The sequence below is a fragment of the Muntiacus reevesi genome, chromosome 1, assembly GCF_963930625.1.
Source record: "Muntiacus reevesi chromosome 1, mMunRee1.1, whole genome shotgun sequence".
Classification (NCBI taxonomy): domain Eukaryota; kingdom Metazoa; phylum Chordata; class Mammalia; order Artiodactyla; family Cervidae; genus Muntiacus; species Muntiacus reevesi.
The window spans coordinates 49229129-49372523 of NC_089249.1; the positions used below are offsets into that span (position 1 = coordinate 49229129).

Genomic DNA, 143395 nt, shown 5'->3' on the forward strand with positions numbered 1-143395 from the left:
ACGGGTGTTCTCAGATTTTGTTTTAGGAAACTCCCTCTGGCTCTAATGGGTTGAAAGGAAGACAGAGCAGCTTGCTCATCAAGGCAAGGATGCCCCTTAGAAGCAGTAAGTGATGGGAGTGTCAGAGAAAGAGCGGCACCTGGAAAGAGAGAGCAGGAAATGGACTAGAGCTTGCTGACCGTGTGGGATGTGCAGGGAGCAAGTGCCCCAGGTCCCTCAGCTGACGGATGGTGATGCTGTGTACTAATAGGAACTACAGAGGGAAGATGCCTGGGTTGGGGGGATGTCACCGATTTAGTGATGACGTATGATCAAGGGGCCAGGCAACATAGCAGCGTCAAGAGCAAGTTCTAGGCTGAAGAGCCTGACTGGCAGCACTGTCACCTAGGTGACCACAGCAACTTGAAGTTACTCACGTTCTGAAACAAAAAAGGAGCAGGGGGAAAAGAATGGACTCACACGGAATATGATAGGGTGGTGAGAGCAGTGGGTGTGGGTGACACCAAACTTTTAGTCAAGTCGCTCAGTTGCGTCCAACTCTTTGCAACCCCATGGACCGTAGCTTACCAGGCTCCTATGTCCATGGGATTTTCCAGGCAAGAGTACTTGAGTGGGTTGCCATTTCCTTCTCCAGGGGATCTTCCCAACCCAGGGATCGAACCCGGGTCTCCTGCATTGCAGGCAGACGCTTTACCAGAGTCTGAGCCACCAAGGAAAGAATGGACTCACACACAATATGATAGGGTGGTGAGAGCAGTGGGTGTGGAAGACACCGAACATTAGCAAGCCACAAAGCAATGAGTAGGCGGGGAGAAAAGTACCCGAGTGGTGTGCTATGGCCCAGGAAATAAAGCGTGTTAAGCAGGGTCCGATGAGCAGGGTCTGTGAGACAGTGAGAAAATGTATCCTGGGTTTGACACCAGCACGGTCATGAGTGTTTTACCACACACAGAGGTAACAGGTTCATCAAGCTGGCCCGGGTGATTAATCAATGACATCAGTACTAGCACAGTATAGCTCTTAGTGTTTACTGTTAAACTGCAGCATACAGAGTCCCTCAACCCCCTGTTCCTGGAAAGCATGCTTCCAGCTGGGGGCGGGGTGGGGTGGGGTGGGGTGGGGATGCACCACAGTATAAAATATATACCAGACAAGAAAAAATATACACAGCAGCAGTAGGCAAATGCTCACTTTAATCATAAGTCTGAATTACTTATTTTCACATTAGCATATTTCATAAACCAAGAACTAGGTATTATATACATTTTTAATGGTTAAAATTCAGAGAATTTTTATTAAAAAGTGATCAGGAGCTAGTTGAAATTTTCACTGTAAATAAAAAACGTCTATTACTATTTTATTCACAGTGAACCAGTATCTAAGCTTCCTGAAGAGCTATGCTAATACAACAGGGATGACAACCTTGACAGCCACCTCCTAAAACATGGGCTTCACGTACAGTGATGACTTTAAGAAACAGCTCTTCTTCTTTCTATTTACAACAAAAAGAATAATTTTTTTTTTCTTTTGCAGAGCACTTATTTTATCATGAAATGTAGACAGTTAGAGACAGACGGATGCAATGGTAAAGTGCATATCAAAACTTTTCCACTTTTATCAAAGGTTTTGACAATGAAGGTTTCATGAAATGTCACGAAATTTTATCTGCTATAAGATAACCATCTAGTAATACTTCTAGGTAGGAGACATACACTATAGTACAGCAACTGTTTTAATGTGGAAAATAATTCTGAATTCTTATTATAAAAACATTTGGCTAAAGTATGAAACATCGTGGCAATAAAGCTGACAGTGTAGTTGTCAGTGTAGAAACATCCCTGGGAGAAGTGGGAATCTTCCTCTTTCAAGATAAACTCTGCACGCGACGTTCAGGTAACATCAACTCGACAAAGGCAGGAAGCAGCATCCTGTTACTGGCAATAAGCAGCAAGTAACGTGGACCTCCTCCGTGTCACACTGACAGCAAGGTGATGACAGTGACCGCTTATATCCACTGAGGGAGGAGAATATGCTCTTCAGAAAGAAAGGACATTCCAAGAGAATTCACATCAACAAAACTCTTGCTGAAGTCTCAGGCAGCTTTGCAGAGAATAGTCACAAAACAGGTAGAGGTAACTTATATGACATTGAAGGATTCCTTTATATTACAATTCCCTCCTCAAATATAAACCCACTTATACAAATGAGAGCTTCTTAATCAAATATCTTCCTGTGGCTACACACAGCTACTGGTGGAGCTTGGATGCAGAGGTTTAACCCGTGCTAAGCGGGACAGGCCGAGGCGGAGGCTCTGACTTGGAGATTTCACGGCCACTCCTGCCAGGGGGCTACGGCTGCTGCTTCCGGACATGGCTGCAAGAAAACATGTCACCTGATGCTGAGCATGTCAGACATCTCTTCACAAAGATCAGTCTATGAAACAGGAGAGGCCAGCAGAAGTAAGTAAAGTTGCTCAGTCGTGTCCAGCTCTTTACGACCCCATGGACTGTAGCCTACTAGGCTCCTCCCATGGGACTTTCCAGGAAAGAGTACTGGAGTGCATTGCCATTTCTTTCTCCTGCTATGTAGGTTCTATCAAGTTCGAGCAAGAGAGTGGGAAGTACTAGAGAGCAGAAAGTGTGTCGGATAGCAAACATCCCCAGAGGCCAATGTAATGACACCACAACTTTAAACGTGAAAGCTAAATAGGAAAGTTGGGAGCAAAGAACATTGATTGTAAAGGCTAAAAAAAAAATGTAATTATAATTTCTAAAGTAGTAGCAAATCTAATACATTTAAAAAAATTCTGTAACTTTTACAAATACTTCTTAAAGAGTCTATTTTTCAAACAGTAAATAACTTTGATAAGTACCATTTTTCTTTATTTACACATTTCATTATGCTACCACACTAATGGAGTGATTATTTCCATAGAGTATTAAATTTCAGAATTTATCCACATATATGTTTGTAGTTGATACGGAGTATAACCATAAAAAGTACAACTGTGTATAATTTTTTCACACAAAGGTTTTATACACATTTCCATGAGTCTAGTCATCTGATTTATCATTCTTAATTGCATGTGTGCATCATATATTGATAAAATTCCTACAACAAACTTTTGGGTTGTTTCTAATTTTTCACCACTTTTCTATAAATGGTTATAAAAAAACTGACAACTTATTACTTTTTCTTCTTTTGAATTCTTTGTAAGAATAAATTCCCAAAAGTAGCTCTGAAATCAAAAGACAAGTTTATTTTTATGGTTCCTGTTAAGCTATCCTATAAAAGGATTACAAATTTATAATAATTACACCTGCTACCCCACAACCCAGATGCACTGGTTGACAGTTTTATTATTTTCTAGCTTGAGAGGTATAAAATTGTATGTATTTTATCATTTTATGTTTCCTTAATTACCACTGAGATTGCCGCTCTTTTCATATTTGTTTCTGGTGGTATTTCTTGGGGGCAACGGTACGTTTATGTCCTTGGCTCATTTTCCCACTGGAGCCTCACTGGTCTTCTCAAGTTTGTGTTAAGACAGGAGACCAGTTGGCCATCTGAGAGTCAAATCCTGCTCCCAGATATATTGATTGGTCGACTTTTAAGTTCATTTTTACGAACTAGTAGATTTCCCACTGAAATGTGGATTCCTGGCTTCTCTTGAAAAGCTCAAGACATGGAAATACACGGCCCATCGTCCCGCGTGTGAACAGGCAAGGGGAGCAGGGCAGCGCGGCCTCCTTACAGAGGGCACGACGCCTGCTCACTCAAGCCTGCTGCTGGCCCCGGGCCCTCGCGGCCAGCACCCGACCCGCCCCGCCTTCCACACAATGAGTCTGCAAGCACTCTGTGTTTTATGACGACGACTCCTCAGCCATCACTCCGTTATCTCTTATCTTTTGGCTTATGCTGCCTTCAAACTTCTGTAACTCATTATATCAATTCTTTAAAATTTCTTTTGTTGAGGAATCACTATTCTCAGAAGAAATAGACTTAAGAAGTACCCTTGAACTGAAACAGCATCATTATTTCAGTAAATAATCTTTCTCCTTTCGTTCTCAAAAAACTTTTTAACTCCTCCCTAAAATCTTAGAATTTTGAAACCAAAATTTTAAAGATTATACAGTGCTTGCCACTGTGATGATGATGATGATGATGATGTGATAACCCATTTCAGATGATGAAATGAGGCCACAGAGAAATGAAGCAACCACGGAGTCTGAGGCCCACATCCATCTGTGAATAGTCAGTCATCCTTAGGGGAGTGACCACTGTGGACCAGCCAAAGGACAACATGGAGAAGGAGGATTGGAAACCCCAGGAGACTTGGAATGACTCAGCAAAGGAGAAGACACATGAAGAAAGCCATCCCAGAGGGAGGAAGCTGGACAGAAGTGCACACACAGGGTGCTGAAGGAACAAAGAACGCATCTGTTCCACTGCAGAGGACTCCTGAGCCGGATGAGGGGAAGTGGAGAGGGGCTGGCAGGAAGTCACCACCAGTCTGGGTGTGAAATGAGCAGGGCCTGGACTAGGGTTTTAGGAATGTCAAGAAGCACGAAGGATCATGAGACTGGGCTGGGGAGCAAAAGAAAACAAAGAGAAGCCGAGCATGTAACCGTTGAAGGTCGAGTTTGCTAAATGCTGGTCCAGAGGTTTCTGCCACACTGCAGAGGTCAGCAGGTCTTGAGCAAAGAGATTTGTCGACAAACATTCATTCATATGTATCAGGAATCTTAAATGCTGGTACTCTCTCACTGTAATTCTGCTACTAGGAATTTATCCTAGGAAAGAGTCAGGGATGTGCTCAGATTTCTAAAATAAGGGTGTCTGTGCTAATTGCAACCTTATTTATCACCATGAAGAAATAATAAACAACTTGGATGCTCAAATATAAGGGAATAACAAGTGATGAATAAATGCAGCAATTAAAATCCTTAGTTTTGAAGACTGTGTAATAATATGAGGAAGTGCTCATTCGTAACATTTACAAGAAAAAAATAACTACCTGTGGCAATTTTCCAAGTCCCACCCCTTGAGCAGTAAATACACACACGATACATACCTGGTGGGACCCACTTAGGCCTCTTGCTTTCTGCTGCAGGACTGCGCATCTGTGAAGGCGTCCTACTGGCCTCTGAAGAGACAGAACCCTTTCTTGGTGAGGACCGAGATTCTGACTTGACGGCAGCTGGAGTGCAGTCTACTGAAGGCACTTGTTTGAAAATACACATAAAACAGGGGTCACAGAGAAAGAATGACGTCTAGCATGCATGTGTGAAAATTATACAGTTCCATCAGCTTATAAAAATTAAGAAGCAGAATCGTAAATCCAGAAAACTCTCATTAATCAACATTTACAGAGGGCCTAGGAATAGCCATCCTTTCTGAGCACTTCTATGCTAGGAAGTATTGTAAGTATATCCTTTAACACTACCTTTAACCCTGAAGGCAGCTCCGATACAGAAATGACTCTCCCCACTGTCAGTTAAGGAAACAGAGAGATTAGACAGTCGGCCTGTAGTCTGAGAGCTAGTAAGCGTCTGAGCCGGAAGTGGAAACCACGTCTGAGTCCAGAGTCCACACTTGTTACTCACACAAGTGTCCAGTCACAATGCGTCATGAGATACTGAATGTACCAGGCTCCCGGGTCTCAGAGTATCCTATTCCCAGGGAATGTATGGTCCCCTCACTAGACTCTGGTAGAAACGGCAGAAAAGTAAAGAGATATGTACACTGCAGTGTGGTAAGAGAGATGACAGAACCTAGAGGTGGGCCTGGGGGAACTTACAAGCCGCGTGGATCTGTACGTTTAGAAGCATCTCACCAAGAGCGGTGTAAAGGCAGAGCACCTAGGTGGCTCCGTGGTGGCCCAGGTGAGAGGGGATCAGGAATGAATCAGGAATGAATGAAGCGGGAGAAAGTGGGGAAAACAACAGAGTGGAGAGCTTTCAGTCATTAGAAAGGAGGAGGGTGCTGGAGACACGGGAATAATCAGGACTCGCAAATTCCCGTCATGGACACACTGTCTGAGAAGGAACACAGAATGGGAGTGGGTTTGGGTTTGTTTTTGATGGAGGGAGAAGTAGGATACAAAGTCTCTTTCAGATAACGCTTGCTTCGAGACACCTCAGCAGCATCTGAGTGCCCGTGGACGTGAACACCTTCACCATATACTCCTCCTCCTATTACCGTCTGCACTCCCGTGGTCAGCACTGCCCCTCAGGCTTCGCTGCCATGATGGGGATGTCCAGTATTTCGTGCTGTCCAATACGTTGGTAGCCACAAGCCACAGTCAGGTGGGCACTTAGAATGTGGCAGCAAAGCCTAGAAACTGACTTTCAAACTGCACCTAATTTTAATTATCTTAAATGTGATAGAACTACTTTGGCTAGTGGCTACTGTATTGGATACCTCAGCTCTTACAATTTTCTCTGCCAAGGGGAAAATTACAGGACTCTATCAGTACTTAGTTCTCATTTCTCAGTAGTACTCGGCACCAGTACTCAGCACTGATCTGTTCAAGGGGAGGTGAGACAAAGGCCATCCTTAGCAATGGGGTCTGAACAATAGTTTCAAATACTATACATGTGTTAAACAACTAAGACGTAAAAACTCTATCAGTAAGAAAAACAAATCAGGTTTAAGGAAGTTATACTTTACAGTAATCTATTAATGTATTATGAACTCACAAACATCCCAACTTCTTTCACACAAGAAACAACTATTCCACGTTCAGGTCGTCACTAGTTTCAGAAGCTGTCTTGTAAAACTGATTTCTTCTAACTAAATCCATTCTAAAGAAACCAAAGGGCCCTAAACACAGGCAGAAAGTCTCCCCTCCAAGACCGGTCATGTGGGACAGTAGCAAATAAGATGCGCTACCTCCCCGTTCAATCGCTTGGCGAAAATGTGTCTAATGGACGGATCCAGGCTCTGCATGGAGAAAGCTGGAGGCTAGTTCCAGCCATTGCTTAGACGTGAAAATCCAACCCGTGGTCTGACCTCTGAGAGCCTCAGTTTTGTGGCTGTGAGATGCAGGGGACGGGAGCTGCTCAGGGCCCCCTCGGCCTTCTGCCTGCCCCACTGCAGCCTGCCGTCCTCCCCGGGCTGTGACGAGAAAGGAACACCCCACAGGTTAGGGAGACTAGGGCAGAGTGGAGAAGCACTCTGAGGAAAGCAGGCCCGTGTCCGGCGTGAAGGACGTGTGAGGGACTGGCTTACCCCCAGCTCCACGCTTGGGTTTAGGCTTCTCCTTCTTTTCGGCTGGAGGTTTCGCCTTTACTTCTTTCCGTTTGGTTTCTTTAACTTTACTTTTTCTCACGGTGAAGCTTTCATCATCTTCACTCCCACTAAAATCAGAGTCATCCCCAGAGTCTTCACCTGAAACAGATCACACCCCTGCTCACCTCTGCTGGAAGACGCGGGGCTTCCGGGGCCCCAGCGTCACCTTCCGCACACACATCCCTGTCCCCCCAGTGTCATGCCGTCCGTCTCCAGGGGCCGAACAAGGCACGGTGCCTGGGTGTGCATCCGGGCCCCTCACTTACGTGTCCTTGACCTCAGACAGGCCCCTGACATCACTGTGCCTCAGTTTCCCATGGATAAGATGGGGAGGACCCTACTGCCTCCACCACGGGGCTCTTGTGCAGACTGAGTTAATACAGGTAATAAACACACTTCCTAGGTTGCTCTGCTCTGCCTATGGTGTCACTCGTGTCTGAGAGCAGAGAACGTGTGGCTGCCCGGCTCCCGGTGGGGTCAGCGGATGCCTGGCTTGAATCCCCGTCGTAAAGATGCTCATCAACCTGTCGCTGATGGCCTCTGCCTAAATCAACTATGTCATTATGATCTCAAACTGTGATGTCCTTATCTGTCATTCTTCCCACACTAACACAATTTTAAAAACAGATGATCAACCCACGTATTCACATAACAGTTACCGGGTTATACAGAATTTACTATATAAGGCCAGCAGATTGCATGAAGGCTGCTATCAATATAAACAGCACCTGGCAAAATCAAGTAATTATTTCTGGAGTCCCAAGAGGATCTGGATTTGGGAAGGCAGGTGGTGGAGAAGCTTCTCTAGAATTTCAGAACAGAGTCCAGGAGGCACCGCTTCCTGTAAGCTCAACAGCCATGGCATATTACGTATTCTCTTTTGGCTTGAAGGGACAGACTATAGGACAGGCCAGGACTCTATGTACATAAAGCAGCGACAGGACACCCAGAACCCAAGCATCAGCATCTCCTCCTGGGGACTCTCAAAACCCAGACACTGGGTTATGGATTTGGGAGAGCTTTATATGTCCTTAGGAGAAGCCTTGATTCTCTCCTTTTCACTTTTCTTTCCCTACTGAAGGTCACAAAAGGCGCTTTGTCTCATCTAGGGTGAGCCGATGCAGGGGAAGATTCTGAAATGCCACTTAAAGAAGGGGCCCTGCTCCAGATAACGCGGGCTGTCTGGGATGATTCCAGTAGCACATTCAACTATAATAAACCATCGGCTGCGGGGACAGGATAGGGAGCCATTCTCAGCTCAGGGCAGAGGAAAGTACACTGGCTGTACCGCCCCTTGAAGAACACCGAGCAAGACAGGGAACACGGGTGTCCCTGCATGGCAGGATCCAAAGGGGATTCCGGACCCACAGGACAGCGTGGACTTGCGCTCTCTTGGGGTGGGGGACTCAGAAGGAGTCAGGAGGCTGGGAGGAGGGAGGCTGTGCGTGAAGCATCCACAGCACAGGCTGGATGGTGGTCACCACCTCCCCCCGACAAGCTGCCCCCCGGGAGGCCAAAAGGATTGTTCTTGGGGCTGGACCACGTGGCGTTTGGTGGAAAGTACAGCCACACGGGGAGTTTGGGGGGACTGTAACAATGCAGCGAGAAAAACCAAACCAGCTCTCAAAGAACTGGAAAAGAGACGGTCTTTTTGGTCCACAAGCGAGGCAAGAAGACAAAGGATACTTCTGGGAATCTATGAATTCTTAAGTATCTACTAGTACATAAACCATCAACACTTGACACCTCAGATCTTGGTTTTCTGTCTGTGTCCCCGCCCTCAAAGGTAAGCTCTAGTGTCAAGAACACAGCATCCAAAATAGAAACCCAATATGTGCTGAATAAATGTGGACGAACAACCCCAATATACATACCTACAAACACATATATGAACCACATCTCCTTTATCCCCTCATCTACTGACGGGCCCTTAGGTTGCTTCCATGTCATGGCTATTGTAAATAACGCTGCAGTGTACGCAGCGGGCGTATATCTTTTCTCATCACTGTTCCTGTTTTCTTCAGATAAATACCTAGGAGTGGAACTGCTGGATTGTAAGGCAGTTCCATTTTTACTTCTTTGAGAAATCTTTAATGTCATTGAGCTCTTGTGTATGTACTTGCCTGTTCTGTGGTCTGTGGTCTAAGCCTTTCCATCAGTCAGAAGTGCTATTTCAGCCTTAAATGCTACTCATTTTTCAAGGCACAGCTTAAAGTTCACCTCTGGATAAAGCTTTTCCTCCAAAGGCATAGCTGAATTTAACTGTCCTGTGTTCCTCAAATTTGCACACCCAATGCTCAGCAGTGTTCTGCATATAGTAGGAGTCTCTGGGAACTTCTGACTGACTCCCCATAGGGTGGAGCTTGAGTGAGGACATAACCTACCAGTTGCAAAGTCTGGCTCAGAGTCGTCAGCTTCATCGTCATCACTGTTTTCCAAGAGAATCTTCCTCTGCTGGACCATGGCTTGGGAAGCTGCCTTCCTTCTCTGTGGAGTGTCCTGAGAATCATCCTCCTCAGTGATTTTATCTAGATCTTCAGGACATTTTAAAAAAGAAAGGACATTTTAAAAAAGAAAAAAAATGAAAGTTTTTGTGCCAGGTAACATCTAAAGAGTGGCTTCCCAGGTGGTTCAGTGGTAAAGAATCCATGTGCCAATGCAGGAGACCTGGGTTTGATCCCTGGGTCAGGAAGATCCCCTGGAGAAGGGAATAGCTAACCACTCCAGTATTCTTGCCTAGAGAATCCCAGAGACGGAGAAGTCTGGTGGGGTATAGTCCACAGGGTTGCAGCGTCAGACACATCTGAGCGACTAAACAACATCATCATCTAACGAACTGCAAAGGAGACTTCCATTACACCTGCTTTTCTAAAAAATCTGCCCAGCTGCGTCCTTCCTGTGCTTCCAGTAACAGATCACAGAGCCCAGTCTGGTCAATATAGTACATCAGTCTCCTGGCAGCAGTCTGAGTTAAGCATAAGTCCAAAACCCAAATTGAGAGTCTTTCCCCAAAAGTTTTCAAGCTGAACTGGGAAGATGCAGCCCCTTTCTTCAGGGTTCAACTGCTGTCAACTAGAAGTCAGAGGCAGTCATGACCCTACACCAGGGAAGGAACCAGGTCTGCATTGACAGACTGAATACAGAAAGAAACGAAGAGGTAAAGAGAACCTTCACAAATGTGAAGACCTTGGTTCTAGTTTTAGTTCAAGAATTTAAGTAAGAATTAGAAAAATGATGATGGAAAAAATAAATATTATTAGTATAAAAAACTTACCTAAATAGTCACTGGCTACACTGCAGTTGGAGACATGAGGAGACTTACTCGTTGCTTCTGTTTCCCTCTTGCCATGTTTGTCAAAGCCTGAATATCAGGAAGAAGGAACATGCAGATGCACCCTAATCAACCAGGGACTAGAAGCCGGAAGAGAAGCGCTAAAATCTGATAGCATTTAGATACAGACACATGAACCAAACTCAAACTAGCACACTGATTTGACTTGGCAAAACTACTCTAAGATTAGGACTTTCGGCTCTGAAATCATGCAAACTTTAATGGGACCTAAGTTCAAATTCAGGCTCTTAAATTAGCTACATACCAGGGGGAGGCTGCTTATCCTTTACAAGACTTAATTTCCTCATCCATAGTGAGACATAGAAACAGGGTGGGGATTAAATGAGGCTCCTGTGGGGAATTAGATGCTGGCTGAATGTGGAAACTACTTATTGTGGTGCCCAGCACATAGGAAACACTTCATAAATGTTAACTATCATCCCTGTGTAGGCAGATCTGTGCTTTTACTAACGTAAATACTCTTCAATCATTATTGTAACTTTAAAACGATCTAGAGTATTGATCCTAATGCTATGGAATACATGACTCTCAGAGAAGGAAATCCTGTTACACATGTCACAATCTTTTATAGGAAAGAGATTTTCATTTTCTCAATTTTAGGTGTAAGACAATTCTCTTAAGTTTCTTTGATAAAGGCCCCTCTAATCAAAACTATCTCACTGATTGTCAAACAGCAGGCACTATTGACCTAAACATCTTTACCCTTTAAAAAAGGGAATGTGTTTAAAACAACCTCCAACAAAAAAGGAGTTAGGCCAAAGTAGTTTAATCCAGAAAGCATTTTAGCAACATGAATGTTTTTTCCAAGAATAATGATTTCTGCCTCTCCAGGGTATCAATATTGCCATCTGCTTCCTAGCTGTCAGAAAAATCAAAGAAGAAAAATCCACAGAAAAGGACAGCAGTCATAAACCTATTAAGTTTACTGAGCTTGCTCACCAAATTAGTACTTTTACCTTTCTGAATAAATAAAGATTACCACCATTAGATGATGCTTAACTAAGTGCAATTTGGAGACAAAGGAAGTGGGCCATTAGGATGTAGAGGTCAATTTATTTGACCAAGAAATTACATTTTCACTGTGTACGAAGACGAACTTTGGATCCAGGGTCTCAGTCCATGTCCTCAAGTGGACTCTGAGTGTTAGGCAGAGAGAGATTTGTGTGTGGATGAGAGTTATGTGATGGAATAAGCAACTAATCCAGCAGTACCCTCTGCAAACTGCTCATTTTATAGTCCAAAGTATTAAAAGTACATCCTTCCCCCTGTACAAGCTCATCCAAAGAAATGATTACAAAAGGGGTAAGAAGGTTTCAAAGATAATTACAGAAGATAAAGTTATGCTTACCTTGAGACTGCTCCACATCAATGGTGACGGCTGGAACTTCCTTCACCGACAAAGCCAGTGCGACCTCTAGGTCTCTCTGGTAGAGTTTGTCGTCCAAAGCCAGCCTAAAACACACATAAATACTAATGAGCTTTTAAACTATCAGTCTCAACTAAACAGCAAACCTTAAGAGAGGTTAGCTGAGAGTTTCCAACTTCAGGAAGATGTTTTTACACAATGATCATTATCATAACGGACTTTAACATTCCACCTCTTGAAATTTAAGTGTCATGTTGGACCCAGCAGAACAAAATAGACAGGGGCAGTGGGTGACGGTGTCTACGTCATTGTGGTGTCTCTTCCTCACCACCAGCCCTGTCCAGGTGCAAAGCACCTGCCCAAGTGAGAGCAGACGTGAGTGAAACATCACTTCTGCTTAGGAATCTTCCTTGACCTCAGCCACACCTCCTTAGGCAGCTATTACAGCTCCTGTATTCAACTGAAATTACTCTCTCTCTCTCTCTCTCTCTCTTTCTCTCTCTCTCTCTCTATATATATATATATATTTTTTTTTTAACATCTTCTCTGCCCAATCTGGATTCTGACAAGTATTTCAGTAAGCACTTACTCTGCGTGAGGCACTGCATGAGACAGGACACTAGAAGTGCCCTCAGAGTCTTCAGTTAATGAGGAGGTAGGAAAGAAAGTCCTGGAATAATTATCCCATGTAAACAGATTATCATGCCTCCTGTTCACGGTGGTCAAGAGTGCTCCATTGTTTAAGAAGGGAATGCAAAAAGACAGACAGAAAAGGTTACATAAAGGAGATGCTGAGATGCACCTTGAAGGATTTAGTATTTTTTAAAATAATAAGTTTTATTGAGATATAAGTCACGCAGTGTAAAATTAAAATGCAGCCTTTGAAGCCTACAATTCAGCAATTTTTAGTATATTCAGAGAGCTGTGAAGCTACCACCACTATTAATTTCAGAACATTTCATCATCCCAGAAAGACACTCCATACCCACTAGCTGTCAGCCCCCATTCTCCCTCCCCAGCATCTGGCAAGCGCTAATCTACGTGCTGTTTCCATGGACTTGTCTGTTCCAGGTTTTCCATGTTAATATTAATGGAATCACATAAAATGTGGCCTTTTGTGCTTGGCTTCTTTGGCTCACCATGATGTCCTCAAGGTTCGTCCACGTTGTGGCATGTATCAGAACTTCATTTATTTTCATTGCTGAATAAGGTTCCACTGTGTGGGTATACTGCATTTTATTTATCCAGTCATTAATTGACAGGCATTTGGATTACTTACATTTTATTTTTGGCTATTTTGATAAGTGCTCCTATGAATATCCAGGTACAGGTTTTTGTGTGGGCAGAGTTTTATTTCTCTTGGGCATATACCTAGCTGGGTCATATAATAACTACACTTTGGGACACTGCTACTCTGTTTTCCAATGAGGGTGCACCATTTTATATTCCCAGCAGCAATGCATGAGGGTTTCCATTTCTCCACATCCTCCTCAACACTTGCTACTATCTGTCTTTCTGCTTCCAGCCATTCCTGAGGGTGTGACATATGATCTGTATCTCTGATGGCTGCGGATGGTGAGCATCTTTTCTTTTTTATTGACCATTTGTATATATTCCTTAAAGAAATGTCTATTCAAGTCCTTGGCCCATTTCTAAATTGGGTCATGATCCTTTGTAGTGTTGGGTTGTAACAGTTCCCTATGTATTCTAGATGCAAGTCCCTAATGGATCATATGATTTGCAAATCTTTTTTCCCATCCATTGGTTGTTTTTAAACTATATTTTAAAGATAGTACAAGAGGCTCAAAAACAAAGAATCAAAAGTGAAGAGAATGACATGAGGGTAAGTTTCTCTCTGTTAAGCAAGTTTCCTCATACTACTGGAGCAGTGAAGCATCACACATGCCATGTTCCACTTGTCAGAATCCCTCCTCAGCCTCCTCTCCACACTGCAAGTCTGGGGCCTCTCAGGGATTCCTCCCCTCCATCTCCCCCACTGCCTCCAAGTACTACCTAATGGAACTCCAAGATTAGTTTGAAACTGCAGGTCCTTCTCACTGCTGGACAAAACTCAGTAAGATAAAGTGAGAATATTTTTTATCTGTAGAGAAATACACTGTTTCACTTTTTTTGTTTTTTTTTTTCCTGGTTTTCCTGAGCTACCTACAATTAACATCCAGCACAGTGTAAGTTTCAGGTGTGCGGCACAATGATGCGGCTCATATACATCATCAAATGATGACAAGTTTAGGGAACATCCATCATCTCATTGAGAAATGTGGCTTTGAATTTTATAAACTGTCCTGGCAGACATAACTTTAAACAAGGTAGCCTTTTAAGACCTGAGGAGTTCAGAGCCAGGTGTAAGGTCTCTTTGTAAGGGCAAGATATACCTTGTAAACTTGGTGATTATGACTTAAATGGTTACTTCCTTATGCATTCATGAACCTAAAGCAGTTCAGAAAGCCAGAGGGGATTAGTGGTACATTCCTGTTCTCCTACGTGAATTAAATAAGACCTGTGATTCTGCTCAAGTTCTAATTTAGACCAAGAGTTTGAATTTATCTCTTTTAGATTAACATATCTAATGTCATATATTCACTGTATGTCTTACCTCTCACCTTTTTTTAGGGGGTTTCTCTTGTAGTGGGATGTCTTTTTCCTGGAGATTCTTCAGCTTAGGTTCTGGTTTTTCTAGTTTCAACTCCTTTTGTGCTATTCTGGATTTCTTATTTGACGGTGCAGTTGCAGGAACAAAATCATCTATTTATGCAAGAGTTAAAAATAAAATAACATATGAAATTGCTTTTCCTAAGGAAAAAATAAGGTAAACTTACTTTCTTGGTAGTTGAGAGTCATTACTATGTGTGTTCAAGTTTTAAAGATAAGCAAATTGTTTGTTTTCCATAATCTAAAAAATACAGTTGGTGTACTGTCTTTATTCTCACTCAAGTTTTTCACTTCGTTTTAGTGACTTTTTTAAAAAAAGAAAAAATCCATCTGTCAAAAACTAACTCCCTGAAAAACTATAAGGGCCACTAAGCTAGCATATGTAAGTGGCAAAGAAAAAAACAATTAGTTAAAAACCTCTAAAACCATTAGAAAAATCAATAAAATTCCCTGTATAATTTTATCATATCAAGAAGTGGAAGAAAATGATTTTTATGGAAACTTCATAATGCAGCCAAATACTTTCTTTCAAAGACCCGTTCAGTACAGTTCAGTCACTCAGTCGTGTCTGACTCTTTGCAACCCCGTGGACTGCAGTACACCAGGCTTCCCCGTCCATCACCAGGCTCCCAGAGCTTGCTCAAACTCATGTCCATCAAGTTGGTGATGCCATCCAAACATCTCATCCTCATTACCTTTCCTAAAACAACAACCAAGCTAAGTAAAGTAAGAAGCATCAGAACCTGGAGGAAAAGAAAGTAGCTCCTACTTAGGACTTTACAGTAGCAGCCTTTACAGTGGTATCATCACCTTAAGAGCCCTCCTACGATCCCACCACAGTAACTTTATTTTTGGCAAAGGGATGTTGCTTTCCAGTCCATTCTGTTTTCATGGGTTTTTCTGTTCTGCCATCCTCAGAACTGAGGTGGTTCTTCTGTTGACACTCAACATAAAACCGCTGCTCTAACTTTCAAACGCATACATGACATGTATGCATACCTTTGAGGTACTCACAGTCTGATTCCTGGACCTTCCCATTTATCAACAAGTGTTTTATGCTTCTCCACATATAAATACAATAATCTGTGACTTTTCCCCCACCTCCTCACCAGTTTCCAGAATACAACCAGCAGTTTATACCTATTTTGCAACAGACTGATGACAAGAGTAAAAAGCTAGAAAGTCATGTTCTATACTCTTCTCTCCCAAGTCTTAGACACATCTAAGACTGGGCTCCAGGCAAAAACATATTCCTTCAAACCAAGGGATTACTTAACATTTGACTCCCAGAAAACTCCAGAAGTCTAAGAAAGAAACACAAAACTTACTTTGAAGTATAATGTAACCTAACACCATGTTTCTCAAAGTTTTTGACCAAAGTTCTCTTAATAGCAAAGACAAGTACATATGTAACACAATAGGGTAAAGCTTAAGCCTGAACTTCCTTCAGGAGCTTGCTTTACTCTATCATTAATAGGGATTTTACATTATATTCTGCAACACATCTGCATCTCTGAAAGATAGGGGGAACCTGGATCTAGAGTAGTTTAGACCTGAAAAATCATTTCTCCTGGCCCTGTGTGGTTATGATTTATGCCAATAATTTTTGTCAGTGTAGCGATCAGCATAATTATCCTAAATGCTAAGAAAATTATTTCCCCAGACCTTCCTCATATACAACTGGTACAACCATGTCTTAGCCATACACATACACACCCCACATACACATTATATCCTATAAACTAAGGAAATAAATTATCAAATCTTTAATGAAGAAATAAGATGCTCTACTTACCATCACTATCAGAATCCTCAAACTGGGAGTAATTGACTGGCTTCTTATGCCTGTGACCAAGACAGAAATTTTATTTATACAAATGTCAATTTCTCACCTCCATTTTTTAAGGCCATTAATACACTTGAGTAAATAAAAATGTTTGGATTCCCTTAAGCACATATAAATTAAAAATATGATATGATTTGCATTTTATGCAAAGATATAACATTGTTATACTTGATAAGGAAAAAAGTTAATTCAAATAAAGTAGGAATAATCAATATAATTAACACAAAGTTTATACACTGTTTAATTGCCATTAAATGGGCATTTAGAAGTTCTTGTTGTACGTATTCTTTTGTTTTATATGTGAATTCTGATGTATTAAATTACCAACTTCCTGATACTGAAAGTCATTTTCTTTTATCTCTTCCAATGTTAATTCATGCTCACTATGCTGCTGCTGCTGCTAAATTGCTTCAGTCATATCCGACTCTGTGTGACCCCATAGACAGCAGCCCACCAGGCTCCTCCGTCCCTGGGATTCTCCAGGCAAGAATGCTGGAGTGGGTTGCCATTGCCTTTTCCAATGCATGCATGCATGCTAAGTCACTTCAGTCGTGTCCAACTCTGTGTGATCCTATGGATAGCAGCCCACCAGGCTCCGCCGTCCACAGGATTCTCCAGACAAGAATACTGGAGTGGGTTGCCATTTCCTTCTCCATGGCTCACCATGCAATAGACATTTAAAACATGGTGAGTCTGAGAAACAACCTCAGAGACATGGAAAACAAACTTCGGATTACCAAACGGGAAAGGTGGTGGGAGGGATAAATTAGGAGTTCGGGATTAGCACATACAAATATTATATACAAAACAGATAGACAAAAATTTATACAACACAGGGAACTATATTCAATATCTTGTAATAAACCATAATGGAAAAGAATACATACGTGTATGTGTGTGTATACAGATATGTTTTATTAAAATATATATATAAACTGAATCACTTTGCTGTACACCAGAGACACAAGCTTATAGATAACCTCACTTCAAAAAAGTTTTTAATGAAAATTAAAATAAGGCTTTCCTTCCTCTCACTCTCTCACACTGCCATGTTTATTTTCAGCCCCTTAGAATGCAATCTCCAGCACCTAAATATATGGATATATACCTAGTAAATACATACTTTCAGCGCAGAAGTAAGTATATTCGAAACCCTACTAAATGAATGGCTGACCCTAGGTCTCCATGGTGCTCGACTGAGGTAAAGTAGAGGAAGAATTTCCAACAGCACTTGGTGGAAAACACAGTGGATCTGGCGCCAGCTGGCTTAGATTTGCTTGTTACCCAGCAACTTACTAGCTGTATGATTCAGGCAAACTGACTTTCAGGTCCAGAGGTTTAAACTGATAAAATGAGAAGACCTAAACTTTCTATCTGAAAGAAGTATAGTGACCAACAAATGAATTAACAGGCCATCTGATGCAAAGAACTGACTCATCTGAAAAGACCCTGATGCTGGGAAAGATTGAGGGCAGGAGGAGAAGGGGACGGCAGAGGCTGAGATGGTTGGATGGCATCACCGACTCAATGGACCTGAGTTTGAGTAAACTCTGGAGTTGGTGATGGGCAGGGAGGCCTGGCGTGATGCCGTCCATGGGGTCGCAAAGAGTCGGACACGACTGAGCCACTGAACTGAACTGAGAAGCTCAGTAAAATGCAAAGCGTAATCAGCTTAGTTGAACGGGATGGGTAAAAGAAACGGCAGGAACAGTCAAGGACGCCCAAGAGAAGGAAACGGCTAGGTTGACAGGACCCTTCCTAGGAGCGAGAGCTCTCACTGGAGGCCGGAGTGTTTCCCTGTTCGTCCCACTATCGCCACCCTGGGTCCTCGGGCCCTTCTCTCCATCCCGTGCAGGAAACGCGGCCTACAGCGTCTTCCTGACCTTCCTCCCCACACTCGCCGGATTCCATGGGCTACTCACCTCGCAGGCCGCACCATGGTCCCCTCCGAGGCTGGAAACCTGCAGCTCTCAGGCTCTAGCAGGCAGCCGCCGCGGCAGTTCCAATTCCCGCCCAAAATCAAACCCTGAGCGTTCCGCCTGTCCTGCGGCTCGCCAATCCTCGCCAGCCATTCCGGCTGCCGCGCATGCGTTCTGAGAAGAGCGCGTTAGTTCACGCCCTCCCCAAGCACCGCCCTTCCGCATCCGGTCTGCCAGAGCTAAGATTGTGTTTCGCCGCTTCAGTTTCGTAACGAGAGTTGTCTCTGCGCGGTCTCCAAAATGCACAATATTAGTATAAATACACCTTCCGACACGTTTTAAATGATTAAAAGTAGGCAGGATGGAACAAGGGAACATTTATACCGAGGAATTTTCCACGAACTGCCAGGAAAGAGGAAAATACTTGGAAGAATCTGCCGTAGCGGATCTTCCGACTGTAAAAGCAAGGCAGCAGTCAGCTGATGGGCCGAGGGCCAAGGCCGGTGGTCACGACCCGTACTGCGGACAGCTGGGAACTCGGAACTAGAGGAGGTGAGCTCGTGACCGGAGCAAGGAAGCTCCCTCGGGCCGATCGGGGGCCTGGTCCCCTCACTCGGCTGGGACTTCTCGGCCCGACAGTCTGCCCTCCCTTCCCTGACTCACTCAAGCCGCCGAACCTCCATTCTATTGGCTGAATGAGTTCGGTCCAGCTCTCCTTTTCCCATCCCATTGTTGTATGGAAATCTTCCTTGATTTCATCGCTCGGGAGGGTCCAGGTGGCTCTGTGGTAATCCGGGTGGCTTTTAATCCCTGGATGGGAAGGATCCCCTGGAGGAGGAAATGGCAACCCACTCCAGTATTCTTGCCTGGAGAATCCCATGGACAGAGGAGCTGGCCGGTTACCTTCCCTGGGCTTGCAAAGAGTGGAGCACGGCTGAGCACACCCAGGCATGCAGGCAGTAATAACAAACCGGGGAGAAATAACTAAAGTATCAATTTTTGAGACACAATTCTAAAGAGCTAATCAACTGAAACCAGAGCTATTGGTTTTGGTTTTCCTAGAATATTGACTGTAAACAAAATGAGACCATGAGCCCATATTCAATTAATTTTCAGTTCCCAGCAAAATGTTCCTTTACTGCCTCTGTCTGCATCATGTGTACTTAGCAGCCTTTGATTTTTTTAAAAACTGATATGTTCTTATATAAAAGCTTCTTTCATTATTATTTTTACCAGCTTCCATTTACTGGTCATGTTTTGTTTACCAGATGCTTCGTATTTATTATTTGATTAAGCATGAAGACAGTCCTACAAGTTAAAAGTTTCCTGGGGCATGTCTAACCTGAGACATGGCCAAGGAAAGAAGAACAGTAAGCGTGCTCTGGGCAAAGGAAAAACATTCAGGAAGGTTGGAAGTCGAAAGAGAGGTTTGGTATTGAAAGACGTTCAGTATGGCTGAAAGTAAAGTTTGTCAGTTTGTGTGTTGGAGAGGAGGGGGGTTCAGCTCCCCAAAGAAGAGTCTGGAGGTATAAGCAGGGGCGAAAAATTGTTAAGGAATTTGTACTGTATCCTAACAGCAATGGAATATCAGAAGGATTTTAAGCAGATAATCAGCATGACCAGATATGCACTTGAAAAAGATTACTCTGACTTCAGTGTAGAGAATGGTGTGAAAGCTGATTTGATTGGGGAATGCTTAGGAATCGGACTCCTGTTTGGGGGCTAATAAGGAAATCTTCAATTGATGTATTCTTTCTGACTAGATTTCTTCTTTCCCAGCAGTTGTCCACTTTGCTTTGTGGTCTGTCCTGTATATTTTCTCCCCATATAGAAATCTTTCCGGCACCATCTCCCTTCCCTCCACCCCTCAATCAGATCTTAGGTCCACAGTCTCTAAGGTCTTCAAGATGCCCCGATCCCTGATCTGTTTCTTTGACTTTGTATTCACCGACTATTTCATGAACTGTATCTGGCTACCGTGCATCTCTTCCAAAGAGTCCTCTCTGTTCTTCTCCACATGATCCTTACTGATTTGTTAGAACTCCACTTAGGAATCTTGGCTTCCCAGGTGGTTCAGTGCTAAAGAATCCATCTGCAGTTCGATCAAGTTCGATCCCTGGGTCAGGAAGATCCCTTGCAGAAGGGATTGGCAACCCACTTTAATATTCTTGCTGGGAAAACCCCAGGGACAGAGGAGCGTGGTGGGCTGTAGTCCATGGGGTTTCAGAGTCAGACATGACTAAGCGACTGAGCACAGTGCCTAGGAATGCTAAGTGGGCAGTTTTTTTCATATATGATGTTGAAAAGAGACTTTTCATTAAAAAAGAAGCACTTTATTTTCATCATGAAAACATCCCTACTTTAATGAAGGGATAAAAGTAGGGGAAAGTAATTAGCTGAGTGTCACACAAGTAAAATCTCTGAGTGGGGATCCATCTTAGAAGTGGCTTTTTGTGACTCCATGGACTGTAGCACGGAGAAGGCGATGGCACCCCACTTCAGTACTCTTGCCTGGAAAATCCCATGGATGGAGGAGCCTGGTAGGCTGCGGTCCATGGGGTCCCTACGAGTTGGACATGACTGAGTGACTTCACTTTCACTTTTCACTTTCATGCACTGGAGAAGGAAATGGCAACCCACTCCAGTGTTCTTGCCTGGAGTATCCCAGGGACAGGAGCCTGGTGGACTGCCGTCTATGGGGTCGCACCAAGTCGGACACGACTGACATGACTTAGCAGCAGCAGCAGCAGGACTGTAGCCCACCAGGCTCCTCTATCCATGGGATTCTCCAGGCAAGAATATTGGTGTGGATTGCTGTTTCTTTCTCCAGGGGATCTTCCTGACCCAGGGATTGAACCCGGGTCTCCTGCATTGCAGGCAGATTCTTTACCATCTGAGCTATAGGGAAGTCCAGAAGTGGCTTAGCAATAATGAAACATTGTAATTTTTTGGACTTATAACCGGCTCAATTTTTTGTTGTTAGTTTTCTAGAATTCTGCTAAAGATGAAGAAAAACAGAGAAAGATTCTGCAACCGAGAGAGGGAATTTGTGTATAAATTCAAAGTTGGAAGTCAGTGCTTTGAACTGAGGGTACCCCTCAAATTTCCTGTTCAAGAGAATGCCAGTCATTTACACGGACGTCTGATGCTGCTGCACAACTTACCATGCTTTATAGAAAAAGGTGAGGACTGATTTTTGGAAAATATCACTTTTTTATTTTCCTTTGGTCTCTGTCATCAGAAGTTTCAGGGTAGCATAAACCTGAGAAGCACTGGAGACAACCACAAAATGTGAAGCTTTCAAGAGTAAAAAGGTTCCCCAGATCTTTCTTTTATGGGATTTTTTTTTCTGTATCTCTTGTAGTTGTTTATTAGGCATTTTAGTATAAAAATTAAATTTAATTACATATGATGAAAAATGACCGAGTCTGAATTTAGAACTCCTAACCTCTTCATGTAGCTAGATGGATTCATAAGGCATGTTGGCTATCATTGGTTATGTGCTCACTGTTTTGCCCTTTTAACAATCTGGTCCTCAGTTTCTGAGATGTCATGGAAGAGAAAGGGATACCTATCTTTCAATAATCTTTGCTCATCTAAATTAGTTCCATAGAGTCATCTGTATTATGCCATTTTAAAAGGTCTACATTCTGTCTACAGAGAAGGGAAAATGTTTTAATTGAGAATATGTTGGATCATAGAAGGTCAGAGATTCAAGGGAACGTGGAAACTTTTTAGCATAACCTCATCGTACAAATAAGGAAACTGGTACCTAGAAAGGTTAAATAGTTTGCCCAAGGCAGTAGTTCTCAAAAATTGTTACCCAAGCAGCATCACTTGGGAACCTGTTTGAAGTGTGTATTCTTGGGCTCCACTGCATTCCCTTTGAATCAGAAACTCTAGGACTGGGATGCAGCGTCTATTCCAGTGAGCTCCCCAGGGAACTCTGATGCGTCCTAACAACTGAGACCCTCTGGTCCAGAGTTACATACGTTGTGTCAGAACCGAGACCAGAGCACGGGTATCCTGGTTTCTGTCCCACTGCTCTTTGATCCTTTTTTTTTTTTTAAAGCAGCAAGTATGTATTCTCTTGCTACCATTACTGTGGTTCAGGGATCCAAGTGCTGCAACTTAGATGGGTGCCTCTGGCTCAGGATTTCTCATGGGATTCCAGCCAAACTGTCAGTCTGGACTTCAGAGTCTCATCTGAAGGCTCTACTAGCACAAGATCATCTCCAAGGTCACTTGTGAGGCTGTTGTCAGGCCTTATCATGTGGGCCTCTTCATAGGACCACCTCCACACCTACAGCTGGTCTCCCCCAGGGCCAGCAACCTGAGAGAGGGAGGGAGCAAGGAAGTGCCCAAGATGAAAGCCATGGTCTTCTCATATCCTCAAAGCAGTCTTTAAGTAGTGTCTCTGAAGTTGGAATTGTAGATCATCTGAAATAAATCAGTTTTAATATGCTGATCACTCAAGTCCTATTTTAGGTTCGAAGAATGTAACAATATATGGCCTTCCCATGTAGCTTAGTGGGTAAAGAATCTGCCTGCAATGCAGGAAACACAGGAGATGCAGGTTCAATCCCTTTGTCAGGAAGATCCCCTGGAGAAGGGCATGGCAACCCACACCAGTATTCTTGCCTGGAGAATCCCATGGACAGAGGAGCCTGGCGGGCTACAGTCCATGGGGTCACAAAGAGTCAGACACAGCTAAAGCGACTGAGCACACACACACAACAATGTATATCCTTGAAAGTTATATAGGAAACTCATTTAAATATAGGAAGCGTCATGCCCTCTATCTGTAGAAGGTCTTTATGTGCTCTTCTCTACTCAGTTCCAGATGAAGACTTAAGAGATTAATGTTTTTAATTGGTATCAGGGTTATATTACAGAAGAGTTAAGAATTTTGACCATTCAGTAACCTGTGGTTATAAAGAAAAATTAAGTGTGAAATTAGTTGAATGATCCTCTAAGCTGAATTTATCTTAGTTAGACATGCTCTTAAGGGTATAAGCTTGACAGGAGTTTCACACTGAAATGCTTAGCCAGGTAAAATGTTCCCAATTTATGTCTGCCGATGATGGTGTTTGTTATCATTGTTACAGGCTTAAAAGAAGCTCTGAGCCAGTTTATCGAAGAAGAATCCCTCAGAGATTATGACAGGGAGGCTGAAGCCGCCCTGGAAGCTGTGAAGTCAGGTGAAGTCGATCTGCATCATCTGGCAAGCACATGGGCCAAAGCTTATGCCGAGGTACGAAAATAGATGAGATTGTAAATTTCAAGGATATTCTGAACTCTGATGTGTTTTTTTTTTTTCCTTACAGTTTTATTGAGATGTTGGGAATGTAGTTGGCATATGACACTGCGTGGGTTTAAGGTGTACAGCATGATGATTTGACATACATACATCACAGAATGTTTATCACAAGTTTACTGAACATCCATCATCTCATACAGACGCAGAGTTAAAGAAACAGAAAGTAAAATGTTTTCTCCTGTGCTGAGGACGCTCAGGATTTGTTCTCTTAACTTTCATGTGTACCATACAGCAGTGTTCATTATATTTATCACATCGCGCATTACATATCTAGTACTTCTTATAACTGGAAGCTTGTGTCTTTTGACTGCCTTCATCCCATTTCCGCTTCCTCCATCCCCAGCCTGAAGTAACCACACATCTGATCGCTTTTTCTGTGTGTGTGTTTCTGAAGCAGAATGATGAGGGTAGTTAACTTGCTAAGGTAATACTAGAACAGCTGTAGAATCCTTTGTTCTCTGTGTACAGAGATTTATTCCATAATTTTCAATCTGTATTGGTGCTTATGTGCTTCCTTCTTGTTATTAAGGTGAGCACACAGGACACGGTGCTTCATGTAATATTCTTGTAAAACGAGACTCTACTTTTGTATTTCTACCCAGCATAGGGTTGCCAGATTTAGTCATTAAAAATACAGGCCACCCATTTAACTTAGAATTTCAGGGACTTCCCTGGTGGTCCAGTGATTAAGAATCTGTGCTTCCGGTGCAGGGGATTGCAGGTTCGATCCCTGCTTGGGGAACTAAGATCCCACATGCTATGTGGTGTGGCCCTACATAAATAAATAAACTAGAATTTCAGATAAACAATGAATTTTTTTCGTATGAGTATATCCCACATATACATGGAGCATGCTTATGTTAAAAAATGATTCATTGCTGAATGGAATGGCCCAGGGTTCCTGTAGACTGAGAAGACACCTGCACAGAATCTTGACAAGATCCTCTATTGTAATTGTCTGTTGACCTGCCTGTATCTCTGGCTTGTCTGAATATCCACCTGAAAGCATCTGCCTTCTTTTCTTTTATTAACTAGTAACCAGCACAGAAGGCTTCCCCAGTGGTTCAGTGGTAAAGCATCCCCCTGCCAATGCAGGGGACTTGGGTTCAATCCCTGGACCAGGAAGATCCATTGGAGAAGGAAATGGCAACCCACTCCAGTATTCTTGCCTGGAGAATCCCATGAACAGAGGAGATTGGCAGGCCACAGTCCATGTGGTCGCAATAGAGTTAGACACAATTTAGCAAGTAAACAACAATATATCCAGCAACAAGCTTGCAAATAACAGGGTTTGGTCTGTGATAGATGGGTGTATGGATGAATATATACAAGTAAGTAAACAATCCAAACACTTAAGAGATGAGTTGAGGAAGAAAACCCTGCAAAGGAAAGCGAGGAACTGGTCAAGGAAGCAGAAAGAAGATAAAAGACTATAGTTTCAAAGAAGAAAAAGTTTATAGGTTCATGAAAGCTGACCAAAAAAGAGGTAACCAAGAAGGAGGGACTGGTCTGTAGTTCAAATGCTGCAGAGACAGTCAAGCAAGGAGAAGACTCAGAAATACCCACTGGGTTTATCAAGTCTTATCTGTGGCAAGATAAATTCCAGCAGATTGGTGGGAACAGAAACTAGATTTCAGTGAGTTTAAGAATGAGTGGGAGTGTGGAAGTGGAATGAGTCTAGACAACTCAAGAAGTTGGGCTGCAGAGAGGAGGGTGAGACTTGCAAAATGGGACCCCCAGGATCAGAGGCTTGTTGTTTAAGATGGTAGAGAGAAAGGCCGAAAGGATTCAGACCCAGAGCCCAAGTGGAGGATCAATCTTTCCAGGGAGGAGGGAGGTGGCTTCCATCATAGTGAAGAGGAAGAAGGAAAATGTAAGCATCAATTCAGAAAACTTTACATTGGTAGCAGGAAGTTGAAGATAATTCTCTCCTGACCGCTTCTGCTTTATCTGAGAAATAGGAAAGGAGATTGTTTGTCTAGATGGGGTGGTGGGGGTGCTGATGAGATGGTTGGATGTCTGAGGACTGAACTGACCAGAAGAAGCCAGAGTTGCCAGGCAGCATCTCGAGGAAGGGTTGGACTGGCACCGGTCTGCTTCCATAGACTCTGGACTTCTGTGATTTTTCTGCTGCAGCTCCCCAAAGCCTGACTGCAGGTAGAGCTAGAGGAATAAGATGGGGTTTTGTTAGGTGGGCAAGGAGGATGTGGACAAGACAGTGATTGACTGTAAGCTTTATCTGGAAGAAAGGGCAGTGAGAGGGAGCCAGCAGCTCAGATCGTGGAGATTGTGAAGCGGAGGTCCTGGTGAGGCTCCCACTTGCCTGGGAGCTGCTGAATGAGAAGTTTAGGTTGGAGTTTGTAGTCAGTGACTGAGTGTTTGAATTTTAGTGGCTAAGCTATTCCCAGTGAGTGTATAGAACGGGTGCCAGGCGAAGGGGAAAACTTATTAAAAATACAGCGTTGAGGGACACCGGAAGGCAGGGCCTTAGTGAACCGTCCACCGGGACATCCAGGTGGCCCAGGCTGGCCTCAGGATGTGGGACAGAGAGGAAGTGTGCCAGAGTTCTAGTTGACTGAGGGTGAGTAAGAATTCTGTTGGGTATGTCTCATGTATTAGGACGCTTCTCCCTATTCACAAGTCTCACTCCAAGGTGAGTTGTAAACTGAGGCTTGCAAGGTACCTAACGAACTGATCTGACCTTGTGGGGTTGCTGAATGTCTGGTGTTATGTATGGCCAAACAGGTCCCTAGGATTTGACCTTGACTCCTTCCTACAAAACTTCAACCCAAGCCCGGAGTGAATTTGGAACAGAGCCTAAGTCACATGGACTGGTTATAATTCCTAGAGGGATGCTGGGTCTAGGGATGCAGAGAAGTTATTAGAGTGCTGTCCGGGTTTGCAGAGGCATGGGGCAGATGAAATCCACCCTCTACATTCGGCTGATTCTCTTAATAAGTCTCCCCTCCTGACCTGGAGTGGATCCAAGTGTAAGTACAAGGGCAAGACTTTACCTGATTGTCCCAGTTCAAAATACCTGTTTCCATGATTTATTCATTTGTTTTATGTAAGGGAAATTATTATTCTGAATATTATATCTGAGTATATAATATATATTATTATATATTATATATTGAATATATAATATTCAATATATTGAATATATAATATTCAAATATTATATCTGAATATCAGATATAATCAAAATTATATCATAGGTTCCCGTTTGGGGTATTTTCTTTCGTAAGAAAAGGGAAGAATTTAGATTGTTCTCTTTTACAGGTGTCTAGCTGCAAAGATCAAAAATAGAAAAATTTTTGAAATCTTTGTGTAATTTCCACTTTTGCCGTTGTATTGCATGACCTTTGGCAAGGGACTTCGGAGCATGTCCGTTTCCTCCACTGCAGAGCACTGTGTGTGTCTGATGTGTTGTCATGGCATGAGTCTGGGCCAGGCGTCTGCCTCCTCAGATGTGTCTGTATGTGCGCTCAGGGTTTCTCTTTTCTGCTTCTCCATGTTTCTGGGTTTGTGTTTGTTGGCTTATCAGTGTTTATGCAGTCCCTTTATCGTTTTGATAACTGCTGTTTTCATACATTTAATTGAGGGGACTTACGTTTTATGAAGAAAACAATACCTGACTTCAAAGTAAGAAAATTTCACATGTATATTTTGATATAAAATCCTATGCATGAATTGGGTTATCAAGGGCAGTGTTATTGCATAGGTAAGCTCATTGTCTAAATATATAGCCTAGAAAACCTTTTTTAGCAATATATTTTTAATAATGAAAAGCTTTTTTTCTGATAATGTAATTATTATATGCAACTTATTCTCTTACGTGGCACATTAGAATACAAAGTAAGGGACTTAGAAATCCCACTCTGCTGCAAGCAGCCCCTTCAAGTGTGTATGTGTGTGTGTGGGTGTGTGTGTGTGTTTTACAGAAATTAGATCTTAGCTTACTTACTACCCTTTCTTTGTTATTTTTTTCAAATTATGGACACTCCTTAATTTGGAGTGGAGGGAGCAAGGGATACCTTGCTCCACATTAACACCTTCCCCTTACCCTGCCTCCAGGTAACCCACATTGACGACTAATTTCACATCTTTCCATACTTTTTTGCGTATGCTCAGATAATCCTGTGTAACCTATAAACACATATATAGCAGGCCTTTCGGTCCTTTGATGTACAGAAATGAAATCGTAGTATACTCACTTTTCTAGTAGTGTGTTAACGAAGAACACTGCATCAGGATTTAATAATGTCTGGTCCCATCTCGCAGACCACGCTAGAGCACGCGAGGCCTGAGGAGCCCAGCTGGGATGAAGACTTCGCAGATGTGTACCATGACCTCATCCATTCTCCCGCCTCTGAAACTCTCCTAAACTTGGAACACAACTACTTCGTCAGTATTTCCGAACTCATTGGTGAAAGAGACGTGGAGTTGAAAAAGTTACGGGAGAGGTACTTCCTAGTTCTTGCATTACCGTAATTAAATGTTACATCGTCAAATAATGACAGGCTACAGAACAGCGTGTTCTCTCTCTCTCTCTCTCTCTCTCTCTTTTTTTTTTTATAAAACTGAAAAATAGAGTAGAAAAACATCTTCAACAGTTGAAATTGATTTTCTTGTGTGTTTTGATCTCTCATTTTACCTGGGCAGGTAAGGTTCTTCTACTCTATAGAACTCCTCAAGGGATTTACCTAAACGAATTATGACAGCTCTATCTACTCTTAGTTCTGATGAAGGAAGAACTTACCTCTTCTGAAGGTCAGCCTTGCTCCAGGCCTTGTGCAAAGTGCTCTGGATGCTGTCTTCATTCAGGCTGCTATATTTAAAAAAAAACACCACAGACTGGATGGCTAAAACAGCAGAAGTTGATCGCCTTCTGTCTGGAGACTGGGTTGTCCAAGGTCAAGGTTCCAGCAGACTCAGTGTCTGGTGAGGACCCACCACCTGACTTGTAGCCAGTGCCTTCCTGCCGTTGCTTCTTCAGCCTTTCCTCCATGCATTCTCCTGGTGCGTTGCTTGTAGATGGAGAACAGTAGCACCCCTTCTTCCAGGCTGATTCCATCATGAGGATGCCAACCTCTGGAGCTCACCTCAACCTAATTGCCTCCCAAAGGCCCCACCTCCACATAACATCACAGTGAAGGTTAGGGTTTCAACATTTGTACTCTCGGGGGCCCCAAACATGCAGTCCTTAACAGATGCCCTGTCTCATTTGATCCATAGGCCTACTGTTACTGCCCCAGCTTACTGAAGCAGAAATTGGATTTCTTCTAGTTCTTTTTTTCATATCGAATAATATTGTCAACAGATTTCCCAAGTGGCTCCCTGAGTAAAGAATCTGCCTGCAACGCAGGAGACTCAGGAGATGTCAGTTTCATCCCTGGGTTGGGAAGATCCCCTGGAGGAGGACATGGCAACCCACTCCAGTATTCTTACCTGAAGAATCCCATGGGCAGAGGAGCCTGGTGGGCTATAGTCCATTGGGTCACAAAGAGTCAGACACGACGGAAGCAACTAAGCACGCACGCATGGAATATTGTGAATAGACTTTAAAATGAGCGTGAAATACAGATTAGATTTTGTAAAATACGATGGTAGTTACCCAGCACTAACTGCTTCTGTTGAACTTCATCTGTTTGATTTTTTTTCCCACCGGGGCTTCAGGTAATACAGTCTTCCTCTCATTCTGACTCTGTTCTCAGGTCTCAGGTTTTCCGGGCCTGCACTTGTTCTACGTGTGCAGAATTAAAAAATGCCCAGCTCAGCATCTGTAGTTCTCATCAGTGGCTGTCACTCCTGCTTTCAGTCAGCGGCTGAAAGCTGCTCTGAGCTGTGGTCCTCTTTGCTGCCTGCTCACTCCACCTCCCAGAAAATTTCATCTCTGGCCCTCACTGTTCTATCATTGTTCTTTTTTTCTAAGTTGGAAGAAGGTTCTTATTCCACTTAACCCTTCAGTTTTTTTAAAGCTGCATTAAGTTACTAATTGTCTGCATTTACTGGTTCAGTTCAGTTCAGTCGCTCAGTCGTGTCCAACTCTTTGCGACCCCATGAACCACAGCACGCCAGTCCTCCCTGTCCATCACCAACTCCCGGAGTCCACCCAAACTCATGTCCGTTGAGTTGGTGATGCCATCCAGCCATCTCATCCTCATTTTCCCTTTCTCCTCCTGCCCTCAATCTTTCCCAGCATTGGGGTCTTTTCCAAGGAGTCAGCTCTTCGCATCAGGTGGCCAAAGTATTGGAGTTTCAGCTTCAGCATCAGTCCTTCCAGTGAGCACCCAGGACTGATCACATTTACTGGTACTTTATATATATTGTTCTGTTACAGGATAGTTTTTCAATAGGGATTTGTTTTGTTTGATGTTATTTTTTGAAATGTCCTTTGGCCAGACTTCTTGACGGAGCTTTGTTCCCCCACCCCCCAACATACAGACAATAATGGAGTACATTTGGGGCTTCCCTCATTGTCCAGTGGTTGAGACTTCACCTTCTAATATGGGGGTGCAGGTTCTGTCCCTGGTTGGGGAACTAAGATCTTACATGCCTCATGGCCAAAAAACCAAAGCATAAAACAGAGCACTATTGTAACACGTTCAATAAAGACTTTAAAAATGTTTGAATACATTTAAGAACAGTTTTATAGTTTTTCACGTGTCCAAGCTGTCAGCTTAATAAATAAAAATAAACCATGTTCTCTTTAAGGTAGGTAATATTTTTTGCAAAGTTGAACCGTATAACTAATAGTAAATTGGAATTCATTAGTGGAAGTTCACCCAAAATTTTGGTGTTTAATTCATTTATCTCATTCATGAGTGGAAGTGGCACTTTTTCTCATCTCTCCTTTCATTTTAATCCCATTTTACATCTTTAAAAGAATTCGTCTCAATACAGCACCAGCACAGTTATAATGATCTTTTTTCCTAAATGTCTTCAAGATAACGTACAGGTTGTCAGAATCATCATGACAGACATACTGAGCCACTACATAATATTTCATGCAATAAATTTTTCTTTCATCTTAATCGTAGAAATAAATGTTATATCTTTTAACTGTACCTGCACTTCTAACACATTAAGGGTGAGATAAATGTTCATGAAGTTTTATTTGTTGAATTGTTACTTATTAGTTTTCTTTTTGCTGATTGAAAATTTCCTTGTTTTGGCAAACCAGATTCAAGATAGTCCTTTGAAACTTTATAAAGTAGCAATGATACTTTTTATCCACTAGAGGGAACATGTGTAATATATTAATATATTGTATCAAAGTTTGTAATTATAAATGTTTAGCAGTTACTTCTGTTTTAAATAAAAATCTTACTTGCAAGCATTATCTTCACCTGACCTCTAGTAATTATTAAAAAATTAGTGGGGTCACTTGCATTATCATTAAGTGGGAATTAAGTGGTACTGAATATTTGATACTGGAAGGTATACATTGAGATGTATAAAGTGTGACATACAAATGAGTTTCATTTATGATATACACGTGTCTTAATCAGTTCTTAGAAATAAGTACAGTTTCTCTTTTAAGAGCAATTTACGTAAACTGACTAAAATGATAGTGAAATCCTTTAGTTCATGTCTGTGTTTCACTGCTTCCAAGTTTGTTTGAAATGTATTTTAGAACAAAATTGATTAATACACTTTGATTAGAGATAAGATTTAATCAACTTATTTATTAAAATATAACCTACATACAAAAAGGCAATAGACTGTAGGTATACAGTTCAGTAAGCTTCCACAAAGTAAGCACACCCATGTGCTCCTCTCCCAGGTCAAGAAGTAGGTGATCTCCAGCCTGCAGAAGGCTCCCTCCCACCCATCCACAGTTCCCACCCATTTCCTCCGTAGATATCCACTATCTGAACTTCTAGCACCATCAATTAGTTTTTCTTATGGAGAAATACCATTTTTAATTTCCACACATTGTTTATTTGGATAAATTAAGACTAAAACGTATCTTCAGAATGTATTTCACATTCCTCTAGAAAGGGAATGCTGTTACTTAATACCAGTTTGATTCTTAGAACCTAACTGGCAGCTTCTGATTATAATGTGTGATTCGAAGGTTGAAGTCACTTTAACTCACGTTCAGAGGAATAAAAAATGTACTTTGAGCTGAATTGTGGAGTATCTTCTTTGTGAAAATCTGCAAATGAAAAAGCCTCTGGAATTTTCGATAGTAGTTACGGAAGTTGAAATGTCTCCTGGATTCTGAGTGTTCTCCTTTATACACTAAATTTAGATTCCGATTTAACTGCACACATGCCATTGTGTATACCCTACGACGTTGGCATCCTTGTTTCCACCTCTCCATTGCAAGGCTTCAGAGTGCTTTCCAGACAGTACTGTTGCTGTTCCTGGGCCCCTTCCTATAAGAAGAAAGTGTTCTTTTCACTTCGTAGCTGTTGTTTCCATGAATCTGAAGTGGTTCTGCACCTTTAAAATGTGATGACTGTATCCGATCTGCTTATTTATGTTTCAGACAAGGTATTGAAATGGAAAAAGTGATGCAGGAGTTGGGAAAGTCACTGACAGACCAAGATGTGAACACCCTGGCTGCTCAACATTTTGAATCCCAGCAGGTAAGTGAGGTATATATAATGACTTTCGGAGTGCATTTTTTTGTTTATTTTTGTGGGGAAAAAAAAATTTAACTAATTGGTGTACTGTCTCTTTTTAGGACTTAGAAAATAAGTGGTCCAATGAACTAAAACAATCAACTGCCATTCAAAAACAAGAGTATCAGGAATGGGTAATTAAACTTCATCAAGACCTGAAAAACCCCAACAACAGCTCCCTCAGGTATTAATCAGGTATCATTTTTATGAGACGAAAAGTTGTTATCAGTAACAGTTTGTATTTACTCTAAAATTGAACCTTTTTAGTTGTAGATATTTTTAAGTTATGAAAATTCAAGATAACTACATGCTTCTTTTAACACCTTTCATCTTATAGACTTTATGTGGATTATGTGGAGCAGGATGTTTTACAAAGGTGATTCCCCACCTAGAACTTAGCCTTGTAAATCTTGTGGGTATGTATGCCTAAATACCTTGACTACCGTCTCCTGTGTTTTTTAAAATTGGTTTCCTTTCAATGCACTACACAGTGGTTGAATGCATCTTAAATACCAAGCACTCTTTAAGCAGAAAAACAAGATAACTGCCTGTGGGAAGCTTATATTCCATAGAGACTGACCTGTAAATAAAACAGTACTGTACAGAATGATATGTGCAGTAATACAAGCATGTACAGGGTACAAAATGAAGAAAGACATTCTATAATTCATAATTTGTGTGATCCCTTATGGCCTGAATGCATCCTTTCTTATATTGCCTGTTTTTTCCTGGCTGTGTACTCACCTTTGAGAATTTCTTTCTTTTTTCAAATCCTAAAGTATATTCTATTGGAGATATACTTAGTACAGTATAATAATCCTGTTTTCAGGGTTTTCTAGTGTGTGCTGTAAACATTTAGATGTAGCATTTTATTTATATACTGTCCTTCTCCCCTACTTGTCTTGCCTTGAAGGTAAAAAACCATGTCTATTTTTTCTGCTGTTGTAATCCCCAGATCTCTGTCAAGTGTCTAGCTCTTGATCAGTTCAGTTCAATTCCGTTCAGTTGCTCAGTCATGTCTGACTCTTTGCGACCCCATGGACTGTAGCACGCCAGGCCTCCCTGTCCATCACCAACTCCCGGAGTTTACCCAAACTCATGTCCATTGTGTCGGTTTTGCCATCCAGCCATCTCACCCTCTGTCGTCCCCTTCTCCTCCTGCCCTCAATCTTTCCCAGCATTGGGGTCTTTTCAAATGAGTCAGCTCTTCGCATCAGGTAGCCAAAGTATTGGAGTTTCAGCTTCAACATCAGTCCTTCCAATGAACACCCAGGACTGATCTCCTTTAGGATAGACTGGTTGAATCTCCTTGCAATCCAAGAGAATCTCAAGAGTCTTCTCCAACACCAAGTTCAAAAGCGTCAATTCTTCGGCGCTCAACTTTCTTTACAGTTCAACTCTCACACACACGCATGACTACTGGAAAAACCATAGCCTTGACTAGATGGACCTTTGCTGGCAAAGTAATGTTTCTGCTTTTTAATATGCTGTCTAGGTTGGTCATAACTTTCCTTCAAAGGAGCAAGCGTCTTTTAATTTCATGGCTGCTGTCACCATCTGCAGTGATTTTGGAGCCCCCCAAAATAAAATCTCTCACTTGTTTCCACTGTTTCCCCATCTATTTGCCATGAAGTGATGGGACCAGATGCCATGATCTTAGTTTTCTGAATGTTGAGCTTTAAGTAAGCCAACTTTTTCACTCTCCTCTTTCACTTTCATCAAGAGGCTCTTTAGTTCTTCTTCACCTTCTGCCATTGGGGTGGTGTCATCTGCATATCTGAGGTTATTGATATTTCTCCCAGTGATCTTGATTCCATCTTGTGCTTCATCCAGCCCAGCATTTCTCATGATGTACTCTGCATATACATTAAATAAGCAGGGTGACAATATACAGCCTTGACGTACTCCTTTTCCTATTTGGAACCAGTCTGTTCAATGTCCAGTTCTAACCATTGCTTCCTGACCCGCATACAGTTTTGTCAAGAGGCAGGTCATGTGATCTGGTATTCCCACCTCTTTGAGAATTTTCCAGTTTATTGTGATCCACACAGTCAAAGACTTTGGCATAATCAATAAAGCAGAAATAGATGTTTTTCTGGAGCTCTCTTTTTCGATGATCCAGCAGATATTGGCAATTTGATCTCTGGTTCCTCTGCCTTTTCTAAAACCAGCTTGAACATCTGGAAGTTCACAGTTCATGTATTGCTGAAGCCTGGCTTGGAGAATTTTGAGCATTACTTTACTAGCGTGTGAGATGAGTGCAATTGTGCAGTAGTTTGAGCATTCTTTGGGATTGCCTTTCTTTGGGATTGGAATGAAAACTGACCTTTTCCAGTCCTGTGGCCACTGCTGAGTTTTCCAAATTTGCTGGCATATTGAGTGCAGCACTTTCACAGCATTATCTTTTAGGATTTGAAATAACTCAACTGGAATTCCATCACGTCCACTAGCTTTGTTCTTAGTGATGCTTCCTAAGGCCCACTTGACTTCACATTCTAGGATATCAGGCTCTAGGTGAGTGATCACACCATCATGATCATCTGGGTCATCAAGATCTTTTCTATACAGTTCTTCTGTGTATTCTTGCCACCTCTTCTTAATATCTTCTGCTTCTGTTAGGTCCATACCATTTCTGTCCTTTATTAAGCCCATCTTTGCATGAAATGTTCCCTTGGTTTTTCTTGAAGAGATTTCTAGTCTTTCCCATTCTGTTATTTTCCTCTATTTCTTTGCACTGATTACTGAGGAAGGCGTTCTTATCTCTCCTTGCCATTTTTTGGAACTCTGCATTCAAATGAGTATATCCTTCCTTTTCTCTTCTCTTCTTTTCACAGCTATTTGTAAGGCCTCCTCAGACAGCCATTTTGCTTTTTTGCATTTCTTTTTCTTGGGGATGATCTTGCTCCCATTGATACAGGCATGTAAATAAATACTTATGGGATGGGTGTATAGACAGGCTTATGAGTAGATTATCACTAAACTGTTTACAGGATGCTGTCTATTATCACCTCCTATTATCTTTTATTTGTGTTGTTGTTTTCCCCAGGACAATACCTTAGAAACATTTAAACAATTTTTTATAATCAGAAATGGGATAATCCCCTGGACACTAACCTGTATATACTCTTCATTTCAAATGAAAAAAGTGCTAAACTCAGTACAAAAGGAGAGGTCGGGGACAGGTTGGGAACATCCATATGCCATAAGGTCCAGTGGTCTTTCTCAGACTGCTGCTTGTAGTCTGCTCGGAACCATGCTAGATCCTTTACTTTCCAACTGAACTTTAAAAATTATAATGGAATGGAATGGAATGGAACAGATCTGAGTAGAGTAGACTAGGGGAAAAAACATCAGTGCATTACACATGTGTGTATTGAACAAAATGTAAAATATTAAATATGTACTCTATACTGTGGTGGAAAAGGCAGAAAATCACTGACCTAACGGAAGCTCAGAAAGTCCCTTGCTACAAAAAATATCTCTTGATGCAGGAGACCCCAGTTCAATTCCTGGGTCAGGAAGATCCGCTGGAGACGGGATAGGCTACCCACTCCAGTATTCTTGAACTTCCCTTGTGGCTCAGCTGGTAAAGAATCTGCCTGCAATGTGGGAGACCTGGTTTCAATACCTGGGTTGGGAAGATCCCCTAGAGAAGGGAAAGGCTACCCACTCCAGTATTATGGCCTGGAGAATCCCATGGACTATAGAGTTCATGGGGTCGCAGAGTTAAACACGACTAAGCGACTCTCACTTTGACTTTCACTTACTACTATGGTTTCAGAAATTCATTCTATGTGATGATCAGTTCCATTGTGTAAATATTTACCCCTAGCTGCTGCTGCTTTAAAAAATCAAATATTCCAAGGAAAGAGTATTTTTACTGTGACTTTGTTAGCTTGCTTTCCTTTTTGATAGGTTTCCTGGGGGAGCAGAAGCCTGTTTTCAGCTTAACTATGTATGGAATTATATAAAATTGACCAGTTTTTAAAATTCATTTATTTTTGCTTTTTTGTTTAAAGTCAGATCTATTGAAGGGTAAATTGCATAAAAGTCACTTGTTTTAGGTTTACATACTGATGAGTTTTGACAGTCTTAGTCATGAGGCCATCACTGCAGTCAAGACATAGCATTTCCTTTTCATCCATTTATATTAACCCCCCTTCTGCTTGCTGAGCTCGTGGTAACCTGATCTGATTTCTGTCCCTGTAATTTTGATTTTCTCATATAAATGGAATCAAACTGTACGCAGCAGTTTATGGCTTACTTTCTTCACTTAACCCTTTCGAGACTCATTCATGTTGTTGCCATTATAAGTGGTTCTTCCCTTTTTGTTGCTCTGTTATTTTTTTGTTTATCCAATGGTGGACATTTGAAGTATTTCCAGATTTTGGCAATTATAAATAAAGTGACTGTAAGCATTCACATACACAGGTCTTTGTCTAGTCATGAAAGTGAAAATGAAAGTCAGTCGCTCAGTTGTGTCTGACTCTTTGCGAGCCCATGGACTGTAGCCCACCAGGCTCCTCTGTCCGTAGGATTCTCCAGGCAAGAATGAATACTGGAGTGGGTTGCCATGCCCTCCTCCAGGGGATCATCCCGATCTGGGGATCGAACCCAGGTATCCCACGTTGCAGGCAGACTGTTTACCATCTGAGCCAACAGGGAAGCAGGAACATATGGATGGACGTATGTTTATAATATAATATAATATGTGTAGACACATGTTTAAAATTCTCTAATGTAAATACCTAGGAGTGGGATTGCTGGGTAACACAGTAAGTAAAATCCATGGTGTGTTTAATCTTGTAAGAAACTGCCCAGCTGTTCTCTGAAGTGGCTGTGACATTTTTGCATCCCCACCACCCATGTCTGAGGGGCGCAGATGCTCCACACCCTCGTCAGCACTTGGTGGTGACACTTAGCGTCCTGGCAGGTTCTGTGATGGTGTCTCATTTGTGTGTCTTTGCATTTCCCCGGTGGCTGCTAATGCTGAGCATTTTTCATGTCCTGATCTTCTAGCCATAGCTCGCCTGTATTTTTTTCCTTATTATTGAGTTGTGAAAGTTCTCTATGTATTCTGGTACAAGTGTAGAACCAGATATATGTTTTACAAATATGTTCTAGCACCTTGTGGCTTGTCTTTTCATTTTCTTATCAGTTTTTTTCAAAGAGTAACTTTTCATTTTACTTAGGTACAGTTTGTCAGTTTTTAAAAGATCTGTGTCTTATCTAAGATATTGTTGAAATTCAAGATCACAAAGATTTTCTGCTATACTTTCTTCTAGAAATTTTATAGTTCAAACTTAAACATATAACTCAAGATATAGTACTTTGTATATATTATAATGAATATAAATAAATATATCCACTATAAAATGCTGAATGTTGTGTGTATTAGAAGAGAAGTAGTGTGTGGCTCAGATGCGTCCAGTTCTCCAGGCAGGAATGCTGAAGTGGGTGGCTGTCTCCTCCTCCAGGGGATCTTCCTGACCGAAGGATTGAACCCGGGTCTCTTTTGTCTCCTGCTTTGGCAGGCGGATTCTTTACCACTAGCGCCAGCTGCGTAAGCAGTACCTATGCCCAGAAACGAGCAGGCTGTTAACGTGAAGGCCGTGGAAGTCTAGTTGGCAGTCGGGCTGTTTGGTTTCTGTTCTCCGGTCCCGTCCACCTCAGGCTTCATTGTCCACAGCGGTACGCTGCGGCCACTTTGTGCTGCAAGTGGGGCTCTGGCTTCTAGACGGTTCTCCTCTGCCATCCTGCCCCGCCCTCAGCTGTCAGTAGCCTTTGAGGGCCTGTTCCGCAGCAGGCGGTCCCAGTGTGTGCCGCTGCCCTGCCCCCGGCAACAGACGGACCTTGTTTGTTGTTTGGCGCCAGGCTCCTCGTGGAGGGTGGGAGGCAGGTCTCATGGTCTCGGGCAAGCCCTGCAGATCTGGGCTGGGGGCTTGGGGCCTCCTTAGCACATCTATCCATGCCGCCCGGTGGGCTGTCTTCTCCTGCCCCACCCCCAGGCCTTTCCTGGAAGCACTTGGTGGAGGCTGGTGGGAAAAAGTTTGCAAGAGCATGTAACAGCCATTGCTGTCCTAAATGTACATGCCACCCCGTACTTGACCTTGAAGAAGGTGTTAACATTTTAGCTGATTTCTTCTTACCTTCTTACAAACATTACAGCATTTCATTTCTGCAATGCTCTGCCAAAACCGAAAACCATGTGTCCTATCTCCCCTGGGATGGGCATGTCACACTTCAGAATTTAATTTCTTGGTCACCTTGTTACCTCAGATCTCTGATGAGCTTCAGAACAGTTATGGCCATATAGATTATCCTGGCTTTTCTTGTTGTTAGAACGGAAACAACTTTCTTTGGTGGCTTCCTGAATCCTAAAATGATTATTAGTGTAAATCTGTATGAATTTGTTTGGGGGTTGAAATTGGTTATATTTGCTAATGAAGTCCATCAGTGACATAAATAAGATTGTTTGGGTTTATTGCAAAAATCTAGTCAGGGGAATAGATAATTATTACAGATTTGCATCATCTTCAGCTCACTGTAATATGTGAATTGAATAGTTGTACAATTCTGATGCCTCCATGGAAATATTTTCAGGAAGTGCAAGGGCAGATCAGAGCTAAGAGAAGATTTTTAATGCAAGACTATTGGCAGTGAAAAAATAGGAAATGGTTTTTTAAAAAAGGATATGAATATGTCAGAATGAACTTTCTTCTTTTTTCTTTCTTTTATTTGACTTTTTTGTTTTTAATTTTCATTTTTCTTCATTTATTCTCTAGTTTCACTGATGCCACCTGATATAAGGATATATTAATGTTTTTTAATGTCATTTTAAACATTTTAAGGTAATGTTAGTCACTAATCATTGCATAAGCTACTAAGAAATATTACATAGTGACATAGGAATTGATATTGTAATAACTAAAAAAATATGCCTCACTGACTGAAAGAAATAACCAAAGAAATGGAAAAATAGGTGGGAATTTTATAAGTTGTTAAGTGCTTGTCTTCCTTGCCGCATGAATAAAGGATAAATTTAGGAATAAATTAAGTGCTACTTTCAACAATTAGTTTCATTCCATGGTGACTTAGATGGTAAAGACTCCGCCTGCAATGCAAGAGACCCGGGTTTGATCCCTGGGTTGGGAAGATCCCCTGGAGTAGGAAATGACAACCCACTTCAGTATTCTTGCCTGGAGAATCCCAGGAACAGAGAGGAGCCTCGTGGGCTACAGTCTGTGGGGTCGCAAAGAGTCAGACAGGACTAAGTGACTTTCATTTTCATTTCACTGTAAAGCTTTCTTTCCTATAGGAAAATTTCTTGACAAGCCTACCAAAAAAAAGCATGTCAATAATTTTTTCAATTGCAGCGAGGAAATTAAAGTTCAGCCAAGTCAGTTCAGAGAATCCACTGAAGCAAATGGAAGGGTTTATGAGGAGCAGAGGAAGTTAGAAGAAAGTTTTACCATCCACTTAGGTAAGTGTGTTAATTTTTTATAGTCACCACTTGGTAACCGAAACTTTTTTAATGTTTTTAAGAGAAAAATCCTTAGCATATAAGTAGAATATATCCAGGTTCTTTTTAAAATGAAAGGCTTCCCTGATGGCTCAGACAGTAAAGAATCCACTTGCAATGCAGAAGACCTGGGTTTGATCTCTGGGTTGGGAGGATCCCCTGGAGAAGGAAATGGCAACCCATTCCAGTGTTCTTGCCTGGGAAATCCCATGGACAGAGAAGGCTAGTAGGCCCCAGTCCATGGGGTCGCCAAGAGTCAAGACACAGCTGAGTGACGTCCACTTCACTTTTACAATGAAAAATTAGGTTCTTCTCCAAGAAGGCCTATGTTTCTTGGCTGTAAGTTTTCTATTTTAGCTCACCTATTATTTTTTTCAAGTGCAAAGATGAGATATTAATAGTTATTAAAATAGAACATGATTAAAATAAAACACAAGCGTCCTCGATGGCTCAGTGGTAAAGGACCTACCTGCCAGTACAGGAGATACAAGTTCAATCCCTGGGTCAGGAAGATCCCCTGGAGGAAGAAATGGCAACCCCCTCCAGTATTCTTGCCTGGAGAATCACCATGGGCAGAGGAGCCTGGTGGGCTACTGTCCATAGGTTCGCAAAGGGTTGGGCACGACTTAGCAAGTAAACAACGGGAAAATAGAAGATTGAAAAGCCCGTCTTAAAGTGTACGTAGCGCAGATTTACTGGGATTCCTGCCACAGAGATTTGCCTCCCGCTCTGCTGGCTTTCCGCAGCTGTCTAAGTGTCTCTCTGGCCTGCCGCCTTCCCCCAGGGGCCCAGCTGAAGACCATGCATAACCTGAGGTTGCTGAGGGCAGACATGCTGGACTTCTGTAAGCACAAGAGGAGCCAGCGGAGCGGCGGGAAGCTCCACCGCCTGCAGACGGCGTTGTCGCTCTACTCCACGTCCCTCTGTGGCCTGGTGCTGCTGGTCGACAATCGAATCAACTCCTACAGCGGCATTAAAAGAGGTGGGTTAGCATTATGCACAGTTAACGCCCCGAGTTCTCCACTTAATGCCATTTGAAAGAGAGAGCAGGTAGAGGAAAAGAACTGAAAATAGCTTGAGTCACCCCAGTCTTCAGGTAGTCCTGACAGCACACGGACCCAGGGGTGGCCGTGTGAGATTTGTTTCATACTTTGCCACCCATCGGGTGCTTCAGGGTATTGCATTTTTCTTAAATCCTATCATAGATCATACTTTTAAGGATCCTTTTCCAAGGTATCACAAAAAGAATAATCAAGACATGAATACATTTTTCAGTTTAGAAGCAGATCTTGAATGAATTTTAGTTCATCCATTTGTCATGTTTTTTCTTTATATTTTTAAATAATCTATTTCTCAAAAATGCCAGGTTGAATTCTGCCTTCCCTCTTAGTACAGGTCATTTTTTCTGATAATGTTTTAAGAGTTTGACATAGAAAGTGCATTGAAATGTGGAACTGCTTTTAAGACATTTGAATATTTTATTTTCTATCATAAGTGTAAGAACTTGATTTTTTTAGCACTTTGGGGGACTGGATTATGATCAAAGTATCTACTGTTTAAAGAAGGTTTGGACTTACATTAAAATTTCCTTGCCTGTTAATTATGTATTCTTTTGAGCCATTGAGAGAGTGAGTTTCTGATCAAAACCAAATTGTTGTCCCTTAACTTACTAAGACATAGTTATAGAGAGGACAAGTGTGAGATGGCGTCCTTGGGAATACTGTGTTCCATTTCTGCTGGATCTCTCTAAAGTAAACACTGAAGATCTGATACTTCACCTTTGCAAGCTCGTTAACTGTGTTGGGTCCCTTAGATTTCGCCACGGTCTGCCAAGAGTGCACTGACTTTCACTTCCCCCGGATTGAAGAGCAGCTGGAGGTTGTCCAGCAGGTGGCACTTTACGCAAGAACCCAGCGCAGGAGCAAGTTGAAAGACTCTCATGGTCAGTGACACTCAGATTTTAAAAAATCTCACTTTGAGGATGTTCTGTCTCTAAGCACTCTCCTAGCATCCTGGCCGCCTGAAATAGAGAAAGTTGTGCTGGTGAGAAGGTGGAAGAAAGAAATTAAGAACAAATTTCAAAGTCTTTAGAAGCTTGAATTCTGTTCTTAATTTTCTTTTCTGCCTGATTTTGTTCAAGATCCTTAGAAAAGCTGTTTTTAAATTTTGATTCTGTAGTTGTACTTGAAGTAGGCACTCAGTGAAAAGTTGGGATCCTTTTCTTCAAGTTCTGTATCTCTACAATGGATATAATTAGTACTGTAAAGGACATTGAAATCATAGGGTAAACAGCCCGAAATATACACTTCTTATATGTTCCATCTTTGATCCACTTAGGTAGCATGAAGTCAGTTACAAGAACTGGTTTTGGTTGTTCTTTTTAAAAATTACTATGTTTAGAACTATATCCTGCTTTTTCTATGTTTATCCACAATCTAAACATCCTTATAGGAAATTTACTGGAAGATGGTTTAAAAGCTATGGAAAAAGTTCATGGTGTCTCTGTTCAGTGATTTCTAATTTTGTGTGAGAAGACCTTTGAAAAGACAGGGGAGAGATAAAAGAAGATACTCTAGCTCAAGTTACAGAGTAATTCTGCTACCTTTAATTGAAGAATGAAAGTTTAAAAAGGAATCTCTTTAAAAAGTAAATTGGTGCCATAAGTTTGTTTAGTTAGGAGCTAAATATATAAGGGCAATATTCATTCAAGAGTATACATGAGGTGTATTTTTCTTATTTTTCTGATATTTCATAGTATGTCACAAGCTTAAAATTACAATATATGCTCTTATATGGCTTAAGAACATACTCAGTGTTTTATTATTTCTTATAGAAACTTGATGTCTTGCCCAAGAAATAAAATACAGCACGTTTTGAAATAGTTGGTCAAACCTTTAAATCTGCTTCTGGTGCTTTGGTTGTCTGTCTTATTTGTTTTGCAGCTGCAGTGTTTCAGAGAAACCCTTAGAGTTTTCTGGTGCTTTGGGCTCACGGGTTTTGTTTTTTATAGTAATCAGAGACACTGCTATACCTTTGCTTGGTGACTTTATTCTCGCTCCCATATATGTTGAAGAATTCCTCCTGTTCTGATGATAGAAGACAGTTCTCTAGAATCGACTTAATTAGCATTCATAATAGTGTCCATGTTTATTCAGTAGACTTAAAAAAAATGTTTTTTTATTGTAATCGTTGCTGAAATAGTTAAAGATAAGGCTTGTACTTGCTAAGTCGCTTCAGTCATATCTGACTCTTCACGACCCCATGGACTGTAGCCTACCAGGCTCCTCTGTGGGGTTCTCCAGGCAGGCATACTAGAGTGGATTGCCATGCCCTCTTCCAGGGGATCTTCCCAATCCAGGTATCGAAACCACGTCTCCTGTATCTCCTCTTTGGTAGGGGTTCTTTACCACTAGTACCACCTCAAGATTCACAGTTCAAACTGTACAAAAGAGCACACGGTGAGAGGCTCTGTGACTCTGTCCACCAGCCATCCGGTTTCCTGCTCCTGGGGCAGCCAGTGCTGTGTCTCATGTACCTTCCAGATATGCGTTTATGAACGTGTGTGTGAGTACATGTCTGTGTGTATTTACAGATTTTCCCGCTCCATGCAAATGCAGCTTTCTCTGCACACTCTTTTTCCTCTGCTTTTTTCCCACCAAATAGTTTATCGTGGGCATCCTTCCACGTCTGTACAGACGGAGCATCCTTAGAGCCTGTTACTGCTGGGTAGGGTCCACTCCAGGATTTCCCTTAATGACCAGTTCCCTGTTAGTGGGCATTTCATCTGTTCCAGAGTTTTGCTCTTCTAAGTAATAATGCATGAATAACCTTACACGTATATCATCTTGCATGAGTGTGCATATCTGTGAAACAGAGTCCTAAAGAGACATTCCTGAGCTAAAGGACAAGGCAGTTGTACTTCTGATAATATCAGCAATTACTCTGCACCGTGACCCCACCAGTTTGTATTTCCCGTCTGGGTAACCGTGGCTTTGCTCTGGCAATGCTCATCACTCACAACAGACCCCGGCTGAGCCTAGGAAATCAGTGTGGAAGCGTACCCCAACAAGGACCTTCAGGCAGACTCCAGTGCATCCTCTTATTCTTCTGCCGACTCCTGCCTCCACCTCATTCAAAGGGGCACGGATGGGATCAGAGATGTTCAGCTATTATTCTCAGTAGTGACTAAAAGAATGAAGACGGAGATCACGACAGTGTAGGAGAAGGCGGAGGGTGCTGAGTTTATTTACGAGAGGTTAGAAAGTGTGGGGACGGAAAGTTTCTAAACCACATGGTTAGGGCACCGTGTGTACATCATGGTAGTATTTTGTTCTTGTTCAGGCAGCTATTTTGTGGTTTAAGTGAGTCAGTGAAACAAGTAGGTTTATAAAAGACTCCTTTCTTAGAGGAGCCCGCGTGTTGTTATAGAAGAGTTGCCAAAATGCTTTCCCTGTCTCTTCCTTTTCTGAGACATGCCCATGTGTTTGTTCTGCACGTTTGCATCCTGATACACAAGTCTCTATTCTAAGACACTCCGTTATTTTTCTGTATTTTTTATGTCAGCATCTTTGTGTTTCCATGGTTCATGATAAGCCAAAAGCAGTTTCATTTTTGTACATATTTTACACCCATTTTTAAAAATAACCATCTTCTTTAGTGTTACAGGGTATTACCTTTGAAACCTGGAAAGCGGGGTAGGCTATAAACTGTTTTTTGTTTCTTAGGAAGGATTTTGTCAGTTTCAGATTGCATGTGAACAAAATTAAAGAGTCCCCATTTACTGTTTTTTTGTTTGTTTGTTTCTGTGCTGTGAGCAGCCATTTATTCAGAGCCTATCAATTTCATGAGTCTGTATGAGAATCAGATTATTGTATTAAATGTGGATTCTGGCAACACAGAGCCTTATGTCTATGCCTCTCCCTCCCTCAGTTTGTTTATAAAATATATGTGTTTACAAGGTACAGTGTTATAAATCAATTACTCAAAGTAGTCAGTGGGTTACTGACTACGTTACTTGTATTCAGAACTTTTTAAAAAACTATAATTCTCCCTTGGTAGTTTCAGTTTACTCATTTGAAGTTCTGACTGTTTTCAAGTGATTTTTCTGATATTGAAAGTCATTGCAATATAGTTTTACATTTAATTTGTATAGATATATAGTTTCTTAAAGATAGCTATGCTAATAATACTCATGCTGCATTTTTCAGTTCTCTTAGGATTCTTATGAAATTCAGATGTATCTTCTGTTAAAAATATATGTACACATGTAAAATAATGTGTTCAGCCATAATAATGAATAATCAAATGTGCTATATTTTATTTTACCAACATTTATCCTTCAAAGTAATGTCATGCCTTCTAAAAAGAAAGAAAAACTATTGAATATCTGGGGGAAAAAAGAAGACTCCATTTGAAATGGAATCTCAAGTATCTGTTTGGAAGAAATTGTATATAGTGTCAGATAAGAAGTGACAGATTTCAAGGATGGGCTGAATATCAAATGATTCCTGGTGCTACTAACCATTAGCCTGTCGTCCTGAACAAGTTATATCCTCAACAGTGACTCAGATTCTAAAAATAGAGACGGCCACCCCACAGCCGCCTAATGAAGTTACTTTATGTGTCGTTAACTTAGCGCCCGGAAGCGCCCAGATGAAAACAGGGCCTTGGCAAGCCTCTTGTGGTCAAGACCACAAGAATTTGGAATCTGAGTGTGTGAGTTCCAGACCTGGTTCTGCCACTTACCCGTGCCTCCTTCCTTAAATGAATTAACCCATCTAAGGCTCTGTTCTCACGTATAAGGTGAAAAGGGTACAGTGTTATGGTTAGAGGAGTTTTGTAGGAATTAAGAGAGACCATCCATATAAAGCATGTATCAAACTGCCTGATACCTAGAGAGCCTTAGTAAATATTTGCTACTGTTGTGGTTTTTGGGGGACAGTAGTAGTGTGTTCTCATACATTAACTATATTCTCTCATGTTGCATTATCTTATGAATAGATTCTGGAAGCCGAAATGGAGGAAGTGATGATAAGACTAAAACTGCAGATAGAAACTATTTAAATATTTTACCTGGTGAGTATTATTTCACTTGCAGTTTTATTATAATCACATGCATTGAAGTCATAGATTTGAAACACAAGTTCTTTTGGTGTACATTATACAATTTGTCAAGTGTATCACCTTAGAACTTTGTATCTGTAAATACACTGTCACAGCGTCCAGCAACTAAATCCTTATTCCTATACCAGCCCTGAGTTTTCCCAGATGCATATAAGAAAAATTCCTCAAGCCGTTGCATAAGTTTTTATTATTATTTGCTACTTCACACATTGTTTCTTAGTTTCTTAAATAAGCCAATAAATCATCTTTCTTCTGATACATAAACAACAGTAAATGGAGATGTAAATAATTGAACACGTGGGAAGAACGCGGGTCGTCTGATTTAGAATATTTTTATTGCCATTTCCCCATAAATTTTCCTGCCTTCCCTTTCTTTAAATCTCCCGTATCTCTTGGGAATATTACTTATCAACTGGAGTTCAGGCCCTTGATGCTCTTCCAGACTGAGTGCCCTCTGATGACCCTCAGCAGTGTTTGTATGACAGGTCACAACAGGAAGGCCCCTTTGCAGACATTGTGTCAAATTTCTTCAGTCACATGTCACAGGTACAGAAACGGCCAAGGTTGTCTGGCCCCATTTCCTCCCCCAGGTTTTCGATGCCGAGACCACATTCCACGTAATCCTGGTGCTCACTACCCTCCTGGCCAGCCCGCTTGTGGTCGTCGGCTTCCGGGTGCGTGCCTACCTCAGACAGCCCACCCCGGTGGGTAATGCTAAGTGGCAGGGATTGCGTCACCACGTGGCGGTTCTCCACTTGGTGGAGCAGGAAACTCCTCCTCTCCGTCTAAAAATACCTTCATTGAGACAGGATTTATCTTATCTCTTTGTAGATCCATAATTTAAATCATCTATATTTAGTGGCTTTCTTAAAATGTGTCACCCTTACCTGTTCTGGAGGTACAGATGTCTGATTTTTTAAACTTAACTCTTTTTTGCTGTGTGTGCTTTCCCTCTTGGTCCTTCCTGGAGAAAGCTGCAGGTGAGAGTCTGGCTGTTGCTAGTAAACCAGGAGACTGCCATAAGTCAGCATCGGAGAAGGAGTCGTAAGGGCTCAGTGAGCTCTGCTGGTAGCTTCTGAGTTTCCGTTTGGGGAAAGCTTGCCAGCCTAGCCAGGAAGGATACAGGAGATTAGAAGGGTCCAGATCACAAAATGCTTCTAGATTTCAAAGTTGCAGAGAAAGAGTTTGATTTATGTCTCTTTTAACCAGTGAGTTTGCTTTGTCGTTATCTAATTACCTGTAGCTTGTATCATCTTAAGAATTAAACATCAGCTTCTTTAATTCTTAAAACAGCTTTGTAAGGAAAGCAGGCAGGCGTTATTTTTCCCATCTAATTCATGAAGTACAGAGAATCCATAAATTGAATTGATTTGCTCAAGATCACTCAATCAGTCAGTACTAGACGCCAGATCTTCTTAACACCCAGTCTGGTCCCTTTTCCTACCATCTTCTGTTATTTCAATCACTGCTGCCAGCTCCGAGACCCCCATGTTCCTCACGGGTAAAACGAGGCCCAGGACAAGTCGTCTGAGGTCAGATGAAGCAGCGCCAGCTTGGGGATTAGGAACACCTGACTTGTGCACTAAGTCATCAGCCCCTGTGCTGGCCGTGGCCCAGGTTCAACATGGTGACTCCCATCACCTAAGCCATCAGCCAGAGCTCGAAAGGTGAGGCTTCGTGGCACCTGCCCGGTTTCTGATAAGCAGTCTGCATCTCCTGTTGCCTGCCAGGGAAATGGCAGCTGTACCACTTCTTGCCAGATGAGATTTTTTCTCTTAATGTTTCTTTTGTCTAGTTTGGCCTGTCACCGGCCTTTCTTTAATTTCGTTTATGGCTTATCTAGTTCTTGTATCATAAGTCAAAGAAAAAAAAACAGACTTTTGACTAGGGCCTATCAGTGACACAACTTATGTACACTTGTAGCTGGAAATGGTTAAACACTGTGCCAACATGTGTTAAGTGCTTTAAACATACTCTGTGTTTATAAGTAAATATAAAGTAAAATCCTAAGATAAGGACCTTGAGGCCAGGATGAGCGGAATTTGTGGGGACGTGGGTTAATGATGAAAGACTAGGTTTTAGAACAGCAGGATTTTCCTCGAAGAACATCTCAGAATTTCCAGTGAGGCAGGTGTGTTTATAAAAACATATTTTTATATGCTTTCTATTTGTTTACATTGACAGAAACTGCCGAATATAAAAGCCAATGGCTGGCATGGCTACCTAGGAAATGGAGTGATTGTAGAAAGCCTGGATGTTAAGGCTTGATAAAACAAGCTTTTGGTTGAAAACATTTGATTCCCATTCAGCAAACCAGAGCTTACCAGGTCCTGTAGTTTCATGAGCTGCAGACAGCACGGTAAACAAGAGAGACAAAAGTCCTTACAGTCACGGCATGTAAACAGTGGTGCATTCTTTAAAACAACCTCATAAACAGATAACAAAAGAATTTCAGTGCTGAGAAGATAAAACAGAACAATGTGAAAGAGAATGAGTGAGGGGTGAGGGAGTCCTACATCAATCAGATGGGTCAATCAAGGAAGACTTCTGGGAGGAGGTGACTTTCGTTCTGAGACATGATTGGTGAAAAGCAGTCATCTGGACAGGAGCCATGGGGGAAGGGCCCTCGGGAAGCAGCCCTGGATCAGGAACAAGGCTGGTGTGTTTGAAGACCTTAAGGAAGGCTGTGTGGCTGGGGCAGGAGGAGAGGGTGAGACCAGAGGATGGAGTTTGGGTTTTTTTCCTGAGTGTCATGTGAGCCTTTTGGACCATATTAAGAGGGAGAGTTATGTAATCTGATCTATACTTAAAATCATTTTAACTGTACATGTGGATATGATCTGTTGGTGGGCAAGAATGGGAACAGAGAGGTTAATTCAGAGGCTGTTGCTGAAACCTATTGTGAACTAGGGTGATAGCAATAAAAATGGAGTGTTCAGACTTGAGATAGCTGAGGTGGCCTTCATGGCAAATAGAAGGAGAAAAAATGGAAGCAGTGACAGATTTTATTTTCTTGGCCTCCCAATTCTCTGTGGGCAGTGACTACAGCCATGAAATAAAACGCTTGCTCCTTGGAAGGAAAGCTGTGACAAACCTAGACAGTGTATTAAAAAGCAGAGACATCACCCTGCTGACAGAGGCCCGTATAGATAAAGCTATGATTTTTCCAATAGTCATGTACAGATGTGAGAGTTGGACCATGAAGAAGGCTGAGCACCAAAGAATTGATGCTTTCGAATTGTGGTGTTGGAGAAGACTCTTGAGAGTCCCTTGGACAGCAAGGAGATCAAACCAGTCAATCTTAATGGAAATGAACCCTGAATATTCATTGGAAGGACTGATGCTGAAGCTCCAGTACTTTGGACACCTGATGGGAAGAGCCAACTCATTGGAAAAGCCCTTGATGCTGGGAAAGATTGAAAGCAAAAGGAGAAGGGGGTGGCAGAGGATGAGATGTTGAGATAGCACCATGGACTCAATGGACATGAATTTGAGCAAACTCCAGGGGATGGTGGGAGACAGGGAAGCCTGTCGTGCTGCAGTCCATGGGGTCACAAAGAGTTGGACACAGCTTAGCGACTGAACAACAACACTGGAGATCATTGGTGGTGAGTTGGATGGGGGCCTATGTCCTGAGAAGAAGAAAGTAATGAAGGCCAACTCGTGTGTTTCTGTCCTTGCAGCTAATGGAAGGAAACTGGGCCCCTAAACTGAGATGGAAAGGAGCAGATTCAGGGTGTGGGGAAGACGGGTCTTCAAGTAGCCTGTCGTGACATGTTAATTTTGAGTGAATTAGAGCGCTTTGAGCATTTATATCAAAATTGTGATGATGAGCACTCATTTGATTTACTTTATTGCTTGGTGGTCTCTTCATACCAGTTGATGAACCTAAGATGAATTCGGCCATCTCCTCTCTTTTCCATCACCTTTCAAAGAATTACGTAGTGCTACTCCAATACTTTGGCCACCTCATGCGAAGAGTTGACTCACTGGAAAAGACCCTGATGCTGGGAGGGATTGGGGGCAGGAGGAGAAGGGGACGACAGAGGATGTGATGGCTGGATGGCATCACTGACTCGATGGACATGAGTTTGAGTAAACTCCAGGAGTTGGTGATGGACAGGGAGGCCTGGCGTGCTGCAATTCATGGGGTCGCAAAGAGTCGGACATGACCGAGCGACTGAACTGAACTGAACTGAATCCTATTTGCTTCCTGAGTTCCACACAGGTCCCTGATAAACTCCTCTGCTGGTTCAGCACATTGGCTGCCCATCCCAGCCGTCTCTGAAGCCCACTAGTGAACGTGCTTTGTGTTTCTGAAAGTCATGATTGTTATCTGCTGTTCACAGGAGAATTTTACATCACGCGGCACTCTAACCTCTCAGAAATACATGTCGCTTTCCACCTTTGTGTGGATGACAACGTGAAATCAGGAAACATCACTGCTCGGGACCCCGCCATCATGGGGCTCCGAAACATCCTCAAGGTTTGCTGTACCCACGACATCACGACCGTCAGTATTCCCCTCCTGCTGGTGCACGATATGTCAGAGGTAAGCAGATGGGAACAGTGCCAGCGTTTGAGAATGTGGCAACACTAGAATAAGCATCATCCACTTTACATTTGAAAAGCACTTTTCGTTTTTAATGAACCTTTACATCTCCTATCTGGTTAATGCAATCGAGTGACATGTCATATAAGGCAGTGAATAATCCCGAGCCACGTATGTTCAGAGAGTTACAGCATTCTCTTAGGGTAGGCAAACTAGAACGTCAAAGTTAACTTTAGCTTTGGGTGAGGCACGTGCCTCTAGTCCTCCCCTTCCCTCCCCCCACCCCCGCCAACTTCTCCTCAGTTTTTGTCTTTAGGTAGCATTAGGTTTACCTCCGCATTTGTATTGGCTTGGATAACCATTAAAATTATTTAGCATTCTCTAAGTAGGCATTAATAGGCAATCGAAAGAGATGCTTGCTCATTGGCAGAAAGAAGCCAGCCTCCTTTAACCAGTTTGACAAGGACACTGTTGCTATGATGCACACTGGCTTCTGTAGCTTAAATGTGGCACAGTCATCCACTCCTTTTCCTGTAAATCCTCCCATGTCTGCTTTCTCTCATGGCTTTCTTCTCTCCCCTCCATGAAAGCTGGTTAGAGGGGATAAGTTGTGGAAATAATACAGAGGTTAAATCCAACTTTAGATAGAGAGTCTGGAGGAGCAAAACAGCCTCAAAGCAAACAGGTGCCGGCTGGTCCTTCAGGGAGAGCCAGTGGCCAGCGGGGTGAAGGACCCGTCCCAGCGGCATGGGGGTGCTGATTCTGAGTGGCATTCTTTAAAAAGCAAAATGGCTAGCTGGCAAGGACGGATTGTGAAAGGAAGGGCATTCGCACCTTGATTACTGAAAGTTATTTACCAGAGTCTATTTACCAGATGTGTGTAAACCCTCTTACCAAAAACTCAGTGCAGAAGATTTTATGTTGTACTTTTCAGAGTGACTGAGTCCCCGCTTAGACTCATCATATTCAGGAGGCCTCACTTTAATTGCAGTTCTCTGTGTAAGCACACACACAGCTCAAGTCCATGTAAGACAAGGTGATTTAAATGATTTCCCACTGACCATCCGTCAGTGTTTTATACCGGCCACACGCCCTTCTGATTAAGAGAACTCTGGCTCCGTTTAATGAGAGGAGCGTCAGTGTTCTTAGCCTGTCAGCCTCAGTCATACCTCATATGGCAGTAGAAGTGACTGACCAACAAGTTTTGTTGTTTTCTTTTCTTCCACTGTCGCTTTATAAAGTTTCAGTCCCACCAGGAACTTTTAGCCATCCTTCTCATCACAAACCAGCCCATCTATAGCAGAGTCTTTGGGGAGAAACAAAGAAAGTTTGTGACAAGGTCCAGCTCCACGGAAGTATCCGGACATGCCTCCAGCTGGACTCCTGGTTAACCAGTTTATAAAAATGGTTCTATGTAGGTGGGAAACAACCTCAAAGGCAGCATTTCCAAAAGTCACCAAGTTCGGCTCCACTCCCAGACATCTGACACTAGCAGCGTGCCCTCTCCCACAGTGTCACAGAAGTTACATGTTTTAAATTGGGACAGCCAGCTGCAGAACATTAAGTCTGCATCCAGAGTCCCATTTTAATTCACAAGAGTAAATCAAGCCACGCTCCTCCCATCGGTCGTATTTAAACATCCATTCAGGTCACAGAGTCTGTCCTGCAAACTCAGACGACACTGCCCAGGATAAAGAGGTGGTGTTTGTCTTAGCTTTCACACAAGGGTCCCACCGCATTTCGTCTCTTGTTTTCTTCCTGTAACAGACAGACTTGCCACACACTCAGTGCCCACACTGCAGCGCGTGTGAGCTGACACCACTGTTGGCAGTGGTCCTGTCCTGGGGTTGAGAAAATAAATTGCAATTTTTATTAATTTTTAAATAAATTTATTCATTTTAATTTGAGGCTAATTACTTTACAGTGTTCTAGTGGTTTTGCCATACACTGACATGAATCAGCCACGGGTATACATCTGCTCCCCATCCTGAACCCCCCTCCCACCTCCCTGAATTGCGGTTTTTTTTTTTTAAAAATAATCCATTGGCCAGAAGGAAGATATCCTGCTCTTACCAGTTCTATCCCTGTAGATCTTCGTGCTCTGAAGACAGTGTCATCCTGGAATCAGTCTAACCTGACAGATGGGGAGTGAACCTGCAGGTCACGAACCCCAAGTTCCTGACTTTTCCTCTTGTTTGTGCTTGAACTTGTTGACTCGTTTGGGACTCAACGGGTTTTAGTTGTGATGGTTGTGGTCGACACAGATGTTGTTGTTTTTAACCTTTCTGTTTAGTCGCTCAGCCACGTCTGATTCTTTAGTGACCCCCTGTACTCTAGCCCACCAGGCTCCTCTGTCCATGGGCCTTTCCAGGCAGGAATACTGGAGTGGGTTGCCATTTCTTTCTCCAGGTGATCTTCCCAACCCAGGGATCGAAAACCCACGTATCCTGCATTGGCAGGTGGGTTCTTCACCACTGAGCCGCCCCGGGAGCCCTTTTAACCTTTGTTAGCATATAATACACCCCGGGAAAAGCACACCGAACAACAGCTCGCACGTTCCCTGGCTGACCACTGACATCACCAGCGCCCAGGTGATGAAGCAGAACGTCACCAGCCAGCACCCCAGAGGCCACCCCAGGCTCTCGTCCAGCCACTTAACCCGCATTCTCTCCATTGTTCCCTCCACAAGGGTGACCGTCATCTTCACTTTGAAAAGGGCAGATTAGTTAGGTGTTTTTCTCCTACCAAGTTTTGTCAAAAGCATGATTTGCTTTGTTTCTGTTTTAGGAAATGACTATACCCTGGTGCTTAAGGAGAGCAGAACTTGTGTTCAAGTGCGTCAAAGGTAAGATCCAACCTTGTATTTAACAACAAGGACCTGTATTTCTTCCTCAAAAATCTTGACAGTCGAGCAAGCCAGGTGAAAGAATGTGGCCATTCCTTTGGTCATCTGGTGCCCCAGTTAAATGGTTTAATGAGCAAATCCTTCATAATGGGCTTTTTAACCTTTTCCAATCACAAAATAAAATCTCTAGCCCTCGTCTTTGTTTGTCTTGCTGTGCAGTTTGTAAGATCTCAATTCCCCGACCAAGGCTTGAACCTGGGCTGCAGCAGTGAAAAGCGCCCAGTCCTAACCATTAGGCCTCCAGGGACATTTCCAACCCTCTTGAAATGCAGCAATATTTGAACATTGATAGAACTTACTCTCAGCTATCTTTCATTTTCCTGAAAAGAAGATAGAACCACATGTTTAAGGAATCTTTAATGGCCTGTTTTGGCTTCGTTGTGTGGAGACAAAATAGAACTCAAAAAAATGATCATTCCAAGTGTTTTGACAGCACTATGTGAAAACATGCTGGTGTGGAGAATTAAGGATTACAGAAGTGTATCTGGCCCTCGGGCTTAGCCTCTCCCACGGGGAAGTGGGTACCTAAAACGTGAAGACAGGTAGCCTGACCGTAAACATCCAATTTACTTTCAGTAAAGGACAGGTAGGCTTGAAGACCAGAACTCATCATTCAGCCACGTTTGTTGCTCTGTTCCAGGTTTCATGATGGAAATGGCCTCGTGGGACGGAGGGATTTCTAGGACAGTGCAGTTTCTGGTGCCACAGGTGTGTTACCGGCTAGATCTCAGCCCAGTCCAGCTCTGCATAGTATTCCTCACAGACGTGGCTAGGCACACTGCCCTGCACGCAGTATTGTCATTGTTGTGTAACCTCTCAGTCATGTCTGACTATTCACGACGCCATGGACTCCAGCCCGCCAGGCTCCTCTGTCCATGGGGCACTCCAGGCAAGAATACTGGAGTGGGTATCCACTCCAGGGGATCTTCCCAACTCGGGGATCGAACCCGCATCTATCTCCTGCATTGGCAGGTGTGGTCTTTACCACTGAGCCACCTGGGAAGCCCTGCCCTCAACTCATTGCTACATAACAAAATGCTCACAGCTTTCTGTGTTTTAGGGGGAGAACTGTTTGGAGCCATCAAGGCACTCCGTTTACCGTCGAAGATGGTAGCGTCTACCACTCAAGGGTTCTTTGATTAACACAAAGCCAAACTTGACTCCTCTTTCCTTTTTTCCCCCACATTTATGTTATATAGAATCTAAAGAGTTTGTTAAGGCGGACATGAGCAGGAAACGATTCTATCTTCTATGTAGAATTCAGCACAATGAGTGGTACTTTCATCTCTGACTACACTAGTATTATCCAGGGCTTTTTCTAGTTATCAGGCTTACTGCTTGACGGACACAGCATGGGTTCTCAGACACTGGGGCCAAAGAAACGCCCCTGCCCAGAGCCGTGCAGTTGAATCAGTTCCCAAAGATGAGGTTCTCACATTCCACTTTTATGTCCGGGACTACTTGTGTTACTTCCATCTTTTAAGACACTTAAAAACATTTTTTAAAAATCACTAATAGTTTAACAATTGCAAACAATTGCAAACTCTTCTTTTTTTGTTACTTCTTACAGAGTATTTCTGAGGAGATGTTTTACCAGCTTAGTAACATGCTTCCCCAGATCTTCCGGGTGTCATCGACACTGACCTTGACCTCCAAGCACTGAGCCCCCACAGACCAACACGCTGAAGATGATGCTGGGATCCTGTCAAGCAAAAGATGCTCAGAAAGAGAACTTGTCACCCAAGGCACAAATCCAGTCATGATAAAGGTCTGCTAAACATTCCAAAAACCCAGATTTGTACAGACTGGTGATCAGCCCCTTACTTATACATTCATTCTTAAGCTCTGTTCATGGGAAAAAGAAGGTCTTGTTTTTTTTTCCTACTGTTTCCCTACTGTCCTATCTGTGAATACTAGTGGGTTAAAACTTTCTCTATTTCACACATGGGCATTTGATGTAGGAGATTATTCACTACAATTTCATGGAAATACTTGACTTTTCCAAAAGTTTGAATCATACCCGGGTACAAGGCTTATTAGTTAGTCACTGAGTCATGTCTTACTCTTTGTGATCTCATGGACAGCAGAGCCTGACAGGCTAGAACACTCCAGGCAAGAACACTGGAGTGGGTTACCATGCCCTCCTCCAGGGAATCTTCCCCGCCCAGGGACTGAATGTGCATCTCTTACGTCTCCTGCATCGGCAGATGGGTTCTTTACCACCAGCGACATCTGGGAAGCCGCAAGAAACAAAAAGCACTCTTACTGGTTTGCCCACACATGATCCCTTACAGAAACACGTTTGGCAGAGACAGTGCTTCTCATAACACAGAAAGTGTCTTGACCTACTCAAGGCAGCAACTGTCCAATAACAGCCCCAAGGAGAACACCACTCCAGGCTGGGTCCACGACTCACTATCACTTTACAAGCCCTTTGCCAAAGAGGCCGGTGTTCCCACCAAGAGGTGTTCTGCCCTTGGAGCAGGAGATTGTCTTCTAAGCACAAATGCTACCATTGCGACTGATTGTAACACAAAACAAGGTAGGTAGAAAATGGAATGTACAGGTACGGGATCAGAGACTGCTGGGGTTCGCACTGTGTCAGGTCAAATTGGAGGTGGGTGTAGTGGGATCAATAAAAGGCGTTAACATTCATGTGAGGACTTCTCTGGGGGTCTAATGGTTAAGACTTCACCTTCCAGTGCAAGGCGTACAGGTTTGATCCCTGGTCAGGAGCAAAGATCCCACGTGCCTTGTGACCAAAAAAACCAAGACATGAAACAGAAGCAATATTGTACCAGATTCAATAAAGACTGTAAAAATGGTCTGCATCCAAAAAAAAAATGTTAAAATTTATGCCTATTCAATAAATTAAGTGTTTGGGATTAGCAGATGCAAGCTTCTATGGTGGGCTGCAGTCCATACAGTCCACGAGGTTGCAAAGAGTCAGACACGACTTAGCAATTAGACAACAGCCAAGATTGGAAAGATCCAGCAATGATGCTACATACCATTTTTTTTTAACTTTATAGTTTGTATTGGGGTATTGCAGATTAGCAATGTTGTGGTAATTTCAGGTGGATAGCAGAGTGACTTAACCATACATACACATGTATCCATTCTCCCCCAAACTCCCCTCCCATCCAGGCTGCCACATAACACTGAGCAGAGGTCCATTCTTATAAACACACACCAAACACTAAGCTGGTAGCAAGTGTGTAGTTAAGAGTACTGAATGGTAGAGATTTTAGTGCAGCAGTAGATGAGGAAGTCTATGGTGTGGTGTTTGGATCGAGAAGGATGAGATTAAGGTTGTACCCTGCGTGTTCCTGGAGGCTTCTTGAATGGGAGTGGTTTCAGACACTCCATGAATGATGAGAAGAAGGCCACTTGGCAGGCTGAGAAGAGGAAGAGCGCCCACCATATAATGGTCCAGACGGGAGCAGGGGTGGAGTGAAGGGAGACGGTGCAACACCACCGGAAGCTGGGAGAAACAAACTGACCGCAAGGGCCTTTCGGGGATGTTGTGCAGACCCGGGGGCCTCAGTGCAGACAGTGGGGCAGTGGCAAAGACCATCTCGGTGAGCATTGGGGTCTCCATTGGTGCAAACAGTTAAGGATCCCAAAGACATGATGAGGTCCTCAAGGCTTTGAAAGCATGCTCTGGAGATGAGGTGGGCGCTGAGCCTGAAGTCTCTGGTCCCCACTACCCTCTCCTCCCCTGCCCCCTCTCATGTACTCAAAACCCAGCAAGGCTGTAACCTCACTGCAGTGGGGAAGGGTGGCCCCAGCTGTTCCACAGCATGGCAGTGTGACCCGAGTCGGAGAGAGGCATGAAGAGGAATTTGAAGGGAAACAGCTTAGGTTGCCTGGGCGCTGGCTGAGCTGATCTCCTCCTGGCAAAGCACACGCCGTCTGTGTCACTGCAGTTGGATCCTGGCTGAGTCTCACAAGGAGGAAAAAAAATGTTTCACAGAGGAAAGATGGATTCATGGAAAGAGGCCTGTTTCAGAGGCCCTCGGAAGAATCAGCCGAGCTTTGCTGAAAGAACAAGCAGAGTGGAAAGGGTGGGTCCTCGGGCCTGTTGTTCAGTTTCTAGGTGAAGATATCTCTTCTGTTGCTGTTGTTCTTCATTTGCTCAGTCATGTCCAACTCTTTGCAACCCCATGGACTGCAGCCAGGCTTCCCTGTCCTTCATTATCTCCCGGAATTTGCTCAAACTCACATGCATTGAGTCAATGATGCCATCCAACCATCTCACCCTCTGTCATCCCCTTCTCCTCCCGCCCTCAATCTTTCTTGAGAGTCTTTTCCAGTGAGTCAGCTCTTATCAGGTGGCCAAAGTATTGGAACTTCAGCTTCATCATCGGTCCTTCCAATGAACATTCAGGGTTGATTTCCTTCAGGATGAGTTTTCCCATTTAGGTGAAAGTGAATGGGTGTCAGCAAGCGGTACACAGCATCATGGCATACCATGCTCACTGTCATTCCTGGCAGGTTCACAAAATCAGAAACAAATCCTTGCCATTTTCTGTTCACCTGTGAAGTCTCGTCCTGGTGAAATATATCTTGGCAAAGATTTTTTTTCAGTAGCTCAATGACATCATTAAGACACCTTTAAGGACTACCAATTTGAGGAAACTCAAACTTAGAAATATTTCCTCAAAGGTACTTTACAAAGGAAGGGGCGGGATAAGAAAATGTGGGGGCAGATCCAGCCGAGCCTCATTCAGTTCACAGCCCGTGTTTGCCGAGTTTCTTCCACACACACAGGCACAGAGGTGAGCAAAATCCAGCCTCCAGAAAACTATACAAGGACGATGGATTTGAGGAGCTACTTGATTCAAGTGAGAAGACTTGGTAGGCTTTTCTAGGATCTGCGCTGCTGACCATCTTTAATGACCAGAACAGAATCCCAGCTAAAGCCTCAACATGGATGGCTGGCCTCTGAGGGCCCCTGCCGGACAAGTATGTGATGTCCTCATATATACAGCTGCAGTTACTATCATACACCCAAGGTCTCTGTTCCTTTCCTGTTTTCCCAGAGGAGGGCCAAGTTCCTGGAATGTCCAAGTCTGAGAACTGGCCGAACTTAATACTACCTGCAATGAATCTTCATTCATTCATCATGGCCTCTATATTTGCAACTTCTTCTACTTGCTAACGTTTGTAACCCCAAAAGTAAATAAGCATCTGCCATAAAGAAGGCTGAGTGCCATAGAATTGACGCCTTCAAATTGTGGTTCTGGAAAGACTTGAGTCTCTTGAACAGCAAGGAAATCAAACTAGTCAATTCTAAAGGAAATCAGCCTTGAATATTCATTGGAAGGACCAACGCTGAAGCTGAAGCTCCGATACTTTGGCCATGTGATTTGAAAAGCCAACTCACTGGAAAAGACCCTGATGCTGGGAAAGATTGAGGCCCAGAGAAGAAGGGGCTGACAGAAGATGAGATGGTTGGATGGCATCACCAACTCAATGGACATGAGTTTGAGCAAACTCCAGGAGATGGTGAAGGACAGGAAAGCCTGGCATGCTGCAGTTCATGACGTTGCCAAGAGTCAGACACAACTTAGCCACTGAGCAAAAGCAATAGCCTCATCAATTCCAAGGTGCTTGGATGTAACTGACCCTCAGGATGAAATGGGGGACCTTGGCACCACTTTGGGCATCATGTGCGCACACACACATGCAGAACGGTGGGAAACCAAGCCAGCAGACGAGCACACTCCCCGCTGAGAAGAGCAGGGTGACCCTCTGCCTTCTGATTTCAGCTCCACCGACATAACCAAGTGTCCTTTTCACAGTCTATTTCCTGCCACATTTGTGACAGTTTTGTTGACGATTTTACAAAATAAAATACACCCCCAAGTGTCACGCTGAAGGATCGTCTAGGATTCCTCAGTGCTAGGAGGCTGTGATGTGCCTTTGGGGAAATACAGGTCTTTGTACAAGCTCTGCCCAGGCATAGTTATGGTGCTGCTGGTCCTGAGTTCAATGTTAATGAGTCAGCAATCTATTAAAATCAGGTGTCTTTAAACAGAAATGAACATAAGAAAGGTTATGTATTGATTGGCTGATAAGAATGTCATGAGAGCCTTGTATTTCCCACCCCGCCTCCCCGAGCAGTGGTTCAGGACTTGCTAACTTGGGGCACAGACCCAGAGTCAGCTGTCTGCCTGTCTTCTCTCACACGCAGGCGGGCAGAACGGGCTCTCTGTGGATGCCTTTGGCACTTGGAGAATGAAACCTGGAACACATCACCGGGAAGCACATACTTCCTTTTTGGAGATGTCGAGGAATGAAGCAGAAACCACACTCGCAGGTCCGGTGTGAGATCTGTGTTTGTAGATCTCCCCTTTCATCCGTGTTCTCTTCTGCCTTCTCTCCTACTCTCCTTTTTTCTTTCTTTAGAGTAACGTCCTGGTTCCCCGTTATCTGCTCCTCTGTGCTCAAAACTAAGCGCGACAGTCTAGCCGCAGAGATGGGAACACAGCTGGACAGTCTGGCGTCAGAGATGGGAACTCAGTTAAACAAATCTTGTTCACAGACCGCCTCCCCGATTCGGTGGCCGTGGCTTGTTCCACCGGGCGTGTTACCCAACCCTCGGAAGGATGTTTCCTCATCTGTAAGCTAGGAAAAATTAATAATAGTATCTACCTCACCGAGTAGTTGGAGGATTAAATAAGAAAGTGCACTCGACCTGGTGTAGCGTCATTCTATAAATACTCGCTGCTATTATCCTTCCTTCCTGCTGCCTCCCCTTTCTCCCTTTCTTCCTTCCTGTCTGACCTTTCTCTTTTCCTTCTATCCTTTCACTGGATGGTAGGAACACGAAGTCACTCAGCACAGTGTGTCCTCGGGCAGCGTACAGCCCAGCTGAGTCGGAACGAGCACTCAGGGTAACGGAGGACCAGCTGCACGCAGGAAGGTGCTCACACAGTCAGCATAGAAAGCTGCGCACACAGTGGCCTGTGGTCACGGTGCACCCAGCGGGCTTGGACATCAGAACACACACAGGAGCAATGCATCGGGCCGAGAGGGATGCTGAGCCCCTCGAGAGCAGCCAGCTCGGCCCTGCCTCTCTCTGGCATCAAGTGCATATCCTCTTGGAGCCCTCGTCTCTCTCGATGGCCCAGCGCGCGTCTCCTGGCAGACACACCCTGCCACCTTTGCCAGGAGTGGCAGCAACTTCAGACACAAAGGACGGGGCAGGTTAGAGTGTCAGGAGGAAGTCACAGGGGAGGTGACTAACCTCGTATTTGAGTGCGGCAGGAAGGACTCTCACATTTTTATCGGGTGAACCTGGATTTTGAACATAACAATAGTATGAAGTGGTTATGAGGTTTCAGGTCCACTGCCCCCGAAGCAGCCGTTTAGAATTCACCCCTGTGATGCTCCCCTGGCTCATCTCTGAGGATCTCCTGTCTGAGAGCTGATCAAATGTGTGCTGTCTCATGGATGACTCACTAAGGCTGGAGGATTAAAAGCTGGCAAGGGATCCAGAGCCAGGAGGTTAGGGAAGACGTCCCGGGGATGAGAGAAGAGGGTAGGAGCTCTGCCATCCCTGGTCCACTCGCTCTGCTCTGTGTGGTGCCAGGGAAGTAGGGAGGCGGCGAGAGGGCAGGTTCTTGTTTTTCTCTTTAAAATAATCTTGGCCAGGGCCTCCCTGGTGGTCCAGTGGTTAAGACTCCAGGCTTCGAATGCCGGGGTCACAGGTTTGATCCCTGATGAAACTAGAATCCCATGTGCTGGGTGGTGCAGTCAAAATAATAACAATAAAATAGTTTCTAAAAAATCATCTTGGCCAACTTGTCTGGCATAGCACACTGGATATTTACTCTTCTGTGTAAGTTTTCTTTTATTGTGAAATACTTTAGGCATACAGAGTTAGGGGAGTTAGGAGAATTATATGGCCAGTCCTCATTTTTCTACTCCCTATGTTTGTGCAATCTTAACATGAAATTAAAAGACGCTTACTCCTTGGAAGGGAAGTTATGACCAACCTAGACAGCATAGTAAAAAGCAGAGACATTACTATGCCAACAAAGGTCCATCTGGTCAAGACTATGGTTTTTCCAGTGATCATGTATGGATGTGAGAGTTGGACTGTGAAGAAAGCTGAGCACCGAAAAATTGATGCTTTTGAACTGTGGTGTTGGAGAAGACTCTTGAGAGTCCCTTGGACTGCAAGGAGATTCAACCAGTCTATCCTAAAGGAGATCAGTCCTGGGTGTTCATTGGAAGGACTGATGCTGAAGCTGAAACTCCAGTACTTCAGGCCACCTCTTGCAGAGAGTTGACTCATTGGAAAAGACCCTGATGCTGGGAGGGATTGGGGGCAGGAGGAGAAGGGTACGACAGAGGATGAGATGGCTGGATGCCATCACCGACTCGATGGACATGAGTTTGAGTAAACTCCGGGAGATGGTGATGGACAGGGAGGCCTGGCGTGCTGCGATTAATGGAGTTGCAAAGAGTCGAACAGGACTGAGTGACTGAACTGAACTGAACTGAACTGAACATTTTGCTATGTTTGCTTCAGGTCTCTCTGTTTTTTTAAAAAATTCATTTGGCTGCATCAGGTCTTAGTTGCAGGACTGGACTCTTCGTTGGAGGCGCACAGACTAATTATGGTGTGCAGGCTTAGTTATCCTGCAGCAAGTGGGATCTTAGTTCCTTGATCAGGAATGAAACCAGCATCCTCTGCATTGCAAGGTGGATTCTTCACCACTGGACCATCAGGGAAGTCCCAGGTCTCTCTTTTTTTAAGACATGAAACACAAACAATACAAATGAACACTTGTCCCTTCTGCTCCTCCTCCATTCCATACTCCCCCTTTATATCAGCTACTTCTCAGTAACAAACCACCCGTTCACTTAGTGGCTGAGACAATAAGCCTTCTGACTCCTTACAGCTCGTTAGACGCCTCAGCGGCTCTGGTCTTATTTGGACTCTTTCATGAGTTTTCAGATGGGCCTCAGAGGTCAGGTGGGCAGCTCTGAGGATCATCATCTCTCTCGGGTGTTTGGAGGTCGGCTGGCTGCAGGCTGGAATAGGCTGACCTCAGCTGGGACGCCTGGATGGTCCTTCGCCGGGTCTCCTCCTCCAGGAGGCTGGCCCAGACTTGCTTACTGTTATGCCCGATGTCCGAATCCCCGAGCGGGAAGAGAGAAGGCTTCCAAGACAATGCAACTCGCAGAAAGGGAAGTTTATTACTGACTCGAGTCAGGACTCCCTGCCGCAACCAACGCAGTGGTGCGGGTCAGAGGGCCCCGAGCCCAAGCTGTTACACAAATTTATAGGGCGAGAAGCGGATTGGTTACACGTTTGCAAAGCCATTTCATTGGTCAATACTTTCGCGCGCGCGGGACTTTCCTGGGGGTTTCCTCCCCGTTCCTAATTTCCTAATTGGCAAACATCGGTCAGTGTTAAGTGAAAGCTAATTGGTCCTAACTGGCAAACAGTGGTCAGTGTTAAGCAAAAGCTACCTGATAATCTTACCAAGTAGGAAGGCCTACTCCTAATCTAAGCTGCGTTACTTCTGCTCGCCTCACACTTACCTGCGGAAGCAGGTTGGTTAGAATAGACAGTGGAATCGTGCAATGCTTCTGAGGCCTTAGATTCAGAAATGACACATGTCACATGTACTACATGCTGTTGGTTAAAGCAATTCGCAAACCCGTTGTATTCTAGGAGTGAGGGAATAGGTTCGCTGTCTTGATGAGAAATGTTCCTAAAGTTACATGGCAAAAAGTACGGGTGCAGGATGGGGAGAAACACTGGGTCTATTTCTGCTGCCAGTGGATCCATCTCTTCCAAGTAGTGATTGCTATCTTGGTTTCGATGTTCTTCATTCTCATGGGCTTATTTATAGTTTTAAGGCACGTCTGTAGAGTGTATATCCATCTCTATATAGTGTAGCCGTAAAATGTGTCATATCAAGATGTGCAAAAGCTATCATAAGGAAAGCATTATCTTCTGAGTATGATTCAACAGCTTGCTTTTTAAAAGCAAAAAATTATTTAATTTTTTATTTGGCTGTTGTGGGTCTTAGTTGCAACATTTGAGATCTTTAGTTATGGTATATGAACTCTTAGTTGTGGCATGTGGGATCTGGTTCCCCTAGCAGGTATGGAACCCAGGCTCCCTGCATTGGGAAAGTAAAAGTGAAGTCACTCAGTCATATCCAACTCTTTGCAACCCCATGGACTGTACCCTCCAGATTCCTCCATCCATGGAATTTCCCAGGCAAGATTACTGGAGTGGGTTGCCATTTCCTCCTCCAGGGGATCTTCCTGATGCAGGAATTGAACTCAGGTCTCGTGCATTGCAAGCAGACTCTTTACCCTCTGAGCCACCAGGGAATCCCCTGCATTGGGAATGTGGAGTCTTTAACCACTGGACCACCAGGGAAATCCTAAAAACTTGCTTTTTTTAAACTCAATACAATGCTTTTGAGATTCAGTCATATTGATACAAATAGAACTACTTCCTTCATTTCAGCTGCTGTATATTATTTTTTAATACTCTGAATTATATAGGCTTATAGTCCAGTTTGCTTATTCGTTTATTCTCTTTTTGATGGACAGTGAGGTGCTTTGCTGCAAAAGCCACATCATATATATGTATTGTCCATCATATATATATACACATACACATATACATGTATACATATACATCATGTATATATGATGTATATACATATGCATCATATACATATACACATCATATACATGTATTGTCCTCATATATATGTATTGTCGTTCATATACACATGTGTTGGCTTCTCCCTGGTGTATCTCTGTGAGTGGAATTACTGAGTTATAGAGTATGAACAATGTCAAATTGGTAAGTTCCAAATTTAACTCCAAAGTGGTTGTACCAAATTCCCCTTCCACTGACAGTACATGAACCCTCCTTTTTTCTCCATATCTTCAGGTAAACTAGGCAAGAACTTTCAGAAATTTTATTTTTTGCCATTCTGGTAAGAAATGGTGTCACAGTGCCATGTGGTTTTGCATTTCTGTTGTTACCGTAATACTGTGTAGCACAGCGCATGGCAGATGTTTGCTGGCCATTTTGATGTCCCTTGTCACGAACTGTTTGAATCATTTTGAGGAAACTCCATGCTGTTTTCCACAACGGCTGCACAAGTTTACATTCCCAACAACAGTGCACAAGGGTTCCCTTTTCACCAACACTTGTTGTGTCTTTTTTTGGCAATAGCCATTCTAACAGGTGTGAGATGACATCTCATTGTGGTTTTCATTTGCATTTCCTTGGTGGTTAGTGATGTGGAGCATCTTTCCATGTACCTGTTGGCTGTTTGTATGTCTCTTTAGAAAAGTGTCCATTCAGTTCCTCTGCCAACTTTTCAATGGAGTGGTTTGTTTGCTTTTGTTATTGAGCTGTATGAATTCCTTATCATTTTGGTTTTTAAACTTTTATTTATTAATGTTTATTTTTGGCTGCACTGGGTCTTCATTGCCACGCATGGGCTTTCTCTAGTTTCGGTGAGCTGGGGCTACTCTTCGCTGCAATGTGTGGGCTTCTCATTGCAAAGCATGGGCTCTAGGGTGAGTGGGCTTCAGTAGTTGCAGCACATAGGCTTAGGAGTTGTGGTACATGGACCCAGTTGCTCCATGGCATATGGGATCTTCCTGGACCAGGGGTCAAACCCATGTCCCTTGCATTGGCAGATGGATTCCAAACCACTGGACCACCAGGGAAGTCCCGCCTTATACATTTTGGATATTAACCCTTTATCAGATACATGATTTGCAAATATTTTCTCCCATTCCGTAAGTTACCTTTTAATTGTGCTGTAGGCTTAGTCGCTTAGTCCTGTCCGACTCTTTGCAACCCCATAGACTATAGCCTGCCAGTCTCCTCTGTCCATGGGGATTCTCCAGGCAAGAATACTGGAGTGGGTTGCCATGCCCTCCTCCAGGGGATCTTCCTGACCCTGGGATCAAACCCAACATAGCAGGTGGATTCTTTACTGTCTGAACCACCAGAGAAGCCCAAGGTTGATGGTTTCCTTTTCTGAACAGAAGCTTTTTGGTTTGGAGTAGTCCTGCTTGTTTATTTCTGCTTTTGTTGTCTTTCTTTTGGTGTCAAATAAAAAAAAAATCATTGCCAGGACCAATGTCAAGGAGCTCATGTCCTGTTTTCTTCTAGGAGTTTTATGGTTTCAGATCTTAACATTCGCGTTTCTAATCCATTTCAAGTTGAATTTTGTGAGTGGTTTAAGACGAGGGTCCAGTTTTATTCTTTTGCTTGCAACTGTGCAGTTTCCCCAACACCATTTGTTGAAGAGCCTGTCCTTTCCCCATTGTATATTCTTGGTTCCTTTGTCATAAATTAATTGACCATGTATGTGTGGATCTATTTCTGGGCTCTATTCTGCTTCATTATTTTATGCCAGTACTATACTCTTCTGAGTATGATAGTATTGTAATATAGTTTGAAATTTAAAAAAACTATGTAGCAATACTTGTTGATTATCCATTTTAAATATAGCAGCCTGTACATGTCCATCCCAAACTCCCTGTTGGGAGATTTTTTATTATGGCTTCAGTCTCCTTACTAGTAATTGATCTGTTCAGGTTTTCTATTTCTTTATGATTTAGTCTTGGTAGACTAGTGTTTCCAGGATTTTACCATTTCTTATAAGTTGTCTGATTTTTTTTTTTTTTGCATATAGTTGTTCATAGTAGTTGCTTATGATTCTTTGTATTTGTGTGGCATTAGTTACAATGTCTCCTTTTTCATTTCTAATTTTATCTGAGTCTTCTCTCTTTTTGGTAAGTTTGACTGAAGGTTTATCTATTTTGCTTATCTTTTTCAAAAAGCAACTTTTAGCTCCATTAATTTTTTCCACTGTCTTTTTTAGTGTCTATTTCATTTATTTCTACTCTGATCTTTGTTATTTTGTTACCTTCTAACTTTGGACTTACATTGCTCTTCTTTTTCTAGTTCCTTGAGATGTAATGTTCAGTTGTTTATTTACCTTTCCCCCTCTCAGCTTCATAAAATCAGGCAAGAAAATAAAGGAAATGTGGGAATGCTTTATAAATTATAAAGTTATAAAAAGATAAGATTTAATTTGATTGTTAAAAGCCAAGGCCATATTTGGATATGAGGATCTTAATGTCTGTTGGGAGGTGAGGCAGGACATGCATGGGTGGGTGGGTAGATGGAAGGAAATTAAGTAAATAAATACGTATTGAGTGTGTCTTTTGTGTCATACACTATTTCAAATATAGAAATATTACATAAGGGTGAACAAGACACTTGATCTCATCCCTTGTCCAGTAGGAGAGATATATTAGATCAATAAACAAATACATATGTAACTATAAACTATGCTGGGTCCTAGGGAAAAGGGGTCAACATAACTGATATGACAATAAAGGAAGGCTTTTGGGATAAGATGATGTGAAGCTAAGACCTGAAAAATTAATATTAGCCAGACAGAGAATAGGCAGGTGCTTTCCCAGGCTGAGGAAATAAAATGAAACAAGCAGAAGTAATTAGCCTCCAACTAATAAAAAAAAATTTTAAAAATTAAAAATAAATAAAATTAAAAGAGTAGTTGAGGTAAGTACACTGGGTAGGGAAAGTAAATTCCCAGATTTCTGGTTAAAGGGCCCAAAATGGGAGACACGGGAAAGGTCTAGGGAAATCAGAGAGAGGGGAGAGCTGGAACCCACACCACAAAGTAGTTTGTGAGCTCCTGGACTTACTCCAGAGGTGTGTCAGCATGGATCTGATCTTAAACATCTTACTGAAAACTTTGAGACCTGAATGATGAGATAGATCACCACCCAGACTCCAGGCTGTCTGCCGAGCAGCACCAATGCAAGAAAATTTCAAATAGCACTGCAAAGGCTTTGAAAATAGAACTAATATTCAAGCCATAACCCACAAAAAGGTGTGTCTGAACTTGTGGCCTGAAATAATAAAATGGGTTGGTTGTCTGCTAGGAGAAAAACATCAACATTCTCCATAGGATTTAAATAAAATCTAGAATCTGATAATATAATATTGTAAATGTTGTGAATACCATCTAAAAACACTTGCTATACAAAGAACAAGAAAAATCTCAACTCCCAGTGACAACCTAAAATCACTCAGATGTTGGGATTATACCACAAAGCTATTAGAAAAAATGCTTTATGAAATAAATACAAACTCTCTTGAAATGAATTTAAAAAGTCTTAGCTGAGAAAGAGACATAAAGAAGAAGCACATGGAAACTTTAGAACTGAAAAATTCAATCTCCAAAATAAAGGAACAAATCACTGGATAGGGTCAGAAGCAGAATGGAGATGATGAAGAGAGGAGTCTGTGAACTTGAAGACAGATCAAAAGAAATTCTTCATGCTAAACAACAAAGAGAAAAAAATTGGGAGGGAAATAAGCTAAACCTCAGGGGACAGTGGGTAAATAGTAAAGTGTCTGACATTCATGTTGTTAAGAGTCCCAGGAGGAAAAAGACTGTGGTGCTGAAACAATATTAGAAGAAATATTGGCTGAAAACTTCCCAATTTAGTGAATGATATAAATTTAAAGATTCAAGAATTTCAGTAAATCCCAAATAAGATAAATTCAATGAAATCTACATCCAGACACATCAAACTGCTGAAAGCTAAAAATAAACAAACAAAATTCTTGAAAGTAGCCAGAAAAAACCAATGCTGTAGCCACAAGGCAATACCAACATAAGTGGCTGCAGGTTTCTCATTAGAAACCATGGAAGCAGGAGGAAGTGGAAAAAGACTGTCCAGAATTCTATACCCAGTGAAAATATCTTCGGGAATTAAGTGAAATAAAGACCTTCTCTGATGAAGAAAGACTAAGAAAATTTGTTGTCAGAAGACCTGCGTTAAATATATTGCTCAAAGAAGTTCTTCAGACATTAGAGATTCAGGAAGAAACGTAGAAGATCAGGAATGAAGGAAGAGAAACTGAAATGGTAGATGTTGAGTACATATGGTTGACTATTATCCTTTTGCTCCCTCCTAGCATTTAAAGAGTGAACCCTTTAGCTTGGTCACAAGGCCTTTCATAGTCTGCCTCCCCATCACTTCCCCAGCCTTGTTGCCACTCTCCAACCTCCCCCCAGACCATTTTCTTTTGACCAGTATAGTAAGTATTTTAGACTTTCAGAGTCACATGTTCTCTTTCACAAAGACTCAACTCCAGTTGTAACACAAATCAGCCATGGGCAATGTGTAAATACATGGGTGGAACTATGTGAAAATAAAACTTTAATTACAAAAACAAGCAGCTGGCTGAATTTGTCTCTTGAGTCCCTATGTGGTGACCCCTGCTTTAAACAATTGAACTCCCTGTGGACAAGGCATTTTCTTTCATCTCATGAGCACAGTCTGCTGTCTGGAATGCCTCTTTCCTTTGCCCTTTGACCTTTATTCATCACCAGGTCTCAACCCGGATGCCACTTCTTCAAAGACTCCAGGGACTCTCTTTTGCCTCTACCTCCATCGTTGCACTTACTGTGCTAATGTATTTACCTACTAGTGTATTTGCGTATGTACTTCTCCATCTTCTCCTGCTAATTTATGAGCCTCTGGAGGGCAGAAACTATATCAAGTCCACACTTCAATCCCTAGTGCCTGGAAGAGTGCTTGGCACAAGTAAGAACTCAATAAAACTTTAATTTTTTTTTCCATTGAGTGAATGGAAGACCAGGAGCTCTCTGGCTGGCCCAGCCCCAGTCTTCAAACTTCAGGACTGGGGAAACTGCCTGGCTAGATGGTTGTATCACCATGGAAGCTGTGATCTGTTTGGGGTAAGCCACTCCTTCGCTTTGGCCCAGCTTCCTCTTCCAGGGAAGTAGAGGTCCGAAATTAAGGACCAACCACTGCATCTCCTCTCAGACAGCACCCATTCCGTCCACCTGGCAGCTCAGAGTTGTCTGACCCCACTTCTGGCAGGCATTCTCAGCCACTGATTTTAAAAATAAGCCGCGAAGGGGGGAAATTGCTACATCTCTTTCCAAAGGCCCTTGTAGATGCCAAAGCGGTGGTCAATGAACCATTTGTGGTTAAGGGTGGAGCAACCGCCATTCAGCCAGCATCCTGGGGACTGTCCCTGCCTGTCCAGCATCCTCCCTTTCCTGCCCATCACCAGTGAAATGGGAAAGGGCGACTTTCTCAGCTGAGCCATCAGGTAGTAAGGAGCTGAATGGTCAACCAGATATCCTGTTCTGATCCAGTGCTAAATCTCAGGTGAAGACCTGGACACTTCCTGTAGGATCTTACAACCTAGTTGGGAAAAAAAAAAAAAAAAAAAAAAAAGGCACATGTGAATCAATTAGAGATTAGAAGAATGCATTTATTATCACTTTTTAAGGTGACCTCTATGCCAGGTACTGTGGGGTGCAGAGTCACAAAGATGAAAAAGAAGAAGAGTCCCTTCACTCAAGGAATGGTCCATCTTCTAAAGTTTATGCTGAAGTAGGAACAGATTAGGGTAGAAGATGTCAGTGAAGACTGACGTCAAAGGCCCATCAAGGAGGCCGAACTTGAACTGGTCTTGAAGAAACTAGGAGATAGAGATTTATGAACCAAAGGAGGAGAGGATTTTAGGTCAAGGAAGTGACAGGACCAGAGGTAGGGAGAACTGAGAGTGGTGAAAAGAAAGGTGAGTGGGAAGAAGTAAGCCTGGAGAGATCAAGAGAGTTCAAAGACTGTGCACTTAACTCCAAGGCCAAGGGCGACAATAGCCTTCTTTTTAAAAGTTGAGCTGTATTTCACATGCCATAAAACTCACCTTTTTAAAGTGTAAGTTTTTACCATCCTCACAAAGGTACACAACCATCACCATGATCTAATTCCAGAACAGAGAGTATCCTTCTATACATTTCTGAAGAGAAAGTGCATGGGGTGAAACTGTGTTTCAAGAAGATCACCCCAGCTACAAAAGCAGGAACAACATGAGGAGAAACAGGACACGGAAGCAAGCTAAGAGGCCCAGAGGCGTGGAGACATGGACAGAATAGGACCTACTGCCACCTCCTGCCTACAATCATCTCACTCTATCCAGGACAGCAGGATGTGCGCCAGGATAATTTACTGAGATGATCAACTTTGTCCTTCCCTCTGTATTGCCCTCTTGCATTCCTAGATGGTGCAGACATTGTGTTCCCTCATCGATGCAGCATGGGGAGTGAGGCCAAAAGCAAGTTACCTGTAGACAACCCTCCTTCCTGACTTCCATCTAGAAATTCTGAGCTCAAGGTCGGGATTCTGTTGGGAAGGGGAGACCCCCTGGGGACAGTGGGAGCTGAAACTGAGCCATCAGAGAGAACGGAACAGGGCAGGAGAGTCCCCCAGAGTTTGAAGAATCTCCGGTTCCGAGACTAGTGGGCAACTCAGAGAGGGTGATGGTGCTGCCTCCTGGAAGCATGACCCCAGGCTTTAGAGCTCCCAGGGCTACGAACCTCCAAAATGACTCCTGTTCCCAAGTGAACCTATCAGCTCAGCCAAGTGGACCGAAGACCAGAAGGGCCTGTCTCCTAAGCATTCTGTTATGCACAAAACTCCCAGGATTCTGTCCTGCCATGCAGAGTGAGGAGCCCCCATGGTGATGAAGTCTGCATCAACCCAGCGGGCAGGGTGGGGCTCCGGCAAGCTGGGGGACTGTGGAGCTTCTCGAGGGCTGGCAAGCAGTGGTCACAGCAGATGCTGGAGGCCTAAGCCTTGGCACTGCTATCTGACAGCTGGAGAGCTTAGGCATCATATAAATCTCTGTGTGGCTAGGTCTCCTCCAAATGGGGACAGTGAGAGTCAACTACCTCACAGTGTCGTCCTGGGGGTGAAGTGAATGAATGTAAGTAGAACAGTTAGAACCTTGCCTGGCACATAAAATGGCTACACAAAAGTTTGCTTGTTATAGGTTAACCTGGTGCCTCAGAATGTTAAGAATCTGCCTGCAATGCAGGAGACCTGGGTTTGATCCTGGGGTCAGGAAGATCCCCTGGAGAAGGGAATGGCAACTCACTCCAGTATTCTTGCTTGTTACTACTAACTAATGAGATGAAAACAAATAGTTGGAGGCAGGAAGGAATGTAGACATCGAAAGAAGATAACTATTGTGTGATTGTGTGGCAATAAGGGTGGGGGAAAGAGTGGAGGGGATAAAGAGGAGGAATAGGAGGAATAATAAGGATGAAAGACAATTAAGAGATAAGTAACTGTTTAGACATGAAGGAGAAAGGACAAGATAATAAAAACAGAATGAAGATGAATTAGGAGGGAGAAATGGATGGTTTGATAGACGATAGAAAAATAGATGATAGATGATTGATAGATGATAAATAGATGGCTGATAGTAGATAGATGATAAATAGAGATAGATAGGAAATAAAATGGGATTGAGAAGTAAATAGATCACATAATGAAAATGTTATAGAAGTAGAAAAGTAGCGGCAAAATGTAACTGATAAAATGATATGTGACAGAGATCAACTGATACAAGTGATAAACTCAGAATGAAACAAGAAAATAGCCTCAGATGCTAAAAGGAAAAAAACACCCAGGGAAAACTAAAGGAACGGTGCTGGTGAGGACCAGGTAACTGGTGGCTTCGTCTGCGGGTGGAGGGGCTGCGGTCCCCCTGCCGCGCCCTGCCCCCTCCTCCCCACCCACTCCACTCCTCGGGGCTCAGCCCGGCCTTCTCTGATTTCCAGACCGTGCTCCTCCACTTGGGAACTCCCCGTTCTGTGTACCACACAGTTCAGAAATGGATTCTCTTCTGTCTGGTTTTCTAATTGCTTTGTGGATGCAATTCCTGTTTTTGCTCCAGAAGACTATTTCCCTAATGAACATAGGTCCACCCCTCACTCCACTTTCTTGGTGTCCTGCCCCGTATGGGGTTGGGAAAGAATCTGTTAAAGGAAAGTTCTGGAATGGAAGTGAGAATCCTGGGGACAATCCCACCTCCAACTGCCACTGTCTCCTCCCTGCCAGACATCACCAGTCACCTCTGGAAGGTTCATCTCCAAAAGCTTAGTCTAGGGGACGTTGTTCAGCCTGCCCCAGCCCAGAAAAATGTGTGTGCAGTATGTGATGGTACCCTCCCAACATGTGCCTCTCAAGGGTCTGTGTGTGTGTGTATAAGTCACTCAGTCTTGTCCAACTCTTCATGATCCCATGGACTAGAGTCCGCCAGACTCCTCTGTTCATGGGATTCTCCAGGCAAGAACCTTGGAGTGGGTAGTCGTCCCCTTCTCCAACGGATCTTTCCTCTGCAATTCAGCCTTTTCCTATAAATAATTGGTCTCCCCTTCAAAACTGTGAGCTCCCACAGGGCAGAGACCATGTAGGTAAAGTTGCAAAAATGTTATAGGACGAACAGGTGCTCATATTCTGTCTCCATCACTCTTAAGCATTTGAAAATCTCCACTACCTTTCAGTAAACATGCTTCGTCCTAGGGACAGAAGCTGTGTAGTGAGGAGAAGGGAAATCTTGGTTAAGAAAAGAGACATGAGATTCTCTGTTTGCACACATCCTGAATATAGGACAGGGGCCCCGTTTGTACCCAGAGAGAGAGTTCTGGTCACCTCAGCCCAAGGAAACTCCCCCGGACTGATCTAAACCTGTTCCTTTCCTCCTAGACAAGAGGAAGGAAAAGTTCCATTCATAACCACAGACAAATAAAAGTCTTCCTCCCTGATTATATACAATTTACAGCAGAGCATGTCATTTGGTGCCCAGGAGCCTGTAATAGCTGGAATTACCCTTGTTCCTCTTCCTCTCGAAGGGCCAGAGCTGAGAAGTGCCCTGTGATTATGGCTCAGGGTATGACATCTCCACACCAGACTGACTTGGCCTGGTTTGCTGTGTGAGGGTGTGTGTACGTGCATGTGTATGTGCGTGCATGTGTGTGTGCGTGCATGTGTGTGTGTGCACGCACACACGTGTGCGGGTGTGCATGTGCATGCACTTCTAGAATAAAAATTTCCCAGCTCCTTGCATGGTTTCTCAATTCATAAGGAATGAATTAAGATATTTTTGTCTCTTCCCTCATCCTTAGTGGAAGGAAGGAAAGAAGGGAGGGAGGGGAAAGAAAGGGGGCAGGGAGGGGAGGGAGAGAGAGAGAGAGGATGGAGAGAGGGAAGGAGAGAGGGGCAGGGAAGGAAGGAAGGGGGAGAGAAGGGGCAGGGAGAGGAGGAAAAGAGGTGAGGGGGAAGGAAGAGGGAGAAGGAAGGAGGAGGGAGGAGAGGGAGTGAAGGAAGGGGGAGAGATGGGGCCGAAAGGGGAGGGAGGAAGGAGGATGAGACGTGGGGGCAGAAAATAGAAACAGCCATGCCCCCACCTTGCAACCCTGCATGTGGATTGAGAACTCCAGTATCAACAGACAGAAAAGCTGAATTACTCGGGGGGCTGCGATGAGCTAATATCTGTAGAATGGTAGGTAAGGACCAGAGAGGAACAGACTCCCTGGATTGGAAGGTGAATGCTGCACAAAGGCAGTCATGATTCATTCTCCGCTGGAGTTTTGCTACACATGTAAAATATTAGAAGCCCTAAGTCTGGAGTTGCAAGCTGTTTCTATTGAGGGTCAAGTAGCATGTATTTTAGGCTTTGTGAGCCGTCTGATCGCTGTCACAACTAATCAGCTCTGTAGTCCAAAAGGAGACACAGACAGCAGGTAGACAAATGCCTGTGATCCAAACAAACGTCAACACAAAAACAGGCAGATGCTCCAGTTCGGCCCTCAGGATGGAGTTTGCCCTGACTCCTGCCTCCGAGCAATTTAATCTCTGAGGACCTGGTTTTGAAAAATCTTGATACTTTTAGAGTCAAGACTAAAAGGTAGGAAGACAGGAGAAGGAAAGGAAGACCAGGAAGAGCTGGAGAGTGGGCAATAGTTGTTTTTAGATCAGGGGCCAGGAGGAGCACCTGGACAGATGGGCTGGGTGCAGAAGGAAGAAAAATTTCTGTTTGAATCATTTCTGGGTGAAATTTAGGAAATCAAGTGGGGCTTTGAGTAGCTGCAAGGAAAACATTTGTGACCAAGTGCTGAGGAGTGGAATTTGAGTCCTATCGTAACAAGGCTTTCTCCCTGTTTTCATTGCAACAAATTCACTCCAAACTTAGTGACTTAAATGTTGATCCAAATACTGTGTGATTAAGATATCCAGAGTACCCAGATTCTTGGAGAAGGTAGACATGGTGGTTGGTTGCCAAGACCTGGGAGGGAGTGAGAAGTTATTGTTTAATGAGTACAGAGTTTCAGTTTGGAAAGATGAAAAACTCGGTGGAGATGGATGGTGGTAGAGGTTTCATAACAAAGTGAATGTACTTAATGCCACTAAACTGTGCACTTAAGAACAGTTAAAATGGTAAATTTCATTTTATGTATATTTTGCCACCATGAAACAAATAATTAAATCAATCAACCCTTAACTCAATAAATAAACAAATATGGATCATCTTCCATTGTTTCTGGGGGTCAGGAAAGTCAAGAGTGACCTGGCCACGGTTTCTCACGAGGTGGAGTCAGAGGTTAGCCAGACCTGCCTTCATCCGAGGCTTGGCCGAAACTGGAGGAGCTGCTGCACCCACGTGCCTGACCAGCTGGCATGGCTGTTGGCTGGAGGCCTCAGCTCTTTTCCACGCGGCCTCTCCACAGTGCGGCTTGAGTGTCCTCACAGCATGGCTGGGGCAGAGCAAACCAAGAGACCCAAATGGGAGCCACCGTCTTTTCATGACCCAGCATCAGACCTCATACACCTTCACATCTGCCATACTCCGCGGGTCACAGGGACCTGTCCTGATTCAGTGTGGGGAAAGGCCAGCCAAGGGGCCCATCTTAGAGGCTGGCTACCTCCCACCTAAATACAAGGACAGCTAAAAGATGTCTCTCTGGTTTCAGTCTGGGATCTGCACATTAGGAGAACCCAGAAATGTGTGTTTGCCTCCGTCTAAGGAAAGAGAGCAAAATATACCACCCAACTTAAAGTTGCTCCAACAATGAGATTTATTTCACTGTCTAGATGCAAGAGATTTCAGGGCCACTTAATTCCGCAGCTCAACAGTGTCAAGCTCTTCTTCAGCCTCCTGCAGTCTTCTTGGCTTCATGGAAGCTTCATGGTCACAAAAGGATTGCCATTGCTCACACTACATGCATACACCACTGCATGTGGAAGCAGAAAGAACGGAAGTCTGTTGAGTAGCTGGCTGACATTGCTTGTCACAGTAGTAGGTATATAGCCACATGTGACACTCTGAATTGACTAACATGAACAGTGCACTTGTAACTTTCTAGAACCACAGGATCTCAGGGTCGCCAAGTCCAGTTTCCATCTGATGTTTGCATCCCTTCTATTGAATCCAGGGCACCTTGCTGTATACTACAGTTTCCTCTCCCATTACTCGATTAGCTTGGGCACTGTAATTATATAACAGAGCCTCTAGGTCAAAGTGCAGAATAGCCAGAAATGTCAAGAGTTCAGGCTGAGGTGGTTGAGGGACGATCCCTGAGCGCTGGCTGGTAGCAGAAACTCTGTAAGCGCTAGTGGAGTCTTTTATTAGGGACGGCACTCTGACCACCATGGAGCTTGATGTCTCTCCTGCCCTGAAAGTGAGTTTCAGGTGAGGCACATCCCCCTAAATGACAGTAACAGTAAAACCCCAAATAAATTGGAATCACCTTAGCATCTCTGAGGAAATCAGTTGTTTTTACATGTGTGAATTTATTTCTGGTCTATTTTCAGTTCCACCAATCTATGTGTCTCTCTCAAGCCAATACCACCCCCTCTTGACTTCTGTAGCTTTAAAGTGCTGAAATCAGCTGGTGTTAAGTTTTCTAATTTTGTTCTTTCAAAAAAAATTTTTTTGGCTATTACAAGGACCTTTACATTTCCTATAAATTTTAGACATATATTTCCTAAGTTTTTAATTATTTGGCTGCACCAAGTCTGTAACTACAGCATGTGGGGTCTTTAGTTTCGGCATACAGGCTCTTAGCTGTGGCATGTGGAATCTAGTTCCCTAATCAGGGAACAAATCTGGGGACCTGACTGGGGATCGAACCCAGGCCCCCTGCACTGAAGCTCAGAGTCTTAGCCACTGGACCTCCAGTGACGTCTTCTACATTTCCTATAAATTTTAGAGGCAAATTATCACCTTCAACAAGAAGCCCTCTTTTAAGAGAGAAAACAGATTTACCGAGGTATAATTTGCATACCATAGAATTTATGCATTGTAAGGGTAAAATCCAAAGAACTTCAGTAATTTAGAAAGCCATCATCACGATTCAATATTAGAACATTACCATCATCCCTAAATGATTCCTCATGTACTTTTGCTGTAATTCCCCTTTCTAACCCCCATCCCCAGGCAATCAGTAATCTGCTCTGTCTCTATAGATTTGCCTTTTAGGGACATCTCAGGTAGAGTCACATAACAAGTGATATTTTTTATTTGTCTTCTTTCATTTAGCACAGGGTTTTCATGGTTCTTCTATTCTGTAGCATGCATCAGTACTTTGTAAGAACAAACCACATGTTGTTTACGCACTCACCAGTTGATGGACATTGGATGGTTTCCGCTTTGGGACAACTGTGAATGATACTGCTGTGAATATTCATACACAAATCTTTCTATGAACATGTTTTTTAATTTCTCTTTATGTTTAACTTTTGGGGAATCTGTTATCTAGTTTGCAAGACTGCGTCATTTTACGTTCCCACCAGCAATGCTAAGGGTTCCATTTTTTCCCAGACTCTCACAGACTCTCCTTATTCTCTTCTCTTTTTTAATTTTGGAATCATTCTTGTGGGTGTGAAGAGTTATCTTGTAATTTGAATTTGTGTTTCTCTAATGACTTGAGCGTCTTAAGCATCCTTTCATTTGCTTTTTGGCTCTTCATACATCTTTGGTAACTCACATACTAAAATCTCTTGCCTGTTTTTAATTGGGCTATTTGTCTTCTTATAATTGAGTAGTAAGAGGTCTTTATATATTCTTAGCATAAGTTCTTTATCAGATATATGATTTGCAAATACTTTTCCAGGTCTGTGATTCCTTTTATTTTGTTAGGGATCCATAGTCATGGAATGTCTATCCATTTATTTAGATCTATAATGTCTTTCAGCAGTGTTTTGCTTTTTCAGTGTACAAGTCTTGAACGTCATTAGTTGTATTTATTCCTAGTTTATCATTAGTTAAATATATTCTTTATGGCCCTATTGTGAATGGAATTATTTTCTTAGTTTTATTTGCAAGCTATTCACTGTTAGTTCATAGAAATACAATCAATTTTAGTACCCAGATATTGTATGCTATAGTTTTTTGGAACTTGCTCATTAATTTTAATAGTTTATGTGCTTGTGTGTGTGTGTGTGTGTGTGTGTGTGTGTGTTTTACTTCTTGAGATTTTTTTACCTACAATATAATGTCATCTGCAAATAAAGACCATTTTGATAACTCCTTTTCAACCTGGTTACCTTTTACTTTTTCTTGCCTAGCTGCACTGGTTAGAATCTCTCACTGGGTAGAAGTAAAAGAGAAAGCATGTTTGCCTTCCTCCTGATATTAGGGTAAAAGCATTCAGTTTTCACCACTAAGTATAAAGTTAGCACAGCTATTTCATAGATGCCCTTTATCAAGCTGAGGAAGGTCCAGTTTATCCTTACTTGTTCAAGAAATGGTTGTTGATTTTGGCACATTTTTTTCTGCTTATATTGAGATAACCATTATGTTTCAGTTTGTTAAGTGAATTGCATTGTTCAATGAGTCAATGAATTATGATGATTGATTTTTTAGTGTTAAACCAAGATTGAATTATTGAGATAAACCCCACACTATCATGATGGTTATTGTTTCTATATATTATTATAATTGACTTGCTAAAACTTCCTTAAGAATTTTTGTTTGCATTCATGAGGGATATTGATCTATAGCATTTTTTTTCTACTGTAATGTCTTTATCAAGTTTTGTAAGTGATAATGCTGGTGGCACAGAATAAGTTGGTAAGTTTTGCTTTATATCAATTTTCTGCAAGAGTTTAACATTGTATCTTCCTTAAATATTTAGTAGAATTTGCTAGTGAAGCCATCTGAGCCCAAAGTCTTCTTATTGGGAAAATTTTCAGTTATAAAATTTTTACTAGATATAGGGCTATTCAGGTAATCTATTTCTACTTGAGTGAGCTTTGGTAGTCTGAATCTTTCAAAGAATGTGTCCATTTCAATGAAATTGCCAAATTTATTATTATGAAGTTGTTCATAATACTCCTTATTATCCTTTTAATATCTGCAAAATCTGTAGGGATGTTACCTCTTTTATTCCTGACGTTGGTAATTTGCATTTTCTCTCTTATTTTCCTGATGACTTTACTAGAGGTTATTAATTTTATTTACCTTCTAAAAAATTAACTTTTAGTTTCATTGATTTTCTCTTTCCCCCCACTGTTTTCTATGTTACTGATCTCTCTAATTTTTATTATTTCCTTTCTTTTTCTTAGTTTGGGTTTAATTTACTGTTCTTTTTTCTAGTTTTTGGAAAACAAAGCTGAAATCATTGATTTGAAATCTTTCTTCTTTTCAAATACAGGTATTCAGCGCTATACATTTTCCTCTAAATACTATTTTAATAGAATTCCGTACACTTTTGGCAAGTCGTATTATCCTTTTCATTCAATTCAAAACACTTTTAAATTTCCCTTCAGATTTCTCCTTTTACCCATGGATTGCTTAGAACTGTGTTATTTAATTTTCGAACATTTGAGGTTCTTCCAGATTTTTATGTTATTGATTTCAAATTTTACTGTTGCCAGAGAACATACTTTACATGACTCGGATCCTACCAGTACTTGTTTTCTGGGCCATAATATAATCTCTCTTGTGTACTATGAAAATGTGCCTGACAATAACAGTATTCAGCTATTGTGGGATGGAGAGATTTACAAATGTCCGCCAGGTCACGTTGGTTGATATGATTGTGCAGGTCTTCATCCTTACTTTTCAATCTCCTTGTTCCATGAACGATTCCAAGAGGGTGTTATAACCTTTGGCTGTAATTGTGGACTTGTCTATCTCTCTCTGAAGTCGTATCAGCTTTTACTTCATTTTCCTGAAGTTCTTATGTCAAGTGCATAATGATTTCCTCTTAATTAACATCTTTTTTCCATTTTGAAACAACCATCTTTATTTTTATGCTATTTTTAAAATGGAATCTACTATGACTGACATTAATATAGACATTCCAGCTTTATTTTGATTTATTTTTGATGCATTTTTATATTACATTTACAGTGGATTTTTCCCAGGCAGCATTCATTGTCATGATTTTTTTATCCTATATGACCATAAATAAATTAGTTACTCAGTCACATCCTACTCTTTGGGACCCCATGGACTATAGAGACCATGGATTCTTTACTGTCTGAACCACCCAGTAATCTGATTATGGTGGCATTATTTGTTGTTACAGTTGCTAAGGTGTGTCCGATTTTTTGCCACCCCATGGACTGTATGTAGCCCTCTAGGCTCTTCTGTCCATGGGACTTCCCAGACAAGAATCCTGGAGTAGGTTGCCACTTCCTTCTCTATGATGGCGTTATAGTTTTCTTTATATTTCTTATGCTTGGGGTTTATTGGATCTATGACTTTAGAGTTTCCTTTGAATTTGGAAAATTTTAAACATTATTTTAGCAAATATTTTTTGTCCCTTCCCCTTCATCAGAGACTCAAATTCTACATATATTAAGTTGCTATAATGATGTTCTGTACATTTTAAAAGCTGTCTTTTCTCTCTATGGTTATTTTGAATAGTCTCTCTTGCTATGTCTTTGATTTTACTGATCTTTTTCTTCTGTATTGTTTCATCTGTCATTGATCCCACCCAGTGCATTTTTCATCTTAAGCATTGTGTTTTCATCTCTATAAGTTCACTCTGGGTCTTTTTTATATCATCTATGTCTCCACGTAGCATTTTTTATTTTTTTCCTCTAGCATTTTGAACATATAACATAGAATTATAATAACTCTTTGAATGTGGTTGTCTGATAATGCTAACACCTGTGTCAGTTTTAGGATAGTTTCTACTTTTACCATATTTTTTCTTCTTATACCTCACACTTGTCCTGCTTCTTTGTATTACTGGTATTTTTTTTTAATAGAGCCATTATTTTAAAAAATAATTTTTATTTATTTATTTATTTTTGGCAGTGCTGAATCTTCATTGCTGCGTGGGCTTTGCTCTGGTTGTGGCAAGTGGGGCTCCTCTCTAGTTACAGTGCATGGGCCTCTCATTGTGGTGGCTTCTCTTGTTGTGGAGAACAGGCTCTAGGTATTCGGATTTCAGTAGTTGTGGGCACATGGGCTCAGTAGTTGCAGCTCCCAGACTCTAGAACACAGGCCCAATAGTTGTGGTACACGGGGCTTAGTGCTCTGCACGTGGCATATGGGATCGTCCCAGATCAGGGATTGAACCCATGTCTCTTGCATTGGCAGGCAAATTCTTCACCCACTGAGCCACCAGGGAAGCCATTGGTAAGTTTTTATCATATGCCAAACATTTGAAATCTGCCCTGTTGGGGTTTGAATGGTCTTGTATTTTTATGCATATTCTTGAGCTTTTTTCCTGGAGAGAATTTTATACTTGGAAACACATGAATCCTTTGGGGGTTTTCTTTTAATATTTGTTAGGTATTGAGCAGCATTTGGTTTGAGGATAATCATCTCTCACTGTACTTGCACAGCCAAATAAATAAATAAAAATACTTTTAAAGTGGTTTTACAAACTAAAATGCCCCATCAAAACGGATCACACCCCTCCCCCCCACACAGAGGGCTTGGAATGTGTTAGAGAATCGCTCATCTAGTGAAATCCACAGATTCCAAGTCTTTAATTGAACACCATTGATTCAGACATTTCATGGCCTTTATTATGCAGCCGGCACTGGGCTAGGTTCTGAACACACGGTGATGAATGGGGTTCCATTGCTACCGTCAGGACTTCCCCATCAGAATGATTACCGTATCAGATCATGACGCTACAAGCTGGTGAAGGCAGTGATAGAGAAACATACAAAACATTACTGAAGAGAGGGTGGGAGGAGGGGAGCCAGGGACACCTAGTCTAGCTTGGGGACAGGTGGAAGGTTGTCAGTGATAGCTTCCGGTGGTGACATTTCAGCGGAGTCTTTAAAGATGGGAAGCCATCCTCCAGGCAAAGAGAGGACAGTTCAAGTGAAAACACGCAGGCAGAAGGAGCACAAAGTGGGCCTCGAGAGCCGTGGGCCATTTCAGTAAAATCTCCCAAAGGAGAGGCAGGGGATGGAGCCGCAGAGGCCAGCAGAGGTCAGGACGCGGAGGGCCTGTCCTGCCACACTGGGGAGCCTGCCACCGCAGGCCGAGTCTTTACATAACTCTGCACGGTGGCTGGCAGGATGCATGCCCGCCTCAGCACGCAGTAGGTATTATTAGACGATGATCATGAAAGGCAAACCTGAGAACCTCACAACTCTGAGCAGAGCCAAAACCCCTTACATTCTGAGGCTCCAGAAAGTTATCCGACTCCTCTGCCCCTTTGCAAATTCAGCTGAGATGTGCGGCCACGGTGGTCAGCCAGCCCTGAGGTGCCGCCTCCTTGGCAGCTGGCAAACCCTCTAGGCTTGTGTGTGTGGCTGGAGAATAATAGGGGGAGAGGGCAGAGGGTCAGGGGAGAGGAGAGCCAGAAGGAGAGAAGGAAGTGGGGGTAGGCTGGGAGATGCAGCAGGATGAGGCTCGGGCTGAAGGCACAGACCAGGAAGCCCTGGGACCCAACGTGGTGATTTCTGGGGTGGAGAGGAGGACGTGTCCCTGTCCAGAGGACTCTGCAAATCCTTGGGTCTCCAGGACACAAAGCTGAGCAGGGTGGGATGTCCCCAGTGAGGGATGGCGGGAAGAAGAGCAGGGTTTCCAGTCTGAACTCCTGCATGGAGATCACCAATGGTCTGGCCCAGCAGAAGTCCACCTGCCTGAGTGTTGAAGGGCCTCCCAAGAAAGGATCCATCCTGGAGGAAAAGAGAATACCGCCTCTGGGCTTCACCCATATCGAACGAGGAATCTGGAAATAAAACCCCAAAGAGGAATCCTTTTGGGATGCAGGGATCAATAGTTCTAGTTAGGCACTTCTCTAACAGGCATCATTATAGGCAGGGACCCAGATACTCATCCTGGTGTTGAAACAGAACATAAAGCAGTACTGGCTCATTGAGGACTTTGGGTCTTCAGCGTTGGAGGGAAAAGAAATACCCATTGGCTGTAAGCAGGAGGTGGAAGGCTGATGGATGGGACTCCTGGCCGGTCCCCTGCCGTGGTCCCAGGCAGGAGCAGCCTCGTGCTCACCCACATGTGTAAGGCTCACTCTGGACTTCCAGAAATAACCAGAGGTCACTTACAGTGGGGTGAAGCTCCATCTGCGCTTTCCGCCTGTGGGATCATATCTCCCCAACCAGAGATCGAACTCGCACCCCTTGCACTGGAAGGCAAAGTCTTAACCACTGAACCATCAGGGATGTCCTTGGAAATGTTTTCTCTCTCTTGAATCTTCCTATTTGTAGCAAGTGTCACGGGCCCTAAATGTCAGCTTTGGGCAGGGTTCTTGCTAGTCCCTCCCCTCAGCCCGAGCCCACCTCTGACCCATCAAGCCCCCTGAGGAAACACTACCTCTGCACAGCCGGTGTGAGCGCACAGGTGTCTGAGCAAGACGGAGGGAAAGTGCAAAGGAGGCAGCAGTCCCACGGCCCAGGTAATTCAGAAAGACCACTGAAGATGCTCGACACAGCTGTGTCATTGTCTACCTGATAACTTTCTGCATTTTCCAAATTATCTATAGAAAAAGGCAAGTGTTAACTTTTTTCAACAGCAAATGTCAAAATTCAAGTAAACAGCACTTTTGACAATCGAGGTGAGCTTTCTGTGCTTTCCCTTATGGTCACTCCTAGGGTGTTTGAAATTCATGAAGTGATAAGTAGGAGGCATAAAAGGTAACAGGGCTTCCCTGATGGCTCAGCAGATAAAAAATCTGCCTGCAATGAAGGAGACACTGGAGACACTAGCTCGATCCCTGGGTTGGGAAGACCCCCTAGAGAAGGAAATGGCAACCCATTCCAGTATTCTTGCCTGGGAAATCCCATGGACAGAGGAGCCTGGCGGGCTACAGTCCATGGGGCTGCAAAGAGCTGGACACGACTGACTAAGCATACAACACATAGAAAGCAGCCCACCTGGTTGTGATAGAAGGGGTTCCATCAGGCAGGTCAAAGTTGATCAATGTCCACTGTGTGGTACCCTTGTCCCCGCCAGGGACAAGGCCTGTCACAGAAGGAGATGGACATTAGCATTTTTTCCCTCTGCTCACCTCCACCAACTCTTGGCTCATCCAGAGAGAGTGATTGACAGTCCCAGAGGCTGCTGGGCAACTATTTGAAAGAGGGGTCCATGGAGAGGCCTCCTCCACCTGTTACTCTTTTTCTCTATCACTTCACATCCATAGGGGTCCCTAAGCCCCAGGAGAAGGGTCAGGTGCAAATCTGGTAAACCAAGAAGCCCTAGCAGTTGTCAACTTAATTAGCCTTCAGGAAAAATCTATGGCTATATGAGCACAGCAGGGTTGCTATGGTGACAGGCCCAGGAGGCGCATTTAGAACAGGGCCTCAACACATCACGCGATAAAAATAAGACCCAGGCTTTTTAATAGAACGAATTACTTAAGTTTTATATTTAACAGGGGACGATACCAAAGCTATTACTGGTTTTCAGAATATTTTAGGAATCTGAGCTGCCTGCTTCTGCATATGTTAGCAGCCATCACAATATACACTCGGGTGGCCGGCAGTTAGGAAGTAGACGTCCACGTGTCTCTCCCATCCTTGAGCTGAGAAATGGTCTTTCTCACTCTGGGTCTGTCCTCCTTGAATTGGTTGAGCAATTTTCAACGTGTTTCTGAGCAAAGACTGTATTGTATTCTGCACCCAGCCCTTTGCATATATCGTCACTAATATAGAATAACCCTGCATGGTAATGGCCTCATTTTGCAGATGAAGTTTGGAGAGGTTCAGAAATTTTCCAAGGTCACACAGCTAGCAAGTGGTGGAGTCGGGATTTAAATCCAGGCATCCCGCATTCCAAAACCCTTTGCTTTGTAAGACGCCAACCACCATCTCTGCACAAGAATCTGGCATGAGGCGAATCTAAAGAGGTTCACTCATTTGTTGATACTCGGCAAGCACCCTGTGATGGTTGAATCTCTCCTCCAAGGGGGTCCCAAAGCAGGTGGGTTTCAGGAAGAAATCTGCAGAGATTCTGGCCCCCTGCTCATGTGCACCTCTCCAATCAACCGAGGCAAGGGTTCACTCATCTCAAACTAGCTTCTCACCATCTGACGGGCTGCCTCTTCCTGAAGTCCAAGCAGCAGCAGCATGAACACAAGATTCCAAAGTGGCCACGGGTGAGGGGATGTCTCCACCGCTCCTGGATATTGAAAGGGTAAATGTGTGCAATCTACCTGGAAGTCCAGCGTGAAAGTCCATTTTTGACAGTTGTTTTTGTTTATTCAAGACCTTTCTACTTTGCAGAGAGATCCTTTTTAAAAATTATGTATATGTGCATATATATATATTTAAACTAATTTTCTAACAAGGCTTACATAGTTGACCCGCTCTGTACCCACTGGGTTCTGATCTTTCCTTGTGGATGAAACGGTGGTGCAGATGACGGGGGTGGGGGACCAGGAGGCTGGGGGCCCAAGGGTGAGGCTGATGGCAGAGTGAAAGTTCACGTCGTCCGTCCCCTACTCCCCACATTTTACCAGATGAAAGTATTCACAGAAGCCCCACTGGGCTTCAAGGATTCTGAGAGGACAAAAGGGACATGCAAGGTTTGGCAAAAATCCTAACCAAAGTGTCATCCAGGTGAACTAAGCAGTGGGCAGAAGGCAGGTGGACTCCATGGACTGGAGGTGGGGACCCAGGCCAAGGCCGGAGCTTACAGTTGGAGGGGAAGGCGTGGGGTCTCAGCAAAGGCCCTGAGTAGCAAGCCTCATCCTAGAAAACTTCCCCATGTTCCCCGCAGCCTCCACTGTGAGTGAGTGCTATTGAAATGATTCTACTAGGTACCCTTGGCCTAGAGCAAGCTCACTCGATTCATGAAAATCTCACTTCTACAACCGGGGTCATGCAGAGGTTGCAAGCACTGGCTTTGGACTTCGGCCGACTTTATGTTCTGGCTTTGCAGCTTACTAGCTGTCGTCATTTGGGCAACTCACTTAAGCTTGCCCCCTGCCTCAACTTCCTCATCTGTGAAATGGGAATGACAGCAGTCAGGTGCCAAGGGTGAACCCCAGTAGGAAAAGGGCTGGTGGCTCTGTCCAGGGCTGGACGCAGCTCCTACCCTCTGGCTGGTTGCATGCCAGGACCTGTGTGGAGAACAGAAGCCCAACCCTAGCCCCACCTCCCTCCACAATCCTCAAGACCCTTGGAGACCCCCCATCCAATCCCTATCCTCTCTTGCTAAAGGGGTGCAGACTTCCAGTATCTCCCCAGCCTCGGTGGCCCTCAACCATGAGCTCTTTCCATGAACAGAGTGACTCAAAGGCCCCGGTCATCACCCGCCACCACGCCTCCCCCATCCCTGGCTTTACCCTTTGCCCTCTAAATAAGGAAGCCAGCGCTGCCAGGCCAAGGACTTCTGCCCAATTTGGGTCCTGGGTGGCCTCTCGCCTCCCTCTTCCCTTGGGCCCCCAGCCAACTCCCCCTCCCTCAGAGATGCGCCCTGCTCACTTCATTCCTGCCTCATAGTTGGAATGACAGCGGCTCCCAGAATCTGTGGGGTGTGGGGAGGGTGCCGGGGGTCTGGGGAGGCAGCCAGGCCCTGGAGCAGGTTAATGTTACAGCCCTGGATAAGTGAGCTGGGCCACTTGACGTCAGGGTGATGATGGGTGGCGGGGAGGGCCAGGCAGCTGAACTATAAAGACAGGTCCAATCTGATATAATCAACTCGGGTCGGAGCGAGCGGGCCAGCCAGGCAGCGTCCCCAAGCCATGGTCCCTACCGGCCGCGGCTCAGCCTGGGTCCCTCTGCTCCAGACCCAAGTGCCCAAAGCCGGCTTTGGTTTCATGTCAGCAGCCTTCAACTGCCTTCCAAAAATAAGCCCCTGCCGCCATGCCGAGGGGAGAAAAACAAGAAGGGCGGTATTTTTAGGGCCATTAATTCTGACCACGTGCCTGAGAGGCAAGGTGGATGGCCCGGGGACAGACGCTGCTCATCACTATGTCCCGGGGAGCAGGACGTCCGCAGGGCACGCTGCGGGCTCTCGTCTTCCTCGGCGTCCTAGTGGGCATGGTGGTGCCCTCTCCCGCGGGCACTCGAGCCAACGGCACGCTGCTAGCCTCGAGGGGCTGGGGCACCCTGCTGTCCAGGTCTCGGGCTGGGCTGGCCGGAGAGATCGCCGGCGTGAACTGGGAGAGCGGCTACTTGGTGGGAATCAAGCGGCAGCGGAGGCTGTACTGCAACGTGGGCATCGGCTTCCACCTTCAGGTGCCCCCCGACGGCCGGATCAGCGGGACCCACGAGGAGAACCCCTACAGTGAGTGCCAGCCGCAGCCAGTTGGGGAAGCCGGGGGCTGGGACTCCAGCAGGTCTCTGGTGCCTGGCTGTGATGAAGAGTGGAGGGGGCTTCTCCACTTGGGTGCCCACTAGCTTAGCCACCTCCCCCAACTCGCTTTGCTCCTGTAGGATGCATAGGCAGAGGTCTGAGCATCCTCTCCCATCAGCCCAAGGAGCCCCTGCGACATTAATTCATTCAGCATTTCAGGCACAGCCGTGGCCTTGTAGGACCACCGGGAACCCCCACCCAGGGGGAGCCACAAAATGAGGGTGGAGAGAACTGGCAAGGATGCTTGAACCAGATTAGACCTGAGCTGCTTTTTATTTCGCTTCCTTCTTTGAGAGGAAAGGCAAGTCGTTTGCAAAATTTCCAGCTGCAGCTTGTCCTTCCTTCTAGTTCAGCTTGCCCCTACCCCCCATGCCTGCCTTACAAGTTGGTGGGTTGCTGTCTAGATGGGCTCTCCCCAGGAGGGGATGGGGCTGGAGGATCCAGGGCAGCCGTCAGACTCCGTGTGGCTGCAGTGTTTGCAAGATTAGATGGGCTGAGATGTGTTGAAATGCGAGCAGATATTTTAAACAAAGCTAATCAGAATTCACTTTTTTTTGTCCATGTCAAGGATCTCATGTGATTAAGCCCAGACTCGAAGCTACCCTTAAGTAGATGCCCAGGTGGCCACTGGGATTTCTAACTCCAATGTCAGAATTTCCCCCTTGCAAAACTCAATTGTTAGCAGTTCAGTAGAATGGACCAGACTGGCAACTCAGCTCCTAAAGTGAGATCAGGGTGGAGGCTATGAAGGCCTGACTTTCTAGAAGCAGGAGGGTGGGCCTAGATGCCCTTGGAGGGGGTCACTTTTAGGTTGACATCCCACTCTGCTTTGCACAATCCTGGGGTAACACAGCCCCCATCTCTTTGGCAGGCCTGCTGGAGATTTCCACGGTGGAGCGAGGCGTAGTGAGCCTCTTTGGGGTGAAGAGCGCCCTCTTTGTCGCCATGAACAGTAAAGGAAAATTATACGCCACGGTGAGTCCATCAGGCCAGGGGAAGCTTCAGGCTGCACAGGGCCTGCCTGTGCGCTCAGTCGCTCAGTTGCATCTGCCAGGCTCCTCTGTCCATGGGATTCTCCAGGCTGGACTGGGTTGCCATTTCCTCCTCCAGGGGATCTTCCCAATTTGGGGATCAAACCCACGCCTCCTGCATTGACAGGTGGACTCTATACCACTGAGTCACCCAGGAAGCCCCTGCATGAGGCATGAAGAGTGTGCAATTGAAGAAAATAGTGCAAATTCTTGAGCAGAGATGTGTATATTTATCTAGAATGAGGAGGGGGGCTGTGGGAGGAGCCAGTGCAAGTGAGGTGCTCGCAGCTCTGTGCTGGATCATGTTTTTCCTGATCCCACCCATCGAAGCCTTGTAGCAAGAAAGGAACCATAGCTCAGAGGGTCATAGGGTCCAAGGGAAGCCGGAGTTCTGCATAAAGCTGCTCTCCAAGCTTACGGTCAGGCCCTGAGCCGGAGAGGCTCAGAGAAGCAGGTCCGTGTTTCAGCCTAGACACGCTTCTCACAGGAGCCACCCTCCAGCCACCAGCACAGCTCGGGGAGAAGAAATGAAGCTCTTTTCCTCACCTTTATTGGTGTGTGGACATCTCACTTTAAGGTTTTAAGCCCTCTGACCTCTAATCCCAGGTGCCAGAGAACCATGCCCCCATTGTCCCCCCCTGGCTGGCACTAGACCCCACCTCTGCCTTCTCCCATCACCTGTCACCGCTGGTGGGGGCAATACTAGCACTTGGGTTAACCTCCCCAACTTCCACGTTTCCCCACACCTCTGCTCTCTCTGACCCCTTCCTTCCTGAGTCTCCCAGCCCATAATTTTGGCATATTCCAAAACGTGGATGCGAAAAGCATTCCTATGAAGGCAGAGACACTGGGAGTTCTTGAGACCGAAATAAGAAGGCTAAAAAGGAAGGTCTGTGAGCCATGGTCGAGGAATAGCAGAGTGACTATTTCTGGGGAGGGTGTGGAGGGCCGTTCTACCCCTGCATGGGGACAGACGGGAGCAGGAAGTGAACGCAGAGGCTCTGGGACCCAGGGCCAGCATCCAGCGAGGCTGTCCCAACACAGCAGGGCTGTGAAATACCCGAAGGGGGAGCCCAGGTAGTCTTGGCCTGTAATCTGCAGCGCTACACCTCTCTGTCTGGGTTGGTTTGTGTGGAGACAAGGCATGCATCAGAATCAGTGAGCCTCTGAGGACAAGTGGCTGGAGGGCAGGTAAGCTGGAGCTGGAACCGCATCCTAGTCTGTACCACAAGAGGAGGCGCTACTGCTGGGGGCCTATAGGCATCACCTGTCCAGAGGCAGGTTGGCACACAGACCTGGGGTCCCACCTGCAAGATGAGGATGAAGTTCAGATGCATCTCCCGGGGCTGCTGGGAAATAGTGCTTAGAGAGCATCCCCAGGGCTCCTGACAAACAGTAGGTGGTCAATACAGGGGAGTCATTTATGTTGTCTCAACACTGCCACAGGCTCTGCCCTCCTTCCTTCCTAGAGATGAGTCTCATGGGAGAACCCTCTGCATCCACACCACCTTGGGAACTTGTCACAGGCCAGATTTCTGGGGACCCTCCTCAGAGATGCTCAGTCATTAGGGCTGCATCGGGGGGGCCCGCATATGTTTATTTTTATTCTTCAAGTTTCCCAGGTATTTCCGAGGTGCAAGCAGGATTAGGGACCACCAGGCTACATGGGCTTTGCAGAGCAGGGAATCCACTCTGGCCGTGGGTCACACCAGTGCTGAGGGCTGCCGGGAGATGAAACTGATCTGCAACGAGGATCCTCAGATGTCCTTTTCACTGCTCTCTGCGTGTGTGATGGAGAGGGCGGGAGGCCCCCGGAGCCAGAAGGGCTTCGATGGAGCCAGTGCCCCGCCCGGTATAGCGGATGGTCCCCGACAGCCCCTTCCCAGCCACCTGCGAGTTGCCTGGATCCCACTGGTTGCAGAGCCAGGAATGGGGGCCGTTGGCTCTGAGCTTCTCTGCAAAGTGAATCTTTTCAAAGGAAGTACAGATTACATCAACGCTTATCTCTGCCACCGTCATTAACAAGCTATTTAGTATTTCTTTCTCCTTATCCTGAAAGAAATTTAACTGTGAGGTGGGGGAAGGGCACAAACAGAGGATCAGTGTGTCCACGTCCCACTTGAAACCTGGGGTCCCCGTAGGAGAGGCCAGGAAGGCTGGGACCAGCAGGACCGCTGGGAGTGGACAGAGCATTCCGGGACCACAAGAAGGGGGAGATTCTGAAGCCTAGGCTGACCCTTGATGTTCCAGACACCCCTGACCCCGCACTCCTCAGCAGATGACCTCAAAGAGGGTCCACAGGACTCACTGCAGAGCCAGAGTCCCAGAAAAGGGGGACCTTCCCTGGGAGGAGCCCTGCCCACCGCTACACCTCCACCTCCTCCCGTCATATACCTCCCAGGGATATCTGCCCAAGGGCACCTTCTTGGAGGGGAGATCGTCCTCCCCGGAGTCCCAAGCCCACCACCAGATGCTCCTGAACCCCCTCTCCCCAGCCTGCAGTGCCCCCCAGGGGCCGTTATCACAGTCTGAAAAAGCAATTGCCACTGATCCCGGAGCCAGGAAGACTCCTGATGGATAGTGATTTCATTCACACCATTTCCCTTTAAGCCCCTGGAGCTGTCTCCCTTCCCTGCATGCTCAGCTGCTACTATGCTCCCTGAGTGGGGTTTCTTCCGGGGGCTGGGGACCCCTGCTGGGGGCACAGACAGAGGGAGGGGCAGGGGGCAAGGTAGGAAAATGAGTAACAGTGTTAGTCGCTAGGTCATGTCAGACTCCTTTACGACCCCATGGACTGTAGCCCACCAGGCTCCTCTGTCCATGGGATTCTCCAGGCAAGAATACTGGGATGGGTTACCATTCCCTTCTCCAGGGGATCTTCCCAACCTGGGGATTGAACCCACATCTCTTGCATTGCAGGCAGATTCTTTACAGGGCAATCCAAGATAGGAAAATAAGCACCAAGAAAACCCACCTAGAGAGTGGGCTCCCACGGGCTTCCTCCCTTGGAAGGAGGGGTGCAAAGCCTGCAGCAGTGTTTAGACAATATAAACAGCTCCCCCATATTGAGCACCTACTGTTCGCCAGGTGCCCTGGGGATGCTTTCTGGGCAGTACCCCCAGCACAGCTGGGAGGCGTGTCTGATTGCCATCCCCGTTTTGAAGATGGGACCTTGGGTCTCTGAGGCCTCAGGTGAATCAGGTTTGTGTGCAGACCTACCTCCATGGGTGATGCCCTAGGCCTGAAACAGAAATGCACAAGGTATGTAGACTGACGCTCAGGTTTCCGCTCCTAGCCTCCAGCCACTATCTTATTTCCGACAAAGTCTCTAACCATCTCTGAGCCCAGACCTCTGCTCCCTCTGATGGGGACAGAGGCAGGAATCAGTGAGTTCCCATCTCCTTGATCTTTTTAAATTAAAAAAGAAAAAAATAAATCAAAGATCTCCACCTGACATGGTCCTGTTAGAATCCTTTAGCTGAGAAAAGTACATAGTGACGAAAATCTACTAGGAATTCAGCTATGCTTCTCAGTGACTTTGGTTTTACTCAGTACAACTTGTGTCTCCACCCTTTTCATCAATGGCATCATGACAACAGGCGAAGCACAGCATTTGTTTCATCTACAGAGGCCGTCGGTTATTACCTGGGGCGTTAACTTGCAGGGAGGGGAGGATCAGGTCTTTCTCTTGCCCTTGGCTCCTTCTCCCCGCTAGCGGGAGATGGGGCGAAGAGTCGCTGGTGCTAACAGTAGGTGGATGGGTCAGAGATGGGACCCCAGAGCTGGGGGCAGCTGGTGCTGCAGCCAGGGGCCTGGGGAGCCCTGCAGATGGCCTCCCAGATGGCTTTGTCTGCAGCCTGCCTGCTACCCAGGGCGATGCCGGAATGAGGAGTGAGAAGCACGACAGGCCCGGTGGAGGCATCTTCAAACGCTTCTCAGTTGCCGATGCAATTGTGTGTTAGGGACGGGGATTAGAAAGGACAGGCGTCTTCAGAGCCAGGAGGTGCTGTTTCTCCATTTCAGCTAGGGACCAAGAAAGCAGCAGCTGGGCTCCAGGAGGAGAGGGTCTTGGGACAAAGAGTTCTCTGGGTTTTTCTCACCTCCCCCTCCTTATCCATGCAACCCCCTCCCCAACTCCCATGCCCATAGACAACCAGGAGGAAAGGGGGCAAATGGCCCCCAACAGCCCTAGAAGGAAGAACTTTAAAGACATGGAGACACTTCCATCAGTCCGGTGGCCTACTGAACAAAGACCAGAGTCTGGGATGGCTGTCTGGTCCACCTCAGACTCTGAGGGGCATTTCTGCCAGAGGTAACTCATGCCAAGACCCCTGTATGTCCCCTGTATGTCCCACCCGCCCCTGCGAAATGCCCCTCTCCACTGTCAGAGCTAAACGCTTTAGAGCTTAGGTCCTCAGAAGTCTGATTAGACCTACGTGGAATTTAAGGCATTGTCACGCTGGGGCTTGGGACCTGGCAGGCCCCAGCAATGTGATCCGGGGGAATTATTTTCATTTGTTCAAGTAATAATATACGGTAGCTGCTTTTCTTAACACGGCGTTTGCTTGGCTTTTCTCACCAGAGCTGAGGAGCCAACATTCCTGAGCCATGAGACTCGGCTCAGGGACACAAACGGTGGGACGAAGCGAGGGGCTGGTCCCCGTGCCAGCCTGAGCATCCGTGGGGCCGTGGAGCACTGGGCGGGAGGGAAGGATTCAGGGCCACAGTCTCAGCCTCCTGCCCCCGGCCGCATGGCCACCTAGATGGGTGGCCCACTCCTGGGTGGGCCAGGAGTCTACCCAGGCAACCCCAACATTGCAGAGCATCTAGATGCTCTAGATGGAGCAGAGAGGGGCTCAGACAGGAAGGGGCCAGGGAGAGGCAGAGAAGCTTTCAAAGCAACTTCATCCATGTCTCTTCTCACTTTGGATTTACACAGAATTCTGGGGAAGACTTCAGAGAGTAAAGAATCTGCCTGCAATGTGGGAAACCTGGGTTCGATCCCTGGGTCAGGAAGCTGCCCTGGAGAAGGGAATGGCAACCCACTCCAGTATTCTTGCCTGGAGAATCCCATGGACAGAGGAGCCTGGAGGGCTACAGTCCATGGGATCGCAAAGAGTCGGACATGACTGAGCAACTAACACAACCTGGGGAAGGCTAGGGACATAAGGTGGGCTGGAGGAAAGAAACAGAGGTCGGAAACTTTCTGAAAAGTTGGGGGTGGAAGTAGACTAATCAATATCTGATGAGCAGAGACCAAAGCACAATGTATAACACCACCATCGTGCACATTTTAACATATACGTTTTAGAAGATCTAGAAAAAGCTAGATTCTTCTATTGGATCAGGGCAAATGCTCTGAATTTCTGGCCCCAATCTGGCTCAGTTCCTCTCTCTTTCTGTCCTGTCCCCCGAGACCTCTGCCCCAAGATCTGATTTCCTCTCTAGAGTTTGCAAAGAAAGTGAAGTCGCTCAGTCGTGTCCGACTCTTTGCGACCTCATGGACTGTAGCCCGGCAGGCTCCTCCATCCATGGAGTTTTCTAGGCAAGGGTACTGGAGCGGGTTGCCATTTCCTTCTCCAGGGGAGCTTCCCGACACAGGGATCAAACCCAGGTCTCCCTCATTCCGGGTAAAGGCTTTACCGTCTGAGCCACAGGGGAATCAGAATTTGCAAACCTCGCATGAAACCTCTCCCTTGACCACAGTTTAGATCAGAAATGAATTCTCCTGGAAACTGGTGGACAGGGTGCTCTCCAGGGTCATAAAAAGTTAGAATCAATTGGTGGGTGGACAGGGGGCTGGACAAGACTAGAGGGAAAGGACAGACCAGTCTCTGATACAAAGCTTCTCTCAGTCCATTTTTTGGGCCATCAATTCCCTCCCTATTTTCACTAATACACTAATATGACAAGGTAATATCAACACATGAACATGGTTTAAGGGGAGGAAGTTGCAGAAGAATACATCATGGAAATGAAGTCTCACTCTCACTGTTTTTTGGTTTTGGGGGGGGGGGGGTTTGGCCATGCCATGCAGCATATGAGATCTTAGTTCCTTGACCAGGGATCGAACCCATGCCCCCTGCATTGGGAGCTCAGAGTCCTAACCACTGGACCACCAGGGCAGTTCCTCCCTTTCACTGTTGTCTCAAAGACCCAGACTCTCCCCAGGACATCACTGTCACTAGGTCTCGTGTGCCTACCATCCTAGGAAGAACCAGCATCCCTATGTATGTGCTTATGTTGGCATCATATTTTAAAATCACACAAACAGGAGCAAATGACCCACACTGTTTGAATCTTGCTTCTTCACTGAACAGTATGCCTTAGGGGCCATCTCAAAGCAGTGCACAGAGGGGTTCTGGTTTTTTATGACTGAGAGCGTTCTCTGTGTGGCTGTCCCATCCCTGAGCTCAGCACCGCCTGTCTGATAGAACCTGAGGTTGTTTTCAGTCTCTCACTGTTATAAATGATGCTGCAGTGCGTGACTTTTAGACATAAGTGGGAGTGAGCCTGTAAGATAAATTCCTAGAAGTGGAAATGCTCATCAAAACTGTAGTTATTATTTTATTCTAATAAATGCTGTGAATCTTCTCTTGACAGAAGTTATAACAATACACACACCAACACTTCCAATGAGAACTCCTAGTCCCCATGCGCTCACCAATGAAAGTCTCTGATCCAACACAGTTCTGTGTGCAACCCGACAGTTAAAAACATGATCACACACTTGTGGTTTCTGTTTCCTTTGGGGCTTCCCTGGTGGCTCAGATGGTAAAGAATCTGCCTGCAATGCAGGAGACCCGGGTTCCCAGATTGGGAAGGTCCCCTGGAGAAGGGAATGGCTACCCATTCCAGTATTCTGGCCTGGAGACTTCCATGGACAGAGAAGCCTGGTGGACTACAGTCCACAGGGTCACAAAGAGTCGGACAAGACTGAGCCACTAACACTTTCACTTTTTTTCTGTTAGGCATATTTTCTTATGTTTAAATGCTACTTGTATTTCCTTTTCTGTGAACTGTCCTCTATAAATATCCATTTTTCAGTCAGTTCATGGTTCTGAATATAGTAACCAAATTCAATCTGTCGCAAACTATATTATAAAGTATAATGCATTGTAAATAGTTTTTTATTCAGTTTGTTATTTACATTCTTATTTTCTTTAAGGTGATTTCTTTTTCCAGGTAGAAGTCTAATTTATTCCTCTTGGGTTTTATAATGGCCTCTAGTTTTTTTGTGTCCTGCTTAGAAAGAGCTTTCTGACCTTGTTTTTTTTTTTTTTTTTAAGATTCTCTTCTCTTTTTTTCTTTTGTTTTTGGTCCTGCCTGCATGGCTTGTGGTACCTCAGTTTCCAGACTGGGGATTGAACCTGGGCCTTGGCAGTGAAAGCGCCACTAGGCCACCAGGGAACTCTCCTTAAGTTTCTCTTTTTAGCATTTAAATATTTGTTCCTTTGGAATTCATTTTAGAGTTAGGAATAAAATCATACATCAGCTTTTATTATGATTCCACTATTACTATTATATCAGATAGTATCCAGTTCTTCCAACACCATGTTTTCTCCAATGATTGGAATTGCCACTTTTATTTTATATTCGTTTTATGTTCGTGTTTGGATTTACTTCTGGATCGTATTCTGTTTGTTGAGCTGCACCAGACTGTTAATTCATGCAGCATTATTTCTGCTCAACTTTGACCATTGATCCCAAATTCACTTTTCCCTGTAGCTTTGCCCATGGACAGCCTTAGGTCCTGTGGTTACCCCGAACCCCCATATCCCGAGAGGCCCCAGGAGTGCAGGGCCAGAGCCGGGTCAGCTCTGTGCCCGCCTCCCCCAGGCTCACCCTCTACCACCACTCAGGCAATAAATGCAGGGCTTAGAAGCTAAGTTGTCCTACAACCCACCGCAGCTCTTTTAAACTTTATTCATTTTTGGCCGCTCTGGGTCTTGGTTGCTGTAGGGACATGTCTCGATGTGGAGAGCGGGATCTGCTCTTCGTTGTGGTTCTAGGGCTTCTCGTTGCAGTGGCTTCTCTTGTTTGGGAGCACGGGCTCGAGGGTGTGCAGGCTTCAGTTGCTGCCACTCCCAGACTCTAGAACACAGGCTTATAGTTGTGGCGCCCAGGTTCAGTTGCTCCAAGGTACATGGAATCTCTCCAGACCAGGGATGTCTGGAAAACCTATGTCCCCTACATTAGCACGTAGATTCTTAACCACTGGACCACCAGGGAAGCCCCCAAAGCAAGTTTTACAGGAATGATGATCCCAGGCAAGACAAAGCCTTTAGTGCTTTTACTTTCAACTAATCTATGAATCAGTTAGAGGAGAATCATTATGGCAATACCAATTATTTTTCACTCTGCTGTGTGCCTAGTATACCAAGGTCTCTCCTTGCATTATTTCAGTGAATGCTCTCTCCAATTCTATGACACAATTATCCTCACAGCTCCCATTTTACACATGAGGAAGCTAAGGTTTAGGAGGTAAAATAATTGCCAAGCTCACATAGGTAAAGGAGAGGTGAATCTTCATATACGCTTCACCTACTTGGATTAGTTTCTTTTTTCCTACTTTGGGACATTCCTTTCTTCATTCTGTAAATATTTTTGCATACCCATAGCAAGAAAGATAGAAACTTGTGAAAAACAGAACTCCCTGGTTCGATATTCAGAAGCCAGTTGACATGGCTGGTGCAAACTTGCAGGGTCATCTCAAGGAAATGAACATCACGGGAAGGTGCCTTGTCAACAGTAACCCAGGGATGTGAGAGGGAAAGAGGGGAGGCCTTCATTCAGTGAGGGGGTGGCAAAGGGATGGGTGAGTGGTACCCAATGTATTACCTAGATGATGCCCATTGCCCCTCACTGGCTCTCGCTGCGTCCAAGAGCCATCCCTTATGGGCATCCGTGAGCCCCTCTTAGAGCATCATTCATCCAGTGTCACCTGCTCAAAAGGACACAGTCCTTGTCTCAGGGACCTGGGAGTCCCCTGGGATGGTGCATTGTTTTCAGTGCTCTCAAACTGGTCCACTTGGAACCCCGAGGAGCCAGCTCATCACCCTTCTTCATCAGAGAAAGAGGCTCTCGTTCACCCCACGCCGGCAGGGTGAGGCCAGGCGCTCGTAGTACGATTCCTCTTGAGAAGGTCAGACGACACCCCTGGCACAGCCGCTCAGCCATTGAGTGGGTTTTTTATAGCCGATGGCCTCAGTCGGCAGGAAGGAGTCAGGTATTATGCTCAGCCCTACCTCTGTTTCATTCTGCATTTCTCTAAAGACCAGATTCCAGGCTTTCTGACCCCTCAAGGGAGTGACCTCCACCTGAAGCCCAGAAATCTCCCCAGCCGGGTGCAGTGACTTGGGTGGGTCTGAATGGAGGGCCCTCTCTTCTAGAAATAAAGGAGGACTTGGGTGATTTATTGGGGCTGAACTTGTTGACGTGTGGCAGGAAGCCTGGCCCTCAGCTTCTGAACAGGTGGTCCTCACACGACTCGCTCCAGAGGGGGCCTTTCAACACCAGCCCCAGACTCCATGGCACCACAGGTCACAGAGGGAGCCAGGTTCTGTTCCCCATAAAGTCTCTGCTCATCACCATCTCATTCCTGCCTTTCTCTGGAGAACAGTGGATTCCGAGGGGGCACCAGGGCTTCCCAGGTGACTCAGTGGTAAAGAACCCACCTGCCAATGTGGGAGACATGAGACACGGGTTTGATCCCCGGGCCGGGAAGATCCCCTGGAGGAGGAAATGGAAACCCACTCCTGTATTCTTGCCTGCAGAATCCCATGGACAGAGGAACCTGGTGGGCTACAGTCCATGGGTTCGCCGAGTCAGACATGACTGAACACACACACACAGGTGACACCAGGCACCTCTGGGCTCAAACTCAAAGCCAAGGATGGGCCTTTTAAGGGGCAGCACACTCGGGCCTTAACCTGGGAAAGATGGGATGAGGGATCCAACTGGAGAAAGAATTACTATAATAACCAGACACAGGTGTGCTAGGAAGGCCTTAGAAAGTCGGCTGTCTCAACCTCCGCTCACCTGCCCCCCCGATGGTCCCCCAGCACGTGGCGTGCAGAGAAGGGAAACAGGTCTGGAGGGGAGACGGCTGCCCCAAGGTCACAGAAGTGAAGCCACTGATCAAACCCCAGTTCTCAGTCCTGCTCCACTAGGTCCTCTCCCAGGGGACTCGAGAAGACAGCTTCTATCCCTTCCTGGTGCTGTCTCTGAACGTAATAAATTATCATCCAGGTGTTTAACAGACTAAGTGCCCGCGACTGGCAGTCCGGAGCACCCTTGCTCTCCACGTGACACAGGCCGTCCACCCACATCCCTGGGCCTGAGTTTCTCATCAGGGGGGGCAAGGTGAAGAGGGGCCCACGAGAGCTCCAAAGGCCCCCTTGTTTTCAGCTTCCAGGCTTCCGCTCACCCAGGATGGCTCAGAGTTCCCAGCGGTCATCCGATTCGGGGAGGCGAGCGGCCCGATGTCTTCTGGGCTTCATTCATCACTGATGCTCTTCCGTTTGTCCGTTTCCCCCACAGCCCAGCTTCCAAGAAGAGTGTAAGTTCAGAGAGACCCTCCTGCCCAACAACTACAATGCCTACGAGTCGGACCTGTACCGAGGCGCCTATATCGCACTGAGCAAATACGGACGGGTGAAGCGGGGCAGCAAGGTGTCCCCCACCATGACTGTCACGCACTTCCTCCCTAGGATATGAGGACCCTGGAGGAAGGCTCACAGGTGGAAAGCAATGTCTTTTCTGTTGGAATTTTGCACAAGTGGACAGTTCCCCCTCCCCTTATGTCTCCTGAGTCGAGCTCCTTCTCTGCTTGGGAGAGGGGGAGATCTGAGCTGGTACCCAGAGCCACCGGACCCCATGGCATGTGACTCACCCAAGGGAGGGGTTGCAGACGGGCTCCTAGAATGGCAACGGATTGATCCCATGCTCTGACCTCGACTGAGGGGAGAAAGTCCAGACACACTCATGGAAGAGGACCCTGGGTGCTGGAAAAGGAGGGGAAGGAAGTGTGTGTACTGATGTATATCCATACATCTCAGTCTGTATGTACAGACATCTCAGTCTATATCATCGGAGCCGATGCATCTGGGCATCTCCGAACAGGCTTTTTCCTCCAGGCATCACCGGAATCTGCCTGCAAGAATGTCACCTGTCAGCCAGCAGGATCGATGCATGCTCCCATTCTAACTTTTTCCAATCACTTCCCTCTCAGAGGCTGCTGACCACGTGGGTTGCCCCGGGGCGGGGGCAGGGGCAGGGAGCAGCTGTCCTCTAAAGTGCAGAGAGGCAGGGTGACAGGGCGTGAGATTTAGCTGCAGACCAGAAAGAGTGAGCGGGTACTCGAGGCATCCCGGGTGTGAGGGCTCTGGGAACCCTGGGACACATTGTCAATGAAGCTGGGGGCGACAATGTCCCCTTTTTTTTGGAGGAGGGGGTCGGAGCAGCGTGTGAGGCAACTGGGAGAAAACTGGCTAGAAGCAGCGGAATGGATGGGGCGTCCTAGAGAGAGCCTTCTGCCCAGAGGACTCAAGTGCTGCGCGTGGCTCCAAGAACAAGCTGGGGCCAGGCTGCCTGCCCGTAACTTTTCCTCACATTGAACCGGGTCTTATTTTAACCTCAGATGACAAGGATCCTAATAATGGCAACCTCTTTGGCGAGCATCAAGGGGTACAAAATAGGTCATGAAGGAAGTAGAGAGGTTTCGGACTTCAGATGCTAATTCCTCTCCAGTAACATCCAGGAAACTCACCCAAGTTCTCATCTGATACTCTCACTTCCTTCTCGGCCGGCCTCCCCCACACACACACTGGTGCCTGGATGCAGCGGAATTGGGCACCGTGACGTCCAGAGTTTGCCCCCCTGACCCCCTATAGTAGGAGGAGAGTGATAATCCAGGGAAATGGAGCAGCCCAGCTGAAGCGGCTCCTTGCTGCCACAATGCCTTCTTGCCTCCTGGCCTTTGAGAGTATTTAAAGCAGAGGTGCCCCATGCGACTATAAATGTTGTCTGCCTGGAGCCTTCGGATGCCTGAGCTGTTGGGACGTTCCTAAATCTGAAACCAGAGAGACCCGTGTCGGAGCGCACATATTTTCGGCGGACGTGGACAGGCGGTTTACAAAATGAGCTGACACCCTCTGTGACTCTCAGAGGCCCCGGCCAGCAAGACCAGTCCTTTCTCTGCTGCAAATATCCTCACCTTTGACACACCTCTCTATTTGCAGATGCGTCCAGCTATAGATAGAGCCAGGATGAGCTGAAGGCAGGGGCTCGCGATCCAAGGGAGAGACACCCTGCTGGTCACCTCCTCTGCCCGGCACATATCAGGGCAGACAGGTGCTGGAGGAGGGACAAGAGGCTGCACCAAAGTGGGCGAAGATGCAACAGACAGTGAGATGCAAGTGGGCGAAGATGCAACAGACAGCTCAGGATGAGAGACGGTGCAGCCAAGTCTTGAGTGGAAACTGGACGGAGCTGGGGTCTTGGTCAAGCAGAAAGGGAAAACATCGGTCCATCTTGACTGTTTGGAATATTTCAAGTGTAGGTCTGCTTGGAGGCAGGGGACAAAACAGATTGTTCTTCAGGAGGTCTTGTCCTGAGCAACTGGTCTGTTTAACAGGGTACGTTGAAAACCAGTGCACTCAGAACCTGAACTGTGGGTCAGCTCCCAATAAGATGCAGTGGGCGTGTAGGGGTCTGGGTGGGGATGGATGGACCGCGATCTGGAGAGGAGAAGGAAGTCACTGGTCTCAAAATATTGGTTCCCTTCTCCCCCAGGTGCTGAGCTCTCTTGGCAGGAGAAGGCTCTTCTAAGGAGAGTCATGAGGCCTCAGATGTTAGATCTTTCCTGCAGCCCCCTAGAGGCTTATATAAGTGCCCAAATCCTGACCAGGAGTTTCCCCAAATGTCCACTCCGATCTCTGATGCTGGGAGGGAGGATGAGAAGCTCTGAAATGCCCGGGACCCGGCAGGCTTGATGCCCGTTGCTCCAGCATAACACATTGTCTGATATCCTTATGAGCAGCTGGGCATCTGTTCTCACTGGTACCGGGGCCCAAGGTGTACTAGTGTTTCAGTGCTTTGAAGATCACCGCTGATGTACAGCTGAATCACTGACTCTTCAACATCCTTCCCATCCAAAGGAATTCTCCTAGGGCTTTCCCTCTGACCTGTGAGCAACTGAGGCTTAGGGAAAAGTCAAACCCCACCCCCAGACGTGGGATCGGGGCGGGAACAGAGTGAGGTCTGCACAGGCAGGCCGAGTTCTCTCCTTGCTCATCCCCACCTGAGGCCCGTGCTCAGCTCTCAGCCCCATTGGATCCAAAAGTCTGTAGGAAGGTGGCAGAAGCAGGGGAACAGAGGTGAACCCCACCTTCCCGCCAGGCATGCACTAAGAATGCCTTGGGTCCTCCCTCCCCCAGATCCTGAGCTGTGACCCCAGTTCATGCAGTTTTTGTAGCTAAATGGCCTCTGTTCCATCCCAAACCATCTCTAGGAGCTCCAGGCAAAGGCGGGGCTCCAGGAGCCCAGAGACTGCCTTATTATCCCTTCAAGAACAAATGATGCAGAAGAGAGCAGCAAGGTGCACCCCCTGAAGGTGGCTTCTCAGCTGGGATGACTGAGCTCAGGACAAAGAAGGGGGGCCAGGACCGTGAAGAATCTACCCTCTCCTCGGGCAGCCATGGGTAGACCGCAGAGGAAACCAGAAAACGCCCTGCTTGTTCCTGTAGGTCACTCCCAGATTCCTGACCCCTCCCTCCCCACTTCCCAATGGAAAAGCAGCGTACAACTTTGTGACGGACCCTCCATCATTGTTCTCCTCTATACCCTCCCCTCCGCCCCCACGTCCCACCACACCTCCAACGCACACCCCAGGCCCCTGGTCAGGGCTGTTCTGGGGCTTAAGAAAGAGGGAAGGTTCTCCTGTCCTCTGCTCCCGGTGACAAACTTCTCTCCTTCAGACACATCGCTTTCTCCCCAGGCTTGGAATTCTCTCCCAGGTCCATCCTATCCCAAAGCAGGTGGGATGCTCCAGCCCAGGCTGGCTCCGCCCCTCTCTCGTCCTGGACCTCGGACCCTTCCTCACCCTAAGAGAGCCCTGGGGGAGGAAGGAAATGCACGAGGTCGTGAGCTGTCAGTCTCCGTCCCCCCAGAATTGGATGTCCATCGCCTTTGCCCACTCTGGGCCACAGCTGCTGGTCCACACCAAACGTGGTCGCTGGCCTCTGGGACGAGCTCTCTGCCCTCCCTCTCCTTTTTGCCCCTTTTCATATGGACACAAGCTAGATCGCTCCTACCTCTTTCTATCCCAGTGCTTTCTCCCAAGGGCTCTAGGTCCATCACCACCAAGGAGGTGTTCTCGGCCACCTACCCATCCCATACCTGCGAAGTGGGTCGCTAGTATTTCTACCCTCTCCTTTCAGCAAGAACCCAACCATTCATTGTGCTACCTCCCAGGAAAACTCCAACGGTAGGAAAGTTAGGGTCAGGGCCAGAAGAATGGATGGAAACACTGAAATCTGTGCTTGCCCCAGAACTGGTGCATGCTCTTCCCTGGACAGGAGGCAGGAGTGACTGTGCCCACAGCCTCCTGGATCTGGTCCACCCTGCAGACAGCTCACACAGACCCGTGTGTGGATGCCCCACTGAACGGCAGATACCAGCACCCACACTGCTGGGTCCTCACGTGGGTTCTCCTTCCTTTTAATATAAATCAATCAGTACCTCAGGCTGCATCCCAGGGCAGAGCCTGGGTTTAGCAGGTAGGAAAACGCAGAATTTGTTCAGTCATGTGCTTGTAAAATGTGATGCTTCTATTTTTTTTAATATGTATGTGCTATGCACAAACCATATCGTGTTCCAGCAAAAAGGAAAAGGTCTTTTTATACGTTCCTCTAAACTGTTTGACTCCACCCCTCCTATTAAAACCGACAACAAATCTCTGGGCTGTGGTTGATTCCCCTCTGGATTCTTTTTCTCCTCTCGAGGAGGGAAGCAAATTGGAAAGAAAAAGCAGGAGTGCGTGGTGCTGCAAATTTTTAAGGCCGGAAGCAATCACATGGGTTGCTTCATCCATTCTGCATTTTACAGAAAAGGAAATACAGCCAAGGAGGGAGAAGGACGATACCGCTGGCCCTGGTGGAGCAGAGGGCTTCCCTGGTGGCTCAGCTGGTAAAGAATCCGCCTGCAGTTCAGGAGACCCAGGTTCGATCCCTGGGCCAGGAAGATCCCCTGGAGGGGGAAATGGCAACCCACTCCAGTATTCTTGCCTGGGAGATCCCATGGACAGAGGAGCCTGGCAGGCTACAGTCCTGGGGACGCAAAGACTTGGACACGACTGAGCATGTGTACACACATAGTGGACCAGGAGCCTGGTTAAGCACGCTTCTGGGGCCGTCAATCACATTTGTTCCTCATCCACAGATTCGCCCATCCAGGATTATGAATAGTTTGGGGGCACCTGTCTCTGGGCTGCCCTGGGCTAGATTTGGGGGCAGGCATGTGAGTGAACAAGGCAGAAACAGTTCCCCAACCTCTCACAGACTTGCATTAAAAATATAAAAATCACCCATGAATGTATTAAAGTGTAGATTCCGAGCCACACTCCCAGCATCTGGGCCTGGGTGGGCCCAGGAGTCTACCCAGGCAACCCCAACATTGCAGAGCCCTGATCTAGAAGGATGACTGAACTCGCAGAACATTTGGGCCAAGAGAGACTTTATAAATCAATTTTAAAAATCTTTTCATGGATTAAAAGAAGAAGAAGGCTTAGGGAGTCTAAGTTTCTTACCCAAGATCACCCAGCCAGACGAGACCCCTTCTCTCCTTTCTGGGCGCTGTCCCCCACCATCATCAGCCCTCCACCCCACCCCTCACTCCTGCATGCACACCCCACCCTCTCTGCCTCCTCCACAGGCCCTGAGGGGGACGGCAGTGTGTCTTCAGCTGAGCAGTGATGGGTTTTGAATAAACCTACACACTCTTGGATGAGGGCTTCCCTGGTGACTCAGACGGTAAAGAATCCATCTGCAGGCCAGGAGACCTGGATTCACCCCTGAGTAGGGAAGATCCCCTGGAGAAGGGAATGGCAACCCACTGCAGTATTCTTGCCTGGAGAATCCCATGGACAGAGGAGCTTGGCGGGCTACCATCCATGGGTTGCAAAAGAGTCGGACACGACTGAGCGGCGGACACTTCCACTTTCACTTTCTGCTGGAAGAGCCTCCTGGTCCCATGTCCTCTTTTATCTCACTCTAGTGTTTATCCATGCAATTAACATCTCTGCGCTCCTACTGTGTGCGCAGATACCACACTGGCCCCAGCAACATCGCTGGGATCAGTGGTCTGTGGGCTCATATACTGGCAAGGAAGACAGACATTAAAGGAATAATTCAGCAGTTTGTGATTAAGAGGCATGAATGAGAAAGTCCAGGGGTCCCACGGGGGCACAGATTACGGTCCTGGGTGGATAAGGGGACCCATCCCAGTGAGAGCTGAGCTGTGAGGGGTGTCAGTCAGATTTCAGGTGAGTGAGTGGGTGGGTGGGGTCAGGGGAGGATGGATACTCTGGGGGAGGGAGGCCGTTGCAGGTGTTTGAAGGGGCAGGTGGGGCTCAGGGAAGTCAGACACAACTGGGTGACTGAGCATGCTCACAACATAGGCAGTAATCTCCACTGCAGACATCTAGGACCTTAGGCCATTTCTAAAGACATCTTTGACCTTCACAAATAGGGGTGTGGGGTTTTATTGCATCGAGTGGGTAGAGACCAGGGCTGATACAGTACCCAGCACAGCCCTGACCACAGAGAACAGTCCAGTGCTGCCCGGGTTATGAAAACCTGTGGACAGGTATGGGCCCCCCTCACTTGGCCTAAAATTCCTTTTTTGGGGGAGGGGGTGCTACATTACGCCGCTTGTGGGATCTTAGCTCCCTGACCAGGGATTGAACCCACGCCCTCAGCAGTGGAAGTGCAGAGTCCTAACCACTGGACCACCAGGGAAGCCCCTCACTCAGCCTGAAATTGATCACTGGCTCTCACTGGAGACCCAGATGAGGCAGGAAGGCTCTTAGAGAAGCACCCCTCACACCTCCTCCGCATCCCCAGGAAGTGCTGTGAGGACAGGATAAGGCAGTGGGCGATGGAGGATTGTCCAGAGAGGAGGCCAGGCAAATGAGGAGTTCACACCTGGGAGCCAGGTAAGTGTTCCTGGGTGGAAGGAGGAACATGAGGGGCAGGTGAGTAGGACCCAAGGGAAATGAAGTGAAGGCCCCACAGGTCCTTCCTCTTCTCTGTCACCAGCATCTCTGCCACCCTCTCAAACCCAGGTCAGAACCCTTCCCCAAGCCCCGCCCCGCTCCTGCCCGCATCCATCCCATCCCAGCCAGCAGGACTCTTGTTCAAAATTTTATCCCTAAATTGTTCTTTGCTCTTCAGCTGTTGTGTCCGACTCTGCGACCCCATGGACTGTAGCATGCCAGGCTTCCCTGTCCTTCACTATCTCTCAGAGTTTACTCAAACTCATGTCCATTGAGTCAGTGATGTTATCTAACCATCTCATCCTCTGCTGCCCCATTCTCTCCTGTCCTCACTCTTCCTCGGCATCAGGGTCTTTTCCAATGAGTTGGCTCTTTGCATCAGGTGGCCAAAGTATTGGAACTTCAGCTTTAGCATCAGTCCTTCCAATGAACACCCAGGACAGATCTCCTTTAGGATGGACTGGTTGGATCTCCTTGCTGTCCAAGGGACTCCCAAGAGTCTTCTCCAGCACCACAGTTTGAAGGCATCAGTTCTTCGGAGCTCGGCCTTCTTTATGGTCCAGCTCTTACATCCATCCTGATGCACCCATGAATTAGTGAGCTGTGGCCACCAGCACTCACTGGCCACCTCTGTCCCTCTCCGTCCGACCTGACCCTCCCCACTCCTTCCCCAGGGTTACTGTGGGGCCTTCTGATCTTCAAGGATGCCAGGAAGGTAACATATCTTGATGTTTTTATGGTCTTCTAGTCATTTTTAATTGGAAAAACCCAGCTAAATAACAATAACAAAGCTTCAAAAATTAAATAATACATAATTCTAAATTTAAAACATTTTAAATTCATACACAGCCATTAGGAGGGTGGAGAGAGAAAAGTAACAAAATTTCGAAAATAATAGGCAATAGCATGAATCATATTTTTAATCTTATTTTTACACCTAGATGGACTTTTTCTTTACAGAATGTGTTATGTGCTTCTTGACTGGCAAATTAAATTGTGCTTGGGAAACTAAAGATGTAAATATCTTATCAAGAAGAGCAAAGAACACTTAGCAGGGGGAAAAAGCTACTTCCCCATGTTTTCCAAATTTTTGAAAAACTTCGAAAGTTTTCAGAAACTTCCCAAAACGTGTTTGATCACTTTCATCCAAATTTCCTCCTATACTTCACATTGTTATTTACCTTTTTGGCTGAGTACTTTTTCTTTTTCGAGCTTTATTGTAATATATTTGACATAATAACATTATATAAGTTCAAGGTGTATGATATGATGATTTTATATATATATATATACTGTGCTTAGTCACTCAGTCATGTCTGACTTTTTGTGACCCGGTGGACTGTAGCCCATCAGGCTCCTCAGTCCATGGGGATTCTCCAGGGAAGAATACTGAAATAGGCTCCTACTCCACTAGGCCATGCCCTCCTCCAGGGGATCTTCCCAACCCAGAAATCAAACCAGGGTCTCCTGCATTGCAGGCAGATTCTTTACCAGCTGAGCTACCAGGAAAGCCACATACATACATACATACATACATATATATAAATATATGCAAACTTATTACCAAAATAAGGTCAGATAACACAGCAATAACCTCACATAGTTACAACTATGTGGTGAGGACTTTAAAAAAATCCACTCTCTCAGACAAGTTTCAAATATACAACACAGTACCATGAGCACGCTTCATTTCTTTTCTCTGCTCCTCCGGCCTGCAGGGTCTCCTGGGTGAAGTCAGGGCGATGCATCGTCAGACCCTTTGGTACTGCCCCCTTGTGGTCACTTCCTTCATCACCGTGGTTGAGATCCACTAGATATCAACAGGAGTAGCGACTTGGACGCTAATTTTATGAAGAGACTGTAGTCCTTGCCTAGAAAGAGCTCAGGGCCCTGAGTGGAGGAGTCACCTGCCCAACTATGCTGCTTTCAATCAGAATGCATCCGAGGGTGCCCAGAAAAAGATGACTCAGCAGAGGGGTGGAAAGCCTCATGGAGGAAGAGCGGGTGGGGCTGGGACCCCAGGAGTGAAAGACACACGTGGAGACGAGTCTCAGCTAGGCTCAGAGACGAGTCTGGGCACAGCCCGAGGATGTTAAAACACAAGGTAGGTTCTCTTGCTGCTGCTGCTGCTAAGTCGCTTCAGTCGTAGCCGACTCTGTGCAACCCCATAGACGGCAGCCCACCAGGCTCCCCCGTCCCTGGGATTCTCCAGGCAAGAACTCTGGAGTGGGTTGCCATTTCCTTCTCCAATGCATGAAAGTGAAAAGTGAAAGTGAAGTCTTTCAGTCGTGTCCGACTCTTTGCGACCCCATGGACTGCAGCCTACCAGGCTCCTCCGTCCACGGGATTTTCCAGGCAAGAGTACTGGAGTGGGCTGCCACCGCGGTTCTCTTAGTGGGGGTTAAAAATGAGGGCTCTGGTGGCAGACAGGTGGGGGGGGAGGTTGTCAGGGCCTGGATGTGGCATTCAGGAGCTGCTCCATCACGCTGTTGTGGTTCAGTTACTCGGTCGTGTCTGACTCTGCAGCACGCCAGGCTTCCCTGTCCTTCACCGTCTCCCGGAGTTTGCTCAAAACTCATGTCCATTGAGTCGGTGATGCCATCCAGCCATCTCATCCTCTGCCGCCCCCTTCTCCTCTTACTGCTCCATCTTAGGTGGATTATTTAAGCCTTGATTTCTTCTTCCATAAAACCAGGGATCATCGGGATAAAGCTAGTGCCTATCCACAGAGCCCTTGCAAGGTGTGAATGGAATAATATACATAAAATACGGCGCACAGGACTCAGAGAAAGTATGATGACAGCGGCCGAAGCAAGCAGTTCAGGTGTCCTAGAGCAGTGGGTGGCATGGACGGGCGTGGAAGGTAGTGTAAACTGGAGCCACACCTTGAATACCAAGCTCTGGACTCCCAAATTATCCACAGACAAAGGAGACCCACGGTAGGGCTGGCAAGGGAAGCATTCTGATGAAATCTTATCTTAAGAGAATTCTGATGATGAGAATAAAATAGGGAAAGCAAAGGAAGCCCCTCAGAGCTTCCCAGGTGGCTCAGTGGTGAACAATCTGCCTGTCAGTGCAGGAGATGCGGATTCCATCTCTGGGTTGGGAAGATCCCCGAGAGGAGGAAACGGCAACCCACTCCAGGATTCTTGCCTGGGAAGTCCCATGGACAGAGGAGCCTGGGGGGCTGCAGTCCATGGGGTCGCAAAGAGTTGGATGCGGCTGAGCAACCAGTAGCAAAGGACTAGGAAGCTACTCATCCATGTGTCAGTCAAATGTCTACCACCCGCCAGCTTCGGGGACTTCCCTGCTGGTCCAGTGGCCAAGGCTGGGCGCTCCCAATGCAGGAGGCCAGAGTTCGATCCCTGGTCAGGGAATTAGATCCCACATGCGGCAACCAAGAGTTTCCATGCCGAAAGTAAGAGCCGGTGCAGCCAAGTAAATAAATACCCGGCTCGTGCTGGTGAAGCTCAGTGAACTGGAAGCAAGAACAGGCTCCTGCTGCTGGAAGCCTTTGTCCTGGTGGAGACTGGACGGCCATGAAGTCCCCAGACAATATACCCTTATCACACGACAAGGGGAGAGTGGCAGGGCACACCTGTGGGGCCAGAATGGAGAATAGCCCGGGGAAGTGGGTCACTTCAGCTCGGGTGCCTACAGGCCAGAATCGGCGTGCAGATGCAAAAGACGTGATGTGTTAGGAGTTTGGGATTAACAGATACAAACTACTATGTAGAAAATAGATAGTGGAGACATGTTAAGCATCTCATAACATGTTTTCATTATATTAAAATGTACCGTTGTTGTGTTCTATGGAATAAGCCTCCCCAAACTTCACTGGCTATTTCTTCAACTTTTTTTTTTAATTTGGTGGAAATAATCTGATATTTCTCAAAAATGACATAAAGGATAAGGACCTACTGTATAGCACAGAGGACCATACTCATTGTCCTATCATAAACCATCATGGAAAAGAATATGAAAAAGAACATACATAATATGTATGTATAACTGAGGGCTTCCCAGGTGGCCCTCGTGGTAAAGAGCCTGTCAGTGCTGGAGATGTAAGAGGCATAGGTTCGATCGCTGGATCAGGAAGATCCCTGGGAGGAGGGCATGGCTCTGCTCCAGCATTTTCACCTGGAGAATCTCATGGACAGAGGAGCCGGGTGGGCTACAGTCCACAGCATTGCCAAGAGTCGGACACGACTGAAACGACTGATCACACAGGCAGGCGTGTACAACTGAATCACTTTGCTGTATGTCTGAAACTAACACCACATTCTAAATCAACTATTTTTCAATATAAAAAAATTTAAAAGCCACAAAACGATGATGTGCGGGGCTTGGGAGACGAGGATTCTGGGAGGAGAGAGAACGGTGTGCTGGCTCGTCCTTTCTGGCCCTTCCTGGGCTCTTGCAGAAGCTCTGAGGCCTTTGCCCCCGGTCTCCTTGCAGGTGACTCCTCTGATCCTTCCTCTGCCCTTCCTGCAGCCAGGGGTGGTCCAGCTTTCAAATGTCATGTAAGTGAACCTCCTGTTTATAACTCTCAACCTGGAATCCAAGTCTGTTTCAGAAGGACGAGGGAACACAATGTCTGCACCATCCAGGAATAAGAGAGAGAGAGAGGGAGGGAGATACAGAGGGAAGAAGACATAGCTGATCATCTCAATGAATTATCCTGGTGCATGTCCCGCTGTCCTGGATGGAGTGAGAGGATCATAGGCAGGAGGTGGTGTTATGTTCTATTCTGTCCGGGTCCCCGTGCCTCTGAGCCTCTTAGCTTATTTCCGTGCCCCGTTTCTCCTCATACAACCATTCCCGCTTTTGTAGCTGGGGGTGATCTTCTTAAAACACAGATCACCATTTTGGAGAACCATCTCTTGACCATGCCCACCTTCACTAATGCTGCCCCCATGAAAGCCTCTTTTTCCTGAGCTGGGTTCCCCGCATCCTCCGCACACACATCTCACACTCCGGCATCGTTCCCACATCCCTACCAGCATGCCACTTGCTGGTTGTTCCTTGAGGACAGGGATGGAGGCCCTTGGCATCTCAAACCCGCCTGCTGGCACAAGCTAGGTGTTCGCTGCACTATTTGTGCTGGAGGAATAAAGACATTGATGGCTATCCTCGGAGTATGCAGATGGGCTGGAGAAAAAGTCAGGAAAGTGTGTTATGGGTGAGGATACCCAGTGAGCTCTGTGTTCTTTGCTGAGAGGCTGAAAGAGTCAAAGAGCGGAGTGAGTGAAGCATGGGTCGCTATGCAAGCTCCGAGTCCTGGACCACGGCTGAATGGGCTGCTGGGCTCCCCGTCCAGCAGGCAAGCAAGCAGGCCAGCTGATCTAGGACTCCCCTGGCCTCCTCCCAGGGAGACACTTCTTTCTCTGTGCCCTGATTTCCTCCTCTCCCCGCTCACTGGTAGTGAGTGACTGGGAAGGAAGCTGATGGGGAAAGCCCTGCTCTGCGGCTGAGAGCCTGCTGATTGGCTGCCAGGCGCTGGCTGGCCCACAAGATAAACATCAGGCCAAACGCACGGTTCCTGTCACCTTGCATCCCACGCTGTGGTTTATCGTAAGCTTTTCTCTTTCGGCCAACAGTTCTAGGAATCAGAGGAACAGAGAATCCTTGGGCTGGGAGACTCTACGGGGCCAGCAAGCCTCTGTCTCCCCTTGACTGAGTGTGCCCGAAGCTCTGGCTCGGTTCTGAGCTGTCTGCAGGATGTGAGCTGCAGCTGCGTTGGATGCCTGTTCTGGAAGCTTCTCAAGCAAGGGCGTTTACCCACAACCGGCATCATTTCCATTGAGTCGTTGTCTGACTCTGTGCTCTTCTGATCAGCTCTGGCATCAAGGGAGGATGCTAAGAAGATAATGTCCATCCCGGCCCAAGGAGAGGCAGGAGATGCTGGGGCAAAGGGCAGAGCCTCCAAGGACAGACCAGCCAGGACCAAGCTCTGGCTACACCATGTCCCAACTCCCTGGTCTCATATAACTGCCTTCAGACTCAGACTTCCTACCTGTAAAATGAACAGGATCCTTGGTCTCACTCCAGCCCCTCTTCAGAGGGCTGGTCTATGAATTAAACTAGCTGTTGTCGCTGTTTAGTCGCTAAGTTGTGTCCAACTTAGTGTGTGTCTCTTTTGCCACCCCATGGACTGTAGCTCACCAGGCTCCTCTGTCCATGGGATTCTCCAAGCAAGAATACTGGAGTGGGTTGCCATCCCCTTCTCCAGGGGATCTTCCCAACCCAGGGATCGAACCCAGGTCTTTTGCATTGGCAGATAGGTTCTTTACCGCTGAGCCCCGAGGATGCCTGAATTAAACTAGTAAATACACCTAAAAAGCTCAGCACACGTGGCACGCAAAGAAGAGTCAGCACCTGTCAGCTGTGTAATAACACTCTCGGGGCTCAGACACATACGCACAAACGAGGACTCATGAGCAGCTCAATGATGTCTTTTCATATATACGTAAGGTAGACCTTATAGCATGCTTTTATACTTTATCTCATTCAATGAAAGAATGAGAGGTGATGAAGACAATTCGTTGCTGCTGGAATTACATGTATGGAGCTGAGAGTAACCTCAGAATCAATCTAATAGCAAGCCATCATCATGCACAGAAGAAAAATGAAATTTAAGTAACTTACCCACACCATGCATCTCAATAACAGGGAAAGTTGGGAAGACAACCTTGGTCTCCTAACTCCCCCATAGGACGTCCATTCCCTGCATCATTAGCACACACAACCAGGGTCAAAAAGATGAAGAAATCACACTGGGAACATCTGCCTTCTTGTCCTTTCCTTGGTGAGATAGGAACTTGGAAAGAGGTGCTCCCTGTGGTCCAGGGCTGAGGAGATGAGAGAAGTCACTCCTAATTCACTAAGTGGGGACAAAACTGCTTTTCCGACCTCGGAAGAACTGCCTCGGGTCCCCATGTGTGAGCCTCTGAGGCCATGTTGCTTGCCTGCCCACACCCCTGTATTCCCTATAATTATATTGTCATGAGCTCAGACTTCTTCTCTGAACCCAAAGGAGTGCTGGCCCTCTTCTTCCCTTTTGCTCTTCCCCTCCATGGCCTCAAGTGAAATGTTACCCCTAATTTCCTCATGCCCTCTGCAAGTGGAGGGGAGGAAAGAATGAGCACTGTTAGTAATCTCATAAATACAAGTCAACTGCAGGAGTTCAATACTTCCCAGTGTTGAACCCAGTGTTGTTACTTGATCCAACAAACTCCATCCCAAGCACCAAGGTTTGTGGCCAAGCATGGTCTCCACTAGGTTAGTTCAACTTCTGGGGTGTCCTTAAGAGTCATTGCAGATGATTTGATGACTTCTATGCTTGACTCGCCAGTGCAGGAGACCTGGGTTCAATCCCCGGGTCTCCAAGATCTCCTGGAGAAAGAAATGGCAACCCACTATAGTATTCTCGCCTGGAAAATTCCATGGACAGACGTGCCTGGTGGGCTGCAGTCCATGGGGTCGCAAAGAGTCAGACACGACTGAGCAGCTAAGAAGGGACTCATGCATGCACTCCTCTTAAGAGAACCAATTGTGACCAAATCTCTCAGGGAAAAAAATGGTCAAATTGATGACTTATGCACAGAAGAAAATTTATAGAACAATCATAACTAAATCTACCACCCCTGCTAACCAAACATAACAAATGACCCTCTTGTTTACTCAGATCTGCCTAAAGTGAATAAGCTAGTTTTCTTTGACAGCTGCAGGCTCCATTGTATTTATTTGTATTGAGAACTTCTTCACAACAGCAGATGTGTGCTCCAGAGTATCTAGAGGTTTTGTTCCCACGGTTTCTGAAGTTCCAGCTTTTCCATACGGCTCACATCTGCCTCTTGACATTAACAAAGGAGTGGAGAATGTGTAACTAGCCAAGCTCTATCCATGATGCTTTCAAACTGTGGTGCTGGAGAAGACTCTTGAGAGTTCCTTGAGCTGCAAGGAGATCAAACCAGTCAATCCTAAAGGAAATCAGTCCTGAATATTCATTGGAAGGACTGATGCCAAAGCTGAAGCTCCAATACTTTGGCCACCTGATGTGAAGAGCCAACTCATTGGAAAAGACCCTGATGCTGGAAAAGATTGAGGGCAGGAGGCGAAGGGCGCGACAGAGGATGAGATGGTTGAATGGCATCACTGACTCAATGGACATGAATTTGAGCAAACTCTGGGAGATAGTGGAGGACAGAGGAGCCTGGTGTGCTGTAGTCCATGGGGTTGCAGAGTCAGACAGGACTTAGTGACTGAACAATAGGAAGAACAAAGCCCCATCCAGAGGACGTCATTCAAGGCCTCTAGAGAGTGTTTCTCTTTCCTTCTGTCCTAATGATTCAGGCCCTTACGAGTTCCAAGGATTCTTGGAATCCGAACCACACTCTGGGTACACTGCTGACAAGCAGCGGTGGTCAGCAGGGAGTGCTGGGGGTAGGGAAGGCGGTGGTGGTCAGCAGAACACTTGGCCTCTGTATCTTTGCAAGGTTTCGTTTCCCAGGGCAAGAGCATCCGTGCCTGGACACAGGCGTTTTCTGAGAAATGATCATCACTGCTGCCCCCTTTCCTGGACCAACTTTGGCAGATGCTAGCCGGAAACAAGTCTCTTCTCTTTACTGGAATGTTATCCCTGTTGCTGTTTCTGGAATTAGCATGTCATCTCTGCCTGTTACGCACCCTCCTTACTATAAAGAAAGACAAGTCTCACGTGTGGGACTGCATCCATTCATTTAGTCCATGCATTCAGTAAACAATCATTAAGCGCCTAATGTAAACAATCATATGTGCTCAGACCATATTAGCTCTATGGATGAGGACACAGTTGCTAGAGAATTAGAATTATTAGAAATATGCCCTCTTTCCAGAAAGACTACATAAACTGGGAGAAGCAGAGGACCATTTCCTAAAGGCAACACGCGGATCAATTCACTTTTATGTAGTCACTATCTTCATGAAAACTGCAGCGCAAACAATTCTTTTTCCAGAAATTGTATTCTAAGTACCCTAATTAAAGTTTCTCTAGGAAAGTTTATGAGGAAGGACACTTAACTACAGAACAGTTGTATCAAGTCCTAAAGTCCCTTCCTTGCTTTCAAATTCCATGATTCTCTGAGATCAAGCCAGATCTTGACCTAAGTGTTAAAAGACTTTTTAAAAAATGAATCCTAAAAAAAGGCAAGAATATAGTATGATCAAATTCTGGCAAATACTAGTGTCATTAAGGTAAATGTGTACTTTATATAGCAAATCTCAGAACATGAAAATGTCAGCTCCCTTGTCAAAACTTCTTTAAAGTTTTGGAATAATTTAAAATACCTAAGTGCTATCAATTTCTGTGAAGGTGGTTAGGCTCTAGAACTCATTACTGCCAAGAGTTAATCTAAATGGAAAATATAGTTAGGCTTGGGACAGAAATTACACAAGTCAGCAGATGAGTTATCATCATGGGCATGTTTGGGGACATGCTCCTGACACAGTGTATTCCGGCCCAGGTTCCACTAAGTGCTTCAGCACTAAGCCAGCTGTGAAAATTCAGACAGGGCGCCTCCCCTCTCTGGGTCTCACCCGCAAAATAAGGGGCCTGCCTGCATGATCGCCAAGTCCCTCCCTTCTCCACCGTTCTGAGAAACCATCTTTTGGAACAGCTGGAGAAAACAGGATACAAGGCTAAGTGCCCTTGTCGGATGCAACTGTGCAATTCTGAAAAGAAACCCACGGTGGCTTCTTTTGTAACGAATTCACTTGTTATTTGTGAGATTCTATTTGCTTCTTCACAATGACTTGTACGCCTATAAGCAGAGCCGGCTCACTGGAAAAAACCCTGATGCTGAGAAAGATTGAAGGCAGGATGACAGAGGATGAGATGGTTGGATAGCATCACCAACTCAATGCACATGAATCTGAGCAAATTCCGGAGATTGGTGAAGGACAGGGAAGCCTGGTGTGCTGCAGTCCATTGGGTTGCAAAGAGTTGGACATGACCTAGGGACCAACAACAGATGTACACGTGGGGAAGCTATGCAATCTGGGAGCGGTCAGAGGACTCCAGGGATGAATCTTTCCTGGGTTTTGGAGGGTGATCCGGGCAACGGGAATAGGGGACAGAACCGTGTGCCCCGCAGTCACTAAGGGCACTGACTGAAGCCACTGAATATCAGCAGATCCCAGGACTAGCTGCAGGTCAGCCACTTGCATGATGTGGTTCAAGGTGGGTCAGACTTTCCTCTGAACTCCCTTCCTCCAGTCAAAAACACCCCTCTCGCCAGCATGCATGAAAACGGCCATACCTGTGGACTTCATGACAGATTATAGTTTGTATTTTTGATTAAGAAAAACAAAATCAATGTTTCATGTCACTATGCTTTGAATTTCATTTCTCTCTCAGTGGGCAATCTCATTTCTAGATTCTGTGGGATCAGAGAACTTTATTGCCCTGAGAGTGCTGGGTTGGCCATCTGTACCTTTGCAACTTTGATGAGCAAACACAGACAAAGGTGCCAGCAGTTACCAGCTTGAGAACCAAGTTCTAAAGGTGAAAATCATCAGAAAGTTTAAGAAACCAGGTAGTTTTTGAAACAAACTAAGCTTTAGTTTCCTCATCTGCAAAGCAGGAATTGGAATTCATTTTTGTAGGGTTATTGTGAGGGTCAAATGTGATAATGTCTGTAAAATATCTGGTGGGTAGAAAGCAACTAGTATGTTTTTTGTTGGGTGGTATTCAATATATTGCTGTATGTTGGGAAGTATTCACATTTTCATAGAAGCCTACTGAAGATAGATCCTGAATATGAAGGAATAAATTTTTCACAGCCATAATGAGATAGCTGTTGGAGGAGGTACAAAGTTTCAGTGACCACAGGCTCAGAGGTATGGGGATTACTTAGGGATTTAAAAAACGATGCTTTTCTTGGCCAAGGTTAGAATTTCTCTGGCAACACAGTTTCCTTAATATTTTTGTTGTTGTTCAATCACTAGGTCGTGTCTGACTCTTTGCGACTCCACGGACTGAAGCACACCAGGCTTCCCTGTCCTTTGCTATCTCCCTGAGTTTGCTCAAACTCACGTCTATTGAGTCGGTGATGCATCCAACCATCTCATCCTCTGTCATCCCCTTCTCCTCTCGCCTTCAATATTTCCCAGCATCAGGGTCTTTTCCAATGAGTCGGCTCTTCACATCAGGTGGCCAAAGTATTGGAGCTTCAGTGTCAGCATCAGTCCTTCCAATAAATATTCAGGATTGATTTCCTTTAGGTTTGACTGGTCTGAGCTCCTTGCTGTCCAAGGGATTCTCAAGAGTCTTCTCCATCACCACATGTAGCTTCCATCAATTTGCTTCTGGTCAGTTCTCTGGCTTATTAATCCTCAACCAAAGACTTTATCTGGACATGGTCTCTGAGTCCTCTGATAAGTGAGCTCCTGGGCCTAGTGTAAAGACCTCTGCCCAGAGGCACTTTAAATAACATTCCTGGGCAGGGAGCCCCACCATAAAGCTGATCTTGCTGACACCCTGTCCAGAGCATCTGGTGAAGAAACTCAAAGGAAGGTGTTTGGGAGGGTCCTAGCCAATAAGGTTTTTATGGGCTTAAGTATCTCCTGGAGACAAGATTCCCACCTTCTTCTCTGCTTTCCGATTGGCATAATCCTGTCTCTTTCATATAAGATTTACTAAAGGTCACCAAAAATAGTCAGTGCTCCAGTATCCTGAATTTCCCATCATTTTCCCTAAAACCACACCCTCAGTGGGCACTCACTTATCATCCCACAGTTCTACTGAAAATAGTTGCATCTGGTAACTCATAGCCTCATAGCAGTGTCCCCAGCTGTCCAGCCTGGACCAGCGGGGATCCTGGTTCTGGCTCCTGCTTCCCCACTCCTCCCCTCGTCCATCCCTCATTTGAGGGCCTCTCTCTTCCTCACACCTGTCACCCCTTGGCTGTGCCCCTCTGCATGCACACCTTTTGCTCCCACAGTGATAGAAAAATAGCTGCAGACACAACTATCACATGCAGATACCATCATACCCTTTCATAAGCTTTTCTTCGGGAGCAAGAATTTTCCTGAAGCCCACCAACAACCTCTCCTTTACGCCTCACCCATCACACTGGGCTGTGTGTGTCCACTCCCAGACTACGGTGAGGGCCGTGGGGTCACCATGACAGCTTGCAACATGTGTTTAGGGGCCCCCGGGGGTGCTGAGATCCTTTCAGGAGGTTCATGAAGGGAAAACTATTTTCCTAACAGTATTGCCTTTCTCTCTTAGTCTCTCCCGATGGACTTTTGCAGCAACTGTGTGCTGGGTGATGGCACCGCAGACAGAACGCAGGAGCGAACGTGGGCATCCAGCTGGGCTGCTACGAAGCCAGGCGCTGAAAGGAGTTTTGCAAACATGTAAAACAATGCTGCTCTTCTTCCTGAGTGTTTTTGGTTTTGGAAAATAAAAGAGGTTTTCTTTAAAACATGCTAATCAGGTTAACATCGAACTGGCTTCTTGTTGCTATTTGTAAATTAATTCAAAAGAGTTCTTAAATTCCCTACTTTTAGCAAATACAGTAGCAAATACAGTAAATATTGACAGGTATAACCCCTAGAAATGAAGGCTCTTTGAGCTCTTCAAAAAGTTTCAGAAGTGTGAAGGTGTCTGACATAGATGTATGGATACCAAGGGGAGGGGAAAGGGGGTGGGATGAACTGAGAGATTGGGATTGACATATACATGACTGTATATGACATAGGTAACTAATGAGAACCTACTGTATAGCTCAGTGCTCTGTGGTGACCTAAACGGGAAAGAAATCCAAAAAAGAGGGAATATATGCATAGGTATGGCTGACTCACTTTGCTATATTGCAGAAACTAACACAACATTGTGAAGCAACTATCCTCCAATAAAACTTTATTTAAATAAGAAAAAAAGGGTAAAGCTGTCTGAGACCGAAAAGTTAGAGAACCACTGCTTAAATTAATCAGCTTCCACCCATTGAGGCTGGGGCAGCCCGTGGTCCTCATCCCCAAAGCTTTTCATAGAGGAGGGGTGCATATCTGAGCCCGATTGGGATCTGTTGGTAAGGAGTAAAGGGCAAATAATTATTGAGCAGATAGACAACAGGGTTCACTACAGTACGCAGAATTTTTAACCCAAACTTAGAAGTGCACTCACTGACTTGCCCAAGGTCACGCAAAAGCTCTGCGGGAGTCAGAACTTAAATGCAAGACTTCTGATTGCTGGTTAGAATTAGCAGGCTGAGTGTTATGCTTTCTAAGCCCCACTGCCTTTTTGCCAAAGGTCTGAAAGAGGTTCAGAAGTCCTGGCAAGGTTGCAGGGATGGGCCATGCTCATAAAATGCTGGTCAGAGTATAAATGGTACAACCCTTCCGGAAAGCAGTTTGGCAGTATGCAGGAGCAGCGTTGAAAATGTTTTTACCCTTTCACCCAGTAATTCCACTTCTAGGAATTTACACAAAGGAAATCATCAGGAATGTGAACAGAATCTATGTATGAGGATATTCATCAAAGTGTTATCTGTAGCGATGGAAACAACCTGGATGTCCAACTACATGAAATAGTTATAAATTCTGAGAAAGCCGCTGGCTGTTTCGAGTGGTTTTCTCTTGAGGTGAGAATATCAGGAATGTTCATAAACATGAATATTTTATGGGGATGTGTAAGTTTGGTGATCCAGAAAAAGAAAGATGAAAGAACAATAAAAAATGATTATGATCTTGAAAAACTTTAGTGGCGTGGGGAAATACAATACTGAGTTTTTAAAGAAAAACATGGCACCATACTAAATATGTAATATATAATTTACATATGTCGGGGGTGGATTTCCGGAAGGAAGTGTTCCTAAATGTTAACATTTGACGTCATCTTTGGGCTATGAGATTATTGATGATTTTGCTTTCTTTTTTATTTTAATTTTTAATTTTTTAACACCAAAGACATCTTGTACTGGGGTATAGCCGATTAATAATGCTGTGGTAGTTTCGGGTAAAGAGTGAAGGGGCTCAGTCGTATGTATACATGTATCCATTCTCCCTCAAAATTCTCTCCTGTCCGGGCTGCCACATAACTGTTGCTCTCTTCTTTTTTTTCCTGAATTTTCCAAGGCTTTAGAATGAGCATCTTTTCCACTTGTAGTCATGGGAGAAGGAAAGGTTATTACACAAATACAAGAGTTGGCCGACGAGACATGAGACGAATCCCACCCAGGGCTTGGGAAGCTTTTCCTTCTGTTTCCCCTTTGTCGCTGCCAGGAAAATGTACGTGATGTCTGGAGTTGGAGCAGCCATCTTTCAACTCCAGGGTCAAGGCTGAAGAATCAAAATGATACAGCCCTGATGATGAGCCACTGAACCATTACCAGTAAACATCTACTAATGCTTTCTTATTACCTGGGAAAAATTTTCCCTTCTCTGTGTTTGAACTGTTGTCAGTTGGGTCCTCTGTCAGTCGTAGTGGTAAATATTCACTTTCAGTGGCAAATATTCATTTCATGAGAATTAGTCTAACAGACTTGCATAGATTGTTTTCAGAGCTATTCTCAACCTCATCTTTGAACCCAGAACAAGCAGAGACATTAAAAGCAGAGACATTGCTCAGACATTAAAAAAAAAAAAAGAAGAAGTGGTGTGGAAATTATGCACTCACACTACAGAAGTTGAAAGAAAAGGAAAGAAAAAGACAAAAACATTAAATACTAATGCAGAAGTTTTTTAAGTTTAGTCGCTAAGTTGTGTCTGACTCTACTGCAACCCTTCAGGCTACTCTGTCCATGCGATTCCCCAGGCAAGAATACTGACTGGGTTGCCATTTCCTTTTCCAGGAGATCTTCCCAACCCAGGGATCCGACCCACGTCTCCTGCTTGGCAGGCAGATTCCCGTTGAGCCACCTGGGAAGCTCAATGCGGAAGAAGTGGTCAGGATCCATCATTAAGTGCAATTAAAAAAAAAAAAAAAGGACACAAAACTGTTTATAGAGTTGTTTTAGTTATCTATCTCTACATAACAAATCACTGTTAAACAACAATCAGTGGCTATGGCTTACAATTCTATAAATGAAGAATGTGAGTAGGGATTAGCTGGGGGCTGCTTCTGCTCCACGTAAACAGATGGCGTCAAGAATTGGCTGCATTTAGCGTTGGCTGTGCTGAACCAGAGGGTCCAAGAAGGTTTCACTCACATGCCTGGCTTCTCTCTCTCTTGCTGGGTGGCTGACTTAGATTTCCTCACAGTAGGGCAGTCTCGTGGCATTCAGGCTCTTTACAAGTCTGCTGGCTTTCAAGAGGGAAGATGCTTCGTCCTTCCAAGCATAAAATCTAGGCATAGGAAACAAAGCACCTGCAAGGAAGTAAAGTCAAGCTGACCTCAGACTTCCAGGAGCATTATTTAACTGATGATTAATGGGGTGATATTTACAAAGTTTTGAGGAAAAGAAAATGGCACCCCAAATTATAATGATCAAGAAGTCATTTAGCCAAAGTCGAAAAACAATATCAAACCTGAAAGAACCTAGGAAGACAGCACCCAGAAACTCTACTTGGGATGAGGGGGAAAGCTATTTTTATAAAATTTTATATATTAAAATAAGAATCCAAACAAAAATTCAGGAAATGAGAAACAGCTGAAAAAGTACAGGTGGTAAGTACTAAAACAATTAGATACTGACCAAAGACTAAACAGTCATAGAACAAGCTTTGATGATGTAAAATTAAGAATATAATTAGCAAAATTAGGGAGTTGTGAGAACACAGACACGTGAAAGATGCTGATTATCTTATTTTTCATCACATTTACCCAATTGAAACTGCCAAATTTAAATCAGCCACCAAAAAATATTGATAGATAGGCAATGATTTTAACTTCTTAATGCTTTTATAATATTTTCATAATCTATTTTCTTAAGTTCAGTTCATTTCAGTCATTCAGCCGTGTCCAACTCTTTGCAACCCCACGAACCACGGCATGCCAGGCCTCCCTGTCCATCACCAACTCCCAGAGTCCACCCAAACCCATGTCCACTGAGTCAGTGATGCTATCCAACCATCTCATCCTCTGTCATCCCCTTCTCCTCCTGCCCTCAATCTTTCCCAGCATCAGGGTCTTTTCCAATGAGTCAGTTCTTTGCATCAGGTGACCAAAGTGTTGGAGTTTCAGCTTCAGCATCAGTCCTTCCAATGAACACCCAGGACTAATTTCTTTTAGGAAGGACTGGTTGGATCTCCTTGCAGTCCAAGGGAATCTCAAGAGTCTCCTCCAACACCACTGTTCAAAAGCATCAATTCTTTGGCACCCAGCTTTCTTTATAGTCCAACTCTCACATCCATACATGACTACTGGAAAAACCATAGCCTTGACTAGATGGGCCTTTGTTGACAGAGGTATCTGCTTTTCAATATGCTGTTTAGGTTGGTCATAACCTTCCTTCCAAGGAGCAAGCGTCTTTTAATTTCATGGCTGCAATCACCATCTATAGTGATTTTGGAGCCCAGAAAAATAAAGTCTGACACTGTTTCCACTGTTTCCCCATCTATTTGCCATGAAGTGATGGGACCGGATGCCATGATCTTAGTTTTCTGAATGTTGAGCTTTAAGCCAACTTTTTCACTCTCCTCTTTCACTTTCATCAAGAGGCTCTTTAGTTCTTCACTTTCTGCCCTAAGGGTGGTGTCATCTGCATATCTGAGGTTACTGATATCTCTCCTGGCAATCTTGATTCCAGCTTGTGCTTCCTCCAGCCCAACGTTTCTCATCACGTACTCTGCATATAAGTTAAATAAGCAGGGTGACAATATACAGCCTTGATGTACTTGTTTTCCTATTTGGAACCAGTCTGTTCCATGTCCAGTTCTAACTGTTGCTTCCTGACCTGCATACAGGTTTCTCAAGAGGCAGGTCAGGTGGTCTGGTATTCCCATCTCTTTCAGAATTTTCCACAGTTCATTGTGATCCACACAGTCAAAAGCTTTGGCATAGTCAATAAAGCAGAAATAGATGTTTTTCTGGAACTCTCTTGCTTTTTTGATGATCCAGCGCATGTTGACAATTTGATCTCTGGTTCCTCTGCCTTTTCTAAAACCAGCTTGAACATCTGGAAGTTCACAGTTCACGTATTGCTGAAACCTGATTTGGAGAATTTTGAGCATTACTTTACTAGCGTGTGAGATGAGTGCAATTGTTCGGTAGTTTGAGCATTCTTTGGTATTGCTTGTCTAGATGACACATTTAACTGAAGTTCACCAATTCCTTTGCCACTTTTACTTCCATTTTTTTCTTCCATTAAATCCAAGTAATATCGAATTGAAACATTTTTGTGTAAAAACGTGAATATGTAGTATGATTCCATTTTTGTAAAAACACTTCTGTTAATGTTTCTGCCTATTCTTCTATCCCTAAAGATATACACGGAATGGTGGTGGTGGTGCTCAGTCATGTCTGACTGTTTTGTGACCCCATGGACTGTAGTCCACCATGCTTCTCTATCCATGGGATTTCCCAGGCAGGAATACTGGATCAGGTTGCCATTTCCTTCTCCAGGGGATCTTCCCGACCCTCGGATCGAACCCTGGTCTCCTGCACTGCAGGCGGATTCTTTACCACTGAGCCACCAGGGAGGCCTATATATGCAAATATATACAACAAAGTTCACTCAAGAGTGGATATTCATAGATGGCAGGGGTTTTTTTAAGTTTTGTTCTTTCTACTTTATTCTTTTCTTTTCACTTCATTTTCTTAAAGTATTTATGAGTAACAAATTTTCACAAAACAAAAAATGGTATTCAATAAAGGAAGATCTGAAGAAAATACACTGAGTTGTGATCAAATAATTATTCTGCTCAGGCAGAGTATGGGTATTTTTTTTTGCCTCTGTACTTTTCTGTAGTTTACAAAGTTGCTCGCCTTTCAGATCTCAGTTTAGTCCTCATCATGTCCTCCTGGTTATTCATTGTCCTGTTTGCCTGGATGGGACCCACTGACACACCTTCTCCTGGGTCTGCGTTCCACCCCTATGGCGACATTTATCAACTCTTAATGTGACTTCTAAAATTGTCTTCCTTCCCTGCTTGACAGTCACCACTTTGAGAGCAGAGGTCATGTCTATCACTTTTTACTGCTAAAGTATCATATAGCAACACTACTCAATAAAAATGTATTTTAAAATGTACATGCTGAAGTTGTATCAAACAGCAAATATTACCACCACACACGGCAATTGCTTTTTATTTTCTAAATCGAATCCTCTGGTTTTGCCACACTTATCAGGCTATAAGGTACATGGACGTTTGAAGAGGGAAATCTTTGAAGAGTTTATTTTTCGATGCCAGTTTTGGGTTCACAGCAAAATTGAAATAAAGGCACAGAGATTTCCCATCCTCCCTGCCCCAACATGCATAGCCTTTTCCTTGATCAATATCCTGCACCAGAGTGATACATTTATTACAGCTGTGGTGTGGATTGTCATTTCCTCCTCCAGGGGATATTCCTGACCCAGGAATCCAACCTGAGTCTCCTGCATTGGCAGGCGGATTCTTTACCATCTGAGCCACCTAGGACGCCCAAGAAATACACAGTTTGAACCCAGGGATAAATCCTTTCTGCTCTGCCTATTCATCCCTCAACCCCCAAACCCCGGGGGTCTGATTTTTCACTGTCTTCATAGCATTGCTTTTTCCAAAAAGTCACATAGCTGGAATCACACAGTATGTAGCCTTTTTCACATTGGCTTCTTTCACTTAATATTAGACAATGAAGGTTCCTCCATGTCTTTTCATGGCTTGATAGCGTATTTATTTTTAGCACTGGAAGATCCCCTGGAGGAGGGTAGGGCAACCCATTCCAGTATTCTTGCCTGGAGAATCCCCATGGACAGAGGAGCCTGGCGGACTGCAGTCCATGGGATCACACAGAGTCAGATATGACTGAGCGACTTTGGCACACACACACAGGGTAAGAGTGTGTTTAATCTTGCCAGAAACTGCCAAGCTGTTTTCCAAACTGGCGGCACCATTTTGCATCCCCACCAGCAATGAGTGAGAATTCCTACTGCTTTACCTTCTCGGCAGTATTTGGCATTGTCAATTCTGAATATTAATCTAATAAGTGTGTAGTGTACGGGTGTGTAGTGGTATCTTATTGTTCTTTTAATTTGCGTTTCCCTGATGACATATGATGTGGAGTATCTTTTTGAATGCTTATTTGGCATCTGTATAGAATCTTTGTGTGAGGTGTCTGTTCAGGTCTTATGCCTATTTTTTAATCAAGTTTGTTTGTTTGTTTTCTTATTGATGAGTCTGCAGATTTCTTTGTATATTTTAGCTAACAGTCCTTTATCAGATGTGCCTTTTGCAAATATTTTCTCCTAGTCTGTGGCTTCTCTTGACTTTATCTTTCTCAGAGCCAAAGTTTTCACCTTAATGACCAGTATCTAAAAATCATTGCCAAACCCAAGGTCACTTACATTTTCTCTACCATTTTATCTTCCAGGAGTTTTATAGTTTTGCAGTTTGAACCCAGAATTTAAAAAAAACAAACAGTCTCTGATTTCTTATTTCCCTGACTGGAGAAGACAATCAGTCATGGATTAGCCCTGTAAGTCCTTCCACAAAGAAAGCCTTATAAGTGGAACAAATAATACAAATGGCAGTGGTATTCCTGTAAAGTTTTTCTTTTTGTGATTTGATAAATACATCACTTTTTCTCTTGAGTTTCTTAACTAATTAGCCTAGACCATCACCCTATGGCTCTTCCTATTAATGTCTGTCCACACTTTAAAAGAATGTCCACACTCTCCACTTTCATCCCCTCATTTATCTTGCCTTCAGTCCACACAATCTGGTTTCCAGTCCTACTCTGTTGATACAGCTCTTTGCAAAATCAAGAATGAAAAATTGCAAAGCCTGGTCCCTGAGCTTGTGTGTCCTCTCTGCAGTGATGGGAATGGTTCTTCACGCCCTCTTTCTGGAAATCTTGCTTCCTGGGGCTTCCCCAAGACCCCCACTATCCTTTTTTCCTCTCCTCATTCCTGATAATTAAGAACAACCAACAGGGAGATGAAGACTTCCTCTTCACTCCAGCCCTGAGAATGGAATCTCACACGTGAGTCAATTACCAAAACGGCTTGTTTCTCTGAGGTGTACAGCCTGGGGTTCTGACACGCTAGTGGCTGGAGCTCTGTAGTAGAAGGAATAAATAAATCATAGTTAGGAGCATCACGGAGAACATCACACCAGGCTCTTCTCAGCCACTAAGTTCCCTTTCTTCCTTCCCTTCTCTCTGCCCCCTTAGATACCTGGTGGGTATCAAGGCCAGGCTGGAAGGAGGAGAGACCAGATGGGTTCTACTCCAGCCTCTTGGAAGAAGGTCTTCAGTTATTCCTTTTATTTAACTCTTTATTTCCTTCTTTGGGAAATTATTGGAGATGAAGAATAATCCACCTAAAGGGAGCCATACCCTTGGCCTATCTGTTCCCACGCCCTCAGGACGAGCCTAGGCAGGGAGCGGGCCGGGGAGGGGGCGCTGAAATGGGGCCATCTCGCTGATGCGGCTGGTGATGCCACTGGCCACGGGGGCAGCTGGGACTCGAACCCAAGCTTTCACTTTGTGTTCGTTTTCCTTCCAAGTTCAGTGCCCTGCCCTTATGTCAGGCTCAGGGAAGAACTCATCCCTTCATTCCGTAAATACTTAATACGATCCTAAGAGTGAATACGGCCATGAAATTAAAAGACGCTTGCTCCTTGGAAGAAAAACTATGACAAACCTAGACAAAATATTAAAAAGCAGAGACATCACTTTGCTGACAAAGATTCATATAGTCAAAACTATGGTTTTTCCACTAGTCATGTATGGATGTGAGAGTTGGACCATAAAGAAGGCTGAGCACCAAAGAAGTGATATTTTCAAATTGTGGTGCTGGAGAAGAATTTCGAGAGTTCCTTAGCTGCAAGGAGATCAAAACAGTCCATCCTAAAGGAAATCAACCCTGAATATTCATTGGAAGGACTGATGCTAAAGCTAAAGCTCCAATACTTTGGCCACCTGATGTGACGAGCTGACTCATTAGAAAAGACCCTGATGCTGGGAAAGACTGAGGGCAGGAGGAGAAGAGGGCATCAGAGGATGAGATGGTTGGATGGCCTTACCAACTCAATGGACATGAATTTGAGCAAACTCCGGGAGATAGTGGAGAACAGAGGAGCCTGGCATGCTTTACAGTCCCTGGGTTGTTAAGAGTCGGACACAACTTAGGAACCGAATAGCAACCAAACAAAAACAACAAGCTCCAATATGTGACAGGCATTGGAAGTAACTCTGAAATCCAGGTGGGAACAGTCTGGAACTACAGTAGGAGGTTGGAGTTTGGAAAAGGAGTTCTACCAGCAGCAAGAAAAACTGACCATCTTCCAAGCAGGTCTGTGTGACCCCTTCCCATGAGATTGTGTACCACAGGTGTCACTGTATTAAATCTTATCAACCATCTAATGAGATGAGTATAACTGTGGTTTCCTTTTCTTAAAATTTCTTCTTTTATTTTGGCATATAGTTGATTCACAGTGTAGTAATAGTTTCAGGTATACAGAAAAGTGATATCAGTGATGGTTTCATTGCTCAGCCATGTCCAACTGTTTGCAACCCCATGGACTGTAGCCTGCCAGGCTCCTCTGTCCATGGGATTTCCCAGGGAATAATACTGGAGTGGGTTGCCATTTCCTACACCAGGGGCTTGTCCCCAATCCAGGGAGTGAAACTGTGTCTCATTGGCAGGAGGATTCTTTACCACTGAGCCATCTGGGAAGCCCAGTTACACATACTCATGCATCTATTCTTTTTCAAATGCTTTTTCCATTTAGGTTGTTACATACTACTGAGCAGAGTTATCTCTGCCCTGCAGTAGATTTGACCTCCTTTTTGACAGATGAGGGAACCAAGTCTCAGAGTGGGGAAGTGGCTTGACAGTGCAGAGCTCGGGTTCTGGCCCAAACTGTCGAACCCCAGGGCCCTCCTTCAACCACAGGTCTCTGCTCACTCCAAGCCACACTGAAGACAAGTAATTCCCGCAAGGAGATCAGGCAGGGGGTCAGAGCACCGAGGTGCCAGGCGGCTGGCTTCTCGCCTCGCCCCGTGGACTCCCCGCCCCTCCCCATCGTGCGGCGAGAGCATCCTGCCTGCCCCACCCCCACGTGTCAGCAGCCGTGACCTCCAGCAGCCCAGGGGGATGCCTTTCTCCGGAAGCCCCCGCATCCTGCTTTCTGCTGAACCCGCAGCGCGTCCGGCCGCCCATCCCAGCCGGAGCACGCAGACGACCTGGCCTGCCAGGCTGGGCTGAATCACCGGCCCCTCAGCTAGAAATAGCCCTCCAAGAAGTGTGCGGCGGCTACGTGTCCACCGGGAGGGGAGGAGGCCGGGCGGGGCGGTGGCGGGGGGGCAAGGAGTCCCCGGACCCGAGATAACACGGGCCCGGATGTGCGGCATCCCAAACGCGGCGGCCTGGCCTGGGTCACGGGCTCCGAGTAGGTGAGTGGGCACCAGGATGTCTGCTCTCCGACGTGGGCTGCGTGACAAGCCCCAGGCATCCTGCGAGGGCGGGCTGGGTTCCGATGGGCAGCCTGGGAGCGCCAATCAGATCAGGCAGGCCGTGCACACACACACACATACACACACACAAGGCAACTCTGCAGTTCAGAGTTCCCATTGTTCTTCCCTGGACACAATCCCAGCTTGACAAGCATCCTTGTCTTCCCTCTGGTTCTGGTCAAAAGAGCAGAGTGGGAGGGGCTTAGGAGGAGACAGCAGCCCTGCAAAGTTCAGCCAGCGGGATAACCAAGGCTTCTAGAACTTGCTCCTTCTTCCCCACCTGTGCGTGTGTGCTCAGTCATGTCTGACTCTTTGTGATCCCATAGACTGTAGCCCACCAGGCTCCTCTGTCCATGGGTACTCTCCAGACAAGAATACTGGAGTGGGTTACCATGCCCTTCTCCAGGGGATCTTCCCAACCCAAGGATGGAACTCTGGTCTCTTATGTCTCCTGCATTGGCAGGCAGGTTCTTTACCACTGGTGCCATCTGGGAATCCCTCTTCCCCACCTAGAGGAGAGAAAACATTCCAAGTTCCTCCTGCAGACCCTGATTCCAGGGTACCACATCCCTCCAGCTCTCCTTGCCACGGCTCCCTGCCCACCATGTTCCAACCCCAACCACTCGGTTCTAGTTCCTGAAGATGGGAACACACACCAGATATGGGGCAAGGGGGTGCCTTTGGCAGAGCTCTGAATTCAGAGCAACAAGGCCAGGGTCTGTCTCCTGGCTGTGCCTCAGAGGAAACATAAAACCTTGCATAAGTCCCAGATTGATCCTCAGTTTCTTTTGACATCAAAATGGGATTCCTACTCTCCCATGGAGTGGTTGGGAAGATCGGATAAGATCAGATAAGCATGTAAGAGGGGCTTCTCTGGCGGTCCAGTGGTCCTGAGCTTCCAATGCAGGGGCCGCAGGTTCGACCCCTGATCGGGGAACTAGGAACCCACATGCTGCAGAGCAGCCTAGAAAAGAGATAGAGAGAACAGAGGATGTTCTGTGAGACTATTCCATTTGGAAAGTCTTTTGTAAATGTCAGGGGTGGACCTTTTGTTATTACCTGAGACCTAGGGCATGCTGGCCACTCCCGACTTCAGTGTGGATCACTTTGGAGACACTGCTGAAAATCTCCCGCTGGGACACTGCCCTCGCCTCCTCCCTGGGCTTACACGGGGGTTCGAGTAGGTGTAAGAAAGCACTGTATCCCTAGGGCTGTTTTTATACCTGGAGCAAGTGTGATGACCTTGGAATGGGGCTTCCCAGTCTTCCTCACACGGGGGCCCAGATAGAAGGTGGCATCTGTCTGCAGGCTGGCCACCCATCCCCCCAGGTCCCGGCCATGCCCTGTACAGCTGCTATCCCTGGGGATTCACAGGACACAGAGCTCAGGAAAGCACCGCTTCAAATGATAAACTTCTTTAAAAAAAAATGAGATTGGTTGGTGGGGGCAGGGTAACAAATTGACAAACTTTATATTAAGAATCCTCAGGCGGCAGAGAATGAGGTGGTTGGATGGCATCACCGACTCAATGGACTTGAATCTGAGCAAACTCCGGGAGACAGTGATGGACAGGGAAGCCTGGCATGCTGCAGTCCATGGGGTCGCAAAGAGTCGGACACGACTTGGCGACTCAACAGCAACAAATACTGAGAATCCTTATTCAAAAGCTGGCTGCCCCAATCCATCCCATGCTCCCTTCCCCGCTTGGTTTCCATGTTTGTTCTCTATGTCTGTGTCTCTCTTGTGCAAATAAGATCGTTTATACCGCTTTCGTTTTACTGACTTCTCTCTGTATGACACACTCTGGAGTCATCCCTGTCTGGCTGGGACTGACACATACACACTATCGATCCTGTGTATAAACCAGATAAGTAATGAGAACCTGCTCTACCACCCAGGGAACGGTCAGTGCTCCGAGTGACCCAGATGGGAAGGAAACCCATATGGGAGGAGATATATGCGTATGCTCGGCTGATTCACTTTGCTGCACGGCAGATACTAACTAACTGGGCTCCAACAAAAATTAATTTAAAAAATAAATGAATGAAATCTTCTGCTTTGATACAAAAACATATAAAATCTTATCTCAAAATAAACTTTCATCTCAAAAACAAGCTGTGTTCCCCCATTCCCTCCCCCACGCCCCCAGGCCCACCCCTCCCCGCTTCCCCAGCAAGCCTGACCCCCGTCTCTGGCTTTTCTCTGAAGGGACCCAGCGCAGCCCCACTCTTGTCACCCAGAGTGAACCCGCTGAGATCCCTCCCGCAGCCGGGGACACGCGGTGCTGTCTTATCTCTCCCCGGCTGTCGTGGAGGAGGCCAGGAGAGGGCTTCCAGTAAGAAGCGTGTCAGCGGAAAAGAGGAGGGGGAGGAGGTAGTGGAGGAAGGGGACGTGAGCTGCAGCCTCGGGTCAGTCTACGTTCTGCTGTCAAGCTCTTCTGTGACCCGCCCTTGACCGGGGTCCCCAGGGAAGGCGTCCGCAGGACTTGAACTCCTCTTTGTCCTGCAGCGTAAGCTTCGTTCGGACCACCACAGACCAGGCAGCGGCAACACGGGTTCTGTGACGTTCGAGAAGCCATTTGCATTTCACTGGGGAATGTATCATGCAGGGTCTATCTATATATTTGGATTTCCTCTTGAGTACATCTGTTGGGCTGAGACTGATATTATAGGGACCTATAATATTAAATGTTAAAAATACACAATCCTTTGTGTGATATTCAATATTAAATTAACAGCATCTGTAGCATTTGTAATTAAAAAGCTAGATGATAAAGGACAGAGAGGAAACAGATTTAAAAAATAATTAAAAAAATGAACAAAACCAAGAGCTGGTTCTTTGAAAGGAAAAACAAGACTGGCAAATCTCTCACCAGGCTCACCAAGAAGAGAGAGAATCCAAATAAGCAAAATAAGAAATGGAAAAGGAGACATAACAACTAATACCGCAGAAATACCAAATAACACAAAGGAACACTATGAACAATTACATACCAACAAATTCGACAACCTAGAAAGAATGCTCAAGTTCCTAGGAACATACAGCCCACCAAAATTGAATTAAGAAAAAAACAGATCATTTAAACAGACTGATCACCAAAAGCAAAAAAAGAAAAATCTCCAGTTTTAAAAAGTAGTACGATAAATAAAATAACATCTGTAATTTAAAACCATTTATTGACTTAAATAACTTTGCCTATGTTATGAATAAAGAGAAACCTTTGTGCAGAAAAAAATAAATAAATAAAATAAAACCAAATGATGGGAGAGGAAATAAAAGAAAATAGAGAGTAAAGGCATCTTTCTTGCTTGAGTTGATCCCTAATCCAGTGTGAACACTATAAGCAAGGCAAGAGGGGAAAAACGAGGCCAGCAGCAGAGAACAATAAACCCTCAGTCTCCATCCACAGGTTGGCACTTCCCAGCTGACCAGGTCAAGGGTAGCAGGTGATAAAGCAAGTTATCGTGAAGGGGAATGGAAGGCATGACAGGGTCTGACCCCCAGAGGCACTGCCAGATTGATACCTGGTGGGGACTTGAGAGATTATTTCATTCACACATCCACCTCCCCAGTAGACGGGAGGGAACACAGGTCAGAGAGGAGGATGTGGTTCTGCAGTTTGCAGGCACAGATTTAGAAAAAAAACAAGTCTGCACAGCGACGGGGAAGCTGCTCCATGTGACAGGGCACGTGAGAGACTGAACGTGTCTTATCTCAAGGCACGAAAGGTAACCAGTAAACGCAGGCAGATGGATGCTGTTTCAGCAGATCTCATTTCTCTGACCCTGGAGTGAATTGTTCCAGGTGGTGATCCCATTTCGACCCCGATTCAGGCAAATGGCCATGGCTGAGCTTTGTTCTCATTCTTTGGAATATACGTTCTTTTTTTTATGGCAGTTATAACAGTGGGCTTCCCAGGTGGCTCAGTAGTAAAGAATCTGCCTGCCAATGCAGGAGACTTCAGAGATGCGGATTCGATCCCTGGGTCGGAAACAGCCCCTGGAGGAAGAAACCGCAACCCACTCCAGTATTCTTGCCTGGAGAAGCCCGTGGACGGAGGAGCTTGGCGGGCTACAGTCGATGCGGTCTCAAAGAGTCGGACACAACTGCTCGACTGAGCATCCACACATAAGTTAACAACAAAATTGAGCAGAGAGCTCCCATATACCTCCCCCCACACACAATCTCCTCTACTACCAGCATCTGGCATTAAGTATTGCATTTGTCACAATCAAGAAGCAATACTGACATGTGATGACTAACAAAGGTCCTGAGTTTACATGAGGGTCCACTCCTTGGGTCGTGAATTCCGTGTGGTTGCGTGTCCACCATTACAGTCTCTGTGAGAACAGTTTCACGGCCCTAAAGCTCCCCTGCACTCCAGGGCTTGGCTGTGGGTGTCTTCTCACTGTCTTAGACGGTGCCCAAGTGCCAGGAGCCACAGACGACAGGGCGCGGGCATGACCGTACACTTGCGGGGCTGGCCCCGCCCTAAAGCCTTTGCTCCCCAGGGATGCTGTTTCCTAGGATGTCCTCTGTCTCCCACTTCTCCTCGCCCCCAGCCACGCCTCCTTCCACGCTCTCAGGACAGCTTCCTTTCAGTCACCAAGTCGCAGAGCCCCCCCACCATACACACACCCTGCAAGCCTCTTCAGAATTCCTATCCAGCATGACATACCTTCTTGAAAAACGTTAAACCCCTATGCTGAGCAAGCACTCAGATATCGTTTTCATCAAACACACTCAAACAATTGCTATTCTTATTCTTTTAAAAAGCTTTCAAGCGCTCTAGTGGTAGCAGTTTAGTCAATAAGTCGTATCCCACTCTTCTGCGACCCCATGGACTGTATGTAGCCTGCCAGGCTTCTCTGTCCATGGGATTGCCTAGGCAAGAATACTGGAGTGAGTAGCCATTTCCTTCTCCAGGGGATCTTCCCGACCCAGGGATTGAATCTGGCAGGCAGATTCTTTACCAGCTGAGCCACTAGGGAAGCCCTTCAAGCTCTGTAAGTTGATACTAGGTGGCAAAGTTGAATGGTATGCGTTTGAAAGTCAAAGCTTATTTTCCCAAAAGCCAAGTAAATAACCCTCAGATGCCTATCCTTCTCATCCACAGCCATTCCTGACCCATCAGTGTCAGTAATTACAGATTTATGAGGTCATTGGAAGCTTGGAGGTTCACTGGCAGAAGCAGCAGGTGTGGCAACAATTCTCACCTCAACGTTTTAGATGGATTTGAACTTCATTCCAGGCCTTGATGGTACATCTGCTCTGCCTGTGTTCAAGGGTCCCTCTCCCAGGCTGTTGGAGAAGGGTGGGCCCAGAGGACAAGTCCTCCTTAGGGCCTTTATTTTGGGAAGTTCCTTAAGAACTTCATCACCTCTCAGTCAAGTGTTAATACCTCCCATGGGGTCACTCGCTTCCTCTTTCATTCCTTCCTTCCCAAAAGAGATGTTTCAATTTTTCCTTTCCAAAGCAGACATTTCAGCTTATTTTTCTGGTCATGGTAACCTTCCTAAAATAAAGGCCCTCGGGAGAACTCGGGAGGACCCCTTGGGAGGTATTGATTCTTGATTGAGAAGTGATGAACTTCTTTTTTTAAGTGTATTTTATTGAACTACAGTTGATTTACAATGTTGTATCGGTGTCTGGTGTACAAAAAAGTGATTCAGTTATACCTACATGTACATATATTTGTTTATACATATACCTGCATTTGTTCATCTCAAACTCCCCATCCATCCCTCCCCCAAGCTGCCTCCACCTTGGCAACCACAGGTCTGTTCTCTGTGTCTATGAGTCTGTTCCTGTTTCGTAAACAAGTCCATCTGTGTCATATGTGAGATTCCACACAGAAGTGATATCATGTGATATTTGTCTTTGTCTGATTTGCTTCACTTAGTATGATAATCTCTAGGTCCATCCATGTTGCTACAAACGGCATTATTTCATTCTTTTTATGACTGAGTAGTATTCCATTGTACATATATCTACCACATTTTCTTTATCCATTCATCTGTTGATGGGCATTTAAGTTGCTCCCATGTCTTGGCTAAAGTAAACAGTGTTGCTGTGAACATAGGGCTCATGTGTCTTTTCAAAGTAAAGTTTTCTCCAGATACAGACCCAGGAGTGGTATTGCTAGATCATATGGCAATTTTATTTTTAGTTTTTTGAGGAACTTCCATACTGCTCTCCATAATGGCTGCACCAATTTACGTCCCCACTAACAGTGTAGGGGGTTCCTTTTTCTCCAGAATTTATTATTTGTAGACTTTTGCATGATGGCTTTTCTGACCAGTGTGAGGTGGTACTTCATCATAGTTTTGAGATGTGAAGCTCTTGACGTGACCTGACAGCCTGTCTCACAGGACTCTCAGAGCATCAGATGTGATGCTGGGTGTGGACGCAGATTGTAGGTTGGGAAGAGCCAGACAGAAGCTAGCTGTGTCCTGCCCAGCATGTCCTTAGCTCCTTGAAGAGCAGGACTGTCTTTTTTCATTCTTAGGCTTCCCTAAAGACTTCCTACGAAGCATTGGCTGTAAGATAGGCTTCCTATAAACACTTATGTGCAGATTGAGTGGATGCTTTAGGGGAAAAGAAAATCTGATTGGATATTAGGAAACGCGCTTTAACTGTCAGCAGAACAACACACAGTGTGATGTTTTCAGGAAGGCCATCCCTCCTGGAGGCTTAGACATTGATCCCCCTGACTCCAGGAATTGGATGAGCGAGATGATGGGGAAACCACTGCTGAAATGATATACCATGAAGAGGTATAGGTAGGGAGCACAGACCTTCCTCTGCAGACAGGGGCTTCACAGTCCCACAAAGCAAAGAAAACCCTGACCCACCCTGAGACCACCTCCCCACAAGGGAAGGGGCCAGGGAGGTTTGCCTTCCAACCAGTCTGGGACTGGAGCCAATGCCCACATCCTCCTCCCAAGACACCTGCCCTGCGTCCCACCATGCCTTGGCGTGGGCTGGGACACCCCTCCCCGCCCACCCTGTGAGCCTCCCTCAAGCCTCTCTTGCCCTCAAGTCCTTCTTGACCACTGCGTCCACCCAGAGGTCTGTCCCTCCTCCGGATGCCCTGGTAAGCCCCACCCATCCTGGCCATCCAGTCCCTCTCAGGAGTCAACTTGTAGGGAACAAATGTCTTCTCCGCTCAATCACATTGCATCGTCAGCCGGCTTCACAGTGCTAGCCACCATCACGTGCTCCTGAATGACTTGCACTTCAATCCCAAAGCTGTTTCTTCAGTTCGCTGAGGCATGGGGTTCTCTGTATGAACCATTCTGTGACTGTTCCTAGAGAAGGCTGTCTGACACACAGCATCGGTGGTGGTGGTTTAGCCGCTCAGTCGTATCCGACTCTTTGTGACCTCATGGACTGTAGCCCACCAGGCTCCTCTGTCCATGGATTTCCCAGGCAAGAATACTGGAGTGGGTTGACCTTTCCTCCTCCAGGGGGTCTTCCTGACCCAGGGATGGAATGCAGGTCTCCTGCATTGGCAGGAGGATTCTTTACCAGCTGAGCCACCAGGGAAGCCCCATATATAGCACTGAACTGTCCTAAATCTTCTCTCTAACCCAGGGCGCCAGCACCCTGTGTCTTAGAGACACATCTTGGGTCCAGATGAGGAGCTCTGTGCACCTCTGCTCCTGGTCCTTCCTCTCCTGCCCTCGTGACTACAGCCCCAACCCGCGGTGGGCTCAGGACACACAGCTTCAAACTCTACCGCTCCCGGTATAAGCTACACGTTATTTAAACTGTCTGCACCGGCCTCCTCATCTACACAGAGGAGGTAAGAGTTCCTCCCCCAGAGAGTTACTATGAAGAATAAATGAGTTACATATAAAGTGCTTAGTAAGCTCTCTCTAAGTGCCACCTGTAACCAGGATTATTATGGCGCCAGCACCCTGGGGAAATGAAGACACTGTCCCTGCTCTCCTGTTCATCTGCTGTGTGACTCCAGACATAAACTCCAAGAGCTCCCTTTCTTCATGTATAAAATTAAAATACTGTTAATGTCTGGTGTGTCTACCTCACAGGGTGGCCGTGAGATCAGATGAGCAAATACACGTGAAAAACACTTTTATAAACTATGAAAACATGTACACGTGCAGAATAATAAACACCAGCTTTCTGTGCCTGCATCTGTGTGACCTCACACCCCATGATGCCTTGTGTAATAGTTCCTGACTCTTCTCTGCCTCCTGCGTTAGCTGAGGGCTCCTGGGGCAGGCATCACACCTCTCTCCTCTCCGATCACAGGACACATCCAGTCCCAGGAGCCAGGCCCCCCAAGGACTAACTGTGGGGACCCCTGGCCTGCACCTGTGCTCCGGGGACCCTCCTGGGCGCTGCTCCCTAGGGGTGGCCGGCAGACGTCCCGTCTTTATGAGCTCTCTGAATTCAACTCCACTCTGCCAGGGAGACCACTATACTGGTGGAGTTGCCCTGGGCAGTCCACATCAGGGAAACCAAGCGATTGAACGTCAGCATTTCATAAAGGAGCAGTGACTTTGGGTCTTTCTCCTTCCTTCCCAAGGCAGCAACTTTGGCTTTGGGCGCCTCAACCTCCAGCTCCCAAATATTCACGAGGATGGAGTCTTGGAGGATGCCATGGCTTGATGCTGACCTGGGTTATTTCTGCATCCCTCTAGACACCCACCTAGCATTGTGCATAGAGAACGTTCTGGATGCACAGCTCCTGATTGGAATTCAAAAGACTAGTTTGGGAGAGAAGCAAAATGAGTGGACTTGATGGGAGATTAATTGCACAGGCGTCTGTGGACTGCACGGCTGAAGCTGGAGTTTTTCATAACTGCTGGCTGCCTTCACATTTCCTGGTGGAAGTGGGACAGGTCAGCAGACAGCCCAGAGTCGTAGATAACTTTTGCCCACACATCATTCACTTTTGGGAGCGTTGGCTTGAAATTGAGGGGTGTGTGTGTTTATGTGTGTGTGTGTGTCTGGAACCGACGTGCCTTCCGTGAGCCTCAGAGATCCCTGTATTCTCTTCAAATGGGCTGATTACAACACAGAGGATGTGGACGGCGGAGTTTTTCCTGTTTGATGTCACACTGCTACCCTTTAAAAGTCCGAGGGGAAAAAAGGAGGGAATGCAGCTGAGAAGCCTCACGCCAGAAACCAGCAAGGAAGAGGAGAAAGAGGCCGGCAGAGTCAGGGAGGCAGGGTCGGGTTTCAGACTCAGCGCCGATCACTCAGAGAGCTGCGATGCTGGGGGCCCGCCTGGGGCTCTGGGTCTGCACCCTGAGCTGTGCCGTCCAAGCCTATTCCAATAGCTCCCCGCTGCTGGGCTCCAGCTGGGGCGGCCTCACCCACCTGTACACGGCCACGGCCAGGAACAGCTACCACCTGCAGATCCACGGGGACGGCCACGTGGACGGCTCCCCGCAGCAGACCGTCTACAGTAAGTGGGGGCTCCACCCACGCCAGGAAGGAGGGGGGACTACTCTGAGCATCTACCTGCAGGGACTTGGGGAGGCCTTAGCTGGACCAAAAGGCTAATGCACCCTCCTAGATCCTTGTCCAGTGTGTGTGTGTGTGTGTGTGTGTGTGTGTGTGTGTGTGTGTGTGTTCGCACGCATCTACCTGTGTATGTTTAGACCTCGGGAGAATATTCTGTCACCTCCCCAATTAGTGTTTATTGGTTTCTCCCAACAGGAATAATTTCCATCTTAACTAAAATCTGTCTTCCCACAAAGAGCAACCTCTTCCCCTTTGCCCTGTCTAAAGAGTCATAAAAATGTACAAATGATAGACAAGGAGGCTGGGAGGAAGAGAAGCCAGACCAGTCAGTAGACGCTGAGTTATGCTCATGAACTTTGGACTGGGTTAGCCTTGGAAGTTGTAAAGAGGATTCTTGTACCAGACCAAGGCTTGGGATAGATGAATCCAGGGGCTCTTTCCAACTCAGGGCTTCTAGTATTCTGGCCTTGTAAAAGTTCTCAGGAAGAATGTATCAAAGACTAGACTAGACAGTATTCACTGTCTTGATGAGTCTGACCCACTGAATCCACACACCCATCCATGCACTCATCTATCCAACAACCTTATTGCAGGCTTCAGTGGTACCCAGGCTGCTATGAGCCAGTGAGTCTTCTCTGTGGAGCTGAAAGGTCTACCTAGTAGCAAACTGAGCTGCTTGAAAACTCACCTAAAACATAAGACCATCAGAATGTTTTCAAAGATCAAGTTTGTGGAAAATTAGACCACAGTCTACAATAGAAAACCAACTAACTAGCTGTGCTTCAGATGTCCCCAGAAGGGAAAACGGGGTGGGAAGAGGATGGATGTTTAAAAAGACATGGTCTTCTTTTTTAAGAGAACTAGTAAAAATTACTCTAAGGATACAGAAAAATGCCAACTGATTCACAATTCAATCAGAGGCATGAAAGAGTACTCACAATCTGTCTAATTTAAAAAAATGTAGGAATGACTTGCCCTTTATTGCTGCACGGAATGATTCAGTAATTTTGCAATGGCCTTGCTATATGCAAGACTTTCATTCTGCTAAGAATCAAAGGGCCTTAAACCTAGTAGCAAGACAGATGAACATGCAAAGCAGAAAGTTCAGATCTCCTCAAGTTCTCAGCAGATGGTGACGGGAGATAGGAAGAAGGTCTCCTCAAATACCAAACAGTTTCCAGAACTCAGGGGAATATGGTAGGATTCAGGCGTCAACATCTTGGAAGCCAAGATTGAGCCACATGGCAAAAATCTGAACTAAATCGGGATACAGTTGTTGCCGCCAACGGAGCGCGTGTTTTATTCAATGGATACTTAGCAGCATCTGCAATGTGTCTGACATTCCTCAAAGCTAAGGTGACTTCAAAAGAAGACCCAGTCCTTCAAGCACCTCCAGGCTTCCAACCCTTCATGTCTTCCCGCTGTGAAGAGACTATTCGGAAACATGTTTTGCACCTCTTGTGGAAGGTCACCTCCCTTCAAGATGAGAGATGATTTTCAATGCAGGATAGTAGATTATGGTACATCACTGTGATTCCCCTAGATGGAAAGGGCTGCAGACAATTAAGAGACTGCTTCTAAAGCTTATCTTCCTTTGATGAAAGGAAGCCCCCAAAGATGCATCCTGGTGGGGATAGGGGGAGGGCTGTGTTGCCAGAAGGGGGCGGGGCTTAGCCTACTGAGTTTGCAGAATGAATCAGAGAACTTCCCCTCTTGTAGCCACTGACCTCAGGCCCCAAAAAGGCACAGAGCGCTAGTTGGAATGAATTAAAATGACTGAGAGGAAGCAAAGTGAGATGAACTGATTTCAGATTTTTTTTTTTTTTTTTACAGAAATGTGCTTTCGTTTTTTTATATATAGACCCTAGCTAAGCCTGTGTCTCTGGCAATTAAGAAACCTAGGGATGGAGTCAGGGGTGGGAGGGAGATACTTCTCCTAGTTTGTATAACCTTTTATATTATTCAGATCAGTTATTATGAGCATTATATACATATAGATAAAGAAATAGATTAGAGAGAGAGATAGGTAGACTAAGATAAAAAGTTACCTAAAACACTGAAACAAGTAACTAGGTGGCAAGTAACAGGCTGAAGAAGAATTTGTAATGACCTCCCCAATGAACGCAAAGCAATTCTGGAATTTTTGTAAAACCAATGATGGTTTTACATTGATGGAAAGATGTGGGGTGTATTTTCCCTCCTAATTAATTATGCATTTTCCGTAAAACGCAGTTCACTTGATTATTGTGCTTTACTAAATTCTTTTTTTTAACTTTTATAAGTGAGGAATTTCGATTAGTCGTTGAGTGTTCAGCCCATCTTTGGTTTGTTGATCATCATTAATTATCTGCCTACAAGATGTTAGGCCCTCAGGACTCACAGCTGTTAACAGGGAACCTCTCTGAAGCCTGTATCTCCTCCTGACTATAAACAACGTCACCCTCTTGAACCCCATGAGCCCCACTTTGTGGCAAGAGGAGCAACGAGATGCAGTCAATATTTCTCTCTAGATCCTAAATTTTTTACTTCCTTCACCTTCCCCAGTGTGACTTTCTTTACTTGAAGTTGAACCATCCTTGGGCTTTTTAATCTTTCAAAATAATATCTTCCTTTTGGGGACCCCAAAGCTGTTTTGGAGAAGGAAATGGCAACCCACCCCTGTATTCTTGCCTGGAGAATCCCATGGACAGAGGAACCTGGCAGTCTACACCCCATGGGGTGACAAGGAGTCGGACACGACTGAGCAACCAACACACAACACAAAGCTGTTTACACCCATCATCTTATTTATCACTTACTGGCCATGAGACGAGAATAGGGCAGAAATTTTTCTACTTTTACTGCAGAGGTTGAGGCAAAATGGTCATAGTAACAATCACTGATATTTAGAAAGTGTGTTTATAATGGATAAAAATATTATCTTCTTACATCCCGAAGTCGACCAAATGGGGTGAATGATTGTGCTCCAAATGAGAAAACAGAGATTCAAGAACACAGATAACTGGCTTGGGGTCACATATGGTAAGTGACCCAAGGAACACCTGTACCGGGTCCCACACTTCTGGGGTCGGGTACACAGACATGGCATCATGGAAGGAAATTCCTTCACACCTGCCGGGCTCCAATAGATGTGGCCCCAGCAGTCAGGGGTTGGTTGATGCCTTCTTCCTGCCTCATTCTGCCCGTGGATCTGTGCAGACCTGCCTTGGGCCCCTGCATCGGGGAGGGAAAGTGGTTCTTGCCTTTGCTGGACTTTTGCACCGGCTCACGTGGATTTGGTTCGAGCCTGCGCACCCTCACAGCAGTGGATCCCTGTCCTTCTGCAGGCTGCCTTCTGTCCGCAGTGGCCCTGCACACTACACACACCACCCAGAGGGATGCAGGCATCCGCCGGTGACAGCCGAAGTGATGGCTTGTTGTCAAGGGCAGGCCAGCCACCCTCCATGGAACCTTCCATCTGCTAAACATTTTCAAGGCACTTTTACAGCATCATCCCTTTTGATCTTGCCATATCACTGGGTAGTAGGCAGCACAGCTGTGAGACGAGAGCGATGACTTGCTGAGGCTACAACATTCGTAAGAGGTGTAACAGGGAACAGAATCTTAGTGTCTGGGTTCCAGGTTGCTGGCTCAGAACCTCTCCCCTGCCCTGCTCCAGGGTACCACGACCTGGAAGCCTTATTAGCCACGGCCTGGATTTTGGCCCTTGATTGCATCTTTTGAGGCTTGTCATGACTTTAGTTGGAGATGAGCTCCTGGGCCATGGGCAGAGGATGCCAGGGTCATGGACCAGAGTTTGAATATTGCCATAGGTTCCTCATCCTTTAAATTGGGAGGTTGCTACTTCCAACATTAATTGTGGTGACATTAATAACATAGCAGCTGGGGTTTTTTAAAATTCTTTTTTATTTCTTTATTTTTAGTGCCCAAGGCATGTGGGATCTTAGTTCTCCAACCAGGGATTGAACCTGGACCTCCCTGAAATGGAAACTTAGGGTCTTAACCACTGGACCACTAGGGAAGTCCTATAGCAGCTGTTTCGAGAACTTAAAATATATCAAGTACTCAGAGTACAACAGTTATGAAGTGTAATTTTTTTTTCCAGCGAGACTAAAAAATCATCAGGCTAGAAACAGTTTCTTGTTCTTTATGTTTCAGGTCTTCCCTCGACAGTAACTGTAGATCTGAGACACCCCGACAGACCCACTATGGAGGATTTGATATCCTCTGCACCTCCCATTACCCACCCCATTTCCAGAAGCTTCTGTCAAGGCCAATCCTTAGCCACACTTGGAAGTCAATGACCGCTCCCCTTGGGCCTCTTTCTGGGCTCACTCTCAGCTTCACGGCCTCTGCCTGTCATCATTCTGACTGCTCTGAGCTCACCTAGGGTCTGAGTACTGCCTGCCGCTGTCCTTGGAGGGTTCTGCATGGAGCCCGCATGGGGTAGATCTGGGGTGTTACTCACCCACGAGGCGCCACCACGTACTGGGCATACATGCCGGGCGTTCACAGCTCTCCAGGCTACCTTTCTAGAAGACCCCTGCCTGAACTACCTCCCTGGGAACTCTGAGGCCAAATGTGACGTGTGGGGAACAATTCTCTCTGGTCAGCTAAGGGAAGAGACCCTGAGACTTAAAAAATGATTCTAGCAGAAAATGTCAGGTAATTAAACAGCCTTTGCGGAGGAAGTCTTGCTCAATTATCACTCGCATCACACTTTTTATGGTCTAACTGTACCCTTGCTACAAAACAGACACTTTATAGACTTTATTTAACTAGTCACTGGTACTTCTTAAAACTGCAAGTCTCCACGGGGATGGGCAAGGGAGCAGGGGGGTCCCACGCAAAGCTGCTGTCACTTACTCAGGGTGTAAGAAGTATGAATGGCTGTCACGCTTTTGTCCAGGGCTAAAGGGTTATTCCAGAGAAGGCAATGGCACCCCACTCCAGTACTCTTGCCTGGAAAATCCCAAGGGCGGAGGAGTCTGGTAGGCTCCAGTCCATGGGGTCGCAAAGAGTCGGACCTGACTGAGTGACTTCACTTTCACTTTTCACTTTCATGCATTGGAGAAGGAAATGGCAACACACTCCAGTGTTCTTGCCTGGAGAATCCCAGGGACGGGGGAGCCTGGTGGGCTGCCGTCTATGGGGTCGCACGGAGTCGGACACGACTGAAGTGACTTAGCAACAACAGCAGGGGGTTATTCATTTATTATTTTTGGCTGTGCTGGGTCTTCACTGCCACGTGTGACTTTCTCTAGTTGCAGTGAGTGGGGGCTGCTTTTCGTTGCAGTTTGAGGGCTTCTCATTGCAGTGGCATCTCTTGCTGAGGAATACGGGCTCTAGAGCGTGCAGGCTTCAGTAGTTGTGGTGCCCAGGCTTAGTTACCCTGCGGCATGTGGAATCTCCCACACCAGGGATCAAACCCAAGTCCCGTGCATTGGCAGGTAGATTCCCAACCACTGGACCACCAGGACCAAGGAAGCCCCAGGGTTAGGTTTTGAGAGAAGCTGCCCCTGGGGGAGGCGGACACCAGCAACTGAGAAAAGGAAAAGAATAATGGTGAAGAAGCAAGAGTAATTCCCTGCATCCATTAAACATGGACAGATAAACCACCTGCTTCTCCGCCCTAGGGAGGCATAAATGTATTAACACAGGTGATGAGGTCCATGCTCAGATAGAGGTGAGGTATTGTTTGGAGGGCCTGAGAAGAAAGAACAGTCCATGCAGATGAGGGAGATTAGGAAAGTCTCCATAAAATGGTGACATATGAGCCTGGCCTTGGAGCATGAGTGACCTGGATACACAGAAAGGAGAGGA

At 45.4% G+C, this 143395-nt stretch overlaps 4 protein-coding genes and 1 non-coding gene across 7 annotated transcripts in view; 3 read left to right on the forward strand and 2 right to left on the reverse strand.

Annotated features, from left to right (window-relative positions):
- Positions 1 to 1163: 1163 nt before the first annotated feature.
- RAD51AP1 (RAD51 associated protein 1) lies at positions 1164 to 18605 on the reverse strand. 2 transcript variants are annotated; one of them, XM_065942577.1, is made up of 9 exons: positions 18450 to 18605; positions 16477 to 16526; positions 14633 to 14774; positions 11994 to 12097; positions 10568 to 10654; positions 9678 to 9827; positions 7234 to 7392; positions 5075 to 5224; positions 1164 to 2373 (listed from the first exon to the last, which is right to left on the reverse strand). In XM_065942577.1, exons 1-9 carry the CDS (start codon positions 18464 to 18466, stop codon positions 2237 to 2239), a joined length of 996 nt encoding a protein of 331 aa, XP_065798649.1. In that variant the 5' UTR covers positions 18467 to 18605; the 3' UTR covers positions 1164 to 2236. The 2 variants fall into 2 exon arrangements, with proteins under 2 accessions (XP_065798649.1, XP_065798639.1); XM_065942567.1 differs by lacking the exon at positions 1164 to 2373 and adding an exon at positions 2457 to 2701.
- Positions 18606 to 18785: 180 nt separating this feature from the next.
- FERRY3 (FERRY endosomal RAB5 effector complex subunit 3) lies at positions 18786 to 56358 on the forward strand. Of its 2 annotated transcripts, none has more exons than XM_065942600.1 (14): positions 18786 to 18998; positions 21430 to 21628; positions 23555 to 23700; positions 28051 to 28232; positions 32267 to 32366; positions 32465 to 32586; positions 39779 to 39885; positions 40709 to 40906; positions 41738 to 41866; positions 45925 to 45999; positions 50397 to 50599; positions 53387 to 53444; positions 54145 to 54212; positions 55075 to 56358. In XM_065942600.1, the coding sequence occupies exons 2-14, from the start codon at positions 21451 to 21453 to the stop codon at positions 55165 to 55167; spliced, it is 1659 nt and encodes a 552-aa protein (XP_065798672.1). In that variant the 5' UTR covers positions 18786 to 18998; positions 21430 to 21450; the 3' UTR covers positions 55168 to 56358. The 2 variants fall into 2 exon arrangements, with proteins under 2 accessions (XP_065798672.1, XP_065798662.1); XM_065942590.1 differs by lacking the exon at positions 18786 to 18998 and adding an exon at positions 19749 to 19816.
- Positions 56359 to 86774: 30416 nt separating this feature from the next.
- On the forward strand, positions 86775 to 98946 carry FGF6 (fibroblast growth factor 6). The gene is made up of 3 exons (XM_065923418.1): positions 86775 to 87120; positions 88061 to 88164; positions 98763 to 98946. Exons 1-3 carry the CDS (start codon positions 86775 to 86777, stop codon positions 98937 to 98939), a joined length of 627 nt encoding a protein of 208 aa, XP_065779490.1. The 3' UTR covers positions 98940 to 98946.
- Positions 98947 to 105165: 6219 nt separating this feature from the next.
- Positions 105166 to 105238, reverse strand: TRNAG-UCC (transfer RNA glycine (anticodon UCC)). The gene has a single exon. It is a non-coding gene; the product is annotated as a tRNA-Gly (tRNA).
- A 32010-nt stretch (positions 105239 to 137248) lies between these two features.
- Positions 137249 to 143395, forward strand: part of FGF23 (fibroblast growth factor 23) — an 8806-nt gene continuing 2659 nt past the window's right edge. The window contains exon 1 of the mRNA XM_065936647.1: positions 137249 to 137513. Within this exon, the coding sequence (XP_065792719.1) occupies positions 137318 to 137513 (196 nt within the window). The 5' untranslated portion in view covers positions 137249 to 137317. The remainder of the gene's footprint in view (positions 137514 to 143395) is intronic.

What these genes read in the sequence shown, in the direction of transcription:
- RAD51AP1 (XM_065942567.1), bottom strand. An exon ending in TGAGGATTCTGATAGTGATG is followed by an intron (nt 14,775 to 16,476) that starts GTAAGTAGAGCA and finishes TTGCATAAATAG; the next exon opens with ATGATTTTGTTCCTGCAACT. An exon ending in GCCTAAGTGGGTCCCACCAG is followed by an intron (nt 2,702 to 5,074) that starts GTATGTATCGTG and finishes TTTCCTATTTAG; the next exon opens with CTTTCACGTTTAAAGTTGTG.
- FERRY3 (XM_065942590.1), top strand. Translation starts at nt 19,796, where the DNA reads ATGGCCAAGGAAAGAAGAACA. An exon ending in TGGCCAAGGAAAGAAGAACA is followed by an intron (nt 19,817 to 21,429) that starts GTAAGCGTGCTC and finishes TTTTGTTGTTAG; the next exon opens with TTTTCTAGAATTCTGCTAAA. An exon ending in TTGAAAAAGTTACGGGAGAG is followed by an intron (nt 28,233 to 32,266) that starts GTACTTCCTAGT and finishes TTTATGTTTCAG; the next exon opens with ACAAGGTATTGAAATGGAAA.
- FGF6 (XM_065923418.1), top strand. Translation starts at nt 86,775, where the DNA reads ATGGCCCGGGGACAGACGCTGCTCATCACTATGTCCCGGGGAGCAGGA. An exon ending in CCACGAGGAGAACCCCTACA is followed by an intron (nt 87,121 to 88,060) that starts GTGAGTGCCAGC and finishes TCTCTTTGGCAG; the next exon opens with GCCTGCTGGAGATTTCCACG. An exon ending in AAGGAAAATTATACGCCACG is followed by an intron (nt 88,165 to 98,762) that starts GTGAGTCCATCA and finishes TTTCCCCCACAG; the next exon opens with CCCAGCTTCCAAGAAGAGTG.